The sequence below is a fragment of the Phasianus colchicus genome, chromosome 6 (assembly GCF_987193195.1).
Source record: "Phasianus colchicus chromosome 6, bPhaCol1.hap1.1, whole genome shotgun sequence".
Classification (NCBI taxonomy): domain Eukaryota; kingdom Metazoa; phylum Chordata; class Aves; order Galliformes; family Phasianidae; genus Phasianus; species Phasianus colchicus.
Genome location: NC_143441.1, coordinates 30,267,597 through 30,411,453, shown reverse-complemented (window position 1 = coordinate 30,411,453; position 143,857 = coordinate 30,267,597). Strand labels below are relative to the sequence as shown.

The window sequence follows — 143,857 nt, the reverse complement described above, 5'->3', positions numbered from 1 at the left end:
AATCTGTGTAAACGTAACATCCTTAGCTCTAGGGCACCCAACATAAATAATAGGAAAACAGCCAATACAGATCAACCCTGCTGCGAGATGTTCATATCCATGACTTAGAGGTTTAAGCTCTTAACTAAGAGGTTAATTTTATATGGCACCCCTAGCACCTTCTTTTTGTTAATGCTACCTGTACTGTGGGACTGGAGTATGCTTTGCCAGTAAATACAATGCATTATTGTGTGAATTTTCAGAGCATGCAGTATGCCCCTACCTTTTTCAGACAGGAGGAGACAAAAGCAACAGATATCCAAATGCAATGAGAGAGAAATATATGTATTGTGACCCCAGCTAGATAGGGAAAAGTGGATGTTCTGCTGCCAATTATGAACTCCATACCTCATGCTAGAGCTGAAACATTTTACCATTTGTAAAACTACTTGGAGACTGATGGGGAAAAACAGCATACACAGCCTTTTATTATTATCACTGTAGTTATTATTACAATTATTAACTCCAGTAACAAATCAACATTTTGTTCTTTAATCTCACCATACGCAGAAGAATGTGCCCTGTAGATTTATTACCATAGTATTAGAAACAAACTTCTGAATTCACCATGCTTTAAAGACCAGCATCAAAATAGCGGTGTGCAGAATAATGATATCAAATGGCAGCAGGTGTTCTGCTAGGAAGACGCCTGAGAATACATAACCACAATACCTCAGAGTGACTGCGGCTAACAATACACTTATTTACAGCCAATCTGGTTTCCACTCATAAAACATGGAGCTTCTAGTTCATGTAATTAAAGCTAAATCAGATTATGAAGACTGTCAATTTAGAGGAAAAATGTAATCAGTGTCATGCCAGCAGTGACCTGTAGAAATCAATGAGAATTAGAGGTGCTCGTTACCTCTTGCTGCTTAGAGATGACTGCTCCCCAAGTTCTTCTGCAGGAACTCTGGATGTTCAGATGCTCACAAGTCCAATCAGTTTATAGGAAAAGCACTGAGGTCAAAACTCACTGCAAGAATTTTTGTTACTCTGGATGGAGCACAGAACACAAGGAAGACAATATGCTCCTTACAGAGCAAACAACAACAAAAAATGTGCCACATAGGAAAGTAAATAAGTTTCTTTTAAACTCCTTTGTCCTGACATGAAAAAATAATGACACCACAGCCAGAAATCTACCTTTATTTTCTACTTTCCCAGTAAAGTTCAGGTATTGTAGATGCATTAAAAACCCAATTGGAAAACTTAGAAAATTTAAGAGAAATGTTGGTAGATTTCACTTTTGGTACTATCCTTTATAATATTGGGGATGCATAGAAGAAAGAAAGAAAATTAACTTAGTGAAACACTTTAGTATTCAGTGCGTGTTCCTGTCCTGTTACCAAAGAGGACTAACTCCTTTCTGAAGGGAAGCACAGAACCCTCATACCTTACATCAACAAATGCAAGTGTTTTAAAAAACATCATACCCATTTCCATGTGTGTGAATTTTGTATATTCTTCTTTACTGAATGGCCTCTCACTCCTCTGTTGAGCAAGGCAGGAGGTGACCCTTTCCTCTGTTCTCCCCAAGCTGTGGACAGACATGGAGGCATCTGAGCCATTCTGGGGGCAAGGCCACGAAGCAGGGTAGTTTCCCCCCTGTGCTCTAACCCCACTGTAGGTGTCCACAACACTGGAAGATGGGATGTCCATGGTACATAAAGCCCAAGCTGCCTCAAAGCCTTGGCTGCTCATCACTAGGTTAAATCTGCCATCAGCTTTCCTGTTTGATGCTGGCCATGGGTCACATCCGTGGATGTTGTTCTCCTGTGACGCTGAGCATTTACATCTCCCAACTCTGAAGCTGTTTTGTTTCTTTCATCTCTTCCATGAAAATATTATCTTTTCTGCCTATGGGTATCTCACTTCTTACTATCTGCTTAGTGTTCAATGAGGTTATAATCCTAGAAGAGTAAAATCCTCATTAGCTGTAAGGAATTCTTCAAGGAAATCAGCAAAGTGCTCTAGAAAGAAGGCACAAAATAAATGTAAAAGGTGTCACTGTGACAAGCAGTGGCTTTGCTTTTAATAACTATTGATTTATTTTTTGCTTTCTGTAACTGAAGATGACTCACTGCTGTTTCTCGTTTTTAATTAATAGAAGAATATAAAAACATAACATTTATTCTCCCTGTGAGTAGTTCTGATTATAAGCAGCTGCAGAAGACAACAAATCAGACCTGTTCATTCCCATCTGTGAGCCTGAAATGTATATTTATCAGGATGCCTGTGATAAACACAATTTTTCCTCTCATTTATGACTCTAAGTGCTGGTGTTTGGTCAGCTCTCTAGTGCTGGAGAAGATACACAAGGCTATTAGCAATGTTCAGGAAAAAGCTTAAAAAGCTTTGCTGTGAAGACAACTGCACCAGTAAGAGACCCTTTTATAAGCATTAGAGCTCAAGACTACCACTAAAATTTCTCTGTATTGCTTGGTGAACAGCAAGAACCCCCATGCTCAAAAAAAGTGTCCTTGCACTCACATCCACATTTCTCCAGCAATCAGCTCTGTAGTGAAAATGCTGAGTTAGGGCTTGAACCAGTGATTGAGCACCTGGTGGGAAGGCAGGGCCAACCTAGGGCAACTCAGGTGCATGCAATTCTTCTGAGTGACCAGAAGGGATGCAGTCAGGTCTCATGTGATGATTAGTGGGAGACAAGGCTATCTTGCTAGAGATCTTTGTGTGTCTGAAGCCTTCTGAAGGTAAGCAGCTTCCTTCCTTTGTTTCTGTGCCCACAGTTGCTGCATCCGAGCGTATTCTCACTTGCTGCAGCCTAGAACCTTTCTACTCTGCTGCCATTGCTGCATTTTCCTTCAAATTAAAAGCTCTGTAGTCAATTAATATTTTGGAAGGAGAAACTCACAGAAGTCATCATCCCAAGGCCTGAGCTATGTTCAGAGCTGTCTGTTCATGCAGTATCTGCATTATCTTTGAACTCTGTGCCTTTGGCTTTTAGATTCATTTGCAAAACACTAGCACAGAGTAGCTAGCAACACAGACATGGCACAGGTGCAGAGTTAATCACAACAAAGAGTGAAGCCACTCCAGTGGTGAGACACATAATTTCAGCCCCTCACCTACTCATGATAGTGGGGCTTATTTATTTGGATTTCTTATCTACTGATTTTCCTGGCATAGTTAATTGTTTATTAAGTGATAAGAGGATTTTGTAATGTTGTGCACATAAAACAGTATCAGGGCACTGGACTGGTAACTCATGGGTTTTTAATCCTTAATTTTCTTCATTGGCTTTTCATAAATGTGAATGGTTGCTCAGTCTACTGAGAATAGTGTAGAAAAGGAAGGAAACAGAGAAGCAGAACCTTTGTTCTTAAGAGGTTGATGTTGAGGAAAACATCACCAAGCAGAGCATGAGCTAATACCTTCCATTTGCTAAGACCACAATGACTTTGAATTAATTGAAGGAGGAGACCCTGCACTTCTTGGAGAAGCAGCACGTGTTAAGTAGAAATCTCATCTGAAGGCAGATTGTCCTATCTGGGCCGTGCTGCTGAACCTGCTGTCCTTTGTTACCTGTTCTGGGTTATTTTAGCAGGTTGCCCAAGACTTTGGCATTCTGTCTTTTCTCCATTTAGAATTCTTTTTCCTGGTCATTAGGAGCCACAGAGGTCAGTTATAGTACAAGTTGCAGCTGTGCTACTCAGTGTGTTCCAGGTAATTGCTTTTACTCCTTTTTACCCTTGTGCCTTTCCTCTTTCAGTGATTTTGGGATAGAAGGGGTGCTATGACTGATAAATAATGGAGTAATGAGCAGCAAGGGACTCTGCAATCTCTGTAGCCTCAGAGCTGTGAGCTGCTGCAGGAGAGTGGGCTCACCTTGGTGCCTGCGATGCTGAGATCCTCCACAGAGGCACTGAATGTGAAATGAGACTTCACTATGTCCTAGTAAGCAGAAGGCCTTTTTTTATGAGAAGAAGCAAATGTAAAAACATTTGTTATAATCATGTTATTTCATTCTATTGTTTTCCAGGACAAAAGCAGAGTGTGTATTTATAGTCTTGCTCTACCCTTGCTATGTGACATACCTTGTATCACACACAGCCAACTTCTGCTGCTCATGTTTTGGTCCCATTTGGTTATAATGAAATACAGCTGATAGAAGGTAGCAGCAACATTTAAAACCAGGGATATTAAATTTTTATACACCAAAGAAAGCCTTATTCTTGATAATGCATGAAAAAAGAGAAAGAGACTGCAGAGGACTCAAAATTCTTGCCCTATCTCTTCACCTAAAGAAACAGTTGATGCATAGTGTATAAAGGAAAGAGGAGCTGAAAGGTGGAGAGGGTGGATTTCCCCATGTATATGGTATGGAAAATGTTAGTTTAATGTAGCTCCTATAATTTGGACATGGTGTCTTGAAAGGACCACAGTTGGCAGGAAGCTACAATGGTGAACTTGGCTGGAGGACATGCTGTACATCGAGGACTCCATATCTGGGTCTGCACAGGCAAGTTCCAGCACCAGTATTTAATTGGGAAAACTGCAGAGGCTCTCCCCACCTCCAGCCCTACTCCTGCTGCAGGATTTCACATGGGAGGAGATGACCAAGTCCTTGTGGCTTTTCCTGCTGTAGCATGAACATCCTCTAGGAAAGGAAGTGGTTGGCTTGTCTAGACAAAACTGATGGGCACAGCATACATATGGTCTAGGCTTTTAACTCTTTGAGAGCACTGTATCAAGCACCAAATTAGAAGGTTTTATTAGAAAAAAGATTGGAAACCTTTGACTATTTTTTATTCACGTTATTATAATAACATGTCCTCTTTATCATTATTATTACAATGGAAATACAGTGCATTTAACTACTTTCCTGTGCTGTGAGTTTTTCAGCATTGTGTACTTGTGAGGAGATACTTTCTCAGCACTGCACCCTTCATAGAAGTGCTTGGGGCAGCAGTGGAGATGTCTTCCTTTCCATAGTTTTCTGTTAATTATGAACAGTAACAGCACCTGTGGCCATAGATCTCAAAACTTTCTCTGTTTGAAACAGATATAATTTGCATATATTACTATATATGTATGTGTGTGCATACATATGTTCTTCATGAGTATGTGAAAAACAAAATTCAATTTACTTTTTCTGCTGTCATCGTGGGATCTGCAACATCGGTGTCTCAATTAACATCTAATTCTTCATAACAGTTGAGAAAATCTTTTCTAAGAGTTTGGGGATTTTTTTCCTGCCCTTTTTTTAGTTCTAGAAATACTCAGAACACATTAACACAATGTAATGAAGGCTGAAGGAAAAATCCACAAGGTTATTTAAATAAACAGACTTCTAGACATTATTCAGAAAACTGGAAAAGATTCTTTTTTACAATCTTCTCATCTTCTGTACTGTGCTTTAGTGTTACGATTCTTTTTATAACAAAGCCAGGCTAATATCTCAATACTTACAAGTTATTAAAACTGAGAATTGATGTGCTTTGCATTCAGGCATGCTTCCTTTGGCATGAAAAAAATGTTTTTATCAGATCTGTGACTTCAAAGCAGCACTGGTTATTTCTTTTCGTGGGCTTGTAGTTCACACCATTGTATCTGTTTTTCATGAGGTCCTCAGCAGCTACTGCTTTGTCTGAAACAGGCAGCAAAGTGATGAAACCAGTTGAAACTGTACCTGCATCCTAGAGGATAAACCCAGTGTTCCCACAAGCCTGGGAGATCCCATGTGGCAAGAATGTATCTGAAAAGCACCTTTAGTGCTGTGCTCTTCCAGGGCAGAGCTATTAATGGAACATTCCTGTTGAAGTGTTTGCAAGCATCTCTCCTGTGTCTCACCCAGTGTCTCCTGCACAAAGATGCTAGGTCAGGACCTGGAGCAGAGATGAGCTCTGCTCAGCCAGTGAAGCAGTGCCAAAACCAAGCAAGTCACTCACTCATCTGCAAAAGCAAAATGTTCCAGATGTGCACTAGTCACTCTCAGGCAGAATAATATTAGACCACAACCTGTGGCAGCAAATGTGTGACCATGAGGTCTTGGGGCAACAAGGGTGTTTTCTTGTTATTTGAGAGTGACCAAAGGAGGGCTACGAAGATGGTGAAGGGTCTAGAGGGAAGAGTGCATGAGGGAGAGGTGTATAAAAGTGGCTGAGGTCCTTCGATTTGTTCCTCCCAGAGTAGAGGAGCTGAAGGGGGGCCTGATGGTGGCTGCAGCTGCTCACAGGGGGCGGAGGGATAGCACTGAGCTCTGCTCTGTGACAGCGACAGGGCCAGAGGGAACGGTGTGGAGCTGTGTCAGGGGAGGGGCAGCTGGGGGTCAGGGAAAGGGTCTGCACCAGAGGGTGGTGGGCACGACCCCAGGTGCTGGAGTTCAAGGAACATTTGGCTGATGCTCTCAGACACAGAGTTTGCATTTTGTGTGGTGCTGTGTGAGCCAGGATTTGGACTAGATGGTCCTTATAGGTCTCTTCCAACTCAGAATGTTCTATGAATTTATTAATGGTGACAACTGTGCAACTGATGAAGTGGAATAGGAGCACTTTCAGTGGAATGTGGCCTTCAGTCACAGCCCCATCTATCCCTGCATCAGAAAGTCTTTTCTGGCATGAAGGAAGTCATTAGCTTTTGACTCCTGCTCATCAGCAGACTTTCTAACCATTTCCACTTTGCCTTCAACCATTAGTAACTCCTAGAGATTCTTCTTCAATACTGATACATACTGACCGTGCTTTCAAAGAAAACCAATGGATTTTCTATATCTATACAGATAGCATCAGCAGGGGATTGCTTAAGTTTGCTTTTTCCTGCTCAAATCTGTGCTGAGTAGTACTGTTTCTTGGAGAGACAGAAGGGCATCTGAGGAAATAATCCTCTGGATGAAACTTGAATATAATCTATTTTACTTAAAAGGTCCCATAGCAAGTTATTCATTAAAAAAAGTAAAATAAAATCTGAGAGTTAGAGCTAATAGCCTTTCTTCCTTGTAACTCCACTGGCTCCTGCTGTGCACTGATGTATGGGGAAGAGAATGAACACTATTATTCTCTATTTGAATGACGCAGGATATATTGAAAGCACAGAAAAGCCTTGGGAATGTGCTAATCAGTCGTGATAAAACAGTGACTCACATAAAGCTATACTTGGAATATGCCTCCCATCTAATTCATTTTATGTGCTGAGCATTTACTAGAATGCACGAGGTCTAATTTACCTGTATTCCTTTGTAGTGTCTTTCACTGCACTCAGGTGAGTCTGGCTGCTCAGCAAGTGCTTTTTGCTCTGCCTCCTGAATCAAATTAAAGACATCCCCAGCAGATACTGCTGAGCCAACTATGAGTAAAGTCAATTTACATAGCAAAGCTGTTATAAAGCTCTGAAACTTGTTACTCTGCAGTTCATCATCCCTGTACCTGGAGAACGGGAGGAAGAATTTTCCAGCTTACCCAAAATGTGAGTATTGAAAGAAAATGTGAAATCATTTATTGGGAAGATTGTAATGGAAATTCAGCCATGATTTGTAGTCTCTGATATTTAAGTAGTATTCAAGTATCATACTATTATTTTAGCAATGCTGCACTTTGGCACATTCCTGTTTGACAAGTACATTATTTTAAACAGACAGGTGTCAAAAACAGTTCCCATGGTACAATGAAGAGGAAGCACAGCAAGAGATAGTTTTAACACTTGACAAATCTGTTTCCTTGAATATAACTGTGGGCACCTACTTTTTAAACCAAAATCATATCCTGCCTTGGTTTCCTGATGTGTCTTTCCACCCACTGCCAGGGGCGTTCAGCACTCTGGCTTTCAGCCTTGCAGCCACTTTCAAGATTTCTTCTCGCATCAGCCCTTTATTGCTGGGAGTGGTCCTTGTAACTCTGCTTTTCATTGCTGGCCCTGCCAGGAAGCAGATGAGGGGTTGGTATGCGTTAAAATATCCAATGAGCTTTATTTTTTCATAGCTCAACAGCCAGATTAATTGCCCAGCACCCCTCCTTCCAGCAGTGGTAGTAATACAGATGAAGGTACAGGGTGGTGCAACAACAGCAGTGAAATACCCAGGGAAGAAATGGGAGCACCTTGCGCCAAAAACTTCTTAAATCAACTTTGCTTTAGAGTACAAAAATCAAAGAAGAAAATCTGGGTTTTGTGCATAGAATAGCATGAAACAATTAGTTTTTGCTGTCAGGAATACAAGAACCTGGAGCTGCCTGTGTAATGAATAACTTCTAAACTTCAGAGAGGTGTCAGATATTTCTAATGTGGAGGAGAGATGGGGAAAGAAATTTTGCATTAGTTTTAAGCAAGTCCTGTTCAGGATGAGGGACTAATGTGACTTTTTTTTTTTTTTTTTTTCTGGGAAGATTTCCAGAGCTGCTGGTGAGGAATTGTTTCCTTCTGTCCAAGAGAAACAGTGTTCTATATAGATTTTCTTAGAATGACTTTCTTCTAACGGAGATGATGATTGTCTGTGAGGTTGTCCTAGATGCTAATGAAAAGTAGAAACCCTGCAAAATGAACGTATTATGTCATTTGATCTTTCTTGGAAGTCAGGATGAATCATATGTATATATAAGCATACGTATATATATATATATACACACATACTTTATGCTATTTGCATCTTTGTCTGCCCAGGAGTTTCACAGAGCTCCTTTGTTTTCACCCTGAACAATAAACCCAGCTTAGATTATGGCAGTCAGTGCCCAATTTCCTACAAAAATCATGTTGTTTGCACATGCAAAGTGCAGAATTCAAAATGTGGCAGCCCCCCTGCCCCCCACAAAAATTGAGAAGCAATATCTTTCTGCTTTTATTTTTCTAGTCTCTGAAGAGAAAAAGTGCAAAACTATGCTGAAGTCCAGAAAAAATATTTTTAAAAATAAATACATTTCTGAATTTCTGAAATACATTCAACTCTCAAATACTGAATGGATTCTGAACTGAATCAGGAGTATTTTACCCTAAAGATAGAGTATGTTTCTTTTAGCTTTCTTTTCCTAAAATGCTCTATACTACTGCACTGTTTAGAGCAATGTTGCAGGAAAGTGAGAGCTGCCTTTACATAGGAGTGTTAATTTTTTATTGGTATACTCAGTCTGATGGTACAAGGAAATAAGTATCAGCCCACATTTATCACATCTGTTGGTTTCATTCATTAGCTCTGTTTCCTTTACCTTGGGGATCATCTTACTTATAATGAGGCAATTTGTTCATTTTATCAGATGATCATATATATTGATTATATATATATGTGTGTGTTTACTAAAAAATGAGGTTTGTTGATGGAAGATAAAGCAATCACAATGAGTTCAGGAATAAGAACATGAATATATGTGGTCTCTGTAGTGAAGACAAGTTAATACAGCTAGGAAGGAAAATTGAGTTGCATAGAGGGAGACATCTGATGTTTCTGCATTATTTAAAGCAGCTCATAGACCACAGTGCTGCTAACTTCTCAGTGCCTAGAGCAGATATATACGTGCTCTGGCCAACACAAAGTATTTAATGGGACACAAGGTGGCCTTGCAGGTCTGGAGAAAATCTGCAGTTGAGTTGGGTAAAATGCCAGATTTGTTACAAAACTTTACATGAGTAGGGTTTGTAGTTGGGTTTTTTGGGTTTTTTTTTTCCTGATATTTAAAAGATAAGAGTGAACAAAAATAGGTGAAAAAATCACTTCCTTTTTTTTTTTTTTTTTTTTTTTGTACGTGACATTGGGAGATAAAATTGCACTTGTACAGTTCACTCCAAGCAGCTTAGAATGTGAATAACCTCTAGAAAGAATAATGTATTTTAATGCAATATCTTACAAATAAGACTGGAAGAAGTCATTGATCTGGTGAATTATGCAAGTTACTTCAAACATCTTCTATAGGTGAGATAAAATAAAGATCAAAATAAATCCTGAATGTGGAGTCTAGACTCTGCTGCATGTCAAGCAAAAGTGCTTTTTTGACACCAGGTCTTAATTCTGCTCTTTCTCTGGGCTGAAACAGATATACTTCTGAAACCAACTTTCTGCTGTCACGGGTTGTCACATAAATGAATGAAGGACCTGAGCTGAAGGCTTCGTGTCTCATCTCACAGTGTACACTTCAGGCTTTTCATTTTTTGACACGCAGGAATAACAGCTGCCTTTTGGGTTGGCTTTTTATATTTTCCCCACATGACTGAGTCATTCTCCGAGGGCTGGAATCTCAGCCATAACCTGAAGGCGTGAGAGGCATGAGGCACCCTGAGTCAAAGCTTTGGAGCTTGTGTTGCAGAGCTGTGGGGAGGAAGTGGCAGGCAGCATATTAATGGTGCGTAGTTCATTAAATAAAGGAAACAGTATTTTCCCAGATCTCCCATTCTTCAAAAATAGGAATCTTTTTCTTCCTAAACACACATATAAATAACCTCCTTCTCTATGTTTTGCACAAATTCATGTAGAAAGCTAAAGATTACTGATTACTTGCTTATTTTCCTCATTCAGTGTATGTTATATGTTCAGAGGGTAATATGCATTCAGGTGTGAGCTAGTATCAGCACCAGCAATTTATATTTGTAAAGCAGATGACTTATACAGCAAAGGATGTGTGGGGAAAAAAAAAAGTGTATGTGAATGGCACTGCTGAAAGGGAACGCAGGAGACTGCATAAAATGTGACAGGGCCAGTGCAAATACTGATACTGGGAGCGTCAATGCTCTCGTACTGGGAGTGTCACTCTGGAAGGACTTACCAAGCATGGTGTCGCTTGGTGGGAGAATTCAGTGATTTGAGTGGATCTCTACCCATACAGTCCTGAAAATAGCACCACGCAGATGCCCCTTGTGTCGCAGGAGCCTGAAGTGGACACCAGTGACAGCATCCTATGTCTTTTCAGGGTTTATGGAGGTGCAGATGGACACAATTTTAAAATTCACTTTTTTCCTTTTGAAACTTGTGGGAGTTTTGTTACTTGTTTCCATCTGGAAAATATTAAGTTCTATATCTTGTCTTCTGGATGCCAGTTCTTTTCTGTGGCATTCCTGATACTGTTGCAATATCCTGTTGTCTTTGTAACTGTACACTTTCATGCTGTCTTTACTTAGGGGGGAATTTGGGGAACAAAAAGGAACACGCATTTCAAGTTGTGAAGCTATTTTAAACATAAGGATTATAAACAATGCTCAAGACCCAGTTGGGAGCTAGTCACTCAGTGTCAAGATCAATAGCCGAGTGCAGAATCAAGGCAGACATGACATTAGAACCTATTGTCTAAAAGCAATCATGTAAAAAAGAACTAATTCCCTCCTGTTCTCTTTAAATCAGCTCCTCATCTTCCTTTTAAATTTTTTCAACTTTCTCTAAGGTCTATGATGACATTATATTCACAGGCATGCTTTTCTTCTTCTGGATGTCGGGATGTTTATTCTAATAGAGTTGGAGGTGAAGATTGTAATGGGTATAGGATACTTCCTTATGACAAAGTTTTACTAATATTTAGCAGAACAAATACCAGCAGCAACCACTCCAATAAGTGTATTGTGCACATGTATATGTGCATGGTTGCACAAGCTAGTTATTGGACCAAAGAAAAATACCTGAACTGCACTCATGTTGAGAAGCTACGTGTCAGTAGCAGGTTTCACTGGGGCAGAAATAAAAGCTGGGAGATGTGTGGACAACATCCTGTCTTGGTAAGGCGTGGCGTGTATCCAACCTCCATCTCTCTCTTCATAAGTGGCTAAAAAGATTTCTGAATGGCTCTCAGATTTCTAGAGCTGTGTTAAGAATATGAAATTATCTGAGGTTGCTTGCCAGCAAAATAGCAGAGATAAATGCAGGAGTTTCGGGCACTTTGGATCATAGGCAGGTGGGAAGGACGTATCCCAGTTCTGGTCACCATGAACTGACTAGCACTGGAAAGAAACCCAGCTGACGCTTTCAAAGGAGCCCTGGTTTGCTCTCACTGTCCTTTGGGGGTGATCTGAGTGAGGTTTTCATTAAACTCTGATCAGCTGTATCTGACTCTAGTGCCAGGGAACTGACTGCTGACACTTCTGCAAGCAAATGCAGTTCAGTCAGAGACTTAGTGGCTTCTCAAGAGCAGGTGGTGAGGGCCTGCTTGCATGGCCCTGTGTGAGGATGCTGTGAGAACAGAGTTTGTCTGAGACAGCTTTTACAACTGAAAACAGAAAATAACAATTTGTTTAATGTTTACATATTAATCTCCTAAAGCTTTTAGGAAATGCTCTAGATATAACTTACTGGGCTATCAGCACTGTTTTTTCAGTGTTTTGGCTGTACTCTAGAGGCTTACAGGAGACAGTTTCAGTCATACTGTCAGTGGCTGAATTGCTACCTGGGAGCACAAAACACATAATGCCCAGCAGGTAAGATGTGGTTGTGGAAGAGCAGAAAGGAGCAGACATCTGGGGAAGAGGAAAATTGCAAATCATTTGTTACTGTTTATTCCACGTTTATCTTCTGGCTGTTTGCCACACAGACAGCACAACAATGCCTTGGATTGCCTGGGGGATGATCTCTGTCTTGGCACTTTGGGGCTCTGAGAGGGTCTGTGGCTGGTTGGGTTTTCACTTTGACTGATTGGGACTTTGGACAAAATGGACAAAAAGCAATCAGAGGGAAAATGATCTTGTGCTGGTGGAGCTCATGATTCAGACAGATCTGAATGGATGAGCTACCTCTAATAGGCTTCAGCAGGGCAAAAGCAACAGACTCCAGAAGCAGGAGTGGTGCCATGGAGAGGCATCCCAGGGGAAAAAAACAGTTCAGGGGAAATAGCAACGCCTACATGAAGTGGCATCAAAGATACAAAGCCATTCTGCCCTTCTCTGGGACAAAAATAGGACAATGCCTTAGTGGCTCATCAGGCTGTATGAGGAGTGTACCTGGAAAAAAGATAAAAATGAAAACAGAGCAGGTAATTAACAGAAGATACCTACAGTTGATTCCTGCAAGGAGAGAGGGGTAAAATTCTTTTCAAAGAGAAAGAAGAAAAAATTGCAACTGAAAACTATGTTGGCCAGAGGCAGGGGGGGTTGAGCAATAACACATATTTACACCCATACATCTTATGAGGAAAAGAGGCCAAAATAATAGTCAGAAAATTGATGAAGCTTTTTAGAACATCTCTGGTGTAGCTTTTACAAAAATATTAATAGCAATCACTGTTTAAGCAGCTAATGAATATTGAGAAGGCAAATCCACATCAGGAGAGGGAAATAGCAGTTAAAGACTGTCTGGGTCAGTGGGATATACGTGGACCTAAAGCACAAGGTGAACATATCCTCAATTCCTTATGGAAATAGTCAAAATGTATCTGCTTGAATAATTACTATTTTTAACAAAAATTGCAGTTACAAAAAATAATGAATTCATAGAAGATTGGAGGAGAAAAAATATTATAAAAAGAAATATTTTTTTTAAAATGTGGAAGAAATTGTAGTCTAAATAATTGCAGCTCAGGCAGCTTAGTTCCAGTACCCAGAAAGATTATGGAGAAAATTGCATTCAAAAAACAGCAGAAATTATTTGAAGTTTGGAAAATATAAACCTAGAAAAAAAGAAGAAAATTATATTAATTTAGTGTAGAAATGAGACTTCTTTGAGGACATAATTGAACAATATAAAGAGAGTTTGGGGTGGTTTTCTAAGCAACCTGTGGGGGTAGAGCAAGACAAAAAATCAGTCTACAGGGGAGCAGGCAATATTTTAGATATTAGGAGAAACTTGCAAATGATAAATATACCTAAGTACTGTCATTTTCAAAATAGAGTGCAATTGGAAGGTCCCCAAGGAACATGATGAAATTTCCTTAATCTCACCTCCCAGCAACAAACTTCACCATGGGACTGAGTGCCCACGGGGGGTGGACAGAGGTGAGAAGGAACAGTGCTTGTACGTCTTGCATCAGAAGGCTGAGACAGCCTCACACTGCATGGCACTACTAATGCCAGACTTGAGCCTCGGGGAAGTCCCTAGTTTCTGAAGGAGGGAACTGGGGGAACAACGGCCCCCTTTAGTTATGAAGGGGCTGAAGTCCCTCTTAAAACTCATATGGGCATTTTACTTTTTTTTTTTTTTTTTTTTGAGCAGCTATTCCTAAACCTCACTGCTTTTATGGACAGTACTGTTTTTTATGGTCAGCACTGCTTTTGAATCTATGTTCTAAATTGCTGATTTATTCCATTTGTTCTTAGGCCAATGTTGTCTTTACATTTTCATGGCCTGGGAGAAATCACATCCTGTCTCAGGCTTTATTTTGCTTTTAATTGGAGTAAGGCAAGCTTCCGTCATTTTGGAGCCATGCACAGACTCATGATCCCCATCCTAACACTTGAAGCTGTGAAACATGCCAGGAAGGCACTGAGCTGAAGAGCCCTGCTAAAGCATTAGTGCAATGACAGTGCTTACAGGAACTTTCTTTCTTGGAGGACATCGTGAGATAAATCAAGAAAAAAATTTGGGCTGAGGTTATTCTGGGCCTTCCCCAGACCCAGGAAGGGTGGTAGCAGCAGTCCCTGTGCTGCAGCTGAAGACCAGAAGAGGATATGTTTAGCTTAGATTTGATCCAGTGTGCACACTGGGAGCAGTGTGTAATTCTCAACCTGACAAAACGAAATGAGAACAGAGGAAAAAAGCTGTTCTATCCTGTCTCTGAGTCTGCTTCCTAGCATCTCTTGGATAGCTGGCACCCAGAAAAATCAGTGAGGAGGAAGCATGATGTCCTTCTCTGGCCCTTGGCTTTATCCTACGGACAGGACATTCCTGTCACACTGTGTGTATTGCTACAAGATTTAGGCAGAATCAGTCCTTTCCTACACTGTTTTCCATGAAATAATAAAGTCGTTCTGCCAATTACATCTCTCTGATGACTTCAGCAAAACTCGGATTTTCTCCTTGTCTTTATCTCTGGCCAGCAGCATTTTTTACATTTCCAAAATGTTCACACTTGTCTGCTAAAAATGCTTTCTTAAGTCTAGCTATATGCACCCAGGTAGACTTAGGCTCAGTCACAAACCTCTCACTTCTAGGGAAGGAGCTGCACAGTGTAGAAGTGTCTGAAACCCAGAAGTACTTTTAATTAGTGAACTCACACAAAGCCATCTGATTTCACACATCAACCTCTGAAACTGGTATGCTGCAGAAATAAGGCCATTGCAAATGCAGTGAAATTATTTTTCCGAAGACTCGAGATAAATGTTATCAATCCTGGATTTTTAAAGCCTTTCTCTGAATTGAAACTTAACCTTTAATTTAATAATTAAAAAAAAAAAGGATCACGTGTGCTTGGTCTAGAGTGAGTATCTAACAATGTTTTTCTTATAAGTTGCCTAAAAGGAGAGTTTATCTGTGTTTTTGTTCTTTCCTTTAAAGATTGGGGAAAGAACACAACATACATATACGGAGATAAAACAGCAAGCTTTGCAGAGCCATTGCATATTTCCTGTTCTATCACTCAGCTGATTGCTTTTGGTGATGTCTTAATCCAGTGGCAGAAAGCACTGATGACAGCCAGCAAACAGTGCAGAGACTGACAGCTGTCTGCGTGAAACAGTCCAAACTTTGTGCATGCCACTTCAGCTCATTTCTCAAATCATTCTTCAAGAAGTGTCACAAACGTTGCCTGTGACAGGTAGAGTGTGCAGAGACCATTGCCAGAGACCAAAGGCCAGAACTGTGGATCAGCTGGGTTCAGGATAGCAAGACTGGAAACTCAATTTCTGTTTCCTTACTGCTTGTTCTTACCCTTTCTGTGCACTTCCAGTTCCTTGTGAATGAGAGGGGAATGCTTTAATTCTTTAGTAAATCATAGGTTAAACAGAGTTACAATTGCAAAGCCGAATTCTTTCCTGCTGTGAAATATCACAGCTTTTTTTTCTTTATTCCACCACTAGATATAACTTCCAGTGGACGTTAGATGCAATTGGTTTTTCATGTAACCATTTGGAAAGCTGGAAAGACGGAGGAGTTAGGCTGACCTACATAATCATAGCATCTCATCATGCTTCCAAGATAAAATATGGGTAATGCAGCTTCTCTGAAATGCAGCTGGAGAATATGTTCCCACATTTGAGTCCATGATGTTCCAAGAAATCACTCAGAAGTCCAGATAACTACTCAACAAGTCAAAGCAAGAACAGGCATAGGCTGGCCTTGCTTGCATTCAAATACAACCTGAACTGGACTCCTGCCTGCAAGGCTGGATGTTGGCAAAGCACTGAACCTGGATGGAAACATAAATTTAAATCATTCCATCCTTTAAGAAGTAAATATGTTCAGGTGAAAACTCTGCAAGGCAACAGAGCCAAGTTTCCTTGTAGCCCACAGCATCACATCGTGCAAGGAACTGAATGCCCCAAGGCATCGGGCTGCTGCATATTCCTGTGCTCAGAGTGCTGTGGACTTTCTCAGGCTTTCAGAGCACTGTAGGCTGAGCCAAAAGGGCTTGATGCCATGCTCAATATGAATCTCCATATTAAATGTAGAATTATTTCCCAAGTACAGACTGCTTCTACTTCTGAAGATTTTTACAGAGATGCCAGATCTAGCAGTTTGAGTAGCTATATTTTTTTATTATTCTCCTTTAAGCCAGTTGCAGAATGAAACGTGAATGCAGGCTGGGTTGAAGTCTTTCAATCCCCACTGTACAGTGGTAAAGGATTGTGGTCCAAGAACAGAAGCATTCCCAGGCTTTGTCCCAGAGCTGCTTAGTATAATTGAAGAGGTGGTGACACTACAATTCTAATTTCCCACTAGTGTTAGCAGTGAGCAGCAAGACCCCAAAAAATGCATCAGAAAAGCAAACCAGAATGACTTGTTCCTAATAACTGGAACTAGAAGGCAGAGCACGGAAGGAAGATCTTTCCCAGCTGAAGGGCAGATCAGATTCATCATAAATTGCTTCTCAGTGTAAATTGCTTCTTCCTCAGCCACAAGAAGTTCCCAGCACTAGAATTCAACTCAGAATGTCAAGGTTCAGTCTCCAGTAGGGAACACATTAGGTACCGTGGTCTTTATTTGATGTGGTGAGCTAATTTCTTCCTGTGTTTTCGTGCATCTGAGAAAAAAGCAGCACATGCTGAATAGTGAACTCCAGTGAGGGTGGGAACTCTATTCAGTGAACCTCACTGGCACTGAGGCTTTCCTGAAGGATGAAGAAACTGAGGCCATCCTTCACACTGCCCTTGTAGCAGAATAAAAATAAACAAATCAACCGCTTTGGAGGCTTGCAGCATTGCATACAGCATTGGAAACTGAGTCTCTGTGGCTTTATACTATTCCCAGCACTGGCCAGGACATGACTAACACTGGTGGTTTGTGCTACAAGAAAGCTGTAGGCTCTCAAGGAACTTCTCATCTGCTAGGTGTGGGTACACAGCCTCACTGCACTTTGACATGCACCCTCTTTTCTTTCTCCATCCTCAGTTATCAAAAAACTACTGCACAGTGGGAGCTGCAGGGCACTTGGCAGCCTCTGTGCAGGGCAGTTGTTGCTGGACATGAAGCACTACCCCAGCACAGCATAAGTACAGTGCTGCATGAAGACGATCTTTCCCAGAGACTGTGACCCTCTTTTTCAAATAGCACAGTAAAGCCATGGCCCAGTAAAATTACTTTCCTTTGATAGCAGACTCACAATTCATTTATAGATCTTCCTCCTCTTCTGCTGAAATCACTAATATAATAAAAACCTGCTCACATGAACGTTGTGCACACAGTGGAACAGCTCTGAATTTCTCATTTCCTTTCTGCTTCTGCTATAATTAAAATAAAATGTCTGATCTTCTTTTGGATAACATTTGGAGCAGGTTTTCTGCAATGGTTTGATTAGATTCTTGAAAACATTTTATCCTACCATTGTACAGATGAAAAACTATCTGGGACAATCTTTCAAATTAACGGTAGTATAGTGCTCTATGTTTGCAGTGGAAAGTGCCTTTCTTATAGTTGAAACTGCTTGAAAAATATATGCAGAAAATGAAAACCGTGCGCTGTCTATCATCTGCTAAGCAGAGAAAGCCCTGCAAACCCACTAGGCATGGATAATACCGTGCACAGAATGAGAAATCAAGTTTTGAGTGAGAATGAAGAGCACGTTATATTTTATTTATGCGTTCTCAGGCATTGAGTGATAACTACTAAGCTTAAGTTCATACACATCACAGGCACAGGAAATAACATCTAGAACAAACCTATGTGGCTTCTGGCACTCTGTTTCTTCCAAGCCATCGTCTGTGATTGTCCCAGCCACGTGGAGCAAGTTCGTCTTCCAACCCCTCTGGCAGCCACGGCACTGCAGGGGCCGACAGGCCCTGGTGTGCAGGCACACGCTGGCTCTGCTCAGTGCTACTGGTAAATACCAGGCTATGTTATTGGTTTGGTTCAAATATTTTGTTCTTATTGAAATATGTACTGTTTAAAAAAATGCACCTGCGCTGTAATGCACAAGACTTGCATTACATTATTCTGTTCCTCTCTCTATCACCTGGGCTTGTCCTTCGGCAGATCTATGGCAACAGGCTCAGCTGCATCCAGGTAGGGGAACAAATCTTCCCACTCACTCCCTGTGCCCAGCCTTGCTGCAGCTTTTTTGTAACATGACAGAATTTCTCCAGTTTTTCACTGTCTTCAAAAGGTTTTCTTGTTTTCAGTGTGCTTTTTCCAGGGAGTACTCACTCTCCACTTTTGTTCTTCACCTATGAGTGAACTTCAGTGGCCAAAACAAATCCATATGAATTAGCTCATTGGAAGAACCATTCGTAACTGATTAGTGGGGCTGATGACACAATTCATGCTGCTGGTGTAAAATGCTTGTGCAGTCCAGTGCTCTCACTCTTTAGTTAATGGTTAGTGGTTCCTTACAGATTGCAGTTAATGGCAAACACTTGGACTAGGAAAGCTGTGTTGGAATCATCCCTATGAACTTCTGGACATGATATTTCAGAAGGCCCTGTCTAGGGAGGATCAAATGAGGGGGACTGGAAGGTCAGGCAATGATCTCCTCTCACTGGTGACTAATGATAGAACCCAAGGAAGCAGTATGGAGCTGCAACAGAAGAGGTTCAGGATGATAATCCGGAAATGGTTCCTCACCAGTGGGCAGTGGGCATGGCCCTGAGCTGCAGGAGTTCAAGGAGCATTTGGATAGTACTCTCAGGCATAAGGTTTGGATTTTGGGTAGTCCTGCATGGCGCTAGGATTTGGACTTGATCGTTATGGGTCCCTTCCAACACAGGATATCCTATGATTCTATGATTCATAGGAGCAAGGTCACACAAGCCCCACCCTCCCACCCCCTGTGACACCCATACTTCCATGATGAGGAGGCAGCTTAGCCCGGGGTGGCAGTTGTGCTCTGTAGCTGCACCTCCCTCTGTCAGCAGATTATTTGCCCCTAAAAATGATGCCCATCACTGGCTCATAGCTGATTTAAAAGATGAGGATTTTCTGGCTCTGCTCCCTTCTGTGAAAACCTGAAATGTTAAGATGAGAGGAGCAATGATGGCATCGCAACATCTGAGGATCAAAATTAAAGTTAAGGTTATAACCCATGTGCTGGAGTGCAGATCCCAGCTGTTACAGACAGTTCTGTCATACCACTCTCTTTGTGAACTTATTTTTGTTTTCTTTTGAAACTAATACAGCTTCTGGACCTCACGCTGACCTACTGCTTCCCAGGAGGAGGTTGTTAAGAGCAATATTTATGCAATGGAAAGGAATCTTTTATTCTCTGATTTGTCATTTCTAGAACAAATTGAAATTAACACTGAAAAGCCTCATTTTGTCTTGATGAGACATTTATAAAGATGGACAGATAACACATTACCCTATAACTGTGGGGAAAAAATGTGAAGTTGCTTAATAAACTCTGATTGTTCTCAATTCTACTGCAGCACCCAAGCCAACAACCATTTTGTCTGATTGAAAACATTCTGTACAATGAAAAGGCTTGATTTCCAAAAGGGCTGGAATTTAGAATGTTCTAGAAACCAGGTGCTTTTAAAGTGCCCCACATTTTCTTACTCAATAACTTTGTAGTGTGATCCTCCCTAAATCTCCTTTCCACCTGCTGTTAATACATTTGTGGCTTTTCCTGAGGCTCCCTGTAAATCTGTAAAATGTGTTCTGAGATACAGCCCATCTCCTATTAGGAGCTTACCATTGGAAGCTGCACAGCTTGCAGTTCTTGCCCTCTACAGCCTGTTTGTCTGCACCGTCAACACTTGCTCATAGTCCTCTACTTAGAAATACATGGGAACAGCATGGGAATGCAATACCCACATCCCTCTCTCCAAGAGATTCTGGTAAATGCATTCAGGGACAGGACCACGAGGCCTCTTTTCCACAGTCCATGAAAGAGCATCCTCTGCTCCCAAAGGCAGATCTGTTCAGCAGGTTGTTGGTAAGTCATCCAGGAGGGCAACACTGCTTCCTCTGCATGCAGAGACTGGGAACAGAATATGGACTCAGAAGGCGAAGCGCTCCCTGGATGAAACAGCTGCCAAGGCCTTGCTACTGGGCACAGCTGCACTGACCGCTGCCCCTGGAACTCCCAGCTCTCCTTTTCCTCTCACTTATTTTCAGAGCCTGCATGAAGGTTCACTCTTGCCTCGTTCAATCTCATTTAATGCAGAAGGTCATTTATTTAACACCATTCACAGTGTTGATTACCTGTAGTAATAAAGACTGAACTGGCTGATCTTTGTATTAAATTTCCAGCATAGATTTTATGTTACTTTTATTACTTCCAATCTTTTTAAAGTATCAGAAGAGCCACTTTTTTTCCCAGCTTGGAAAAATAAACATCTTTGGACATATCAGAAAACATCCGGATGTTTTCAGGTTGAAATGGAAAAATAAAAACTGTTCTGAGATTTCCTTTGAGCAAATGCCTCAAAATACGGTCATCTTCACTCTTAGCTTTTCCTGGAATAGTGTCAGCACCCTCCGGCTCAGCCTTCAGCAGCTCCCACCACCTCTCCTTCCTTTCCCAGCTGCCTCCCTCCCTTGTGCTGGAGTTTCTCTTATCTCCAGAGCTGCTCCCTTCCTCTGAGCACGTACTTCTCCCTCACAACTCCCCCAGCTGCTGGATCCTGGTGTGCTTGACAGATCATGACTCCTGTTGCCATTAGCAAACTACATTGCTCTTCTGGCTTTTGTGGATGCTGTCCAAGTGATGTGACTGATAAACGTGCTTCTACAAAACTGCTGGGCTCATACAAAAGCACCTCTGTACACTCTTTTCTGTGCTGGGTATTGATGTACTATCCACTTAGTCTGCAAAATGCCATCATTCTCCACTATTTCAACAGTGGCCATGAGTTTTACTCAGTTTTTTACTCAGTAGAAGGAAGCAAATTTGTCGCACCTACCATGATGAGGTTAATGATTTCTTTCTTTTTCTTTTGCAAAGTTATTCCATTTCACCACAGTTTCCCTCTTATTGATTCCTTGCACTGTTAGGACAGCATCAAGCAGCTCACCAAATATCCTTCACGCTTAGCTCAGTTTGCTGGGACTTTTTCAGGAGACCAATCCAAGTAGAAAAATAATCCCAGGTCCATGAAGTGTAAAGAAGAATTGCCTAAGGATGCCCCATGAGAATCAATCCAAGATCCAATATTGCTGTGAACATTTTTGTTTGCCAGGACCCTGCGATGCCTGAGAGTGAAGGGCACTGCTGTGGGAGGCACTGTGCAAGAAACTGGCCAAATACAACAGGCACAAAAAAAAAAAAAAAAGCAAAGCCAAGTCACACAGTAAGCCATTACATATCGGCATAGATATAACTGCTGGGGTAATAACTCTCATTGTTTTGGCTGTCTGTGGAGAGTTCCTGCTTATCACACACTCACAATAAAAGACAAGCCAGTACACAGGTCCGACATGAGGGAACAAAGTCTCTCATGGTTCTAGGTATGAACCTGTTAGACAAAATATCTGGCTCCTCATATTCCAGCCTCAAATCCAAGCATTTCTGTTTGCATTTGTGCAACTGCTATCAAGATGACATTGCAAAAGAAACTTTAAGGACATAAGTGGGATAGAAAGGCAGCACTGCTGTGGAAATTAGCCTTGGAGTGACAATAAGAAATACCTCTCCTTACACGTGGGCATGGCCAGACTCCTTGCAGGACAAATGTGATACCCAGAGTACCCAGAGTACTACCCAGAGTAGTTATGACTGTTGGAAACTGCAGTAGCCTATCTACACAGTGATAATAAAGGGGGAGAAAATAATTCCAATTGTATTTTGCATGCAATATTAGGAGCATCAGGTGAGGTGCAGTGATAAGTATCTGAATAGTTCTGTCAGGTTGGTGTGGAGTGCCACTTACTTATTTGAGCCCCAGAACAAAACAGAGCGACACTGGAGGCCAAGAACATCCCTATACTGTGACTATCAAGATATTATAGAATCATAGAAGGTTTGGGGTTGGAAAGGACCTTAATGATTACCTAGTTGCAACCCCTGCTGCCATGTGCAGAGCTGCCAACAATTAGATCAGGCTGCCCAGGAGTGGCCTCCAAGGATGGGGAATCCACAGCTTCTCTAGGCAGCCTGTGCCAGCATCTCATCATCCTTTGAGTAAAAAATTTCCTTCTCATATTAAATCTAAATCTCCTATTTTTTAGTCTAAATCCATTCCCCTTTGTCCTATCACTATCAAACCATGCAAAAATCAGACCCCCTCCTGCTTGTAATCTCTCTTCAAGTACTGGAAGGCTGTAATGAGGTCTTCCTGGAGCCTTCTCTTCTCCAAGCTAAACAAACCCAAATTCCTAGATCTTTCTTCATAGGAGAGCCTTCTGATCATCTTCATGACCCTCCTCTGGATGCAGTACTCCAGATGGAGCCTTACGAGGGCAAAGTAGATGAGGACAGTCCCCTCCGTCTCCCTGCTGCCACCCATCTTTTGATGCAGCCCAGATTGCTGTTGGCCTTTCAGGCTGCAGGTGCACACTTCTGGCTCATGTCCAGCTTTTCATCTGTCAGGACCCCAAAGTCCTTCTCTGGAGCTGTTCTCTATGAGTTCTTCTTCTCTTCAGTCTGCACTTCTATTTGGGATTGCCATGCACCAGGTGCAACACCTTGCACTTGGCCTTGTTAAACCTCATTGAATTCTTATGTTCCCGCTTTTTGAGTGAGTCCAGGTCCCTCCTGATGACATCCCTTCCTTCTATCATGTCAACTGCATCACTCAACTTGGTGTCCCCAGCAAACTTGCTGAGGGTACACTCAACCCCACTGTCTGTGTCATTGATAAAGATGTTGAAGAGGACTGGTCCCAAGACAGACCTCTGGACACCACTCATGATTGACTTCCACCTGGACGTGGAACCACTGAAAATGACCTTCTGGCTGTGATCATCCAACCAATTCTTTTCCACCAAGTATTCTAGCCTTTGTATTCATACTTCTCTAGAGATAAGGATGTGGTGCAGTACCGTGTCAAAGGCCTTGCACAGTTCCAAGTAGATGACATCAATTGCCCTTCCTTTGTCTATTGATGCCATGGATATTTTAGCTTCTAACCCTCCTCAGATTCTGAGATAAGCACTGAACAAACTACTGTCTGTTGGTCACAGCCACTTTACATGCATTTATGGTAATCTGCTTTCAAAAATTACTGTAGGAATCAATCGGTCTTTTAATTTAGATCAATCGTTCCTATGGATTTAATTCATGCTGTGCTCCTTCAATCATTTTAGTATGAAAATGAATTTAGTCTAGAAGATATTTGGAGATTTCTTAGGCAGATAAGGTGCTCAGCTTTTCTAGAAGTCCAAAGAAATGAGATGAAATACAAGACCCAAGTTTACAAATTCCATCCATCCACTGATTTTCACAAGAGCAAGATTTCAAATATGACTGTAACAATAAATGTATTCATTTCTTTATTAAGCTTTATTTTAAAACTAATCTAAGGACAAACTAACCAGGACATAATCTGTGCTATACTCAGGAATGAACTCATCATGTTGGTATTTTGTTCACCAGAATTTGTTTCTTAAGTATTTTGTAATTTCTCTGTCTAGCTCAAAAATTATTTGTCCAGGGAATACAGCTGGGACTTAAGGATCATCTAGGAAATGACAGAAAAAGCAGTATTTTACATGCACCTCCACAACAACAACAACAACAAACATAAGAACATTTTTTAAAAAGTATTGCATTCTATGTTAAATAAGTATCTCCATACAGGAATCTGCACTGATCCAACCCAGATTACATTGGAGCTGTTACCACTTCTTAAAGCAGGCAGAGGCACAGTTGAAGGTGGGGTTTGGTGTGACAGCCTAGGGCAATTGAAATGGCAGGACACTGTGACACTTCCCATGGGACAGGGAATAGGTCTAGCAAGTGATCTGGGAATATTGCTGTCAAAACAGATCTTTAAAGCAAAATAAGGAGTCCTCAGGTTAGCATAGGTGTTCTTACCACTGGGATCTGTTCGGGAGCTGTACAGCTTCACTGGCTATTTGTCTGTGTTGTGCAATGTTTTCTTACAACAGATAAAACAGCATTGCTTAGCAGCTGCAATTATCTCACCTAACAGATTTATTGCGCTTGAAAACTGCCATCACTCAGATACTCTCTGGAGAGAAGAACATGCAGTTACTTAGAAATACATGTGAAATATTTAGAGTGAAGTAATTCTGGCACAAGGAACATTGCACCTCTATAATGTAGTCCATTCTCTGGAAAACCTCTTTGTTTCACAGGCACTTTTAGGGTTTATTTGACATGATTGCCAGTAACGAATAAAGGCTGAAAATGTAAGAAAGAGTTTGATGCAGAAGGTGCTCACTGAAGAAGTGCATTTGAAACACGCGAGCAGTGTGACAGACACTTCTAGCAGATCATATCAATGTAACAACACTGAATTTGGGAAAGAATCCTGGAAACTGTTATTAAAGCACATATACATGAAACTTGTATTTATCAGTCATTGCTCTCCAGCTGCCTGCATTCAAAATTTAAGTCGTCAGATGTGCAGCTAGCTTTAAAGATTCTAAATTATTATTTTTTTTTCCTCCAGAGACTTAAAGTGAAAAAAGGTCTTTCAGCAGTGGTCAGAATTAAATCAACATCTCACCCACTGCTATCCTAATGAGATTTACCCATTAGTTATTCTTTCATGTCTCATAATCACCTCACCATTGTCATTCCAAGAGCACTAGAACAACAAAAGCCTCATACACGCAGGGACAGTGGTGATGGGAGGTGAACTAGATCTTAGAACTGTAAAGATGTTTTTTTCAGAGTGGTGGAGATTCAGATGGCAGATACTTAACTTTCTAATACAAAATTCTCCTTGAAGCAGGTTTCTGTCATCCAGGTCTTTCTTTTTTTGTGTGTATTCTATTGAAATTTAATTGCATTACTGACATCTTTCACTTTCAATGAATATTGAGTAGTTCCAGAAGTAGAGATTTGGAGGAGCTCAGCTAAAAATATTCTGTATTGTGAAACTGGAATGTTTAAGAAGGATGTGTGGATTTATAATTTCTTAACGGAGGGAGGAACTGATGATGGGTGTTCACATCTTGGTAAGGGCAGTAACCACTGAGCTAATTGATGAAACAGAATGATTAATAATATTTATGATTATTGATGTCCCTCCAAGGAAGGGCTCAGAGTTGGAGTTCAGACTCCAAAATGGAATCATAGAGTCATAGAATGGCTTGGATTGGAAATGACCTCAAAGAAAAGTAGTTCCAACTCCCTGCTGTGGGCAGGATTGCCAATCACTAAATCATGCACCAGATCGGGCTGCCCAGGACCCCATCCAACTTGGCCTTGAATGCCTCCAGGTATGGGGCAACCACAGCTTTTCTGGGCAGCAATGCCAATGCCATACCACCCTCCCAGTGAAAAACTTCCCCAACATCTAATCCAGATCTCCTCACTGATAGGCCAGTATTCTGATGAGAGTTGGCTGAGTCCCACTGGCTCACTGGCACTGAAATATTAGGAAACTTAACAACATCATCTGAGGTTATGACATCCTACATCTGAACTGTGGTTATCCTCAGTGGATCTCAACCTGGATTTATTTGCTATTGTTTAGTAAATCATCTTGTAACTAATAATGAGAGTTCTGAACACAGCTAAAACTTTTCCTGTACACTTTGAAGCTTTCAGTGCCAGCCAGATGAGCATTCACCATGGTATATGCCAACCAGCAGGAGCTTGGGGCATGCCAAGTCTCCAGAGGCACCACTCAGGGGCTCCATTAAACGCTTGGTTAGCGCTGGCTATGCCTGTAGCATCATTTCTATAGAAATTATCTAAATTGTCTTTGAAGTGTTCCCAAATTCTTTGGCAGGGGAACAGATGTCTGAGGATGTCTCAGAAAGGGAAACTTCCACAGGGCCCTTCAGCCAAAAGTATATCTTGCTTGTTTGTCTTAAGGCTTTATGTGAACTTTCTGCAATTTGAAGTGTTTTCTACCATTTCAGGTAGAACATCTTTTTCAGTGTTGATTTATCTGTTCAGTACAACAATGTGATTTGGGGTTAAATGCTACAGACAAGAAGGAGACTGAACTAACTCACAGAAGTGCAGCCAACACCTCTGAGTAAATGCCATGCCCATGTGGCTCTCTCTGGGCAAAATGGCACTGATCTTGAGAGTGTCATTTCTCTTCCCAGTCAGTCATTGCCCTTTCTAACCTAATATTCTCCAATACTCTCCCTTGCTCTTAGTATTCTGCAGGTAGGCACAGGCTTTTCGCTATGCAGGCAGAATTTCTTCAGGTAGGCTATTTACAGGTGGAATTAGATAAAAGAACAATTCTCGCCCATCTTACTGAAGTGCTTCCCTCCCTCTCCTTATAACTCATCTCAAACAAGCGTATGAGAGGCTGAAGTTTAGGGGGAGCAAGGAGAAATCCTGTTACCTGTCTATCCTCATGGTATTTCTCAAGATAGTAGATGCAGTTACTCAGAAAATAGGCAGTTCATGAATCAAAAGCAAATGTTGCTCGCATCTGGGAAAAGGCTCAGACAGGAGCTCAGCTGCCATTCCAAATATTTAAGCCACCCAATTCAGAAGAGATCAAAATGATTTAAAAGGGTTTATTGCCTTATTAAACAGTTCCTTCTGTTACTAAGCCACCAAATCATTCATTTCCTCATCAGCTCCTATATGAAAGATGGCAATGAACTCAGAAAATTTGCTAAATGATGGATCAGTATTACTAATTCACTCAGGGCATTGTACAGGTTTTCAGCTGACTCATCCACCTGGCTGGTCTGTAGCAGGTAAGAGTCTTTTCACAGCAGTAACATTAGCAGGTGTGAAAGGTCACAAATACTTAGCTGTAATTTTTAAGCAAATGAGCTTTGTTGGGTGCATTCATTGCAGTCTAACAGGGGTTTGTCCCAGTAATTGTTAGGTAGGCACAATTAGCCCTCCACTATCTGGCACGAAGGGGGCATAAATATGACTTATGGTAAATTTTAATGAATATGAAATATTCATTTATTCAGAGCTAAATATCCCTCACATGAAAAAAGTTTATTCCATTAGCTGTGTAAAAATAGCCCCAAAGTATCCGGGAGCTCTGAAGATAAGCTCCTTGGTATTTTTAATAAGCAGAAAGGGAAAGAGAAAAAACATTTCTACCTTGGTATAATTTCAGTCTAATGCTTTTGAATCCCCCTATCAATCTGCTCTACCAGAAGGGGCCCACAAGAGGTGATCCTCAGTGGCGTGGCATGCATGCCTTCATGTAGGGAAGCAGGCATACACACACACACAGTCACACTGGAGCACCTCTCCTGTGAAGAAATGCTGAGGGAGTTGGGATTGTTCAGCCTGGAGAAAAGACGTCTCTGGAGAGCCCTTATTACAGCCTTCCAGTACTTGAAGGGAGCTTATAAGCAGGAGTGGGACTGAATTTTTACACAGTAGTTAGTGACAGAACAAGGGGGAATGACTTTAAACTAAAAGAGGGGAAATTTAGATAAGATGTTAGGAAGAAGTTCCTTATTCACAGGCTAGAGGAGCACTGGAACAGCTTGCCTAGAGAAGGTGTGAGAAGAAGAAAGAACTTGTGCTTTGTGGAAATATTTCAATCTCAAAGGACAATCATCTCTGATTGCATTGAGCAATTAGATAAATCTGATCTTCCAATAATTTTTCAGATTGGGTTCAATTTTGTATTTGTAAAGCCTTCTTCATCAAGACTTGAGCATATTGAGCATAATATCCTGTTCTGTTTTCCAGTAATTAGTGAAATTGTATCTCATTTCATGGTGGGATATGTCATCTCCATGTGGCACTGGAACTAGAAAGAAATAATAATAGAAGGGATTATATCAGGAATGGGATGAGGTCTGCTCCAAAGTGGAAATTCAAATTGTGTGGTTGTCCCACAGTGCCATGTGATCTCCTGCCCAAGTGCAGCCTGGCATTATTCAGACCTGATTTCCCATAACACACAAGGTGATCACTTTTTCTGTGCCCTCTTCTGCCAAACCACAGGGGAACAAAAGCCGCAACACAAGAGCTGAGCTTCACTGCATTGTGTCAGCAGGACCTGGGAAATCTGTCCGAAATATCTCAGAAAATGATTTTATTCCCCTTCTGAGCCATAAAAATGGTTTCTCAAAAATTTTAATGAAACAGAACGATTTCACACAAGGAAAAATTATATTTCAAAGACCATTCATTACGTCTTTTTGAGCCATAAAAGATTAAAGGAAAAAAGAAAATGAGTAAACCTCAGAACAGTTCAAAGGACTCTTAAGGCTCAGAAAAAAATCTTGTTGCAATACCAAAGGAGTTATTCTAGCATTTCTTCTGATTGTTACTATGTAAGAACATTTCATGATTTAATTGTATTTCTTAGCTGATTTTCATTTTTTACCAAGAATATGCGGGCAGAGTTGTTAAGTAGCGCCTATCAGTAGTAAAATGCAGTAAAGAAAGGACTGAGTTAAAAGGGGATACAAGGATTTGTAGGGAGCAAATGAATGGAGAGCAAAGCCAGTACGCTTTTCTGAAAGATGTTGTCATCATATTTGGCTGTGGTAGGGCATGCTTGAAATTAAAACTGCTGAAGCAAATGGAAAAGTCAAATTAGTTAAGAAGGTTCTAATGACAAATCCTATGGTATGAAGCTAGTCTGTGCTCAACTGGAATTCCCAAGAATTTCACTAGAAGTATTGCCTGGAAAAAGACTGGAGGGTTAGGCATTTGGATTCGAAGAAAATGGTGGGATGCTTCTGGGTTAGTTTTATGGAACATCATAAAATAGTGGGCTATAAAACCAGAGGTATATAATAAAACCAAACTGCAAAGAAAAACGATCTTTCTACTTTAACTGTGGGGGAAAATGTGACTTAGGAAATGAAGGAACAGTCTACATTTTGTGCAAATCCCTCTAACTGGCCAGTATTTAATGTAGGAAACCGAATGGGAGACAATAGCTTCTTTCACACTTCAGCATATTAATAACCTTTAGTTTGGAAAAATGAATGCTTGCTCCTAAAATGTTGAGTTTACAGGAATAATCTATTACCCACACTTAGCTTTCTGGACTTTTTTTTATGATGTCTGCTCCAAAAGTACTGCATCTTATCTCATCATGTTGGCCCACAACATCAGAAACAGATGATGGTGGTATGATTAAGGTTGAATCTTCCCACCAATATTCTATTGGTGCTGTATTCTGTTGTTGCTGTATGATAGATGGCAGCAGAGGGGCAGTCTGACAGAATGGCATCTGACATGGAAATGCATATGAAGTAAATGTGTGGAATTGTATTCTTCCATGCAGAAAAAAATGGCAGCCACTGACATTGCTGAATGCTTATGGAGCCCAGACAGTGGATGTGGGAACAGTGAGGTAGGGCATTCCAGCAGTGATGATAGCAACATGAAAGATTAGCCATGTTCTGGATGGTTATGCACAGCTGTCACATCATGAAATGAAGTGTCTCAATCACCTCATCTGTGCAAATTGGCTAGTGGTTGCCTATGTTGAAGTGTTTTGTAGCTGAGAATTTGTTTGATGAAACATTGTTATTAAGCTAGTTATTTTTTATTTTTTGAAATATTTATGAGGTATGAGAATGGGTCCAAGATACATGAGGAGACTTCCACCTGTGTCTACCTACGCCAAATATTGCTACAATACTTCCTCTTTCCTTTATGGCAGATACTGAAACTTATGGGTTTAAGGAAAAGAATACGAATACTCAACATAGAACATAAAAAATGTGTGTGAGGACATTGAGTATCAAATAAAACCATATTAACATTGAAGACAGAAATAGAAAACACATGACAAAATAAAGTAAAAGTATATCCATCTTGATTTGTGCAGATCATCTTTGTCTGGCATGTGCTGTGATTTTTTTGGATGTGATTCATCTCACACATGAGCACAACACCACCTAATGCCAAAAAACACAGTGTCTCAAATTAGTTATTGGTTTTAGCACTAATACAGTTATTCCTATGCTGAGCTGCCATTTGTTGAGTTCACTTAGGGCATGGGCAGAGTGTGCCCAAAACAGTAAGCAAGGCAGAGAGCTGTGCCTTGAGGCAGCCAAGACACCAAAGGACTTGTACAGCAGTTATAACTGCTCTAACGACTGCTGTGATTCTTTTTTGTGTTACTTGAGACATTTGCTAGAGGTATTTGTGCTTGACTTCTCAGTGATGCCTGGACAGTGCAGGTTTTGGAGAAAATCCTGTTTCACAGGATTTTCTAGGATTTCAGTCATCCAAAATGAAATTTGCCTGCTATGGCCATATTTTTGTGTTTTAGGCAAATTAGTCAAGTCTTCTAAGATGTGAGTAACTTTTTTTAACTTCATGAGAGCCATGTGTCTAGTTGGCCTGCAGGAAATGACTCCTTTCTGGTCTGCAAAGTGATCATGAAAGAATCTCTCTCATTCATAGAGCATAATAAGATTCAACAACCCTCATTTGGGAGACTGTGCCTTCAGGTTGTTGATAAGATTTCTTACCTCAGGTGCAGTGTCAAGCAAATGCAGCTTTATAGTGGTTTCAAAGTCATTTCAGGCCAGAAGTAGCCTTGGTGCATTTGTGCAGAGCTGTTTGGGCTGGTATTTGGTTATAAGACATTCTTTGTCTCTACTGTTCCGTTATCTACTGAACCTCTGCCTCAAAATGGAAAACTCATTTGAAGATTAAGCATCACAACTACTACACTGAATTTACATCCTGAAAGGACTCCTAGGCTTTGTAGAACTTCAAATGATGTAACATCTGTTTTTGTCTGTATTTTTTCATGGTCTTCTCAGTCAAATACTCATACTGATTTTTCACCCACCAGGATTCCAGTATTTCTCATTGATGTGATAAGTACAGATGAACAAGATATACATGAAGTGTCTGACTAGGCTTGGCCACACAATTACAAAAGGAAAAACCTTTCTGTTGAGGAAATCAGTCTGACTGAGACTGTTTTGTGAGAACATGTTTCTGTCAACAGCATTAGAGGAGAAAAGAGGAAAGCATTTTTCTTACATTCATCATATTTTGTTTTGACTTAACTACTCTTATACTTCTTTTGGTAAAAATGATACATTTGAAATGTAATTAAATCTTACAAAAGTAGTTTTTTATTATAAGAAGTCTGATATTTCTACTTCTTTTTTTTTCCTTTTGCTCCAGACCAACAGTGGAGGAAAATATTTGAAGCTCGAAAGAACTTCAAACTTTACAGAGGACAGAAATTCTGGTTTTGACAGACAGTGCTGCTTATTAGGCCTACGCTTCAAATTTTCTGAGTGCACTGGTTGATTTGAGACTGAATTATTGGAAGTTCTTAAGCATGGCATTTGTAGGGTGGCACTTGTAGGATGAATTCTGCCAGCCTGTGGTTTACTCTTAGGTTGATCACTGACAAATGTCAGTGTACTCATTAACCTTCCTGCTCCTTTATTTGCATGACTGGATCCACATGAACCCAAATCTCTGGCCTTTCCTGCAATCTGCTACAAAGCTACCTCAAAAAGGCCTTCTGATTCAGCTCATACAAAAGGAACTAGTGCAAGAACCATTACACAACATGTAAGGTATATATGTATTTTCCCATGTCAATCTCCACCCATCTAAGCCACTGACCAAGTATTAGGTGTGCCAAAAGACATCTTGTTAGACTCAGGTCAGTGTGGTAGTCATTTGTCTTCCTTGTCTTCATCTTAACGTTTACAACTTCCTCTTTTTCAGCAGTCAATTAATTGAGTTCTCAGAAACTGGCTGGGTTCCCTAGATATTTCCAAGATAAAGATGGTAATGAACAGTATAGCTAGCATTTAATTCTCTTTTGGGTTGAACTTCGAAAGATAATTGAGAAATATTTTCCATTTATATTACAATTTGTCCCCCAAAAAATATTTGTAAAAAATCAGGAAGTCAGTACCAGAAAATAGTCTTCCTTGTTGGATAACATCAAGGATGAATTAGGTGCTGTATCAACTGCACTAGCCGAAAGGACAGAGACCTTGACAGCTACCACATGCTCACAGACGTCTCATTTTATGACATGACAATATAGACATAAGCAGGAAAAAAAAAGAAAAAAAAAGTAAAAAATATATTAAAATGAAAGGCTAAAAGCAGCCTGTTTATTGTGGTTGCATTTCCTGAAATATTTGAAACTAATTGTATCATTAAGAATAGAAGAGCAATATTTTGTCGGGTACTTTTTTCTGGATTGGCTTCTAATTGGATGATAGGTATACATGACTTTCAGCTTCAGTCTGCCGCAAACCACCACCCTTTCTTTATACTTTGTGACCTATTGCCACAGCACAGCGTTTATAACAAAGCTAACAGACCTCTCTTTGTGTTCTTCACTGGTCAGTCTACTTCTTCAGACCTTCTCTTTAGTGTTTAAAGATGTATCTATATGCATGAGCTGTTGAACTTTTCGTTGACTTTTAGTGCTTATGAAAAGGCCAAAAGATAACTCCCAGGTCTTTTAAAATCTTCCTATTTCCTAGACAGCTTAGGATTGCTGGTTAGAAGCACTTGTAATTTCAGTTTTCTTCAAATGATGAGACCTATTCTGTGTGACCTGGCATTGGAGATGAGATGCATTCCGTGTCCTGCATCCAGTAATGTTTGAGAGGAGAATTTTGGCCAGGGTCTTACAGGAACTGGAAGCATCAAGTGAAAGGCTGTGTATCTCAGGAATCTGAGCTATTCAGTATGTCAACACCATTTGAAGAGCCATGTGTACGTCATGTTCTTGTTTGCAAGCTAATTAGATTACTTGTTTTGAAGGATGGATTAATGAATTAATCACAGGGTGCGGTGGATGTTTTTTTCTTAATGTTCTGAAACCAATTTAATATGAGCACTTTTTTTTTTTTTTTCTATGTATGATTCATCTCTGGACTGGGAAACACAGAAAGTGGAAATGTGAAAATGATAACCATGTTAGAAAATTACAATGGTAACCACAGCCATCTTTGGCAGAGCAAATTTTCTTTCATGTTATCTGGAATTGTAGTTAGTACCAGCAACCATGGAGGGAGGGAATGATATGAGAGCTTTTTAGTCAATAAATCAGAGCCAAATGGAATAGGGTGTGGTTTTGATTGCTCAAAATGTCAGACAGGTTTCTGGTTTGCAAAACTGAGACCACAGGTGGTTCGTGTCTTGATATCTTCTCATACTGCAGCATTTAAGGAAATTTAAGGATAATATTTTTGTCTTTATTTATGTCAGTTATGTTTTGGATAAAATTTTAATAGCAGAAAATTCACAAACCTCAGTTCATTCACTCAAAGGCAGAAGAAACCAGCAGGGGGTAGGATCTGGTCCAAGACTCTGCTGGTCACCTAAGCAGCTACACTAAGTCAAGCATTTATATGTCCATGTATATTTTCACCTTTTTCTGGTTTTCATTTTTCTAGTTCCAGCCAGTTGCCCATCAGTGGGTCAAACTGTGCATGTCTTTGGTCCTCTAACCCACTCAACCAAGTGTCGTGGGATCCTGGCAGCTGGCACAAGTAGGAAAGGAGTATGAGTGTTGGGCCACACCAACGTGTGCAGTTCTGAGCAGGACAATTGAATGAGCCACAAACAAACCGGTATTCAGAAAATGAAAGGTGTAGCCAGATTTTTGAAGCTATTTGCTTCAATAAATAGAGATAGAAATATATGTCTGGGGCAGAGATAAGGAGCCCTAGAAGCTTTTTGAAGTGTCTGGGAAATTCCCACTCTATCAATTGGAGTTGGGTAGCTACGTACCAATAACCAAACACTTCTGTAAATGTGGTCTTTGTTTCTCAGTCCTTTCTAGTTCCAATTTTTCCAACTTCAGTGTGGCCAGCACTCTGTGCAGATATAGCGTGTGCAGCTGCTTTCCTTGTGACCTTCATTTGGTTCTCCCTTATCACTAAAACCAAGGAAATGACAGCATTACTGGTGAAGGGGACACTGTAGAGACTAAATATGTTTCATTAAGGTCTCTCTGAGACAAAACAGTTTCCAGAGTTGTTGAGTTGTTGGTTATGAAAATAATCTTTTTTTTTTTTTTTTTTTTCCCTGCAAATTGAATGACTGCTAAATGGAAACTTAATGACCAAAGCAAAGAAAAATTGAGTCCAAACCATCTTTTGGAGCGTGGTCTGAAATGATCCAACGGTCTGAAAGAAAATATGAACAGGGTTTAAAACAGCAAATGAATGCTAGTCACAATGCATCCTTTTCCTGGGTATTACATGTATTTACTTTTGCATTATAACTTCTCTTCACATGTGCTTAGTTCAAATGCCATCTAATAGAGGAAGAGCTGTCACAGTCATTCAGCAGTAGAGAAAGTATGGAAGTTGTGCTTTGCTGTGCTTTATGGGCATTCACTCCAGCACTACTCAGACATTTCATCAGCTAGAAAACAAAATATTCTTTATTTTTAATGATTTTGGATCCAAAAAAAAAGAGAAAAGTTGGACAAAAGTATTACCCTTAGGCTGCTGCTGTTTCCATTTCCTATTTCCTTTTGCTGTCTGTAGATGAGCTGACGCATTATAGTGCTGTAATACTGCTGTGTGGCCAAAAAGGTCATCTTGTAGTGCTGAAGGATGTAAGTCCATCTTGGTCCTCAAGCTCGATCTCTGCCCACAGTCATTTCCCTATCCCTGCTTGGAGCAATTACACCAGCACTGTCCCTGCCCGGCTGTGATTTGCCACCCAGCTGTGCCCAGCACTGGCTCTAGTATCGTCCCCAAATCCAGCAAGGGCTGTGGCTCATGCTGGGAACAGGGATTTCCCCCAGCAGTGGTGATGGGAAGAACCCTGATGCCTAGACTCAGCTTGGTCTCTAGATTCCTGGCTGTGTCCTCAGAGAATTGATTTGCATTTCTGGTACTATGTTACTCTTCACTTAAGATAAATTCAAACTCCACATAGCATCTGCTCCAACCCAGCTAATTCCCACAGAGCAAGATGCCAGGTGCTGCATTCCCTGGCTCTACAGGAGCACTGCAGCAGGAACTGCCATTGTACAGCAGGTGAAGCCCGCTGAGCCACTCCATTCCCTCCCTCCTCCTTCCCAGATGAAGATTTCCCAGCAAAGGCACCAGCATCAGCACACAACACACCTTTAGACATCTCTTGAGCCTGCAAGTGTCATTTTATATTCTACTCATTTACCTTTTACAAGTGCTGGAAACATGCCCTGCCTCTCTTTTGGAGCCCTCTGAACTGCTTTCTGTGGGGTTCTGCAATTTGCCATGGATAAAATCTCAATTTTGAATGCTGTTAGGTGCTCGCTATCACATTTAAAGGCACAATTCTGTCTGCTGGCAATAGGACCGTTAAGTACAGGTGTCTGCTCAAAACTAAGGCAGTAAGAGTTTGACAATGCTCTGCCAGCTCCATTTCAATAGGTTTACGAAGATCTCCTTTGTTGTGTATCTGGAGATGAGAGCAGCTTTCCATCAGCTTAACCACGGAGTGCAGTCTGTAAATTTTTTCCCAGTCTCAGTTTGAAAAAAAAGATTCAAAATTGACAAAAACAAAACAAAACAAAACAAAACAAAAAAACATTTTACTTCACTGCTGCTTTTACATTTTCCAGGTGTTGCAACTTTAAATAGTTCTGTGGAAATTAGAATTTATTCTAATTCACACTGTACAGTTTTCTTTCATCACAGCTTAGACTAGTTAACTATAAAATGACGCAAAAATGCCATGAGAAGATCAGTTAAGGAGCCCAGTTTAATTGCCAGTATGAAAGTGACATGTGGATTAGGCTTACAGTAGCACTTAATACATCAGAAGGAAGAACATCTAAGCTATCCAATATCTGTAAGTCTAAATAAGAAGATTTTAAAATTCCTTCTTCAAGATAAATCAGTCTCACTTTACTTCATTATCACTTTATATTTTGACAGAAGAGGGTCTTGAAAATGATACTAAAGTCCATTTTTTTCAAAGTTGCAAAGAACAACTCCTGATAAAACCTAGTCAAATCAATGCCTTTAATACTAAGACAAATATTTTTCAATGTTTTCCTATAATAGGCTTCAGAGCACTTTTAATGTCTATCCTATGTGGAGACACACTGGAGTAAAGCAGTGAATTAGTGAGTACTTTCCCAGAGGAGAGACACCTATTGCTTCACCAGAACACACAGTCACTGATATTGAGCATCCAACAGTAGTGTGGGCACTGAAATAAAAGTAGGGAACATTTTTGCTGGGATTTTTGCTCATTGACTTGCACCCAGCGATAAGAATTGAAGAAGAACACAGGCAAAGTGCCTCACGCTAGTTCCACACCACGTCCTTATCTCTAAATAGGAGAGATATGGGTGGACTATTAGGTGGGTAAGAAATTGGTTGGATGGCCACAGCCAGAGTGTTATTTCCGACAGATCCATGTCTAGGTGGAGGCTGATGATGTGTGGTGCACCCCAAGGGTCTGTACTGTACTTTTACATCTTTATCAGTGACGTAGGCAATGGGATCGGGTACATTCTCAGCAAGTTTGCAGATGACACCAAGCTGAGTCGTGCAGCTGATAAAACTGCTGATAAATCTGATAAAAAGAAGGAGGGGATGCCATCCACAGGGACCTAGACATACTTGAAAAGTGGGCCTATGTGAATTTCATGAAGTTCAACAAGGCCAAGTGCAAGGGTTTGCACTTGGGTTAAGGCAATCCCAGATATGCATACAAAATGGGAGAAGAACTCAAAGAGAGCAGCCCTGCCAAGGACTTGGGGAAATTTAGGTCGGATAATAGGAAGAAATTCCCAGAGAGTGATGAGGCACCGGCACTGCTGCCCAGAGAGACTGGATTCCCCATCCCTGGCCGTGCTCAAGGACAGGTTGGATGGGGCCATGGGCAGCCTGATTTTGTGAGTGGCAACACTGCCCACAACCCCCAGCAAGGGGTTGGAACTGGATGATCTTTGAGGTCCCTTCAAACCCAAGCCATTCTGTGATTATATGATTTTAAAGCAGGTACACCTGCTGCTGCAGTCAGAGAACACTGCTCAGTGCCAGACCACTGTCCTGAAGCTGAAGGAGGTTGTTGCAATGCTTGGACTCTCTTCAGGTCCTGTTGAAATCATGGGAGTGTCCTTCTGGCTGGCACAGTGGGAGCTATGCAGACTCCCTCTGCTCCAGTATGGCAGCTCATGTCCCTGGGAGAGCAATAAATACTATTTGTCATCACTGTTTTTCTCATCTGACTTCTTCCTCCTTTTAGAGAGAAAAAAATTGAGTAAATGTCTTGGTAGGAAAAAAAAAAAGCAACTCAAAAGCTCTTGCTAGTCTTGCTGCTTTCTTCTGGATGAATTTTTATATAGTACGTTTTTTTAATACTGCTAAAAAAAATCAAGATTTCTGCTTGTTGAAAACTACTACAATGATAGGAAGCTTTATAACGAGGTATATTTTTCACACTTGCTCTCTTGACTATTTAAGTAGCTTTTATTAGTATAATTTATCCTCTTTATCTGGCTTCCCACACTCAGAGAAAAATATCCCGTAGAAAATAGCACTCATAAGCATTTATAAGTTACTGTGAGTTTTAGTACTATGCTTCGTATTAAGCATTAAAAAATCTAACTTGGGCACTGGCCTCATAGAGAAGCTGCTGCACTTCGCTAAGCAAGCAATACCTCACCACTCAGAAAGCTCACCAAGCAAAAAAGTTGTAACTCTGCTGCCAGACCTGTGAGAGAACTTCACCCGTAGCTAATGTAGTAAGGCCTTCATTAAGGATTGAGCATGAGAAAAAATAAGGGTTAATATTGCTGTATACTCACAAGCTTGACGACCACAGCTTATGATCACATCAGTTGCCTAATATCACAAGCAACACACTTTCAGACTTCTTGTTTACTTGGATTTTTTAATATCACTGCTGTTCATTAGGTTTTATATATTATGATTAATACATCTCAGCAATTAAGTAATTTATTAGATGATGTTACTATACAGGACCTCCATAAAAAATGAGGCCTGTTTCAATAGAAGCAAGTATCTCTGAGCTAATTACCAACAGTGATAGTTATGCATAATAATACAAAGCTTTCTAGAAAGATAATGAAGTAGATTTTGCTTTCAGTAACACTAATGTAAATACCCAGTGATTCTGGCACATCTGCATTGTGGTTCTTGCAGTTTTGCAAAACCACAGCTGCAGTACATTTATGTAGTGCAACAGATTTCTGGTCACTGCCTGAATAACAGAGAGCTGCCCTCAGCATATGGCTTACCTTAAGCTTAGGGATCAAATCTGTCACCTGTGATTGAGATGCAAGTTCACAGATTTATTTTTTTTTAATGTGGCCCATTGTGTTTAGTGAACAACTGTTCATTAAAACATTCCACATTTTCCACCTCCTCAGCTGAAAGATCAGTAGAGGAATGGAGACATTTCTGGCAGTAGGAAATCCAATTCCAGCAACGCAATGCCAACTGACTGCTGTTTTGATCTTGATGCATGTAATTGTGGGAAAGTCATTTATTAGGGCTGTCACTGTTAAAATGAGACATACTGAAATTTAGCCTGCCATCATTCAGCCTATCAGTAAAAAAAAATATTTCCACATGGATTTTTTTTCTCTTTTTGACATTTAAAGTTCCACTGACATACAAAGATGAAGACAGTCTCCTCCTCCTGAAATATTTTGCAAAGCCATTCCCTGAGTGTTGTCACAGACTAAGGATAAAGAATCAATGCAAATTTTCCTTTTTATGGAATTTTGATGCACTTCTTCACAAGACACCACTAACAAAAGAACCAGAATTGTGTATTGCAAAGGAAAGTTAAAGATCAGTGATCATATTTGCAATGGCATTTAGTCAAATCAGCTTATTTCAGCAGCTGCTGCTAAGCAGCAGTTATGACTGTTCCATGTAAATCATTAGTCATGAGCTTCCGTGGAAGTCTACCTGCGCAAGACAAGATGAACCCAACTGATTATAATCACTGTTTCCCTCCTCTGCAGCAGAAATTTGCGCTGTGACACACTATGGCAGCTGCTGGACACTGGCTACTATAATAAAAGTTAATTTGCAGGATGGTGTGAGCAGCATTAATTTTCAACGTGGCAAAATGCTAACAGTTGACCCAACCTTGGGCCATTGTTGTTTCATCAGCAAGCTGAAAAAGGAAGTAAATCATGAGTCATATAAAATGCTGTAGATAATAGGGAATTATTTAGGTTAGTCAAAGCCACAGCAGGAGGCTGGAGGGATACCAGAGTAACTTAAGCACATCAAACAAGGCAGCATGTTGGCAACTGAAATTCTTCAAATTCTTTAAAAAAGAAAAAAAAAGAGAGAGAGAGAGTTCAAGGCTGAAAAGAAAGTACAATTTTTATTAGGTAGAATAGCAGAAGAGAGGCTGAAAGAAATTTCCACAGCTGTTATCTAGCTCTATTAGGGAACCCTGCAAGAATAAAAAATGTTTTAGATTAAAATATTTGGTACTAGGTAGGTAGGAGATTCAAACCTAAGCCTCTGATATTTCATAGAGTAGCCTATAAACAGGCCCTTGGACTCTGAATGTTTCCTGCACGGAAAGAGCACAGGGAGATCTATACTGCAGAGGCAGTAAAACTGAATTACAACTTCTGAAATGAGCTTCTCTTTCCAACTCAGTCTGCAAGCCATAACAAATGCAGCTGGGGCCTCCCAAACCATAGTACCAGGCATTTAGAGGGACACTCTGAGCTGTCTATGCCAGAAGCAGCCAAAATTCACAATCTGAGGAAAGGGATGGGGGCAATGTCCATTGGACAGTGTGTTTCATCTCACCCAGGGAGCTGTGATCACTCCCTAGGCCAGAGAAGCCCCAGCTGAAATCCTGGCAGTGCCAGGCCAGCACACCCCAGACTCACCTCAGCTCGGGTTTGAGTCACAGGAGAGGGCTAGGATGAAAGATCCACTGAAATAAGGTGTTTCTTTTGAGACTAATTAGCAGAAATGGTGTGGGAGGAAGACTACAGCAAGCAGTTTACTGCTTCAGTTGCAAGCACAGGGATGAGAGAAAAATCAGAATGAAAAAAATCTTACTAGTTTTCCTGCCACATTCCTTCACTGAAATGGGGATAAAGCAGGCACCTGAAACCTTCTAGCTGGAACAAAAAGGAATTTCACATGTCAGCCCACCATCCTCACAAACGCTAATCGGGCAGCATAGCATCAGACAGGACAGCCAGCAGCAGTCATCTGAGCCAAGCACCCCTTCCACAGCAGCTCCTAATGGAGCCAACTGAGCCATAAAAGCTGCCACGAATGAATGACATCATGATGGCTTTCTTCACATGAAGACTTCAGCATAAGGAAATAATTTAAGAGACAACTAAACTCTACTAGTCATAATTAGTAGATAATATATTCCATAACACATATTGGTGCATGCAAGTCATTCAGGGTAATTAACAGAATCATACGAAAGAAAACAAGCTGTTCTTCAAAAAAAATTTATTAATATTACATATCAGTCCATATTAGAAAACATTGTAGGTGAAATGAATTGAAATTCAGACATGGCTCAAACACAAAATGTGAAAGTGCAATATATTGCCACAGGCATAATCTAACATGAGAAATACAACAGTGCCTCAGATTATGTGAGATTTGCAGAAGCTTCTGGATTTTTTGAGCACATCCCACAAACATCACTATCAAGACTTTCAACAGATATGTTCAGTGTGTTTAATTAAAAAAAAAAAAAGAAAAATACTGATGTATGTCACAAGAGGATCTGGAGCATGACTTTGTCATGATGTTTGAAATTTCAACTAAGTAACATCTACATTTTCCTTTTAATACTCAGGTAGGTTACTCACTGTCTTTGATTGGAGTATTTGGCGAAATATCCCTAATTCCAATTCTCTTTTGTGGGATGAACCATTTATGTTTATATTTCTTGTTACAAAGGCTGAAAGGTTTTGACTATCAATGCAACTGTAAAGGGTAAAGACTGTAAAGACAGTGTCAAAATATGTGAAATGGCAGGGCTACGAACCTCTGAACACACTTCTGAAAGGTTCCCTCTCTTTAGCAAGCAGAAGATATATAAAAAGAAAAAATTCCATTGCAGAGACTTTGCTTTGTATTCTCCTTAGTGTAACTAAGACAACTTTTTTCAAATCTTAACTGATTTTAACAGCTGAAATATTCTCCCAAGGCAGTAGTAACATTCCCCCATAAAAACATGGAAATCTAAATATCTGGCAAAGTATTACTGTGAATACAACAGAGTAGAAGAACCACAATTAGGTTCATTCTGCTTCTATTAAACGCAGTCCTTTATAAAAAGTAAGTTGGAAAACAAGCAGTTCTGAAAGACAGAACTATATGTCAATGTATAAATCTGTGGAAACTATAATACAAAAAAAAAAAAAGAGTCAAAGTGTTTCAAACACACAAAGGCACGTTAGATTTAAGACTTCGGGTTACGTGTCTGAGGCTTTTTGATCAGTTTTCTCAACATTTTTCTGCGGAGTAGATTTCTTGGCTTGTTGATGGTTGGCTTCTGACTCCCTGCTAAGAAAGTAAAGGAAGTAGTCAGCAAAGCAGAACGACAAAGTTATTATTACTCTTCACTGTTTGGACTTCTTTTTATTATTTATTATGCTGTTAAACCAGTTGAACCCAATAACAACAGCCATGTCAGAAACTGTAAAATGAGTTCTGGACACTCTATTCTCACACACAGTAAGGTTTCTAGTGCATCCACTATGGCACTGTTCTCTGTTTTTGCTGTTTGTTCTTTTCCAGAGAAAGAATGCAAGCCTAATCTAGCTGCCCCACAGGAACACCAGAATGGAAGTACACCCTACACTACTTGCAAAAGAAAAAAGAAAACTATTGCTTCATTTCTTTGATCAACAAAAGGGCAAAGTCTAATTATAACCAGTGCCTGTGGGAGATGGAAAAAAGGTAAAATTATCTGAGTTCCTGCACAGAACAGGCTTTCCATACAGATGCTGCAGAATGCTCCAAGGCAGTAGCCAGGGTTATTTCCAGAAGAGCTTACAAAAGCCACACAAAACATGCGAGTATATATTCCTGAAAGCCAGTACTTGACAATGCCGACTGAAAAATCTTTGCCACCGCATTGCCTGTTTATCTGCACAGTGGGCCCTGCATCCAGTTTCCTGTTCATTTGCTTTGACTGCAACTGTTTTCTATTCTAGTCTTTTAAAATGAAATTATTTAGGTACCTTGTCATTTCAAGAGCTACAGATCAAGTTAAACAGAAGTTGCATATATACATATGAGAGGTTAACCGATTACAACTTCAGACTCCAAAAGGTTACAAAAAGATACTAGGCAGGGGAACTTGGGAAGGAGAGAAGAATAGATTAAGTTGCCTTAAAGATTTACTTAATGTTGCTGTACACTCCCAAGCTATAGAAATGTATATGTACATTAATTAACACTAATTATGCCTTAACTATGAGCCTCAGTTGACCACACCTTACTGAATTTTGAAATGCACAAGTTATAACCAATCCTTTGAGTTTTCCTATCTGTTGCACTAATAACAAGACATAACTTTTCTTCATGCCTTTCTTCCCTGTGAAGAGGGAGTAGAGGAGAGCCCTCAGAGTGATTGTGGTTGAGTGTATGCGGGGGCAGAAGACAAGATGCTGAACAGGTGATTTCCTTCCTCTTCTCTTTTTGCATGGTTAGGCTGGAGCCTGTCCCTACCACTTGCAGAGAGTAATAGATGCAAATTAGGTAATCATAGGCATCTCTGATAGGCTTAGCACACCATTAGTATCTCCCTTATAACGCCAGAATGGCAGAGACACAGTCAGAGTGGTATGCCACAGAAATAGTACTGCCATGAGTAACTGGCAGGCAATATTTTTACTTCCAAGGTCAGTACTCACAGCTCTTCAACTACCAGCTTCAACAGCCATGGACTTCAAGCCCAGAACTGGATAATCCTCTACTGACTTAAGCCTTCCACACACCTTAAATACAGCTGTACTTGGGCACTATAAATGTTTCATGTTTAAAACAGAGATGGGCTTTGGTGTTCTGTTGTTTTTTTGTTGTTGTCTTTGTTTTTTTCAAAGGCAAAGTATATGTTAGACAGCCCTAATTTTTCCCCCTTAGCATAAAGTTTTTTTTTTTTTTTTTGAGTTTTGAGTTTTGTACTGTGTCTGCTTCCTGACTGTTCTGGGGATTTACATTAATTATGCTTCTCTCTCTCACAGATTTACATATCAAATCAATCAGAGTATTAGATCTGCAATAGTGGGTATGAACATATGACTGTAGCTAACAGCACAAGTTTTGAATTACAAGCACAAGAAGCTGTTTTGAATAAAATCATTAAGAAAAAAAAAACATCCCAACCCTTCCCCCCATGCCTCAGATTCAACACAAGTGATGAGGCAGAAATCTTTAGCAATGGGAATGGGAAGTGGGAACAGATAGCAGAGAATCAAGAGAAGATTTAGTTGCTAAAAATGCTAAAGAAAAAAGTAAATTGATTTCACAACTTGCTTTAATCCCACTTTAAAGTATCTGAAAGAAAGTAAATTAGTGTTTAGAACTGTTTAAATACTGATTCCTTGTGGGCCCTACTAAATTAAAGTCTTTTCACGTGCCTTTCTCCACATTTCATTTAAAAATTAAAAATCGTATAACCACCACACATTACTCTTTTCTCATATGAACAATTTAGCATTGCATCTCAGTTTTCCCTTTCTTTGAGACTACTGAGTCCAAACCGTAAAAAGCATACATTTATAAAAAAAAATGGTGAGTAAAAGAACACACTGAACACCTAGTACTGGTATATGGATTGGTTTATCTGCTTTTGACTGACAAAATACCAAGGAATCTTACCTTTTCTACAGACGTTGTAGCAATCTACTTCAGTAACAAAGTTGTTGGCATTTCCACCACAGCCAGTGTACTTGAACTCCTTGCACGATTTACTCGTGGCGTCATAGTAATAACGGGGCACAGAAGAGGAGCACAATCCTTCATCTTTTGGGCTATAGCATAACAAGGGGCCAGCTTGAAAAAGAAAAAGGAGATGATTTATATAATCTCTATGCCTAGCATATTAAAACTCTGCAATCAGTTTGGTTGCTAAACACCTATTACTCCCATTGAACTGATATGAGTGCTACCAATGATTTCAGAGTTACTGCATCCTATTCCTATGAGTTATACATTGGAGAAAGCAGCAGGCAGTCCCAGAAAACAAGCTTAGTAGTCCACAAGTGAAATTCATCCACTTTTCCCAAATGCAGTGCTGTATTTGGAAGAACAGAAAGAAATGTTCATGGGAGATAGAGTGCAGTCTGATTCCATGTTTACAGGAACACAATAGCGATTCCAGTGGAATTACCTCTGTAGGTGAGAAAGGTACGATTTACTCTGTCCTTGCTACAGTTTTGCTAGTAAATCCTACTCACTTGTTGCAAGAAATAGAAAACCTCACCATATTTCTTACTAGAATGTTTAACAAAATCTTACTTCTGTTGCTATAGACTTTTTACTAACAGAAATTAAAAATAATTTTCTGTTTGCTTAAGGAAAAGGTGACAATCTCTTATCAACCAAAAATAACTATCTCATCGAGCGCTAATAAAGCACAGGCAGCAACACTATTTTGGTATCTCTCTGCTCTTCAAAGGCACTGTCCTGCAACAGGTATTAACCAGATGGTGTTTATGAAAACATCCATCTACAGTCACGTCCTCATAATTACCCTCTCTCCTCTTAAAAGTTGGTACGGAGAGGCAGGGAAGAGCCATACCAGACGAGGCAAGAAATCTTCCATTGATAGCTGAATTAGGTGGTGTGGAGTTTTCAGCACTCCCAACAGCATCCCTCAGGCTTGAATTCATAAAGGGACCTCTGTATATATCAGGACATCACCTTCCTGACCATGATAGCCACAGCACCTTAGACATGTGCCCCAGCACAGATCTCCCACCTCACTGCCCTTCAGCTTACAGGTGCACAGTTCCCTAGAAGGCAAGAGGCTGGCTGGGTGTAGCTGTGCTCAAATTTGAAGTCACTATATCAGAATAATAGAGTGCTCTTGGTAAAAGGCAGGTGAGAGCAGCCACACACCACAACCTGAAGACAACAATAAGCATCTGTGCTACAGAAGTCTTAAAAAACACCACTGTGCAGGTATCTAGAGCAAAATATCAAATAAAGTATCATCTTCATATCGCTTTCAAACCATCTAGTTTATTAAGGATTTGGAACAACCGTTACTTTTCTCTGGCAGACAGTGATCCACACAGGACTGCAGGTCCTTGAAGTTGTTGCCGTTCCCGTAGCAGCCCCCGTAGACAAACTCCTCACACCTCATTGAACTCAAGTTGAAAGCGTATCTTCTTATGTGTCCTCGGCAGGGCCCTGTGTCAGCCTCCATCCGGCACAGTTTAGGCACCTCTGCAACAAAAACAGTTCCACAGTCAGTAAAACCACCCCTACATGCCCTCCTCCCAACAGCACAGCATTGCATCCTCACTAAAACCAACCCTTCGTGCCCCTGTCCCAGCAGCACGGTGCTGCACACTGAGTGTGGCCGTGCCAGTTGTAGCAAGACCCGGCTTGTCCCAGCATCTGCACTCCACAGTAACATGGGATAAGCTTTACAGGAGGAATCTGACGCATTAATTAGACGCTTGTTATAATACTAAGATTCTAAGGAAGGCGGTACATCCCGTGCACTCCAGTCTGACACAGCTCCCTGCATACAGGCTGGTGCAGCTCCCCAGGCACAACGCCCCCCGCACCCCGGGGGCTCTCGGTGCTCCGGACTCACTCTTGATGGTCCAGCAGCTCTTCTCGCAGTCGTCGTAGCTGAGAAAGTTGTTGGCGTTGCCGTGGCAGCCGCCGTAGCTGAACTCCTGGCAGCTCTGCGTGTACCTGTCGTAGTACCAGCGCGGCACCAGGGCGCGGCACGGCCCGTCGTCGGGGGGCAGCAGGCAGGCGCGCTGCTTCTCTGCGGAGACACAAGGCCGGGGCTGAGGGCACCCTCGCGGCGGCGGCCCCGGCCCCGAGCGCCGCCCGCGCCCCGCTCCTACCTGTGAGACCGCGCGGCGCCAGCGCGGCACAGGCCAGCGGCAGCAGCAGCGCGGGCAGCGGGAGGCGGCGGCCGGCGGCCATGTCGCGGCGGCGGGCGGGAGGGAGGGAGGGACGGCTGGCAGCAAGGTCCCGGGAGCGGTCAGCGCTGCCCGGCCCGACGGCAGCGCTTTATATGCGCCGACACGGCTTCCCCGGGCCGCCTCCCTCCTTGCGCATTTGGTGGGAGGGGAAGGGGTGATTCACGGGGCAGCAGGTCGGCGGCGGGGCGCGCGCCTGCGTGAGCCCCGGGGACGGGGGGGAGCTCTGCCGGGCTGCGGGGGGCTTGGCGGGGCTCCACGGCCGTGTTACGGGACGGCGCCCGAAGAGAATTTCCTGGTAATGACGGATCTGGGATGCGTACGGCGGAGCCCGAGACGGGCGCGGGGCGGCAGCAGCCGGCGGGGCTCCGCCACACCGCCCTACAGCCGGCCGCCTTCAGCTGCCCCGGCACCAGGGAACGAGCCGGCGTCGGGGCCTGGAAGCGCCGATCGCTGAAGGGATGAAACCTCTGGATGGGTCTCAGGAGGCATCACGGCTTGGTTTATCCTGAAGATAACCCCAGCAGGCATCCAGGCCCCGAGGGAAACTGTGTTCCGTGTACCGTGCACGACTGCTGCCTGCTTCTGACAGGATTTTGCTTTCTACAAAGGCAAGAAAGAGGAGCAAATTCAACCCCCCAAAACCTAGATGACTTCTCTTGTTTTTCTTGAAAAATCTCCCAGTTGCTCAAGAATAAGAAGCTGCTTTAGTTAAAACACAGAAACATACAAAAACACACACAAAATTACATCAACAACCGAACAGAATCCTGGTTCAATGTGATGCATCGCCAGGAGACACATCTGCTGTATTTCAGGATCTTATTGCTATGGCCGTTAATAGCATGCCCTCATTTTTGGGTAAACTTATTAAGCACAGTGACTGTCATAAAGCTTCAGTTCCTCCAGTAGGAAAAAAAAAAAAAAATCCACCAGATTTTCTATTTCCAGAAAAAAAAGAACAACAACAACTAAGAAGGCCATCTTTCTCTCAGGTGATTTTTATACAATCAGGCTGATGTCCTTTAGCTTTCATTGGATTTTGTTGGAATTGCACAGGAAGCCATTGAAATGCCACTTCAAACAATAGCAGCAAAATGAGTGCTGTCACGCTAATACCATTTTCCATTTCCTCTGTGCATACACACATACAAAACAAAGTTTGGATTAAACCTGTCTATCCATCAATCCTGCAGCGCGGTGTGGCATTTACTCAGCTGCTCCTCTGCTGTAACAAAGTTCACTTAGATGAGGTAGGTATTTGTAAAAACATACGAACCTGAGGAGCAACTAACAGTGAGCGGTGAGAGCCTTCATTAGCTACAGTCAGCAGAAGTAGTCATATCTGCAGGTGGCTGCTGCAGGTTTTCCATTGCTGGGCTCTGATGCCCTCCTCCCACCGGCAGCCCTCAGCTCTGGCCCCCCTGTGCCCCACAATTCTCTATACCCACTCCATGCTCCCAGCAAGGGCTGTGCTGCCCAGCCAGCAGCTCCTTGGTAGCACTGCTCTGAGTAGCACTGTGGCCAGCAGAGGCGTGGGGATGACAGCATAGGTTGTAGGGATTAGGAACTGCACGTGGATAACAGCCAAAGGGATGGAGGGGAAGAGGAGCTGATTTTAGTGAACTGAAATAAATCTGATGTAAACCCTGTGAACACTTATTGGAGCAGTGGCAGAGGAAGGAGGTGTAAATCATGGCATCCTGCTGTACTGCTTACATCCGGTGGGTGGGAGAGGGGCAGGTAGTGTCCTTGTGACTATAGCAGCCAGAGGTGGAAGGAGGAAGGGGGATGACTGCCTACAGGGGCATTTCAGGTTCTAAAAACCATATGGGTTCACACATGCCCTCTCAAAGGCTGCATCTAGGCCTGCAGCTTTGCTTGGTGTGAAGGGCTGTGGCTGTGCTGATTCCATATCTGCTGGCATCATATGAAAGCAGCTGCCAAGAGCAGAGATGCCAGGGCACAAACAGGGTGAAGGGACACTTGTTGCAGAGAGCGAGTCCTCTGCTCAGGGTCTGGATCTCAGCAGTATATGCAAGCAACGAGAGGCTTTCTTAAGTCCTTTTTGTGCTTTCTGAACCCACCACTCGAGTGTACCCCATCCCCAGCACCCAGCACAGCTGCAGGACCCCGTGTGCTCTGTGCAGTGCTGTGGCATGCAGAGCTCTGTTTTCCACTGACAGCCTGACCTGACAGCTGTTCCTTCTCCTCTCTGCCTTTCAGTCTGATCTGCCTGTAGTTTTAACACAGAACTTTGGGGGAATGAGCCCAAGAAAAACACCTGCTGCGATCAGCTCACCTCTCTCAGCACGCCAGCAGCACACGACCACGGAGCACTGAGGTACAGGAGGAGCAGAGGAGAGGGCTGAGTGCTGGGCAGCCCCGGGCCGCCTCTGCCCCACGGGGCGAGGAGGGGAGCGGGTGCCGGCAACCCGCCGGGTGCGGGGCGCTGACGCCCCGCGGTGCGAACGTCCCGAGCGCGGAGCCGGGCGGGCCATAATCCGATTAGAGGGGATTAGCCCGGAGTTTAAAGGCCGGGCGGCGCGGGGCAGGGTGCCCGGCGCGGTGGGGAGGAAGCGGTCGCCGCGGAGCAGCCCGGCGGCACCGGGTGAGTGAGGCCGGGGGCGGGCCGGGGGCGGCCGCCCCGCCGTCCCACCGTCCCACCGCCCTAGCGGGGGCTCCGGGCCCGACGGCCTCGCTGCCCAGCGGTAACCCTTTGTCCTCCCTCCCTCCTCCCCTCCCTCTCTCCGCGCTCTGGCAGCGCACACCATGCCGGCGATCAACATCGAGGATCTGAGCGAGAAGGACAAACTGAAAATGGAAGTGGAGCAGCTCCGGAAAGAAGTGAAGCTGGAGAGGCAGCCGGTGAGCAAGGGGCCCCCGGGCGGGCCGGGGGCTGGGGCGGGGGCGGGGGGCGGCCGGGCAGCCCCGGCGCGGTGCCGTCGGGCGGCGGCGGGGCCGGGCGGGCAGCCCCGTGCGGAGCCCGGCGGGGTGGAGCGGGAGGGCCCCGTCCCGGCGCGGCGCGGGGGTGCTGCGGGCCCCGCCGCGGGAAGAGGAGCGCTGTGCTCTCCCCGACGGCTCTTGCCCAGATCCCCTCCGAGCGGCCGTGCCGGGAGAGGCAGAATTCCCCTCCTGTGTAAAAGGCACCGAGGCGTGCGGGGTGCCGTGGCCGGCGGGACGCCCCCGGGGAGAAGGGTAGAAGCTGAGGGGCCGGTGCTCCAGAGCTGAGCTCCGTCCTGCTGCGTTCAATGGGAGCACTATGCTTTCTATCACACTGGTAATTTCTTTCCACAGGTGAATAGTTTCCGGTGGATTTTATTGCTGTTGTATTATTGCACATTTTCTGTAAATGGAAGAACACAAATGATCTTGCTCCATGATAAAAGTTTTTTGTTGTTGTTTGTTTGTTTTAATTCTATATGCCAGCAGGAGAAAAAATACGTCTAGACAAACTATTTATTTCAGACTAAAAGTGAGTTTATATTAGGGGATCAGTGGAATTGTTTCTGTGTACTAGGTCTAGGTACATAGCCAACAAAGTAAGAAAGCCACAATTATAACAGACTCACAGAATGAATCACGGAAAGACTTGGCTTGTAAGGGACCTTAAAGTCCACACAGTTCCAACCCCCTGCTGAGGGCTCGTGTCTACCCACTACATCAGGCTGCCCAGCACCCCATCCAGCTCAGCCTTGCATGTCTCCAGCTTCTCTGAGCAGTGCCAGTGCCTCACTGCATTTTAGGTGTCAGTTAAATGTCAGTGGTTGCAGATGTTATGGTCTGTTGATCCAGAAGTATTAAGGGCTGCACATCTGAGTACTAGAGACACCTGGGTCATCCCTCAGAGCATTCCCAAGCTCCTGAAGTACTCTGTAGAATGCATAGATTTTGATTTTCTTAAAAAGAGATTAAAACTCTTTATGTAAATAAATATATATTTAAATATTCTGAATAGTCTAAATATTCTAATACTTAGTCAATATATTCTCATATTCTAATATGCCAAAAGACTTTGGGGAAATGGGTATTTTGAAACCATCTGCAGTAAAGCACAGTCAACATCCTCAATTTCACCTCTGCACTGTACAAAAGCTTCACAGTGAGAATGAAGTCTGTGTTGTAGGCATCACAGCTGTACCACAGCTAGAGGTAGTTAGGCTTTATTCTGCACACCCTGTGGTTGAAGATTAACCCTGAGCTACTTCTGATGGCTCAGAGGCTGTGACACAGCGGGTAAATTCACCATCTCACTTGGCATAACTTTACCTATGGAGTAAGATATAATTATGGAGGAAAGCTATGAGCCTTAAATTAGAAATAATGGCCCCTGTCGGCCTGGCAGCAGCTGGATTCTGTTGCTGACTGCGCTGTTGTGTCTGTGGGTTGGCAGGCACAGAGCAGGGAGCTGTGCTTAGAGGCGTCCCTTATCCAGGCACCTGAGGACAGTGTCTGTTCCACAAGAAGGGAAGTGAGAGGTGTGTGTGGTCAGGGTACAGAGCAGCCCCGGTCCTCCTCCAGGGCAGATTCCTGTGGGGGCGCTCCGTGTGGGGCCATCATGCAAGGAGGACTGTGGGTTGTGCTCCTGCTTCATGCAGTATTTTATTGGCTGTTGTTTGACATAATGCCACGTGCCTGTAAGTAAATGATTTCCTAGGTGACTGTCATTGAAGACACGTGGCTTCTGCTGTAGAACTCGGGATGGGGATTTGTATCATCACTGAAAAACCGTTATGGAGTGTTTTGTTTGGGAAAAACGTGTGAAGTGACAGGTGCATTGTAGACAGATAGCATGTTATGGAGCTGAAATGTTGATCCTGAGGGTGTTGACTGTAAGTCACGTCGGGGAAGATGTGCTTAATACAACTAGACTGATTTAAAAGGTGGAAGTTTAACAGCGTAGCAGCCAGTGGGCTGAGTGCTGGCCTGTGGTACACAACGGGCGGGCAAACAGGGAAAGGTGTGAGCTCAGCACCTCGCTGCTGGGGAGTGCGTGAGCTCTGGCAACATGTGTGTCCTCCCCACAGGTGTCCAAGTGCTCCGAGGAGATCAAGAACTACATTGAGGAGCGCTCGGGAGAGGACCCGCTGGTGAAGGGTGTTCCGGAGGACAAGAACCCCTTCAAGGAGAAGGGCGGCTGTGTCATCGCCTAAGGGAGACTCATCGCCTAAGGGAGACTCCAGCCCGCTGGGCCTGCTCCGGCAGTGCAGAGCGGATTTTGTCCGTTGTTCTTTTTTTTTTTTTTCTTAAATAAATAGATGAATCTGAAAGCAGGGTCTCATCACTTCGCCGCTCTTGCCACCTGTTCTCCGCTCGCTCCGGCCGGTAACCCGAGAGGGCACGGAGGCCCGGGACGGAGGGCGGAGCGGAGCGGCCGACGGCAGCCATGGCGCTGCGGGGCGCTGGGCGCTGGGCGCTGCGGGCCTCGGCACTGCGCGGCGGCGGCAGCGGCGGGCGGTGGGACGGAGGGCGCGTAGCCGACACGCCGCAGCACGGCGCATTGCGGGCGGCTCTCAGGAAGGTACCGCGGGGACGGCCCGGCAGCCTGCGCGGCCTGCCCGCTGCGCCGCTCCGGCTGCTGCGTGCGGCGTGTTGGCGCTGCGTGGCTCCCCGTTTCGCTTTGAAAGTCGGGGGGTGGGACTGCGGGGACTTCTGCGAGTGGAGCCGGGCTGCTGTGCTGCCTGTGCGTGGAGAGAGTGCAAGCGGGGAGTTGGTGGAACTTGGGCTGCCCCAGTGGGACGTGAAGGACCGGGACGCAGAGCGGGAGAGCGCTCAGTTCCCTCCCGGCTCCTGCAGCGCGCAGGGTAAGGGTCGGCTGTGGACACCGGGCGTAAGGGCAGGCGGAACAGAGTCCGTCTGTCACGGTGGTGTTTCTAGAAGAGCCGTAACAGGAGGTTCCTTTGAAACAGAATGGTAAACGAAGAGAAAGAGACACTTTGGGTAACGTTAAACAAAAGTTGAATGCCATTCTGAATAATGATGGCAGGGGGGAATTCTCTGTGTTCCCAGCAGTGAGACCAGTGTCACCTGCAGAAAGCTGTGATATAATTAAGCAACACCTGTCAAAGTTGGAGAATTAGGTTTTTTTAAAGTTAGAAAACTCTGGTTGGAACCCACTGGCAGGGATGGTCTGGGGGCAGTGAGTGGAACAGGAAGGGGTGGGGGGGAGTGGATGGGATGGGATGAGATGGGATGGGATGAAATGAAACAGAACAGAACCAGGCAAGATGGGATAGGATAAGGCAAGATGAAACAAGCTGCATGTGTGAGAAGTCTGTCTCTAAACTGTGATGTGCTCAAGTTCATCTGCAAGCAGGGTGTCATCTGAAATGGGCATGATGGAGTGTGAGGTGCTGCCCCTGATTTGCCTGTGAGTGAATGCCCAGCTCCTGGCTGGTACTGCACTGTAGTTTTTTAAAAGCAGTGCACGCTGGGTGTCCTAATGTTAGATCATTTATGTGACTTCGGAGCTGTACTGTCAAGAATTTGATAGAAGCTTTTAAAAATGACTTGAAGAATCTTACACTTTTATGGATAATTACCCTTTTTCCAAATTTCTCCTCTTTCCATGTTAAATGTGGAGAAAGGATATTGGGACTACTTCTGATTCAGACAGTTCTTCAGGTTTTTGTTTGTTTGTTTGTTTTTGGAATTAGCTTTCATACTTCCAGGGTTAAAACAGGATGTTGCAAAGGCCATTTAATTCATCAAGTTCTTTATGGCTAAAGTTAGGCCTCTTACCCCTAAACTTTTGCAGTAGTGTGTTCATTTTCTTTGTTATACAAAGAAACCTGGTGCTTGACCAACTTCCTTATAAGTTAGTTTCATTCATTTAAATTCCTGGGCATTCTTCAAAGCAGGAATGAGCTGGCAGGGAAAGGATCAGTAAAAGAGTTGAAGATGAATGCTCTTCTGTCACTTGGGCGAATAATACAGGATTGTTTTGCTTGTATTGCGGTTACAGGCCTGCATGTCTGCAGTCACCTGCCTTGCTCTGTCCTCTAGACCTGCACTGTCCATTACTCCTAGAATTTACAAAATGCTTATGTCACTCTTATTTCAGTTTCTGTGTGATCATATAGAAAAAATAATCTTCACCAGTTTACATCAGATCCAGTCTAACGCTGTTTACTCCAAAGCTTCCATCAGTCAGTGTTTATTTTGGCCTAAGTTAAAACTGACCCCAGTGAATTCAAGGCAAATTGAAAAGTAAACATTATGGCAGAGAATGACCACTGAATATCTGAAATGCATTTTAAATGTAACGATTATTTAATTTGGGGCACTTTTTTCACTAGGCTAATCCAGATGCAGCTGCCAGTGAAGTCAGAGAAGCAAACGGTGTAATTCCATTATTGAGAATTGTTATATTTTTGTCTCCATTCCTTTTATTTTTTGATCTGTTAAATTAATATATTTTAAATGATCTGTACTTCTCCAATTGTTCTGAGCAGGATGAGGAAGAGACTCCTGTAATTCCAGGAGCTGTTTTTAGCAAGGGCATTGAAATAACCTTGTGAGTGGTTTCCTTTACTACTTCATAGGTTACCACCCTTCCTCTTGGAAATCGAAAAACATAACTTTTCTTTACCTTGTTAACAATACTTACAGTGCACTAGTATCCTACAGTTTGATGCAGTAATTAAATTATAGTATAGGCTTGAAAGAAAAGAGGGTTTAAGCTACTTTGTGTGCGTGTGTAACTATGCATATACATATGATATGTACTTTAGCATGTCCCTATTGGTATATCTCAGGCAGCAGTTGTAAGAAGCTTTGGGAAATACATTTGAGAAGGATTGGCATATATTTTGATGGAGTTGCATCTAATATAGAAAAGATTTCATTTTACACACGGTGATGGCTTGGACTGATGACACAGTGTTACATCTCTGTAGAATAGGGGGGATTCCTGTAAAAATGGACTCCACAAAAGAACACCACTGTTTGTTTGCCACTCCTGGCTTGTATGTCTGGCTCCAGTTATTAACAGAGTCACAAATTTCTGTTCATTAATATATATGTATTCATGGAAGAATTAGAGCCTCTTTGTATTAGAGCATAAAAGAGCTGGATTAAATACTACTTTTCACTATAAATATCCATTAAAATTGTTGTAAGCTCTCTGTCAAAATAATACAGCTATTTTGGATAGTCTGCAGATTATTACTGAAATGTGACTTCTGTTACTGCTGGAGCACTGTAGTTGGAGTTGTTTTGTCCATCTTTTATAGCAAATCACAAAAAACAGTATTAAAACAGCAAAGTCATTGGCTGTTGGTGCTACAGATAAATAACTTAAAATGCTTTCTTACTAAATTGAAAGAGAAAATGAAAAAGGAAAGACACAGCAGAAGTTGCAAAAGACGTGACTTGGATCTCTAAAACAGTATTTGTCATGCATTTGAGATAGAAGTTTGAGAAGGGAGACAGTTAAAAAACATGACATTAGTAAACCTCACAGTTTTTGTACAGATCTATATAAGGCACACAAAATTCCCAGATTCTGGGATGTTTGCAGTAGCCTTTGTCATCTTGTGTCTAACAGAAACATTTGATAACATTTTGAGGCCAGATCCCTTTCTGGTGTAGACAAACACAGAAATATCCTTTCCTACTGCATAGAATTTTGGACAATAATTTAATAGAGGGAAAGTGTTCACAGTTGATTTTTGTTATCAGGGCAGCTGGGATATACTACTGTAATAAGAAATACCACCTAAGACATTCAGTAGTACTTTATCATTGTCACACCTGATTGGAGTAGGCAGTGCAGCTGCTTACTGTTCATTAACTTCTGACAATTTAAATCATATCTTAATAAGCAGTTTGTGACTGAGCAAACACCTGTGATTTACATAGGTTGTGCCACGACCGTTCAGGAAGTGTAGCTATCTTTAAATCATTTTAGGTCCTGTTAGTGTAAAAATGTGTGAGTAAATCTTTACTTCTGCCCTGCGAGCACACTGATGAACATGGCAGCTCCCAGCTAGGTGTCATTGTACTCTGAAAGCTGTTCTGTCAACTTGCCTTGTTCTGGACGTTTTTTTTTCTTTTTCTTTTTTCTTTTTTTTTTCTTTTTTCTTTTTTTTTCTTATTAAGCCTCAAAGGGAGCAAGAAAGCCTATGTCAGGTTTGATAGATGAGCGCTGATGGATTGCTGCAAGGAGACTTCTGAGATTCTTGGTGTACTACTTAAGATTAGTTTCTGTCCTACAGCCAGGCTTGTGTGCCTAGTCAACAACTGTTGTATTATCAACATGGTTTAGGAACAGAAGGTCCCAGGTCACTAGCCCTGTTAGCACCACCAGAGGTGTGTCTTTCCTCAGGTGGGCTTATAGCTTGTCATAAAGAATTAGAGCCTCGGTTTGTCTGTAGCAGTAAGGAAGGCCAAGCTTATCTGCAGTCTGCTATTTTATGTGCTTTAGCCTTCAAAATATGCCGTGTTAACTTGAGACAGGGAAAACTAGTATGGGTGTCATGCTACACTGTTTGAGAATGAAGCTGCTCCTCAGGCAGACTTGGGAGGGTCACAAGTATTGCAGTTAGAAATTTGCAGTGGGATAAGCAGAAGAATGTGCGTCATAATTGCATTTTCAAAGACAGAAGTGGAGACTAGGAACATCTCCTTTACTCTGGAGAAGAAACCAGCCCTTTCCCAGGGGAAGCTGATAAAATTCTGTTGATCACCTCATCCAAAGAGAAATGTGGAACATTTTATTTCAGCTTAACTTTATCCCAGCCACAAGGAAAACGAAAAAATGGAAAATAGATGGAACAAGAGCATGCTGAATAAAAATGTTTCCCTTGATGCTGAAGCAATGTGGTAAGTAGATTCTGTGTAAGCTTCTTGTGGTTGAGATGACAGTCCAAATCTTTAGTTGCTGATTCAGCGTTCAGGAGTAGCAGTCCTTCAGTGAGGTCAGCTATTTGGATCTGTGAGGATACCCCAGGCTTACTAGGCACTCAGCTGATATGGAGATGAGCATAGTTTAACTGCCAGGACATACATAAAATGGCATAAGTTGTGAGTCTCTGGTGGATTTCCATCATTTGCCTTTACTGTTTGGCATGTACATTCTTTCAGTAGCTCCAGAGAATTATTTATCCTCTTTCAGTGTCACAAGATGAAGAAAAGGTGAAGGCACCAGTGAGGTTAAAGCCAGTTCCTAGGACTGAGTATTTTCCATTTCATCTGAACGATTCAGTCACAATGTGGGCCACAATGTCTGAACATGGCCCTCTGGTGCTCTGGGAAGTCCTAGAGTACTACAGGAGATGCTTGTTGCCTCTTGTTGACTGTTACAAAAGCACCATGTATGTCTGGAAGGTCTGCTAATTGAAATCTCTTGAAGAAGGATGTCTGACAGCCTGGACAAAGCAGCCCAGGCTTCATATCACATTGCTCAAAACAGTCAGTATCTCCAACAGTACCCAGATTTCAGGCTGCTCTTCAACCTAGTAACAGCATGAAATGCTGAGCCCTGTCATGGGTAAGAGTGTGTGGGTGGCAAAGATGGGTAAAATCCAGGGACATTTGCCTTTCATGTTGGATCCCATCATATTATTTCATGACGTCCTAATGACTTGCAGTGGAAAGGTGGCCTGGAATGGCCACAGTGAGATAAATTGCTTTGTTCACGCAGGGATATAATCCAGAACCAAATATGAATAATCACAGTTCCTAAGAATGTAATTTGTGGTCACTGTGGCCAAGTCTGAATTTAGTAAAGTTGTTGGGAGGTGGAAAAGGGAGTTTTTTTTAATCTAGTTTTTTGCCATAATGATATCATGTGTGCACAAAATGTCCTACTGACTAACAGAGGGAAAGAAAACAAGTTTTGTGCATTAGCAGCTTTGTAAGTCACAGGAATGGCACATTTTTTGAACGAATAGCTAGATAGATCAAAGTTCTGATATTTTAAGTATTATTCCCAAATCTTTTTGTGTTTCCTGACCCATTCTGTTTCTACTAAATGCTGTTTTGTTTCCTAAAGTTAAGAGATTCAGGGGAGCCTGATGTGTGCAGAGGCATTGGGGGAATACTGTCAGTAATGAGGAAAAAGCTTTATTTTCTGCCCCAGTATAAATTGTATTTTTAATATATCTCTCCTTGGATAGTATCCATTGGTTATATTTTTGTGTTTGGGGTATATATATCCATGAATACCGTGGAACCATAAGTATAAATGTATTTTCTATATCCCCGAGAGAATAGTTCACAGTTTTTGCAAAAATATCTTGGTAAAAGGAACAGAATTTCTTGTCCAAGGATGTGGAGCCCAACATTGCTTAAACCGTGTTGTGTTGAATATCAAGGGTGAGAAGTGCTCGTTTGATAGCATATTGCGTTGCCCATTGTGGTGTGGTTGAATGGAGGATGCAGCAGATGCCATCAGTGAGACAGAGGAATAAATAAATACAGTTTGTGGTCAAAGGAAAGAAATTGAGAAATTCCCTGGAACCAAACATAAACACTTAAATGATTGCCTGATCCTGGGGGGCTTTGCAAACATATTCCTTTCCTGCTTTTGCTGGAGAAATGGTTTTGGCATGGTATTTGCAATTCGTGGAGTCCAGAGTGAGAAGTAATTTTGGGACCCTCCCATTTTCAGCCATGTTCTTACATAGCGCTGTTGAAGGAGTGGCTGGGAGTAAGCAGGGACTACAAAAGCTCCCAAGTGTGCAAGGGGTTTGTCTGTGTGTGTGTCCTTTGGGCAGGGAGGAGAATGCCAGGAAGGAGGAGGGTCAGCTGGGATCACGTGCCTCCCCAGTCAGAGCTGGTATTTCAGCATCTTGTTCCTCAGGAAAGGTTTAACTGGGCTCAGCTCCCACATCCTGGTCTGGACCTTTTGTTTTCTTCATAGGATGATGATATGATACATGCCGGAGTGACAAAAGCCACCTTCTGCTCCATACAGGCAGAGGGACAGCACATGCTTCTGCCCAGCCCTGCACTCCCTATAGGACTTGTAGGTTTTTAAGTTTTAGGCAAGCAGTGACAAAAGCTCTGTGGTTGATTCAGATATATATTTTTTTCCTCCAAAGTAAAAATTGTAGCCAGATGTATGGGACTAAAGGATTTGTAGTATTTAAATTTCTGAAGCATAATCAGCTCTGCTTTATGTATTATGTATATGGCAGAGAGCTGTGTCTCTGACAGGAAAGAAACACAATGATTTAAACAGAAGCATGTCCAATTGTGGCCAAATGTATAAAGCAGAAGAAATGGCATTATACTTATAATATGCATGCTTTTTGACTGGAAAGAAAATAGGTGAAAACAGGTATCTTTTGTTATATTTTGAGATGCTGCCAAACCCCATTGGTTTTGTGTTTTTTTTTTCCCCCTTTAGGAAAGGGAAAATTTAATTTAGTAATGATTTGTTCTTGTGTTTGCTGATCTCGCAATCTTTGATACTCAGTGCTGTAGCACACTGCATGAGTCCTTTATTGCCTGTGGCACAGCATAATTGAAGGTACAAAAAGGAATTGTGGCATTATAATTAATCAATTTTAAACACATCTTCCCATTTTGGACATTTATTTTTGAGCACTCAGGGAATTTTCCTATTTTCACCTTCTATAAACCTAATGAGTATTGGTTTTAAATCCACTGTCAGCTTCTCTGGAAGCTCAGCTCTGGTCACAGCTATGTCTAAAGGCAGTGAAGAAAGGCGGACATGAGCCGGGTCTGTTCACTCTCACTGTGCAGTAATGGACAAAAAAGTAGAAGTAGTATCCTAACATCTTGAGGTGCTAGCAATGATGTGTTAGCTGCCTCCTTTCAACCACCTTCACAGCACTAAACTGCATTGGCTTTTTCTCCCAAAATTTTAACATACTGCCTATTGGGAGAGGGAAAAGGGGAAAGCTGAATGACCTCAAATCTTCATGTTTTGTGTCTAGGTTTGCCCACACGCACAGGAGGGGATATATATAGCATACCTGACAAACATGGTTGATGTGCCACTATTTATTCTGTCAAGCATTTGCTGCATTTACAAGCAAAATAAATGATAATCAGTGCAGGCCACAGACAGTACAGTGAGCTGAAGTGTGAACCCTAGAGCCTTTCCTCAGCAAGGGGCTTAAGTGTGGGCCTAACTTTATCTCTGTGTCATTTTATCCAGCTTTTTTTTTCTCTTTTTGCTCACTTGGCTGGGCTGCATCAAAAGAAGGGCGGTCAGTAGGTCGAGGGAAGTGCTCCTGCCCTCCTGCTCTGCTCTGTGAGGGCTCACCTGGAGTACTGCATCCAGATGTGGAGTCCTCAGTACAGGACAGATGTGGACCTGTTGGAATGCATCCAGAGAAGGGCCACAAAAAGGATCCAAGGAGTGGAATACCTTAAGTGTCCCTTCCAACTCTGATTCTCTGATCGCGTTCTTCAGATGTTGTGCAGAGTGGTTGGTTCTGTGCATGAAGCGTGTGGAGAGCTGGAGAGACCAAAATGGACCAAAGGGCCAGGATAGCACATAGTGCATATCCTGCATAGTGGTCCTTTAGACATTCCCAGGTCTGGACGTTTTCAAGGGCGAAGCTGTGGAGAAATCCTGCTTGGTACACAAACGTTTTAAAGTTCCTAAATGAAGTACAAAGTTTGTGAACCTTTATGTGAATGTTTAAACCACACCCTCTAGATGCATTACTAGTAGTTGTAAAGTTTAAAGTTAAATGGATACTTAATTACTGTGGGTTTTTTTCCTGCAGTTTCCCCCATACTCTGTGCTATGCTTATATCACTATTTAGTATCTTGATGACATAAAAGTATTGAGATTTTAAAAGGAACTGCTTTCTAAATTATAATTATAAAACTTGTTGGTTTGGGGCTTTTAAAACGAATCACACTGCTTTAAAAAACTGATGTCGGAATTACTTAATTTTTGTTCTGTATTTTTATTATTGAGATACTCTGATTTTAGGACTTTTTTTGCCTGCTGTTTTTTCACAGGGTCATGAAACAGATATCTATGCATAGATTGAACTTCTTCAGATCAAATTTGTATTGTTTTGGAAAATATTCTCTCTGTTCCCAGCAGTCTGATGGCTGCTCAGAGCGAAGTTTCCAAACTGTGTATTCAAGTAGGACAAACTCTTCTGCAGGTTCACATGTTACAATGTGCATTTTACTGCCAAAAGTGAATACAGAGTAAATTCTGTAGATTGAATTTGAATGCCAAGTCTTCTACACTATGAACAGGAGAGAATCTTACCTTCCTCATGCAAGGAGAGGGAAGCAACCTCTAGGATATGTCCCATGTCGATAGGACCCTTGTGTAGTGGTGAGTTGTTTTTACATAGGTTTCCTAGGCGAGTCCTGAGATATGCCAATAAAAACATCTATGTTTTAAAAGATAGTGAGAGAAGGAACCAATAGCTTTGGTTTGCTAGCACCTTTACCACAATTAGTATTAAAAGAAACAATACTCAGATAAAGGGCATGTGAAACTGCTTGAAAATCTTTGATGAATCACTCTGTACTGCTTGTGTATCCTGACAGAGGAAGCAGAGGGTTGCTGCCTTGCTGTCAAGATCACTTCAGAATGCTAGATTTTGTTTGCCGGAAGAAAGCTCGCTAGGTAATTGGTGGCATAAGCAGACAAGGTTTACACTCAGGGAATCATTTCTGTGGCTGTGCAGTTAACTCATCTTTGTGTGATGGGATTATTTGTAATTCTTGTGGTCTGTGATGTCCTACACTACCTCTGCTTCTGCTGGTGATCTCATCAGACCCAAGCCATGGCCTCTTTCTTCTAGGTGCCAACCACTGCCGGCCTGGGCTCATCACTGCTGTGCCCTTCAGGGCCAGGCTGAGTTGGGTGATGTAGCCCCCAACAGCTCGTGGCTCCTGCTGCATTCATGAAGAAGGCTAACAGGATATTCAGATGGAAAGCATGTTCTGGTGCTGCTGGTGCATCCCATGGTGATTTCTATGGGCTTGTTTTGGTAGCACGTATGGGTAGGGCAATGAATTTGGCCACCTTGACTCTTTCAGTTCTTAGCCTTGGGAAAGGCTGTCCTCAGCACCAGTGCCTGCACTGTGCAATGCTGTGTGCACTCACTGCTGCCAGAGGTTATGAATTCAATTACAAGGAAAGATGCTGTACTATGAGCTGTTCATTATTCTCTTTAATTATGGCTGGTGTCAAAGGCAAAGGGCTCTATAGTCTGTTACCTCCTTTCTTTCAAGTCAGCGTTTTGCTAATTGTCATTATATAATCAAGGAAGAAATGTTGTTAGTGGTTTGTTGCTTATTTACTCGTTCTTTATATTACTTTAAAGATTTAAAGATTTAATCATTATCTCAGCTCAATTTAGAAGCAAAAATACTCCTCTTACCCTGGTATGATATGGCACCTCTAAATCACAGAATTGCAGGTGTTGGAAGGGACCTCTGGAGAACATCTAGTCCTGCCCTCTGCTAAAAAAAATTCATGATAGTAGTTGCACAGGAAAGTGTCCACGTGGGTCTGGAATATCTCCAGAAAAGAAGACTCCACAACCTTTCTGAGCAGCCTGTTCCAATGCTCTGTCACCCTCAAAGTAAATAAGTTTTTCCTCATGTTTGTGTGGAATTTTCTATGTTTCAGTTTGTGCCCATTGTCCCTTGTTCTGTGGCTGGGCACTGCTGAAAAGACCATTGTCATTTTGGACCCTGCTCCCAACTCCTTCAATTTAAAGCTCACCTCAGTAGATTGACTGGCCTGCTGCCAAAGATTGCCCTGTCTCTTCTAGACAGGTGAATCTCATCCCTCCCTAATGTTATAATCTTCATAGAAAGTCCCACTGTCATAAAAACCAAACTCAAAATCCATGTAATTTTCTAAATACAAAGGTATGTTTTTTGTCAGACATTTTCTCTTGCTTTTGTAGTAAGTCAGTCTAATCTCAACTTAGGTGTAACTCACAGGACACTTTAGTAAAAGTTTCTGTCTTTTTGTAGGAATGCATATTAATGTATTTTTCTTTTTTGTTGTTGTTTTTTTTGTAAGACTCAAGGTCATACGTTATCCTACTTATTGTGTGCTGAAATACTGTACTACCACTGTACAGTATTGTAGGAGACAGATATGAAATATTGTGTGTTGAAGTGTTATTTTTAATTTTTGATTTGAATAGCTTGCTAAAAGGTAAATTTGATGGTGAATAATGGAAGGAAATCTTTAGTGGTTGTAAAGAATATCTGTAGACACTCTCAGTACCCAAAATGATTTAATTACAGTTACCACTAGGAATAGGATATTTGTTTTAGATTACAGTAAGAATTAAATGACAATCTCTAATGCTTCTGCTGGTACAATGTCAGCAGAAAATACTGAGCACCATGCAAAGGAAAATCTCCATGTGTGTGGTTTTGTTTCTTACTCATTAATAGTATAATAACTTCCAGGGGAAAGTAAGAAGAACGTGCAACTATCTGGCAACATTCTGGGGAGATATTTCTCATTCTCTCTTCTAGATGGAGATTAAAATAATCCATAACAAAAAAAAAAAAAAAAAAAAAATCTGTATTTTAGTCTTTCTCCTCCCCTTACTCCCCCACTCCATTTCCTCTTTCCTGAGCAGAAAGTTACAGGTTCTGTTTTCACAACACTTTGTAGAGACTACTTGAAATATAAAACGCTTTTATTTTTCTTACTACCATTCAACATGAAATAAGTTTGTTGTCTTGATCAGTTTCTGACTGGACATGCGCACACAATGTTTTTAAAAATAATTCATGGCTGATACCAACCATGACAGTCTGTATCACTGGGATGTAGACTGAGCCAAGTCTGTCTCCAGAGCTGAGTCCTTTAGTTTTATGTCTTTATGGGCTGTTGATGCAGCCTGAAAAACCTCTGTTCCTGTACGCAAGACTTAACCATGTCCTCACTGTCAGGACAAGAGCAGAATTCTGCTGTGTCTTACTCTATCAGTAGGCAGAAAAGATACAAGGCTCCCGAATAGGCATTAAATCCCAAATACCTGCTGAGAGGTGTTTTAGTTCTTACTGTAGTCACTATCCTAGTGATGTATGTCTGAATGTTACCAGCCACAGTTTCCACATTTTTTTCATGATAAAGCCTATAAAAATAAACAGAACTGCTTCTTGGCTTCCGCTAAAAGCTTTTTTTCTGTGTAATTACCATATGTAGCAAGTATCCCTTATGATTTAGCTCAAGGTGCCTGCAGCACTTAGTGTTTGCTTCTGAAAGCTGTGTGCACTATGAAAATGTAAGTTAATTCAAATTTAATTACTTACCATATAAATTGATTGAAGCTTGATGTAAATCTCTGGGAGCACACATTACACTGGCAAAAGCCAAAGGAAGGGGCAAATGAAACATACAGCATACTTGATCTGCTTCCAGATACATCTGTCTTTAGCACTGTTTAAAGCACAAGTTCTGTACGTATGCAAATTCCTTTGGTAATTGATGATTTGGTCTTTTGAAAATGTCTCTTTCTGTCAGCTTTTGCATGAAAGGGTGATAATATCCAACTATCAGTATTAAAGCATCAGCTGGTTGACCAACACCACAGTTCTCTAGCATGTTTGTATGTGGTAGCAAAAGGAGAGGGGTTCCTCCAGGTGATCTCTCCCATTGATGCTGACTGTTGTCTGATTACCCCATAACTTCTTCCTCCCCTTTGATTCTGTGCAAATTATCTAAAGCCTTATTTTCATTAATAATACTTCTGAAGGAATTACTTTTCCTGTCTGAAAGTAGGTTAATTTGTTTATACAGTCTTATTTATGATTGCGAATGGTAAGCACAATTTAAAGTGGACGGTCCAGGACTAAGAAATAACTGGCTATTGATATCTGGACTGTGATGTTAATTTTCTCTTGAATGTGGAAACACAAACTCTAGTGCATTTGTGCAGCAAGGCTGTCCCCGTTTTTTTGTTGTGTCATGCCAGGTAGATCTTGCTTTACGTGACAAACTTCACCTGCTAATATTTAAACTTTGGCTCTGTCAAGCAGCTTGAGCTCTGCTCAAAGGCGCAGAAGGGAGCAGGTTATAATATGCAGGAATTATGTAAAGAACTTCTTGAATGCCTTTGTCATTCTTCTGACTTTGTTGAACTTCAAAGTTAGTTTCTTGTGTGAAACACTTGGCTCGGTACCAGCCATAACAAATACAGAATTGTGTTAGTATGTTCACATCAAACTTTTGCCAAGATCTGTCAAAACACTGGGTTAGCCTTCCGTATAGGCTTCATAATTGCTTTCAGGCACTTCCATGGGTGTTTTCAGATCAGCATTACCACATGTTACAAAAGTACAATCCCGAAGGTGCTTCACATCCTGTTACTCAGCATGAAGAGTCCACATGCTGCTGTCTGAGCATCATGGATATGGCAATACGGATAGTTAAATGTAGGCTGTCCTAGTGTTCTAGTGAGTATTTTGTTAGTGTTGGTCACAAGGCCACTGTCAGGTAGTATAAGAGAAGGAGAGGGAGATGGTAATTACTGAGTGATTTGAACATTGAGCTTATATATTTCTCAGAATTTAGTAGGAGAATAGGAAAATTAATTTTGTGTACCCAACAGTGAAGTATCTGTATTTCTGGGCCAACGGAGAAGCAGAAAGCAGCCGTATATGGTCCAAAATTCTCTGAAGAATGTGCAATAAATAGACAGCTGAGAAGAACACTCTACAGGGTCTCATGAGCACGGCACTTCAAGAGGAAGAGATCTATTTCCAGCTTAAGGAACAGTTAGCACTACAGGACTTGTTTACTTAGCATGGAGAAAAGACTAAGAGAAGTTCTTAAAATAATGAATTCTCTCTTTGAAGAACAGTGTAACAATAAAATTGTGGTCATGAACTAGGGACATTTGATTGAGAAATGGTACTTGTTTTGGTGTGGTTTGCTGGCTTTTTTGCTTTACTATTGAATGCTCTTGTGTGTGCTAACCCAGTTGCACGAGGCACTTGGAGGCCCAGCAGAAGCATGTGCCAGCCCCCAGCTTGGCTTGTGGAGATAGAAAGGGGTGGACACCATTTCATAGACACCTTTTGAAAGTTATTTGAAACCATCTGCCTCATGAAACGTCAGTGGGCATAGGGAGCAACACCACAGTGCGGGGGACTGAGGCATGGTGCCGGCTCTGTTGAGCTGTTCCTCAGAACTCAGCTGCAGAACTGCAGATTGCCCATCTGCCCCCTTTTTATGGCCGTGAGAATCTGAGGCTTTGTAGGATGAGCATTTCAGAGAAAGAGAAGGGAAACTGAAGCCCCTTGTACTTGCTTGTCTTGTGTGCTGTATGTGGTCATTATGAACAGGCCACCAGCCATCCTTGGCTGTGTCCCTCTTAGGACAATCCAGATTTCTCTTCCTGTTGCTTTCTAGAAATAGTACTCAAAGAGATAATAAATGATGATGGGGAATTGGCATTCTCCTGGGCTTAAAGCAGTCCTAATGAATCGCTGTTGCATTAGTTGCAATTGCTAAAAGAATTATTTATATTTATCCCATTGCAGCTATTGTAGTAGTTGTGAGTGGGTGCTTTCAAAATTTTCCCTGTGTTTTTCTTTTCCTTTTTTAATTATTTAGACAAAAATAGTCAATATTGTATCAGTAAGAATGTCTCTGTTAATAACTTTAAATTTATTTTTCAAATCTAGATCATCGACAAGGAGATTAATCCCTTTGTGGACAAATGGGAAGAAGAAGGACAGTTCCCAGCACATAAAGTGTTTAAAACCCTGGGCCAAGCTGGATTCCTTGGTGTGGATAAGCCAACAGGTAGGAGAGTGTGCAGCTCCTGATTATTGATGCGGACAGTGAACCATACAATTTCAGATAGCTTTTGCCGCAGATCAAAACCTGGATCTGAATTTAGTGTGAAGATAACTTTTATTCACGAGTCATAGGCATGCTGCCTATCAACGGTGCAGATACTGAAGATGATGGTGTTTCAATTGGTGTTGTCAGTGATCAAGCTGATATTCTCCTAAATATAAATGTTAAAAAAATTAGTGATTGTCATTTTAAAGCCAGTGAAATAAATGTCACTTCAATTCTCAATGTACAGGCCATCTAGTGACTTTTCTTTCTTCTGGATCTGGGCACCATTAAGGAAATCACAGTTTAAATGCATTGAAAGCACTGTATGATTTGGCCTATTATATGTATTTAACCTGTAACCTCTGCAGCACTGTAATGCATTGTGTCTCATCATTTGGAGAGGATGCCTGTGTGGGCTTTGGGCCACTGTATTCTAGACTGTCCTTGAAATGCACTATTCCAGCCAGAAGCATGTGCAGAACAAATCAAGGTTCATGTTTGTTTTCTTGTATTTGTGAGAAAACATCTAGAAGCCCAGAGGTGTAGGAGGTATTTCAACTCTTCAGCTAAAATGCATGTTCCAAGTTTTTTTCATTTACATTCAATGTAATAGATACTTCTTTTTAAGTACTGCTGTTACGTATTCCATTTTTTTTCTCCTATTTTCTTATTTGTGGTTTAAAAGTGTAAGAGAAAAGCAAGTTTGCATAGGCAAACATTGAGCAATCTTATCAAATTCAAAGCAACCTGAAGTGACAATGTTTGAACAGTTAACTGTAAATAATAATCTATATAGAGCAGCTCACACAACCTGAGCTATGCCACACCACATCATTATGTTGCTAAGGGACAGGGTTTGAACTATATCTTTTTACCAGTTATTTTCAGAGGAAAATTTTCTTCTTGAAATGAACTTTCGTATTTTTCTACATTCCAACTTGGAAGATTTTCCTCTAGCTGTTCAGCTGCTAGGGCTTGCAGAACTGGTTAGCTGTCATTTTCTGACAAATCCAATTAGGTCTGAGCTGGTATTTCTTTACAGAACTGCTGACGGATTGAGATTACACTTAAGATTTGCTTAAAGGACAAAAAGGATTATTGGAGGAAGGAGAAAAAAAACACCTCCACCTTCTGCCATAACTGTTTGATAGGCAGATCTGAAGTATGCCACGGCGGGGCCTACTTCAGACTGCTGATGTTCATGTTGACTGTAGTAATGGTGTCTTTCACTGCTTCCATATTATAGCTCTGACTTTGTTGTATACATTTTGGGATGTGCAGAGGCCTCCACTGGGGTAAGGAACCTCAGTGCCAAGCATGCCGTGCATGAATATTGTGGAGGTGGGATCTTTGTATAATATTCACAAAGTAGTTAGAAAAAGAGATGAATGAAATCTAGTGAAGAATGGGCTTGCAGAGGCAAAGATGGGTACAGAAGGCTGCACACACTGACTGCACTTGTTATACTTGTAGTTAAGAGTATTTTATCCTTGGCTTTGACACTTGTATCTATCTAGCTGTTAGTCTAATTTGTTGAAGCTCTGCAGTTGCATTTTACAAAAGCTTTAAAAAACTGGAAAAATTCCTCAGCACTACTTTGTCGCTCTCATCTGATCTTCTAGAGCAAGATGTTGTTAGCTACAGAAAAAGAAACAGCTCCTGCAAGATTCAGCTGAGCAATAGGAGTCCAGACCCAGCTTTTCTTTACCATTGTAATGATACAATAACATCAGGCACATTCTGAAAGTATTGAATGGGATGATCAGTGAAACAGTCAGATGGGTAACATCACCCTCTCAACGAACTTACTTTGGCAAAGCATGAAATTCTTCATCCTTTTTTTTCAGAGTGCTTATGCTTGCTGTGTAACCAGTGTGTACTGGTACCAGTAATTAAAAAAAAAAAAAAAAAAAAAAAAAAGGAAAAAAAAGTGAAGAAAAAGTTAAGAGCTATACCTTTTATACTCTGCTCAGCCACTTCTATTATTTAATTGCTGTGTACCGAGGAAGAGGTACTTGAAGATCTGAAGAAAAATGAGGAAGCCAAGAGCAGCCAGAAATCTAGGGGATGTTGGAAGAGGTCTGGAGAGGAGAGGTTAATTGGTTTGAGGAGACGTGGAGCCATGTGAGTAGCAATCTGCCCTACTTTCCAGCACAGACGAAAATTACAATTTTCCTTTTATTCCTCCAAACCTGGATCATAAAGCATTTGTAAAGAAGACCAATTTTTTTTTTTCAAGAGAATTCATTCTAGCTGCTGCAGTTTTGAAATAAGTTTTCTGTGAAAACTGTGAAAAGTTTTTCTGATTTTATTTTCCAAGGTCATTCTGTTGAGTATTTTTTTTTCCCCTCAGTAGAATTAATTTTGAAGCTTTCTAATTGGACAAAAGCAATTTGCAAACTTGTTTTAAACTTGTTTTGCTTTGATAGAAGGAAACATCTGCTGGACTTCCCGTTTGCTGAAACTGGACTTCTTCCTGTGTAAACACTGTTCCATTTGTGAACAATGAGCTGCTAGATGGGAGACAGGCCTTTAAGGGAACATGCCCTAAATACGTCCCTTATCACTGGAAACTTTCTCTGTGTGATGAACTGATTTGGGGCGCTGTTTGCATTGCAAAGGTTCCACCAATTCCCACCATCTGCAGTTGTGGGCTACAAACTTGTCAATATTTTTCCTGGATGCTTTTTTGCAGTTGTTTATGTTTGTAGTGATATTTGCTGCAGTACAATAGTTCAAGATGTTAGTTGCAGGGGTTATGTAAACACTGGGCAAGGCCAAGCCATACACATGTATAATTGGAGAATGCTGAGGATGATCAGTGCATTTAACCTACTCCGGTCAGTCCTCTGCCAGAGAATGATGTTTTTCTTTAAATCATTTTTCTGCTCTGCTATTCCTTGGGGGGGGGAGAGGGGAGAAGAGTGTGTGTTATTCTCTTTTATTAGGAAATTCTTTCTACTGGTAAAATAAATGGTGAAGAAGTAAATGTTAATTGTGAATAAAAAGTATCATTTTGCTATGTGCAATATGTGTTTTACAGAATCACTCCATTCAGCCTGAAGTATTTAGTTTGAGGGGAAAAAAGATAGCATCTCCAAATACTTATTACACTTCATTTATGTTTACTGTGTGTTTCTCCTCAAATTATAAAGTTTCTGGGCTTTTGAGGTATTGACAGTTCCAAAACTAAAGACATAAAATATTAGGGTAGGCAGCAAAAATATTTTAAACAGCCTTGATAATTGGCCATTGGAGATTCCATAAGGGAAGTGGGCAAGACATATTTTTTTGGAGCATTTTATGTGCAGATTAGATGAGATATTGGAGTAAAAGCTGAAAACATCCATGTGGTCCTTTGTAATCTTATGGTTTGTGAATCAAAGCCTTGGCTGTTAGTAAATTTTAGGATGTGTTGCCAAAGACGCAGGCCCCAAATGTGCTGTTAGATGCCTGCAAAGTTCTGCATGCTGATGCAGATGACTGAAGATTGTTTTTATCATATGATGAAGTACAGGAATCCTACTGTAAAGGCTCTGGTAAAGCACAGGGCAGGGAAAGAGGCTTGCAGGAGGGCAGTGTCTTCTGTTGTGTGTGTGCATACAGCAGTGCTGTGAGACATGAGCAATAACATTGCCTGTGCTGGTTATTTCTCTAGCAGTTCTCTAGCAGTTTCACTGGCAGTCCTCTAGGAATTTTGAACAGAATACTTTACATGGACAAATGATTATAATGATATGTCCAAACAGTAGCTTTAATTTAATCCTGTCAAACAATTTGCAGTGCTCTTGCAGAGATACATTCCTAAACATATGAGGAGAATCAAGAGAATGTGTTGTAAGGCTTCCCATACATGGCAAAAGCTAGATTTACATTATCTCCTTCCCATAGCTCTGGGATGTATGCCAGATTTCGGACTGGATAAAGTAATAAGCAGTGTGTTCTTGTCACCTGAGACAGATGAGCATCTGATGCAACAAAACAAGCTTCAAATGATGGATTGCAGTGCAGTTGGAAAAGCCTGCTTTTTGTATGTGCCTCTGTATTGAATGTGAGAATACAAACCTGCACCATCCTTTGAAGTTAATTCTGTTGTTTTCTTCACAGGTTATGTTTCTCTTGTAAGAGGAAACCTTGTGAGGGTTTGGTACTGGGAAGTCACTTTTAAAATGTGCGTGGGGGGCTGTCTCTTTCTTTCCTTTCTGTAATACTAAGCTTTATTGTTTGGGATTAACAAAAGGACCTCGGAGAAGCAGTGAATTCTGTCACTACAGAGGGATTTGTTCCATAGTATGGATGAAGTGGAATTGTATGGTTTTACAGTGACTAACTAACAGACTTCTTAAGGTGTGTCTATGGATTGAAACGAAGAGGGGTATAGTTGCCAATAGAGAATTTGTTTGCCTCCCAACATTTTGTGTGTCAGGAGTGGACATACAGCATTAAGCATAGCCAGCCGTGCTTGGCTGGGAGGAGGGCATTGTGCTGTGTATTAAGGGTACCAGTGAACCAATAAATCAGCAGTTAGGAGGTGCAGTTTTTTTACAATCAAGAGATAGCCTTGAAATAGCCTTTGAAGAACAATAAGCCCCAACTAGTCATTGCTTTATTTGAATTGAATTGCTGACAAAATTAGTGATGGATGGCAGTGGTGTGGACATCTCAGTCAAATAAGTTAAGAAATTTTAGGTGATTGTCTGACCTTAATGTCAAGGAAAACATGATTATGTGTATACTTAGAAGTTCTATGTGGGTGATTCTTCTCTCTCTTGTGAAATGGGAAAGTGCAGGATGAAATTTCTGTTCCTGGTCAGACAGGGAAATGGATGCTTGAGTTTTGGGTTTTTTTTGTTTTTTTTTTTGATGCTCCACATGATTGGCAAGCATGGGTGCTTCATTCTTTGTGTCTGGTTAGGAACTGCTGTGGAACCTCTAGGAATAGCTTGTTTTGCTATCGAGCAGCAGAGAACAGACTTACTGAAGGACAACGAGTCTTTGTGGAAGAGATAATCTTCCTTTAAACTTGTTGTTGATAGAAGGATCAGATTAGTTCCTGGGATTCCGCTTTTGTATTTGAGATGAAGCAAATCCTCACACCTGGGGCTTGTAATGGAGGACCAGACAGTAATTTGTCCATTTCAGGTATGCATAGTCTGGGGCAGGCTAGGAATTTATGAAAGCTGATACCTGTAGCCTCATACCAGAGGGTACTGGGGAGAAAAATAAAAAAAAACCAACAACCACCTAATTCCTGAAAGAAGTTAGAGGTGTCTACAGTTAAGTATGTGAGCTCTTGGTGCTCCATGGCATACCTGCTGTGCCAAATTCTTTTCTGCATCTCTCAAGCAAGACACCCATGTGGTGTCTGGAATCCAGCTCACAGCACCTTGCCTCGCCTGTATCTGAGGGACAGCTGGCAGCAACTGTGCCCATGGTATGGTCCCCTCCAGTCAGGTGTCTGTAGGCAGTTGTTGAAGGTCTGTGACACTGTTTGAAGGCCACACTGAGATGGAGCACCAGGGTGACATAATTGATTTCCAGAAGCAGAGCTGTGGTCTTATCTACTGCCTAACGGGTTCTGCCTTTTTTTCTGTGCTGATGCTTCAAGCTTCTGAAGAGAGGAATCACAGAATCACAGAATGGCCAGGGTTGGAAGGGACCTCAGGATCATGAATCTCCAACCCCCCAGCCACATGCAGGGCCACCAACCTCCTCATTTAATGCTAGACCAGGCTGCTCATCTGGCCTTGAACACCTCCAGGGACGGGGCATCCACAACTCTCTGGGCAGCCTGTTCCAGCACCTCACCACTCTCTCTGTAAAGAATTTCCCCCTGAAGTCCAACCTAAATCTCCCCCTCTCTTAACTTAAAACCATTTCCCCTTGTTCTGCAACCGTTTCCCCTTGTCCTGCAGGGGATCCTGAATCCTCTCTAGCTAGAGTTTTGTCTGTTCCCTGAAGCTAAAATTGCAGCAACAGTGTTTTTTGTATTTCAGTGAAGAGGGCCTGCATGCTGCTCTGAGGTCTAGATACTGAGTCATTAGCCCAACAGAACCTGTGGGACAGAACCAATTGGACTAATTGGCACTGAACTGAATCAAAAACTGGGTGGTATTTCTCACTGTAACATCATGAAAAAAAAAACAGTGGAATCAGGATTCCTGGTGTATCTTGTGACCATTTATTTGGAGATGTACCTGTTTCAAAAGCTGTGGTTGAACAATTCTATTAAATTTTGTAGCTTTTAATATTTTATCGGTATGTGAGGTGCTCATTTTTTCATTTTCATCCTGTTCCCTTACTTTTAAAGATCTATCTATATAACTATGGTTAGAATTTCTTTTAGTTTCATAGAGAAATGCTGAGTTTGAGCGTTTTTGAAGAGGTATATCTGCTAAAATCTCATGTTCTTAATTTTGTGATTATGAATAGAAAAAGAATGTGCATCAGAGAGAGGAGCTGAATAAATTAAAGAAATAAGAAATATTACAACACCTTCAGTATAGGGATCAAGACAATATCAACTAAGATATTCTTTTTGGGAGATTCAGTTAAAATAATTGAATTTATCTGTGTGCTTCTCTGGATCAAATAGCAAGACTGTCACTTGACAAAGCTTGGGCCAACGAATGTTTTGTATTAAAAAACCCTTGGTATTAAAAGTCTCTTTAGCTTACAGTTAACTGTTAACTGAAACTGTCACAGTTTCAGAAATGTGACTCTAGATTCTTGACACCTGTCATATACCTAGATGGCATAATGAGAATGCTTTCTGAAAAGTATAAATATGCACTTAATGCATTTAGATGTGTCAGTACACTGAGTGTGGGAAAATAATCTTTGTGAAGTATAGCTTTCATTTGCTTCTATCTACTTGCATTTGCGTTATGCTGGGACTGAAGGTTGATTCCATTCCTGGGACTGGAACAGAGAAAAATATTGTGAAACAGGCATTCTGAGGTTGACACAGAAATTGTTGAGGGGCTATTAAATTGTCAACACTTGCAGATCCTATAGGTCAATAATGAGATCACACACATTGAATGATAGGTAGCCTGCGGAGAGTGTGTTGTTCCTAGGTTAGTGCTTCTATGCCCAGTACTTGAGCAACACAAGAAACTGGTGTCCTGCATAAACGAGAACACATGTAGCTGTATAAGAGGAAATGAGAGAGGGGAAAAAAAAAAAAAAGAAGAAAAAAAATATTAGTTTATGTTCTCCTATGATGATCTATTTTTTCTAATTGCTACTGACCCAATTAAATGCAAAATCATTATTATGTCATTATTAGGTATCATTAATAATCTAATACATGGTAATATTGCATAAGCCCTTAGTCATCCCAGTGCTGATAAGGGAGATCAGAGTTCCCCATACAAGTGAAGTGTCTTTTCATAGAAGTGAAAAATAGATCTTGGCAGTATCTTTCTCCTCTGCTGACAGGTAGCTAACATTGCAGCCACCTTTGTGAATTTTGTCCTTATCTTTGCCAGACAATGCTAGCACTTCCCCTGCTCTAAACTGGACTTGTGGAGAAAGTGGTAGTCTGTTCTGGAATTATCCCAGAGAGGACAGTCTGAGGCACCGGCCCAGTCCTTGTGAATTTATGTGTGTCTGACAACCTGAGTACAGGAGAAGTATGCACGCAACACTTCATAACATTTGCTACATGGTAAAAAAAAAAAAAAAAAAAAAAAAAAAATAATAATAATAATAATGTTGATACGAAGAGTGAAGTTCCTTTGTGCTTAATATGTAGATTTATACACTTGCAGCTTTCTAATTTGATGGAATGCAACAAGTGAATTTTGAAGTAATGATGCAGAGAACTGAGATTGCAGTATTTTTAATCATGCTGTGTTGTGAGACATAGATATCACCATTTCACAATAAACCTGGAAGCTAACACATCTTCTGTGATGGTACGTGACGTAGGTCTTACGCTTGTTCTGCTTTTAGGTTACTGTGATTTCATTGCTTACCCTCATGTAATACTGATAGGCACACCAGAGACTTTGTGATACCCTCTAGCAAATGAAGTAGGAAAAAAAAAAAAAAAAGTTTTCTTCTTCTGAAATGTTTTTAAAATCTATTAAAAGGCACGAGACATATTGTAACATGCGCTCTGATGTAGTGGTGCAACCACATTGAAAATCTTTTACAGGTTTAGACTAAATACTGTACTGATTTTTAGATGTGTGGTCTGTCCAAAGAATCGATCCATTCTCCTTCAGTTTCTCTGTTAATTAATCAAATTTTAAAATCGTATGATTTTTATTTTTTTTTTTTAAAGCCAGGATACACTGGAGATAGTAATGAGTGATTCTTTAAAACTTCACAAGTAGCTCTTTTGAGCAGTCTGACCGCTGCAAGACAATGGTTCAGTTCATTTCTGGGGAGGCAAGCAGGGATTTTGTGCCATCATAACTTGTGTAGCATTATCAGCTGTGTGCCTTGCAGTTCTGCGAATTCCTGATTGGGGTGGGTAAGCAACAAGAGTCTCAGGCATGTGCAAATGCTCTGTCCAGCTGTAATACGTACCCAATATGGAAAAGTAATATTCTGTACTCAATAGTACTTTGTAGTGATAAGCCTGACTGTATGTATCTATGTTATAAATTTATATGACATACTGCAGTAAAGTTATATTTCATTTTATACATGGATTTTTATAGATAGAGAAGGATTTTTTAATTATTTTTGTTGTTTTAAACTCTCTGTAAAACTTTAGAGAAGGAAATATCCATTTAGTCAGCTTGGCCATCTTCTATTCTCTCCAGAGGAATTGTGCCATGTTATGCCTCTACTGAATGAAGAGTGAGCTATGTTTAGAAGCATGCCTATGTGATTGCTGTCCATACTGCCTGCCTATAGCATGTGAGAGCAGTGCATATGCACAGCAGAGGAGCACTGTTTCCTCTTCTCCTGTGCTGCCCTTACAAGAAACGACATCCCATCGCCCAGCACCGTGCTGAAATTTGTTATGAGCACCAGAACTCAGCTCAGTAACATTTCCCATGGACTGAGGGGCTGGCCTTTCCCCAGGCTGGCTGTGTCCCAGGCTGAGCTGTGACCTGCTGTATTCCACATGAGACAGAAGTCATATGTCTGGCTGACCTGCTTTTTCTCCCAGCCCGTGGTCAGGGATCTTGCCTGACATAAGTTTATTTAATCTGGCATCTTCTGTTCACTGCTAAATGAGAAATTATTATTCTAGTTTATTTCCACATGAAAGAAAGGATTATTCATGTTTCAGAGTAATTAACAATTAGGTTTGTCATCCATTTCCTAGAAACTTAAAATGGTCTGCCAGATAGATGGCTTGAACTGAATAAACACTTAAACGTTATACTTTAAGGAGACATGATTTGAGCATGCTTTACTAAAACAATTAAATGTAGAATGCACATGTATACAGTCTTTTTGAGAAATTATAAGAGAAATGTGTGGATTCTCACATAGGCAACACTGTCTGGGCAGATTACAGGGTTGACTAGAAAACCTGGGGCTCCTCGGCCTGCTAGGTACCCCTCAAACTTTTGATCATGCAACACGAGATAACCTTTAGCTCTTCTAAGTGTGTGCATTGTTCACTCTTATTGCTTTGGTTCCAAAGGTCTTGGCTGCAAACTACTTGATGTGAGGAGCTCACACTTTAGCTGTTTTTTTTTTTCATAATATAATCTATAACCTCCAAGGAAAACAAAAACAAATGTTTCCTGCAAGCTGCAAACCCATATAAAGAGGACAGTGATAAGATATGAGGGACTGATAGCTATTCTTCTCTGAATTTTGCATAATAGCAAGAGGAAATGATTTAATTTGTTGTTGATTTTTTCTTTTTTGATGCGCATGACATAAAAAAATGAATATAAGGAAACATGCCATTTTAAACTTTTGTGTTGTTGTTTTAAGTCCTACTTAGATAAGATGTTTACGTTAAAGCAGAAGCTTAATGATAGGTGATGTTTATCTGGTCTCATGCTTGCTTTAAAAGAACAACCTAAAAGGAAAGTGCACACAGTTAACTTTCAGGGCAAAATGGATCAAGTGCAACTTGCACAGGGGGCTGGTGTACAATGTAATATGAAAACCAAAGGTGGGAAAATAACATAACCTCAAGGCTGTGCTAAACAATGTAAATCTTTAGGGGTGAAAGGAGCATAGAGCAGGACTTCTGGGTTAGGTGTGCCGGGCAGGATGGTTTATTGCAGTCTTGCTCCTGCCTTGTGGTTCAGTTATTTTGCAGCTGACTTTGTTGGTAGAGACTTTGGGAGGATACACATCCGAAATTCATTGGGGCAGAAGTTGGGAGTAAGCGTGGGATAATGGGTGTTAGAAGGAAACAAAAGGAAGGCGCCACAAGAGTGTGTGAAGATTTAACACTTTTTTTTTTTTTTCCAGAGGCATTTGGTTTTGTGTTGCCATTACAAAACCGCAGTCATCTGAAGGCCATACAACTTCATCCTGTTTGTAGAGCAGAAAACAACAGTAACAAGTGTTTATTGGTTTAAAAAAACAGAAAAGGAAAGCTGAATTAAAACCTCTAAAAAAAAAAATCATAGTCCATCTATTCACTCAAGAACCCCTTTAGGTGCCTTAATCTTCTATTTTTTTGTGGTGTTTTTTATTTTGTTTGTTTTTTTGTTTGTTTGTTTTTTGTTTTTTTCCAACAATGTAAAGAATGCTTTTAGAATGCTTAATTCTCATTCTCCCTTTATTATTATTCACTAATGGGGTCTCCTGGTGGAGTGGAAGTTCAGTGAGTAACAGCGCAACAAAAAAAATTATTTTTTCTTTCTATGTTATGCATAACCCATGAAAGTCATGCCAAAAAATCCTAGGAAGCAAAGGAAGCAAAATAGGAATCCAGAAGCTGTCGCATACATTTATAGATGGCGGGACCATCCAGGTCAACTTTAGGGTGAGCAATTGTATTTCAAATCACCCAAGGTCTCTACCAACAAAATCAGCTGCAAAATACCTGAAACATCACAAGGCAGGAGCAAGACTGTAATAAACTGCCCTGCCCTGCACACATAACCCAGAAATCCTGCTCTGTGCTCCCCAATACAAGAGATGAAACACATTATTTTTGCACTTTTCTCCTCCTTCGCATATTGGAATTACTGTGATTATAATTTTACAGATCATTGCTACCCATATTTGTTTTTTAAATCCTAACAGTTGTTTTCAGCCACCTCTGTTTGTGATTTTCCACTGAGCCTCTTCTCTCTTTTTTGCTGTTTTTCTCTCTTAAGGGAACTCAGTTTGGTTCATGTGTGACCTCTCCAACAACTGCAGTTTGCCACTTTTGACTTCCTTTGGGAGGAGTGAGTGTAATGTATGTATATATTTATGTATGATGAAAAACTGACGAAGTTCTGGGTTCTTTTAATATCAGGGACTCTTAGTATTACTGAAAATCTTAAGGTCCTGAAAGCTGAGGAAATTGAAGTTTGTTTTTTGTCATTTACTTGTTATGAATTTACTCTGCAAAGCTCAGTGCCATTTCAGAAAAGTTCAGACAGGTGGACTTCGCTTCATTGGGAAAGCTTATTAAGAATTAAATTGCATATTTTTTTCCTCAAGCTAGTAACTCACTGTGCTTTTTTTACTTTTTTTCTTTTTTTCTTTTGTTTGTTCTTGCTCTGTAACCTTTTCAGGAGTTTTACTCTGGAAGATAAATACAATATCTCACTCCTTCAGCATTCTAATAGGGATTTGCTTTCCCTAGTCTCTTGTAGCTGAGCAGTTCAGGCTAAGCCCAGCTACCATGGAAGCCCATGTTTACAACAGATTTTTGGGGTTGTTTTGCTTGTTTGTTTGTTTTAGGTAGAATGCTGAACTTCTCTGCCCCTTTTCTTTTAAAGGAATGCAGCTGAACAAGCAGTTCAGTTTGCTCTTCTGTGGCAAACAGAAAAAAGCCATTAACTCGCGGCAAATCGGGACATTCTTTCCAATATGTCCAGATGCTTCCTGACACCGCGCTGGTGTCATACTTGGCGCATGATTAAAAACAAATAAAGTCACCCTCTGGCTGCTTTTTATTTTGTGTTTAGCCCAGTTCTCTGGCACCATGGAGGGGGACAGCCTAACTGCCTGGCCAGTGCTGCTGTGCTTGGGATTGTTTTGAAGAACAAAAAGGAACTGAAGAAAATGCAATCATTTCTAGCAGCTGAAAGCTTTCTTTGGCTTTTCTTCTCCATGCCATCTGTATGCTGACCTCCTTGAAACAACACTCCTGTATTCTGCACGTGCCAAGCTCTGTTACTGAAAAGCTGAGTAAAGCTGCTGAGGTTGGCAGCGGTGCTGTGTTTGGAGGGGGCAGTAGGTGTTGGCATCTTTCCGTGTTCTGTGCTGGGTTTAAGTTGAACCCTATACATCCTCTGAGCACTGAAGACTGCATTGTGTGGTTGTGTAAACTGTACGTCTTGGTTTGTGCTTGTAAAACTTGTGGGCTCGTGGACCTGTAAAATAAACCAGGATGCATGTATTGCATTTGGGCAGGTTTCTTCTGGCCTCCCCAGTCATCGCACTGAGGAGATATCAGGATAAGCCTGATAACACTCCAAAGCAAAAGTGGTTATCTGCGCTCCCTTCTTATCTTCCAAACACGATTTTGTGAATCCTGTCCTCTGTCTCTGCCCAAGTTGTGGTTGGATTATCATCAAGTCCCATAGTTCCATGGCAGGATGTGGAGCCAGAAGAATGCAGGATGAAACAAATACCAGGAGGAAAGTGCTTAAAGGAAAAGTCATTTCAAAAGGAAATGTTCTGTTCCATCCAGCAAACTTACTTTGAAACTATACTCCAAATACTCCTTGCATTTTTTCTCTGATTTATTCTTTACTGCTGAGGATCCAGTTTCTTCTTTCCTAGAATATTGTCTGAGACATGTATGTACTGGTCTTTGAAAACTTTGCAATTGCAAAATGTTTGAAAGGTGTTTTGATTTCTTCTGGGGGCTTCTTGTGAAACTGAAGAAACACTCCATTTTTGGAGGTGCCCACTGGACATGCCCATGCACACTCATGTGCAGAGCTGCCCCAACCCATGGGGTCACTGTTCTGTGTAACCCCTGTGCGATACTGGGGATTTCAGGGTTGTGTCTGTCTGTGATAAATGATAATTTGGGCCCTTGTATGGTTTGTATGGTGCTGCCCTCTGAATTAGGGAAAGGAGCAAGAAATCTTCCCATTTTCTGTTTTGGGAGGGGATGGGATAGAGTGGAATGGCTTGCACTAGACTTTCTCCAAGTTTCAAGCAGGTGTCTTTTATGTAATATATGTAAATGTACAGAATTCCAGAATCTTCTGGCTCTGGTCTTGCTAAAGCTTTAACAGGTTTTAATTGGTAAAGCAAGCAACTTGAAAACAGTCTAAGATTCCAAACTCAAATGAGGTGATTATTAAACTTGGAAATTTTTACCACTGCAGTGAACATCACCTAGATCTATTCCATGCACTACTTGTGTGTTGACATGGCTGATAGTTCTGCACTGACCACTGCCCCTTGCCTGCTACACTATGAGCATCTACAAAGTGAGATGGAGAAAACCAGAGGTGGAAACTTGCAGTGTCCTGTTCTGTAGGTGAAGCAGTACATGTGGAAGATGGTGGTCTATATACGGTCATTGCATCTGCTGTCTTTTGAGTGAAAATGCTAATAGTGTTGAAAGGGGACAACGAGCTTGTATATAAAATAATTTTCCTCTCCTTTCAGTATTTTATGGATTCAGTGGATCGTAGTGAGCTGTGCTCTGTAAATGTCTCCACATACTGAATGATCTCATTTTCCACGTGGGAGTACAGAATAAACTTCAGAACACAAAAGATTACATGAAAAACTGGCATTAATTATACAAAATTACCGTCAGAAGGCAGATTCTTATATAGAACATTCTTTTTGACATTGTGAAGCAGCTTTTAATTTAATAATAAGTTTAATCTGCCAGCTCTCAAAATTAACCACAAATCTTTGCTGTTCAATTTCTGACAAGGAAATATCCTTAAAGTTAGTTATTGAAGCCCACTAATGTTTTTTGAGGGAAAGAAATCAAAATCTGAGTTTTGGTGAATAATTATAAAGAAGTGCTTAATAGAAATCAGTTTAGAGCATCTTGGGACAGCAGTGGCAAACATAAGATGCCACAGAAAATGGGTGTGGAGAAGAGCTCACATCCAGCATCTGCCCACACCCTGCCCAGCTTTCTCTCTCCCTCCCTGCCTTTGTCTGTGGTGTTTTTCAGTCAAGTTTTTTTTGTTGGGAGAGTGGTTAATTTTGGAGAGAGGGGGCATGCTTTCAAAACACATTACAGATGTTCTTACTGCTCAGGCATCAGGCTGTGAAATCACTTGGCAGCGCCGTCCTTATTTCATCTGGCCCTGGGGAATCTGAAGGATGCCACAAATGCATCTTTAATGATCGGATGCAATTGCACTCATAAGTAACGAATCGCAACCAATCAGATCATTTAGGGCAAAAAACAGCTCAATGATATGAAGTCACTCTGCAGTGCAGGACTTGATGAAAACATCCGTGTTCGACATGGGTTGTAAAAGCCAAATGAAAGTGCTGGGTTGGGCTGGGTGAGACGTGTCACAGCTTGCTCCTCAGGGGACGCAGCCTCCAGTGGTTATTGTTAATCTTGTTTTGAAGAAGATGTGTCAGCATTGTAGCTTGTACTTGCGGCAGTGCTTTAAACCCTCAGACTGCAGGCTGAGTCTCTCAGATAACAGCAGAGGGCTTCCCAGCTGCTCACCTGAGCCTTCCTATCTGCTTATGGGCAAATATCACCTTTATGTAAGTAACCTCGGGCAAGATAAACTTGCAGAGGCCTAGGTGCTGGCTATTGTGCTTTTCCTGTTGAACGTTCTATGTAATACATATACTTACATATTTTAATATTTTTTGAGAGAGGTTAGGCACGTGTATTTGCAGTTTCATTTTTTTTGAAAATTGCCCTTGTAGTTCCATAAAGGAAGCGCTGTGATAAACATTGTGCTTCATCTCTGGTGTCTTCCTTAGCACATCTTTGCTTGCAGGTTCCTACCAAGCCTTTACCTACTCCATGCTGCCTTAAGCCAGGCAGTAAGATAAGTTGGACCCCATGTGTTTAGATGCTGGAGGTCTGCCCTGTCTCCCAAGACAATAATGCTGGTGCTGAGCAGAGCAGGAAAGGACAGGATAGGGTGAATCCTGCTCCCAGGGATTTAATGGCAGCATCCTTGTTGACTTTAACGAGCTCTGGACTGACAGGCAGGAAACATGTCTCATATAGCTGCCTTTTGGACAGGATTTCCCTTGGTATGATGGCAAGAGATACCACAGTCTAATTCTTTTAGATTTGGAATGCAGAATTCAACAATGATTGCTCATCATTGATGCCATAAATATTTACAGAAAAGATTTTCACCCCCTTTTCCGATTTCAGTGGCAGTTTTATCCTGTTTCAGTGATCAGTGTCAAGTTACCCATCTGATTCATTTTTCATGAAACATACTTCTCACTTTACATTTGTGGACTACTGTAATACTGCATATATTGGTTATTGGGTGAAGAATAATTGTGGTATTTTTGAGGAGTGCTTTTTTTCTATATATTGCTCACATTGTTCACACAGTGTTTCAATATTGCTTTCAGATCGTATGCTATTATTGCTGAATCTTCTGTATTAGTTACACAGCAGTGAAGCTTTTCCGACATTTTAGAAAGGGTTTAGCTTTAGAAAAGATTTAGGAAATCTTTATGAAGATATTTTCAGTAGCAGTGCCTTATACATTATTCATATATTTATACATATTTTACACAGCCCAGACATGTTAAAGAAAAGTTAAGGGTAAAGGAGGAGCCCACAGAACCAATTAATGCGTTCCAGTAAATGCCATTAAATCTTTTGAGCAATGGGAGCGGGGCACAGAGAACCCTCCCCTGATACTTATTTCCACTTGTTGCTTCAGTATTTAATTAGCATGGCTTCGTTGCTGTAATTCTCTGTGAGTTTTTAAAAGACTTAATTTGAAACTAATTGGACTAATGCACAGCCTGCTAATTACCCAGCACTGCAGATGGCTGATGGTGGGAAGCCGCTCTTTGTAGAGACGCAGGATGTGGTGCAGGTTGGGGCTGGAGCTGAGGTGTGGGGGTGAGGTCAGGCACAGCTCCCACTTTCTTTGGATCCCCTCGTTGTCATCTGCAGAGCAGGGAAAGATGAGTGGCAGAGCAGTGTCCTGCCAGAAGCATCAAGGGAGTCTTCAGTGCTGCTGTTCTGTGACAGTGTTTGTAACATGAGCGAGAGAGGCATAGAGGTGGGTAATATGAATAACATGTTTGGGTGGTTCTGTGTGGAGCCAGGAGTTGGAATCAGAGACCTTGTGGGTCTCTTCCAGGTCGGGATATTCTATGATAAAAATATTGTCTTAAGACCCACGTACATATATTGTCCAGGCTTTAACTAAGTACTATTGGACATTTTTGTTTATTTTAATGTGAATTTTAAATAGGAAGGCAATTGCATTGCCTGTTGAGCATCAAATCTTTTTCCTGAGGCTCTTTCCCAGTCAGGTTTGCAGGTGTGAGTGGCCAGTGGGGAAGGCCTATTTGTGACAAGGTTGGGGTGCCTTTTCCTTGGCTGTGAAGGTACTGCTGGTTGGATAAGTGTCTGCAAGAAGTTTATCAGCTTGTGAAACTTCAGTGAAGAGTTACACACTCCTAAAGTCTGCATTTTCACTGCTGGGCAGCTGGAAATTACTGTACATTTGCAATAAGTGTGTCATAGTGAAATTTGGGAACTTGCCGGATTGGTTACAGTGAGGAAACTTACTCATGCTCTGTAGTTATTGCAGTTCTGTGCAAACGTTTTCTAAGTAATGTCAGCATTAATTAAGAACATACTCCGGAGACTCTTGGTGTGCTCAGGAGATGATGAGAAGGGGGGGCTAAAGATCTCTCACTTTCAGAAGGAAAAGCAAAATTGTGGTTTTTTTTTCCAAAATAATGCTGTGGGGTTTGTTTGTTCATTTGTTTCCTGTGGGTTGCCTGGTTCCTGCCTGTGGTGTTAGTCTGAAGCCTTCTTTATTGATCAGAGGTCATTTGTTGGTGTAGAGACTGCAGGCACAGGAGATGTTGCTGCAGCATGCTCTAAGGGTTTGTTAGTCCTCCTAACCTCAGACCTGGAGCTGTTCCACATTTGTCTCTCAACATCAAACTGTAATGCTTTCCCCATGAAGGAAGCAAAACTGTCCCCTGAAACACGTGGGAGACCGAGGGTGGCTGTTGGCATCTTTCTTGCAGGAGCTCTTCCTGGCACATGCTGTGCCTAGTGGCAATAAAAGGAACTTAGGTCTGGTTTCTTTCATTTAGCTCAGTCAGCTTTATTTCTTATGTTGCTTTCATTTTGCACAAACAAAAAAATACAAAAAAATACTGACTTTTTATTACACTTTGCTAGAGTTAATTTTTTTTTAAATAGTGAGCTTGATTTCAGATTTTTTAATAAACCATCTTTTGATCTGCAAAAGTTATATTTTTGAATGCTGCTTTTGTTTGGCTGTTGGAAAGCTTCGCTGCGGTGCAGGAGTGCCTCTGCCATTAGAAGACTTCTGAGCTCAGTAACCAGCACCGATCTGCTCTCTGCTGCCAGAAGTCTATCACTGTCCTTTTATGCAAGCGAGAGCAGAATTTCATTCCCTCTTTATTTTCATTTTTCTCTTTGCTACAAGGCTGCTGCCTGCAGCTCTGTGCCACACATATTGCGAGAGCCATCACCATGATTGCTAGTGAAAGCTTAAAAAAGAGGAAGTCCATTTTTCCCGTGCTTAAGGGAATTTGCATCTACAAAAGAACTCAAGTCCAAAATTAACAGTTTATTTTACTGACACTGAATGAAATTGGGATAGCACCTCTTGTTTGGGCATGTCTTGGTGTGAAAGTTTCTGGCAAACTGTAATGAGTTTAGGGAAGAAATGCAGAAAGATCAAAGAGCTGATTTGTAGGAGCAATTAGAGAGCCTCATAGCTGAGGTAGGGAGTGATTAAAGGCGTGGGTGATTCCTGTGCATGTCAGGCATAGATGAGAGAAGGAGGAACTGCTTATGACAGGGGAAGAAAAACTGCCAGCAGATCATTTATGCCCCCTCCCTGGAGACATTCGGGGCCAGGCTGGATGGGGCTTTGAGCAACCTGGTCTAGAGGGAGGTGTCCCTGCCTATAGCAAGGGAGTTGGAACTAGATGGTCTTAAAGGTCCCTTCCAACTCAAACCATTCTCTGATTCTATGATTCAGTGATTCTAGGCAAAACTGTGAGATTTTCACATATTCGTTAAAAGCTGGAAAACTTACTGCTAGAGACACGCCACCTGTATTAAATGCCAGGAGAATATAAGCTGTTCTAGAGCTTATGGGATTCTTTAATTTCTTTAATTCTTTAATTCAAATTTAATGGCAAGCAGGGAGCGGCTTGAGTATGTCATCCAACTTCAGGTTGAATGTAGATAATAAAGTTCCATGCAGAAATCAAATAATCAAATCTGGTACTTGTGGATAAATGAGAGAGGCAGATTTTGTCCTTTGTCCTCTGGATCTCTATGGGTCATATCCAAGATGCGTGCAAAAAGTTGGTGAAGAATAACAAACTTCTTGGCTATACACTTGGATAATTACTGTGAAAAAAAAAAAATCAATGTGTCAGGGGGTAAAAAAACAATGGAAGGCAGTTGAAATGTTGTATATGTCTGTATGTGCTTTAAAAGGTACCACACTGGAAGTTATGTAGGGGAATGGCTGGCATGCTGAAGCACACTATGCAGCAAGATTATTGTAGTGGTTACCTATTGCTTAGCCTCCCTATTGAAAATTTGTGTCTTATGTCAAGACTTAGTTTTTCTATTTTCATCTTCTGGCTGCTGGATTATGTATTTTCTACCTTCTTCTGAATCATGACTTCAGTCATGGAGTGAAGGTAATAGGAGGAATGACCAAAAGCCACTATACTAATAACAAAAAATACCATACCAATACATATATGTTGACAAGTGTTTGAAGGAGTGCCATCATCAGCAGGCTTCATGCAGCACCATTCATTTTTGGAGCTGGTGCAGAGTGGTAACTTTACACTGTGTGGTTTTTCCAAGGTGAAAGAAATGCGTTCAGAATCAGCTGCATTTGTGACTTATTGTCCTTAGGGGTACAACTGTCTGTGGTGCTTTTTATGTTGTGAAACTATCTAATTTGTTATGATTGTTTTCCTATTTTTTTTTTTGTTCTGATTTTTAAATTAATACTTTTTTTCCATGAAACTCAGAAATTACTGTAAAGGTTCTGCCTTTAAAATAACAATGAAATAGCAATGCAATGAGTCATTTCAAATCAAGTTTTCATAACTTAGTTTAGGAAAGGCAGTAAGGATAAAAACGGTTATATGGTCAACATTACTACTTAAGAACTAGATAGCTACAAATTCAAGAAATTAATATTCTTTAATCTACATGCACTAATTTTGCATTTAGCATATAGAGTTTCTTGGCTTTATTTCTCTTGTTCTCTAGTCTGTCTTCCTGTTCTGTAATCAACAGCAAAAACATTTTCCTTTGTAGGTGGATACAGACACAAATTAAAATTTCCTCTCAGTGGACAGTGTCACTTTTCACAGTGGATAATGAAAAGTGAATGTCAGGTTGTTACTGACAACAGACAATTTGTCTTCATTATCGCTGCACATTTGTTTAGAGAAAGTGTTTATTAAACACTTTCACATATATATTTAGAAACTTGTTCTCAATTAGTAGGCAGATAGAAAGACAGTCAATTTATGGCTGAATTATTTCCTGTAATTCCTTTATAAATTGAATTATTTGCAATATATTTTAAATAATTTTAAAGTTCAGGAATAAATATTCAGTGAATTCTTTTGTGAATTTCTTTAAAACATTGTGGTTGGGTTTTTTGACTTTCTTTTTTAATATTATTTTAAAAGAAAACTGTCTTGAGGTGTTATTGAAAGTAGTAGAAGATGTGAAGGCATTTATGTCAAGAATAATGAGAAGTAATCTCAAGTGTAAACAGAAAAAAAGATAAGAGATCAGCCTTATGGTCATTCTCTGTGACAGCTCGTTCAGCCACAATTAAGTTAGACTGTCTACGGGATCAGAAGACTTAAAGTACACTTTATGGAACATCCACCAACACCCCTAAAAGTGGCTTTTCTCTCATCTAGAAGGCTCAGGTAGCAGTCTAGAAGATTTCTTATTAGCAGATATTTCCTAGTTCTTGCAGGCACACTGCAGAGATTGTGATTCTGTGCTGTTGGAAGGGGAAGTAACAGGAGGCCAACCCATCCCCACCATGCTCACTGACCGTGTCTCTCAGTGCCACATATACATGGTTATTGAACACCTCAGGGATGGTGACTCCACCACGTCCCTGTGCAGTCCATTCCGGTGCCTCGCTGCTCTTTCTGAGAAGTTTTTCCTAATATCCAACCTAAATGATATTTGCACAGGAACAGTGACAGTGCTGCTGAGAGCAGGATGGAGTGACCGTCACCTCTGTGCCACCAGTAAGAAATTCTTTTCCTGATGACTTCTGCTTTCAGAAGGACAATAGTTCACCTATGCTAAAGGTTTCCTTTACCAAGAGGAATCTCCAGTTGCAGCACATACCATATTGCCCAGGAGGATTCGTATTTCCTTCCATTCCTTGATTCTCCTAATTAAAGTTAAAAATAAAATACAACAGCCAGGACGCTTCCTTCCCTGTACTTCTCTGTGATGGAGAGCATCACTCCACCCATCTGTCTGCCTTCCTTCCCCGTGTACTTCTCTGAAATTATTCCTCCATTGTTTGCCTTAAATAATTACCTTCTTCCCAAATTCAGGTTCGTTGTTTTTTTTTTTATCTTGTATCTTTTCCAAGTTTGCAGCAAAACCTTGTAATTCCTCTATCAAGAGACTTACTTATCACACCTCTGTAAGTCTTGCAGCATCTACCATTCTGTAGAGACCTAAACTACACAGTAATTTAAATGACAGAAGTAATTTTTCTGAATTACTTTTTCCTTCCATGCCTTCCACTTTTATGCCTTTTTATCGGCTTTAAGGATCAGGACGTCATCACTAAAGGCTGTTTTCTGAGTAGTAAGACATTCTAAAAGAAAGTTGATGGTATGTTAGCTTCCACAGAATTGCCTCACTGGCCATTTCTTGAAAAGAGGTGCAAAAGGCCGCTCTGTTTATGCAAGGAGATGAAAAATGAAGGTGGATGATCATGTAAACGAGGGTGAGAGGTAGGGGTGTTTGCTCCCTTTTGTTTAAACACAATTTTGTTATCAGAAGCCACCCTGCATTTGCAAGGTGAGGGCTCCATGCTCAGCATTACCGAGTGCTGGGCTCTCCCTCCCTCCCTCCCTCCTTCCCTCCCTCCCTCCCTCCCTTCCTTCCTTCCTTCCTTCCTTCCTTCCTTCCTTCCTTCCTTCCTGCCTCCCTGCCTCCCTTCCCTCCCTGCCTCCTTCCCTCCCTCTTTTTGTTCTTTCGTTTTTACTTTCATTTTCTTTCTTTTACTTTCTCTTTCATTCTTTCTTTTTTTTTTTTCTCTCTTTTTGCCTCTTTCTTTTCTTGTTTTTTTGGTGTTTTTCTCTCTTTATGACAATATTCCTAACACATAAGAAGAAACGTCACAATGAGAAAATGGATCTGATTCTTTTGTGTAAACCTTAAAATGCTGAAAATAATGCCTCAGTTTGTTTGAAAGTGTAACTGATAAGGTCGGTGTTTTAGCCTACTCTTTAGGTAAGCTTGTATTTGGTGCATTTTTCATGTCATGCCTTGATTAATTCATTCTCAATTTAGTTTATTCTTTGTCAGTACTACTCTAAAATTCAGAAATAAGGATTAGCTACAGACAGAACATGAGAAGGTTTTCAAACAAGAAATAGAAGACTCTTCACCAGTATGCAGTGTAGTAATAAAAACACAGAAAGTCTATAGTTTCGTTATTACAATTGGCATTACCATGTTGGCATACTTTAAGCAAAAAATAAATACTTAAAAAGAGCCAGTATTTTATTTTGTTTCTTAATTTTCTGAAATAAGAAAATGTGCTTTAGTTCCTGTTTGATTTGTTTTATGTCCCCTGACCCAAAGTGATCAGGCTGTAGCCTAGGAGGTACTGTGATCCCACTTTAATTTAAATATAATTTAATTTTCTAATATTCTATTTTTTATAATGGAAAGAGAATTTCAGCTTCACATTAGAGAAATAGTTCTTATAACTTTCCTGCTGTTTCAGTGAAGTATAGCATGATCTCAAACCTTACTGCTAATTTTGAAGCCTTTCAGCCTTCAAAGAATAGTGGTTTTGTTCTTTCCTCAACTACTTGAAATGTATAGGGAGAGCTGAGTGTAAATTAATGGTTTGTGGAATTTCTCATTCTTTATGATTCAGGATAATTACGTAGCTGAGAGAAAGGAGGCACAACCAAAGCTTCTCTGCTCACTGTTAGTTTTGATTAAAACCAAGGTCATGGAAAATAATTGCTTTTTAAACTGAAATAGTGTCTAGAAGACCACGGGGATGGAGAAATAAAGGCTGCACAGCAGCCTTAGTGGAGGAGCAGCAGGGTGAGCTGTGCAACCACACCGAACTGTACCTGTGTGATGCGGTCCTGCGCTGCTCCCATTGCTGCTGCCCTGCTGTGCTTAGTGAGGGCCTGGGCTGCAGCAGCCGGTGGTGTCACAGCTGGCTGGAGGCAGCTGGGAGAGCAGAGAAACTGTCCTGTGGCTGTTGGATGTCTTTCCAAAATAACGCCTCTGAAAATGTTGGCGTGGTGAGCTTGTGAGATGGAAAGAGATGTAACTCTCAAACACCTGCCAAAAAGCCTTCATATGCTAATTTTATAATTGTGCGTTCTGTTTCTGGAGATTCCTACACCTACATACCCACAAGTTGACACTGTCTTTGTGGTTTCAAATGTTTCATGTACTCAGTTACAGACAGCACACATGGCTGTGCCATAAAACCTTGCTGCCTGCTGGATGGCTGCCAAGCCTGTCGTGTCTTTCAAGTTGTTCTGCAATGAGCTAGATCTAGTGAAAAGTGCATGGTACAACACAAAAGCCAGTAGTTTTAGTATGTAGTTTTGACAAGAGCGTTTTCCATCATGAACAAGCCCTCCCCCATCATCCCCAGTTTCCATCTACCCATCTACCAGTAGATGTGTGAGAGCGATGTGGGAAGGCTGGTGATGGCTCCAGCCCCACTGGTAGTTCTCCTGTGATGTGAAAGGAAGGTGTGTTACTGATGAGATCATGGAGCCATGAAGGTAACTGCTCAGGTATTTGACAGCACTTCTAAGACATGTTTTCCAACACCTCCTCCAACAATTTCCTAATTTGGGGGAATTTCTTCAATAGCTACAAGCTCTTTTTCTTGCTTTTATTTTGGAATATGAATGCTTTAAAGCTTGGATTCAGAGTCATCCTATAAGTATAGATATATGTAGTGCAACGTGTGTTTTGATTTGATATGCTTCACTAGAATTATTCAGCATATGCAATAAAATTTAATTTCTTTGCAAATGTACCACGTGACTACATAGTCAAGGCATTGTTTTCCTGAAGAATACATTTATTGCTGTTACTCCAGTGTGATATTTTAACAATGTGAATTTAAGATAAGATTTATTGTGTAACTTCTTTAAAAAAAATAAGAAAGATTGAAATTAATAGACAGCCTCTGACATTCTTGGAGCTCCTCAGTGGCAGCTGCATGCGGAACATCCCTGCTCAAGTTCCTGAAGGCTGTGTAAGTTTCACAGAGAGTATTCACAATTAGGACAGGTTTGACTTTAGCTGCAAGCATTTAAACGTTCAGAACTGCAGATGCAATTTCCTACAGAGTTAAATTTCCTACAGGCTAAATCAATGTTCTTTTTCCACTGTAAAAAATTACACTTAAACTATGTACTAAAAATGTACTTATACAAGATAGGCTTTTCTCTGGACATGGCTTTTTTAAAAACTCATTCCATTTTTCTGCATAAAAGAACAGAGAAGTTCCTTCTGTCACAGAGTATTCAGTATATATGTTACATACCTCATTATGTCAGTTGGAAAATTATCTCTTAGGTATGTAATAGCTTGACATGTTTTTTTATTAGTGAACCGTGCTACAGCTTTATCTGCTCTGCAGCTGGGTGCTGTCATTCCCACTTGGAATGCCTTGCTTTTCCTGGCTGTAACTGCTTTCAATGTTGATTGTCACTGATTTAAGAACCAATTCAAAAAGAATAGACAGATAATCTGAATAATTTTTTTATTTTGTAGTATAGCACCAAAGATGATGGACTGTTTGTAGAAATTACTTAATATTTTGAATAGAAAGTTCTTTTGAAGAAAACAGTGTTGGATGGTGGATTTGATTTCTGGCATGCTTTGAGCTGTACTGGAAATCCTTTCACCTGTGGTCAGTGTCTCCTATAAGACATGCCCTCCAATTTCAAGGTAAAGAAAAGAAAATAGTAAGATAATATATTTCCCATTGGAGATTGCAGTTCAGATTAGAATTCTGTTGTGTTAGCTTTTTTACAAATGGAGAAGGATGATCTATTTTACTATATAACATGGGTAGCATTGTAAGGGAAAGGATGTACACAATATCGGAGGTAGAAATGAGAACTAAAACAGGTATTTTTAGTTCTAGATTAGTGCTTGTCCACACTCCTTGAGACAAAGTTTTCAATTTTTTTTTTTCCATTAAAATTACTGAGCATAGATCAAGTAGGGAAATGTCACTTATCAAAATGTTGATTTTGTTGGAGAAAAGGAGGAAATACACTGTTGACATTGCAAAATCTTCCACTTTCATCCCAGTTTTTTTTTTTTTTAATTATGAAATTTCTTTTATATTTTGCTTGAGAAAAACAAGCAAACAAATGAACTGAAATGGGAATAGAACTTCATGTCATAAAGAATTCGTTCATTTTTCTTGTTTTTTTCTTTACAGTCTGATTTCATACTCATGATGTTTCCTGAAAAACTGCTCAGAAATAGGGATGCTCTTGTGTTGTTTTGCTTTACCTAATGACAGAGGGACATCCGTTCATAGTTGTTTGTGACTATGGCAAGAGTATGTTGATCTACAGTGTGACAGGTGTTCTGGGAAGGGTTCAGTATCTGGGCCCAGCTCCTCATGGACTTTGGGAATCAGCCACTGGAATACCACTTGGTCCTGCACACCCGCACTAATCGAAGTCCTGTGGAAGCCTCCTGTGGTGGGTTTTTGTTTTGAATCCTGTCCTGCTGAACTAAACCTCATTTGCTGGCTTTGCTGGCTCCTAACTTCATTGTTTTATTCACTACACACATTCCTAAAGCCTTTTTCTGCTGGAGTTTTTTCAAAACCAGCATTTCTCAAATTTCTCTACACACCCTTTCAGTTTATAATGCCTTGTGGAAATTGAAAGTTTTGGAACATGTGATCTAGTAAAAATTTATGTCTTCGGATGTGACCTTGCGAGCTGACTGGCAAACATTTTCTTTGTCAGACAAATATGAGTTCCCAAAAAGCTACTTATCAGCTTGAATTCGAATAAAAGCTTTTGTAGGAAAGAGCATTACATGCAATTTTCAGCTGGTAAATAGTCAGCCTTCATGTTAAGTCTTGGCATAGAAATGTTAATAAGTAGTAAATTTAATAAATGTTTAATCCCTGGCTCACATAATATTACTTCTCAGTTCAATTATTTATGTAGAACACAGAGCCTGGAATGAGCTCTGGATGCTTTGAATACTGGCCGTGTGTCCCGCAGCCTTGCAGAAATGGAAATAATTAGTCTGCTTTTTGGTCAGAGGGTTTGCAGCAAAACTGAGTGTGGTTTCTTCTGCTTTCAGACCTTGACACCATTTCAGAAAGCACCCTCACAGTCGTATGTACTTGTAACTGGAGTTCTTTGGGTTCTGTCTGCTATCTGCTGTTTAATTGATTCCTGTTTGCTTTGACCTGTTCACTTATAACATATTGTGTGTCTGTACTTCACTGTACTTTACTGCAGGTTCCTTAAAATATCTATTTATGTTTTCACACTTCTTCAGATCCCCTTGTAGGAAGATGTGCTGCAATGCACAGTAATGTGATAGTGTTATACTTCTTTTTGTGAGAGGAAGAGTCCTGTGTAGCATACCAATAGTGTGTAAAGATGCTGTACATGCATTACTCTTGTTGAGTGAGATTATCTGTAATGTTAATATTAATCAGTTAATGTTCAGTTCAGAATGAATGTAGATGTTTGAAAGAAGGTGGCTGAGACCCGTGCAGTCTCTTGGAAGGACATGCACATTGTATGTGGGGTAGCAGATTACCTGAAGACAGGCCTTAGGACCTGGGAGAATTCGTGGTGGTGTGAGGAAGACTGGGTCGGCACGTGCCCTGCTTGACAGAAGGGAGGCAACCTTGAAGCTGGAGAGGAGCAAAGGGAATTAAACTCAAATCCATAAATTTATAGATCTATAAATTTAACCTGATGTTTGGTCTGATTTTTGGATGGTCCTGCATGGAGCCAAGAGTTGGAGTGGATGATCCTTTTGGGTCCCTTCCAACTTGGGATATTCTGTGATTCTGTGAACTTAAGCTGGGTGCAGATGCAGCAGATTGGAGCAACGTGTGTGCTGTGTGTGGAAGGGCCCTGGCAGCTCACGCTGGTGGACTGGCTGCAAGCAGCAGGGAGGCTGCAGAGTTGATATTCTTGAAACCTAGGCTATGCCTTGTTTATGAGCTCGCCCAAATAGAAACCACATGAGAAGTCGCATGACTTTGCCATCAAAGCTCAGGAGGTGTGATATTCAGCCAATACACCTCCTGATTTCATTTTTCCATGTGATTGTTTCCTATTTTCTTCATGCTGTGGTATTCAGTTGGACTGACATATTTAAACATATAATAACTGGGATCTGTGCTTTTTAACCTCAAAGAAAAAAAAAAAGAAACTGCAGGACAGTTTAAGTAGATGTTTGTGAAATTGATGTTAGGTTGGTTCTGAAGGGGAAAAATAGTCTTAAAAGTAGGCAAAAAAGACTGAGGGGTCTTTGAGCAATGATTGCATCAAGTTACTCTTAGTTGGAGCTGATGCATCAGTTGGTGCTTAGGGCAGCATGCAGTCTTGGATTTTCGTTTTTCTTTTGTGTCTGCTGCATCTTTCCACACAGTTACTGTTCCCTGGGCTTCTTTCTTTTATGCTGTCGGTATTCTGTAGCTTAGCCTTCCCTTCCCTGTAATGATGTTTATATACAGTTTAGGTTTTCTTTGTGATTTCTGGAGAGCTCTGCTATCTTGAGTTTGAAGATACATGCAGATGGTACACTGCTAGTGGTTAGGGCAGTTAGCTGTGTTACATGACCATGACCATTTAGAAAATAAGGCTGGCTTATAGGTTTGTGAGGGAGTCTTTGGTCCTCAGAGGGTAACTGGTGCAGCTGCTGTGAGCCACTGGCTTAAAATACGTTGCTCTGGCATTCTAAAGCAGTGTCATAGACCCTCTTTAAACATGTCCATGCTCTAGCTAGGCCCAGACCCATGTGGTGCATTTCCCTGCTGTTCTACTTGTTTTTGTACAGTGTTTCCTGTTTTTACATGATGAAAAAAATGTCTACTGTATTTACCAGTGTAGCACACTGTTGACATAAAGACAGAGAGATTGCTTACCAGTTACCATCATTGTTGAGGCAGATTTGGATTAGGAAAAATAAACTGAATTAATTGCCAATTAAAATAGATTTGTATAGTGAGGGAAAAAAAAAAAAAAAAGACAAAACAGACAAAATATCACATTCTTTTTCAAAGCTCAGCTTCACTCCTTTGCCTGCTCCTCCATCTCCTCCCCCAGCCCCAAATAGCACAGGGGGAGTGGATGTGGGGGCTGCAGTCAGTCCATAGCAACCCGTCTCTCCCACTCCTTCCCTCCTACATTTCTCCTCTGTTCCAGCGCAGGTCCCTCCCATGGGCTGCAGTGTAGAACTTCTGTTTATGTGCATGTTCATGTGTGCTTAGTTTGAGTTTTATAATTCAATTTCCTTGTGCAAGTACCCAATGTCGAACAGTGGGCAAGATAGCATATGAATCTGTCTAACAGCTGGAAGTTGTGCTATAGTCAGCAAAATAGCAACAATTTGAATATAGCAGCATTGCCCTTTTCTACCTGTTTTGAATTATAAATATGTTGGTGCATTAGACTTTCTGCCTGGTTTTGCTTCACTTTGGTATTTCAATATTTCTTGCAAATTAAGAATGGAAATATAGCCAGCGGTTCTCTCAACATCACTCAGCTCAATTTAAATTAAATATTTACCCTAGAAATGTTTTACATGTGAATATTTACATATAGTAAAACCAATCAAATCTGGAATTGGTTTGATTGCCTTAATCGTGGATTTTTCACCAAAAATGATACTGGGCACAATATTTGCTTTTCTGAATGAAAATTATATCAACCTAGTAGCATTGCAGCACTGAATAGATAACTGTAGAAAGTATCATTTTGTATACGGAACTGATAAATATAACCCTCCTGCCCACCAATAGTAAAAATTCTGTTTTCAGAATTAAGCATATTTTGTACAACGTTCACTATTACCTCTTCAGGAGGTGGAAATGAGAAGATCTAGCTGTTCTGTTTGGTGCGAGCTGACTGCTTGCTCTGAAGGAAGCTGTGGGCTGCCATGGGCCACCTCAGCGATGCTGAGTGTGGTGTGGATGTGTGGTGGTGCACCTTGGGTGGTGAGGATGATGTCTGCCTTCCTCTCAAGACACCTCCAAAAGAAGTGCTCTCTGTAATCAAGCATGTACATTTCTCCATGAGTTGCTTTTGTCCTTGCCTTCTGAAACAGAATAGATACATTTAGGTGTTGCCTCTTGAGTACCCTTCTTGCAGCTTGCTTCAACCTTTCTGCCTGCCTTCTCTGGTTGTCTCCTATGTTATCCATCCCAACAATAAACGTCTTTGGAGCGTCATCATCTAGTGGGTGGCAGCCCTGCCCATGGTTTGTGATTTGGAACTAGATGATCATTTTGGTCCCTTCCAACCCAAGCCATTCTGTGATTCTTTGTTAGGGCTTCCCCCTCAGCTTCTCAGCTTCTGAGTCTTTGTACTGTTTCTTCTGTCAAGAAGGAAATTCATCGAATATCACCACTTTGAGAGCTGTTCTTTTGCAGCACTTTGTTTTTGAAATGTGCTATTTAATACCTACTCTTAAATGAGGACATTGTAAGTCTGCTATGTGATAATATATTATGAGTTAATGTACAAAGAAGGAATGTGTGTAAGGTGCACATCTGCATAAAACAGTTCTTTTTGGGGTTTGCTGTGTGTGTAACATCCGTTTAGAGAACTTGTAAATCATGGAACAAAGGGTTTGATTTCTGAAAGCATGTTGCAGAAAGGAATGTAAATGCTTTGTAGGTGAAACAAAAGACAAAATCAGTAACAACTGCGGTTTGGCAATAAAGTGATGAACTATTTTAGAAAATTAAAAACTAAACAAAATCAAGTGGAAAGTGTTTGTGTAGTGCCAAAACTGAGGCTATTACAACTCTGGTGCTTTTCCTGTTTGCTGAATGTTTCCTTATCAAGAAAGTACTTCTATAACAATAAGTATAACAATAAGTTTTCCAGCCGGCCCCTCACTTCCCCATGCTGAGTACTAAATAGTTAAAAGTTCTCCTGTAGGTATAAGAAGGAATTGTATTGGATTATCTACCATGCTGAAGGTGTTCCCATGTTACTATCTTCTCACTGTACTGCAGAAGTAGAATTTAAATTTTGTCTATGTTTTTAAGAAACTTGCTTTATTTTCAGATAAAAATTTTGAAAGGTAACTACTGTGTAATGCTGATAATCCAGACTATTCAGACTGAAAATTAAACTTTTCCATTTATCATTTTCCTTCTCTCTGTAGAAACGGATGCACAGAGGCACTCTCTGTGAGTTTAGGAAATAGATGTTAGCATACAGAGTACTGTGTTTATGTGCACTGTGATGTTTTTAATTTTAATTAATGATGTTTTTTGAAAATGTCTAAGATCAGAAGAGAAGTAAGTTCAAATAGTACTTGACATCAGCAAGTGATAACGGAAGGTGGTCCTTTTCCCTATATTGGGGAGGGAAATCGTATATCTGTTTATTTGACATTTTCTTATCTGGCCTTCAAATGAGTAAGAAAGATTAAAAAGGAGGAAGACTTTATGCAACCAGAACTACTCAGTCAACTAATGACGTCCAACAGTCAGCTCTTTCACTCAGTATTTCCTCTGGAATAAAAGCTATTTAGTACGGATTGAAATTACCTCATCCATCATAGAAGCATAGAACTGTTCTGTTACTCTATGTGGGGGTTTATCAGTGCTGGGCCGGGGAAGGAGATGAAGAATAATATCCTCTTTAATTGAATTTGCAGAATGGAATGTGGCTCCCCCTGGGCCCTGGGCCATCAACCTTGTATTAATGAAAAATGCTTTAATGACAGCAATGACCAGGTGCCAGGATATGAAGTATGCCTGTTTGGTGTTGTGCTTCTGTTTAACATTGAATTTTGAGCTACAGAGGCAACTTCACATGTGGACACCATGTGCACGTGGTCTTGCTTTGTGCTAACTTGGTTGCTCAGTGGGAGAAAGATGGTTCCACTGGAGTGCAATGGGGGATGAGAGCAAATATAATATAAGCATGTCTTTGTGGCAATTTCTTCATTAGAAAAAAATAGTTTTTCCCATTGATGTCATTTTCAGCAGCAATTACTGTTTTCTGCCCTTTCCAGTAAAAGTAATGATGATGTGTAACATATCCAGAGGTGACCTGATACAGAATTTTAAGTTCAGAGTTTATAAAGAAAACTGTGACATCACTTTTCTGAAATGAAATCTGATAAAATCAAATACCTACAAGTTAGCAGTAAATTGCAGTTGGCAAGTTTTTGCAGTAGCAGTATTTTTTTTCTTGTCATTTATTCCAATTTGGAACATCACTGTGCCAGATGGGTTTTTTCCATGGAATATATAACATCAGTGTGATAGATTTTATTTTTCTTTTCCCACAGAATATGGTGGAATGGGCTTGGACTTCTCCTATAGCATTGCAGTGGCAGAGGAGCTGGGAAGTATCCGGTGTGGAGGTATCCCTATGGCTATTGGAGTGCAAGCTGGTATGGCCACTCCTGCGCTAACAAGGTAATTTTCAAAATGTTTAGTTTAGCCTAAAGCCCAAGCTGTTGTGTGTTTAAGCTTAAAGAACATCTGGCCACATGTTTTAGAGTAGGAGGAAACGTTACTGCCCAGATTATGTTGTAGTTGCTCATTAGTAAAGCTTGAGAAATGGACATGCTTTCTACCTGTCTCTCACACAGGTTAATTTAGGGGAGAGAATGCACATTTTAATATTAGAGTATTATATAATAAAGGTAGGCTTTGTTTAATAGTAAGTTATCTGTTTCCAAACACAGAACCTTGGTGCTAGAATCAATTAAACAGTCATGATTCCAGAATCCATGTTAATGCATTCTTTTCTTATCTAGATATCCCAGTGCAGTCATACTAAGGTCACATTTAGTAGTAATTATTAGAATGAGTCTAATTGTGTTTTAACATTTACTTGCTTTTTTCCAGTATTTCAAGGTGTTCCTTGCCAGCTCTGACTGTTCAGAAATAATGATCAGAATTGGTGTAAATCCTGCTAAAATTCTAGCACGCATTGTGCTGCCTGAACACTCCCATTCAAGTCAATTACTCATCATACTTTTTCTCATGTGCTCATGTTGGTTTTCATCTTTTATCATTTTATATCACTCAAGCTCCTACACTCTTTTTTTCCTTCCCTCAGTAAGCAGCAGTTGCCTACTTCTCCATCTTGACCTTCACAGACATTCTTGACCTTCACAGCCCCAAAACAACAGTCTGCAAAACTAGAGGGAGGTGACACACTGCTCCAGCAGTTTGCCCTTGGGATAGGAGTTCATCTAAAAGCTCTGGAAAGTGGTGGTGGAGATTAACTTCAAATAATGATTGTGAAGCCAAATTTTTTTCAGTACTAAATAGATATACAAGAGAGTACTTGCACAGAAAAGCTTTTCAGGATTGGTTGGTTTTGTTTGTCTGTTCATTCTATTAGAGAAAATATTTCTAAATCTAACTGGAATTTGGACTCTCTTCCCAGTCCGTCCGTCCATCCATCCATCCATCCATCCATCCATCCTACTAGCTATGTGTGACTTTGGAGATCTTAACCATAGAATATCTTTCTAAAAATTTTGTTCTCCTTTGTGTAATGCACCAAAATCTTCCTGAAAGTGTGGAGGTCATTATGTCTGTTGCAACAGACTTATTTATAGTCCAGTGGAGGAAAAAAAATACAACACTAAGCCACTGATATTTTAAAAGACCTTGCCTCCTTGATAGCCTTTTATTCCTGAAGTTTTAGGAAAATCTCTTGGTAAAAGAAGATAGAAATTTCTTCCACTGCAGATTTTTTGGCTTTATGTTGCTCTGTTCTGGTGCAGCAATGAATCTAGATACATATGTGTTAGTGAAATCCTAAAGAGGATGTTCGCAGAAAGTGAATTTGAAATTTTTGAATTTGAATTTTTTAGCTAAGTATTGCTATAGATGATGCATCGATGATGCACAAAGTAAACTAATACAGAAATCAAACATCATACCCTGAAAAATAATTTAAAAGAAGACTGAAAGCCATTTGTTGACTTTCCTAAATTTGGGTTTCATTAAGCAGGTTTTGGAAAAGTTACTCATATCTGTTTGCCTGTTCATGTTCTTTCCACCTTTCACTTGTTTGTTTTTTTTTTCTGACAACCTTCAGAAGACTATATGCATGATCATAATTGGAAGCAACCCTGCAGATTTTGAATTATGTGTACTCTTATTGTGCAGACAATTACAGGAGAAAATAGTTGTGCTTTACTGAAAGAAGCCTAGACTGACTGCTCTGTTATTTTCAGATTCCTCTAAGTGAAGCAGTAGTACTTCAAAATTTGAGAACAAAATACATAATGTTCTGTCAACAGTGACCCGGCCTGTGATGTGTCTGGTTCTGAACATAACTCTCTGTCAGATCTTTCAAATGCATTCTGGATAAAATGCCTCTTTTGCTTTCATGCTTACAAGCAGAGCGGAGGAAGCAGCTCTCAGCTGAGGCAGTGAATGAGATGCTGTTTCCCGGGTTTGTAAAAAAACCTATAGTATAACACATCAATAACCATATCAGCATAAAGCTCTTTTATCTCATCAACAGACACTAACCTTTATTGGAAGACAGTAAGGATAGTGAGGACTTTTCTGTGGGAAGAGTGCTTCTCTATTTCATTGACTTACGCATTGCAGATTCTCTCTCCGTGCTGAACAGTGGCTGAGAATTAGTGTCAAAAACACGAAGATGTTACTGTCTCTGTTCCTGTTTGCTGTAAGGGAAATAAGTTACAGCTGACAGTAAGAATAGTGGTACTGAAATGCTGTACTATCCACGTAATCAGCTGGGGAAGTGGTGAAAATGTGAAGAGGTGATCTGACAGCTGGGTGGCTTGCCCACAGGCTCAGCATAGGAGAAACTCAGTTTTGTGCTCCTTCAGCAATCCTGTGTAGTCCACGTCATTTGGTACTAAATTTGTTAGCATGCTTGGCTTGTCCTGAGCCATCACAAAAACTGCTGCAGATTAAGTGAGGAGAAACAGAGAAGTTAGCTGAGAAGCCCAGTTTCTGAGGAAATCTAAAATATTTCTACCACCAGCGTTCATTGTCACATTTTTCCAGGTCTCCTTTGTGCCCTTCTGGGTGCAGGAGCTGTAAGCCAATTCCTCCCAAGCCTGGAGCTGGCACAGGCCAGAAGCAGTGTGCCCACACTGGGTGCAGCGGCCTGTGCTGCTAAGTCCTGTGGAAAGTTAGAGGTTGTCCACATCAGGATGCAGACGTGGTGGAAGAACTTCCACGACCAGAGTGATATAGGTACTCTGGGGCAGTGTAAAGCCAAGCAGCTGCTTCCTAACTATCTTCTCTGAAAGCAGTCACACTGCTGTCCCTCTCTCTGAGAGTGCTGTAGGTGACAGCTGGCCATTCTGCAGCCTGTCTGGAAGCAGCAGGACACCAGCGATGCTAAAAACTGCCTTCTCTGAAGAAGATAATCTTTAATTTGACTCCTCTTTCACAATGCCCACACTTCAGTGCAAAACTAAATAAATAGTTCAGTGCATTCCTAAATAAATAGAAGATTGATGTAATCATTCTTTATCAGAACCTGTGGAGTAGTTAGAAGGGGCTCCTGGGTTTCCCATCTGTTTTCTTTTCAGAATGTCTCTGCAGCTTGAGCTGAGCAATTTATTTCGTATAGTCTTCAAATAACTCAAGCTGAAAGGCTTGATAAAAACTGGGAGCCAGAGTATTTTTCTTTTTTTTTTTTTTTCCTTATGCTGTTTTTTATGATAAGTAAATAAGTTTTCTAAATGTGGGTGTTTTTAAACTTGCATGTCTTTTTATCTCAACTGAATTAGGGACTGACAGAGAGAAAGCTGATTGCAGTATGGATTCTTTTAAAGGCTTTGAAAGCCAAATTGCTGATCCTAAGGAGGCTTTCCCACTGCCCGAGGGAGCTTGATGCTGTTCCCCATGCATTTCTTTCCCTGCCTCTAAGGAGAATTTATTGCCTTTCACGTACATTGAGGACCCAAGGAGTACTGCTGAGCTGGGACTAGACTTTGATGGTAGGATGTCTGTGCAGGATACACAGAAATCATGCAGAAGCATGGCATGTGGCAAATGTATTATTAGTAGTTCAGGTATGGGAACAGAACAGAGAGGGAACTGGAAGAAATTCACCTGTTGCTATTAAGTGATCATAGGTCAGAGTGACCTTATTTGGGTGAAGGAAATCCTCTTTCTATTCCTGGAAAATCCATGAGTGAATTCCTGTGTCATCTTTGACATAATATGGAATAATGCACAGATCACCTGAAAGCTTTTTTTGCTTTATTTTGCTTTGATGTTGAATAATTCTTTTGAAGTTGCTGCACCATTAATGTCTACCTTCAGCCCTGCTGAATATGTGAATGTGCATCAGGATCAATATTGTCTCTCACAACTGTTCTTGAAATGACTGTTTAGGAAACCTCTTATCTTTAGGGGTAGTATTATATTCCCTTTTGAGAGGTCCAGAGGCCCATGTGAGAATTTGGAGTAGGCTATATCTCTCGAATGTTTAAGCTCCAGTGCAAGAAAGCTTCAGTTGATCATATGCTGAGACCTGTGCTAGAGCTGCCTGCAGTTGTTCATATTCAAAATTTCAGTTTGCACTTAATCATGAATCAAACAATGTCAGTTCTACTCAGAACCTCCTATGCTAATTTAATTAATTCACTTCAGCTTAACATTTTTCTCTCAGAAGCATAAGAAACAAAAGTGAATGAGATTTGCAGCTCTAACAAGGTGATTATCAGCCCAATTAAGTCAGAATAGTGATGTGCAGTAGACATATTTTCATTCAATATAGCAATCAAACCTGTCAGAAACAGTATTTTTTTATATATTTGAGATTAACATAACTGGCTGCCATTTTCTAATTTGCAGAGCACATAAACAAAACTGGGTGGATCAAGAATAAATTCTAACATCTGTATTTCATCATAATTCTTTCACCTTTTACCCACAATTTATGAGGTTATTTATCACTGTCATTTTTGTGTCTATATTCATGACATTCAACTAATGTTACTTACAAAGTGTGAACTATTTTCATGTACTTCTTAATGTGTTAGAATTTCACATGTGGAACTTCTGGATTACCCAACGTCAGCAAGGAGCTCTAGTTTATTGCCCATAGACTCTGTGTGTGCATCTGTAGGTACGCATCTGCATGAAAATGACTTTGAGATGGATGTTAATGCCTCATAGTTAATGATGTGGGACCCTATGCTTCAGGGTATGATCTTAGCCCAGAAAGCAGACGTAATCTGGTCTATCTTGAGTCAGAGCAAGTCTCGCTGCAGTTTTCTCATGCTGGAACTGTTAAAGTGGAAAGAATTGAACACTGCATTTGTGCAAACCTGATACCTTTCCAGGACGTATTTAAGGTGGGTAGAATTTAACAAAAGCAGTATACTTCTAACACAATAGCTGGCCATTTGCTGGGCTGCACGTCCTTCCTGCAGAGCATGATCTGAAGGTAGCATTAGCAGACTACTTTTTTAATTACAAACTAACTTCTTCTCCAGCCTCATTTTTGGGAAGAGCTGAACTGTTTTCTGGAACTTAAAACAAGCAAACAAAGCTGTCAAATCCAAAACATTTTCTTTCTGAGGAAAGTTCTGGCAATGGAAATTCTCTGTTCAAATAGCTAAATGTTGGCAAAGTTTTAAGCATCGGTAAGTGTTGCCGGAACTCCCTAATAGGCAGTGCTGCCAGCTTGTCTCATAATCTAAATTTTTATGTTGTTTTTGGTTTGGTTTGGTTTTTGTTTTGTTTAAAGAGTGCTCTCAGCTGGCCACACACAATCATGTTCTAAGGAAAAAACAACTACGCTCCATAACAGACCAGGGAATTGAACATTGCAAGCTTACTTCTTGTATTTATTTGGGACTGCAGCTGTGATTGTTATGGGCCAGGACAGCACTAGGAGCTGAGCTCCTTGCCTGCACAAAGGGAGAGTGTCTGCCAGCTCCCACTCTGGTCTCTGGCTTCTTGTGGCCTCTGACTGCTTTGTGGCAGACTGAAAGCAGAGGGAAATGGTCAGCCTTGGAAGTATGGTGCCAGTATTGTAGAAAAGCCCAGCTAGCTGTAGCCTGCTTAGGCAGCTGGCGAGCCAAAGATCAGTTAAAAGACTGACCTGAGAAGCCTCTTAGCTAGGAGAGCACATTATCACTAATTGTAAATCTATTTCCTGCTGTTAGGGATTTCTGCTCACAGAGGAGTGGTCTCACAACCCAAGGACTTTTGTTTTTGGGACAGGAGAGGTTTAAGAACAAGAGTGTGAGCTAACCATTCAGGCTCCAAAGCCAAACTTGAAAGTTGGTTAAGAAAAAAATCAACCATGAAACCACATTTTGAATGGGTAAAAGCAGCTAAATTTAGGAAAAAAAAAAATCTCTTTCCGGGACAGAGTTGCTGTTTCTTGGAGCCTTAATAAAAAAGGCACAACTGTTGCACAAGAGCTCTCAAGCTCCTTTGCTGACATCCCACAGGGGAGAAGGGACATCTCTGGGGAGAGCTGGCTGACCCTCAGCAGCCTTTCAGCTTTTTGGAGGGGAAAGGACAAAGGAGAGACAGGCATTGCTTCACTACTGGATGCAACACAACTGTCTTTCTCAGGCTGTTCATCCTTGTTCTTCCTCCCTGTCCAAGAGTGCTTCTTCATTTCTCCCAGGGACTGGGACTCGGCAGCTCCCTTCTGTCCCCGGGTGTGCCTTTGGTTCTTCTACCATCTTGTTGTAGAAGTAGCAGCCCTGCTCTACTAAGGCTTGTGGCATCACAAAAAAGGTTTGGTCCTCCTCGTGTGGATGTACAGAGCAGGCAGCTGGTAGCCCAGAGCACTGAGTTTAGGTGTTTTAGAAAGGGTGTTCATTAGTGAGATTAGATTCCCAGGAAGCTAAGATTAGGTTCCTGAGGGGAAAGGTTGTATCACATGCACCTATTGTTTCTTTTTTATCAGCTGGCAGATTTGGCTGCTATTTTGGTCACTGTTTTGACAAGAAGCATAACTTTTTAGTCACTACTAAAGCCTAGCAAAGAGCTGGTACAGAAGTCAGAAGGTATGCAAAGAGAGTGTCCTCTGTCCTGCTTCCAGCTCAGGAGCCAAAATTTCTTTATGTTTGATAGCTCTCAAAGCAGCAATCATAAAGATAAAATTTTGAGCATTAGAACCACACACTTCCTTAGAAGTAAGATGTTTGTATAAGCCTTGTTTAAAATGGTTGTGGCTGCACTTCCAATGAAGATTGATTCATAGCTTTGCACAAAGTCCCTTCCCTCTTTGGCTTCAGGATAGATTTTACCTAGTCACAGACAAATTGGTCACTGAGTAAAACAAAATGAGTGAGTAGCCTGTAAATAAAGTTTTCCTCCAAAAGCTTTTAATACCCTATCTTTCTATTATATTGTTGCAGATTTGGTTCTGATGAGTTGAAAAAACAGTTCCTCACACCAACTATATCTGGAGATCTTGTGGCATGTTTGGGAATCAGCGAAGCTGGAGCTGGATCAGATGTTGCAAGTAAGTTAACCTAACAAACTGCCAATTTCAGACAGCTTGATATTTTAGTGGAAGGAATCTGGCTTCACTGCCCCTACTGTCAGCATTTATAAGAAATACAAAAGAAAGTATGGAATGGTGAAAAAAGTAAAAAGTAATATTCTAGGAGCAGTAATACATAGTATCATAGAACTGTAAAATGGTTTGGGTTGGAAGGGACGTTTAAGATCTAGTTTCAACATCCCTGCGATAGGCAGGGACACCTCCCTCTAGACCAGGTTGCTCAAAGCCCCATCCAGCCTGGCCTTGAATGCTTCTAGGGAGGGGGCATCCTCAACCTCACTGGCAACCTGTTCCAGTGTCTCAGCACCCTCACAGTAAAGACTTTCTTCCTAATATCTAGTCTAAATCTACCTTTTTCCAGTTTAAAGCCATTTCCCATTGTTCTGTTGCTACATGCCTTATAAAAAGTCCCTCCTCAGCTTTCCTATGGTCCCCTTCAGGTACTGGGAGGCTGTTACAAGGTTCCCCTGGAGCCTTCTCTTCTCTAGGCTGATGAGCCCCAGCTCTCAGTTTGTCCTCGTAGGAGGGGTGCTCCAGCCCTCTGATCATCTTTGTGGCCCTCCTCTGGACCCTCTCCAACAGCTCTATGTCCTTGTGTTGTGCACCCCTACAAATATCTGATTCATCCAAAAGCAAATACATTGAATGTGTTTATCAGTGAATAAATAGATGTAGGCTGAGCAGAACAGGTTAATAATATACAGCTGTCAGGCTGACCCCGGATTTCTCTAGTGTTTTTGTCCCTCTGCTGTCTGGCCTGTTGTGTCCAAGCTCCAGATTGGTGTACTCCAGTTGCACTGTCACCATTAGTTGTGCAAACCTACAGGAGTACGTGATACAGTGTGCCCTGTTCAAATGGACAAGGCTTGCATTTCCTTAATACAGACCTCCCCACTGAATGTGGACAGATTGCAGAGCTAGTCCTTCTGAAACTGATGGCATCACACTTTTGCAATAAGTTCCTCTACCTCATTCTTATCTCACCCCCTCCAGTCATTTCTGTCTCTGGAGGAGTAATTATTTTATTTAGGGATAATGAAAAATTTGCCATATCAAATGTATGAGCTTTGTGATTTAGTTACTTTGCATGAAACTGTTTTTCTTGTTTCAGTACAAGAATATGTTTAAAAACATCAACAAGTCAACCTACCATTCTGAAGTGCCTGAGACAGTAGATAATTAAATTACAGCAGATTTTATAGTAGGAGATGTCTCACCTGATTGTGGAATGTGCGCTTCTAGGAAAAGAGAATGACAAGAAACCACTCTATACATCTTGCTATTTTGAATGGCTAGGCTGAATATACTGTGCTCTTACAAATTATGAAAATTACTACTTCTACAAAAATCAACAAATTTAACAGAAGCTTTTGGTCAGCAAAACCAATACCTATGTCCATCTCCTCATTCCAAATCATGTTGTTTTCTCAAGAAAAACAGATAATTAATTATTAAGTATTAGAGCAAAGAGGTGCAGCAAGCACCTTTCCAAAGGGAGTTAAAGGGGTGTAGCAGAAATGCTAAGTCAGGGCTTGAAACAGTGATTGAACACCTGATGGGAAGGCAAAGCCAGGGGAGCTCAGGTGCATGCAGTGCTTCTGAGTGACCAGAAGAGGTGCAACCAGGATCCTCCCCTTCCCAGACCTCATTTAAGAGTTGGCAGTGGAGGCAAGGGTTGGAGATCCCTGTGTTTCTGAGGCCTTCTGAAGGTAAATAAATTCCTTCCTTTGTTTCTCTGTCCACGACTGTCGTATTTGAGCATATTCTTACTTGCTGCAACCTAGGACTTTGCTACTATGCTGTCATTACTGCACTTTCTATCGCGTTACAGCATTACGTGGGGGAAATTAAATGAAGGGGCTATGAATCTCCTTGCATGATCTAGAGCCATTTTCCTTTCTAGCTAATTAATATTGTTCATATGAAAAATAGGCTTGTTTTTCATAAAATTATCTGAAATGTATATTTCTCTCCTGTAGGAAACACATCACTTATTTTAGTTAATGCTTCTGTAGTTAAACTACCTGATTATCAAGACTTTCTAAATATGGTTGTAGTTTCTGGGTGTAGTCTTCCAGACAACAAATGGAAACAGGAGTTTCCATTTGCTATTCATTAGTCATGAGTAGCACTCATTTTTGGGCTCGTGACTTGTGTTAACTGTGCTGATCATCATCTTCACTAGTTTTCCACTGAAATATTGGAAGATAACAGCAGTAACTATTATTTGCACCTATTTGCTATGTTGACTTTGAAAATTCAGAATCATCTTTTTTTTTTTTTCTGGGTAACACCTGAGTTATCTGTTAGTGATGTCTCCCAGGTTTGTCTCACCAGCACATTCCACAGTATTCCTGCTCTTTTAAAGGTCATCACTGGAAACATGCAATCAGTTTCAATCAAAGACTGATGTCCAAAGAGAAGCTCCATTGTACCCTCCCTGCATGTCAGCACTTTATTAATGCAACCAATTTCACATTGTCAAGTTCCTTACCCTCATTTCCACTTTTGTCCTGATTTTTGACTTAAAAAAAAAAAATAAATAAATTTAACTGATGGTTGCCTAAGAACATATTTTGGTTTGCTTGGGCAGAGCAGCATCTGTTTCCATTTCTGATTTTTTTTTTTTTTTTTTCCTCTAGAAAACCCGTTTTCATAATAGTTGTGTCAGGTGGGCTTTAAATAAGGTATCACTGGTAAACTGAGTTTTCTTTCCAAATGTATTCTAAGTCTCTGCAGCTTTTTGAGACTAATAACCTTTTTGTTATCACTTATTTTCACTTTGTACAGTCCTACCTGTTGATGCCTTCCTTTGTCAGCTATGTTACAACTCTATTTTAATCTCATGTAAAATATTTTAGTTTTCAGGTATCTTCTGCATATTTTGTTATTTCTCATTCTCTTCTTATTTCTGTTGCTGAAACATTTTTGTTTGCTGCCTTAATGTTGTTTGGTTCTGTAATCTTTCATCTGTGAGATTTAAATCACTTTAACCTATGGCAATTCTTACCTTTTTACCTACAAACTGTAGCTTACTTTGACAATTAATCTCTTTATTTTCCTGCATGCTACCTCCTGTTTTTTGGTTTTGGTTTTTGGTTTCTTTTTTTTTTTTTTTTTTGAAGCAATTGTTTATTTGGTTAAACTTGAAGTTATTTCATAGGTGTAGTTGTTTCTTTTTCCTGTACTGATGACAAAAATTCCACACATGTGCTTTTAATTTATTACATAAATGATTATCTGTTATCATAAGATTAACCTTCAGAGTTGAAGACAACCTCGCCTTTTGTCAATTCTACTTAGATGCATGACTTGAGTCAAGAGCACACTGGAAAAGAAAACTTAAGTCTCTTGCTGTGATTTGAACAGTGAAATAAATTGCCCTGGTTATTTATTTGGCACAAGCTGCTTTGCATGTTTAAATGTACTGAGGCACATGGTTTAGTGGGAGCTATTGGTGGTAGGTGGACGATTGGATTGGATGATCTGGTAGGTCTTTCCCAACCTTGATGATTCTATGATTCTGCAGGCTGTTGAAATATCTACACCACAGGGTCATGTGGATGTGCCAAAAATTAGTGACTGAAGTAGCCTCTTCCCATACCCATGCTTTATTGGGGAAAATAATTATAGTGAAAAATGCCAAAGGATCTTACAGCCATATCTCTCAGATCCTCTTGACTCTAGTAAATTATTAAGCAGGTTTTCAAATTCTGCTGTAGTTTAAGTGTAAAATCTACTTATTGGCTTGATAATCTTTTAATGAAAATGCTGCATTCTTCATAATTGATTTCTAAACAGTCACTTTTCAAGTACTTGAAACAAACTGTTAGCAGTTACACTTGAGACTACTTGTATGTTCCTATTAGTCAGGCATTTCTTCTTTAATCTGTATTCGGAAAGTTAGTCTCTTGTGATGCCATGCTTGCTAATACTGTTTATATTTGTGATAGCATTATAGTGCTCAGTGTTCCCTCACAGACCTTCCAGGCGACTTCAATCTAATCTTCTTAGTAGTTGTTCCGCAACAAAGGGTTGTGTGATGTAAATCATTGTGTATTTTTCCCATCCTTTTTACGCTACTTGTACCATGTCTTATCACAGCTCTTTTGCATCCTTCACATGTTGTTCAGTCGCCTTGTATGATTGTCAAATGTCTGTTCACATACTACTGTGATCAGCATTCTAGATTTCTTCACTTTGTTGGCCTTCATTATTATTTAGATTCTACAATATGTCCTTTGGACAGATTTGGCAGAGATTGCTGCTGTTTTTATGCACAGTAGTACTATCTCTTGCTGTTCAATGTTACGCTTCTGTAAGTTTATTTATCCACAGCTATATACACAAGTTCCTTATCTTGCATCATTACACAATTTTCAGCTGCTTTTTTTTTTTCCTATTTTTACATTAACAAATCTCTTCAGACGTGCAGACCATAGCTCCAGGTAGTCATCAGTTTAATCCTGTAAATGAAGATTAGGTTTCTGTTATCAGTTTTGAGTTTAGGACATTTGGGAAGAAGGTTTGTGTGCAGATTAGGGTGGGTGTGCATTGAAGTCACCAACTGACTTAAATGTGACTGCTCACTACACTTCTTGCCTGACTCTTACACTCCACACTTACTGCCTACCTCACTATATAGCCTCTTATGCACCTTATAGTCTCGTAATACAAGTGTTATTAAGAATGTGCTTGAGTTCTTTTTTTAACCATCAGCAACTTGCAGCTGGATATCCATTGCAGAGCCTCCTTTGGTTGAGGTTTCAGTGGAAGAAATTCAAGTTCAGGAAAGATGGCTCTTTGGAGCTTAACCAGTAACTAATGATTCACTCCTGCTGTTGCATTTAGGGCTGCTTGCAGTGATTTGAATGCTCATAAATGAAAACTATGTTTTTTCTATATCACGGGGTAGCAGGTGTTTAGAGCTCCTTGTTGTACAGACAATCTTAACATTTAAACTTCACCTTTTAAAGACTTACTGATTTTGAATTTATTACGCCATTCTGACTTAGAACGCACAGGAAGTGCGTGTGTGTATATATATCCTTAGGCATACACAGATACTGGAGCTTATGTTTGTTTAAGTTGGGACTCTGAAATTAATGGCCTTCTCAGTGACTAATGTACACAGTGACAGAAGTGTAATAGATCATCCTAGCCTAAAATATTTCTGGCCTGAGTTTTCAGTGACTGAATTTAGTTATGGAGAGAGCTTTCTGCTTTCATCCGCTGGGATGAAGATTCCAACTATCGGAGGGTGAGAGAAATGGTCTGCTTTCCCAGGGACATCTTCAAAGAGACTCATCCAGGTGGGCCTGCCTCTTGCAGCCTAGATGGCAGTGAAGTGAGGAGTGAAAATTGGTTGTCTGCGAGCGAGGGAATCACTTGGCCAGTCACACAGGAACCAGCTTATTCTTCCTTCATGAGAGTAACTCTTCATTTTCTTTGTTTTGAATAGGTATCAAGACAACAGCTGTGAGAAAAGGTGATGAATATGTCGTAAATGGTGGTAAGATGTGGACTACATCTGGGTGCCAAGCAGACTGGATGTGCCTGCTGGCGAATACAAGTGAAGGGCATCCCCATCAAAATAAATCTCTCATATGTCTGCCAATGAATCTACCTGGTAATGACACGCAACTCTTTACCTTCTGAGCTGATTTTATTGGTGCTCTTGTTTGTGCACATTACAAGAAGGAAAGGTGTTTCAGATAAGAGACAACACCCATTAATGCTCTTTTAAATTAAGTGTTTCATTGTCATACAAAGACAATTCTGAAATGCATTTGTACTCATACTTTCACAAAAAGAAAGAGGATGAGCAAATGAAAAGGAAATCAAATATTTTGCAGACTTCAGCTTGGGAGTCCCAAACCAAATTATGTGGAAAATTCTTTTTGACCGAAATAAATTTAGAAAAGCTTTTTAGATGCATTAGCAGGGGAGTATTTCATAACATTTTCTGAGAATGGATAGATTAAGTTACTGCCAAAGATAAAATTAATGCTTTGAAGAAATCATTAAAAATAGAGCCAATCTTTTTTTTTTTTTTTTGAGAATAACAACATCCACAGAACTTTTGTCTTGGTTTTCTGTTCAGAAAAGACATGTAGATGCAAACAGTCCTCAAAGTAACATTCTCAATTTTCTATCCATTGGAATTTAATTTTGAGCAGTTATTACACCTTTTAAAGGTTTTGAATAATTTTTGTTCTTACACAAAACAAAACTTTCATTGAATTAATTAAATTCTCTCTTTTAAAAAGACCTGGTGATTTTTAGGAAGTTCAAATCTTTAAACTGGCATCGCAGGTATGATGATGGTGGCAAGAAAACATTGAAATATATGGCATTTTTGTTCATTCAGTTTGCAGTATTTTATTGTGAAATAAATTGTCATTATCAGCTTTTAATGTGTAGAGAAAGCATAATGGCAGTGAAGCAAATGTCCGTATGTTTATTTCTGGGATCAGACTGAGAATAAAATCCCAGGTCTCCAGTGTGGTGAGAACATCTTAAGATAATTTCTTATAAGTGAATTTGAATACGGAATAAGTGAGAGTAAGCAAATTGCTTTAGGATTGAAGCTAGTGGGTTGTGACTTTCTAAACCACTGTTCGTGCAAAGCTGACTTGGAATGAGAACTATCAGGAGATTGACCTGAGCTGATTCACTTGTTGACTCTGGCCTTATCAATAAGTGATGAATGAATGTGGTAACTCAGAGCTAGGATCACCTTGAATTTCCAGATGACCTTACTTATCAGCCATCTGCATAAAGTCCTCATGATTTTTCATGAAAAAGTCAGAGTGTGTATGTGATACTGCTTCTCTGAATTCCGTACCAACATACTGTTACAGGTGGATCAAATATTCAGAAATTGTCTTGGTTTTCAGGTACTTTCTTTATTCCAGAAAGACACGTGACTCATTGTAGCTTTATGTGGTTGTTTTTAGCCACGCAATCTATACACAGAGTTGCTTTACCTTGGGTAAACAGATTTTTGAGGAGAAAAATTGCATGTCAGCTGAAGGTGATGTTCAGCAATCTTCCTCGAAAGGATTCCTTCAGAAATCTTCCTCGAAATATACATTACGCTTCTCAAAGCTTATATGCTTTCCATCTTGTGTGACAGGGGTATGGACCTCCAGAAAGGTCACTGTACCAAGACTGGTGACCTTTAAAATGAAAAATGGAGACAGTTGATTGTGCTGCTCAGTGGGTGGGCTACATCAGAACTGAAATCTGGGTGGGATACAAAGAGGAAAAGTATGAACAAGGCTGCCAACTGACACAGATGTGAGGAGGAAGCTCCAGCTGCTTTGATACATCCTAAGGATGTGTGTGTGCCAAAGATCATTATCTTTAGAGGGCAGCAGACCAAGACTGTACAGGAAGTGTCTGGATGACATCGGAAAGATGCACTATCATGCATCTGTAGACATATGTATGACAACACTCGAGCGACCACAGTGGAGGACAAGCGTATTTTGTCTGACTAACTGCTGCAGTCACCAGGATGTGTGGCAGGGGAAAGACAGGGTTCAAGGCACAGTGGTAACCTGTTCCGTGCTAGTTGTTGGTAGGAGATAGGAGTCCTGTGCTTTTTATAAAAACATAACTATTTCATACATATTGTGATGTAAGGAAAAAAAAATCCAAAATGAATTATTAGCTTCAACAACTGGTAGTTACTGGAGAAACAAAATGTGATTAACTTTTAGTTGTAGGTTTGTGCAGTTTCTGTTCTGGGTTGCAGAAAATCATAGCCTAAGTTTGACAAACATTGCTGAAAACCTCATAAAGGGAATTTGGGTAACGGATTCACAGTAGATACTTGCATTAGGCAGGTAAATACTCCTCATACTAGCAAGTATGAACTCTTTATCATGTGATGGAAAAAAGCAAAGTATAAATTGTCCATGTTAGATATATAGACAAATGGCTAGCAGCCCTCATCTGGGATGTAGTTCTGCACTGGTTTCTCCTGTGGGTCATCAGATAGCACTTAGTAGATTGCACAGAGGATAATAAAGAAGAGAACATCCAGGAAAGGGGAAAAGAGCATGTTTCTCAAGTTGCAGTTTAAAATGTCTATTTTCATTTGTAACAGCACTAAATGTTGGCAGGAGAGAGTGACTACTTTCTATCAAGATAGACTAAAAGAAATAAAAAAATTGTCAGAAGGCTGGAGAATTGAGAGAAAATGAGAAATCAAAAACACTTGGGAAGAACTGTCCCAGGAAGAGAGAGAGCAATCCATCTCAGTGATACTGGTACAAGAAGCACTAATAGCTTTGTTAGTGATATGTATTTTTTTTTTTTTTTTTTTTTTTGGAAAGGCAACCACTTGGCCTTCCTCAGTTGAGATGTGTGTTTTCAGATAGCCTGTGATTTATTTAATACAGGCATGTTCTGGGGATTATTTGAGCAGATGATTGCTGCTGCAGGTAACTCTTATTATGTAGTACTTTTGAAGAGAATGCAAATAATTAAATAAAGTGAAGGAAGATTTCAGTGTCCACTTCATAGATAGAGAGATGATTATGTGTTGGTGTCTTTGAAGAGAAAATGTAAAGCATATGCTAGCAACAGAGAGGGAACTACATGGGTCTGATGAAGCTTGGCTTCTATCTGAAGGAGATTCATGAAATAATCTAAGAGCAAGTGAAACTGGAAAGGCACAATAAACAAGAAATGCTGCTGGATTCAGGAAAGATGAATGCACAGTCCAATGGGTAAGAAGTATAAGTCGTTAATACATTTAACTCCTCTAACCAAACTGCGTGAGTTTCCTTCAATAACTGTTCCCTTACATGGGCCTTGGGCAGCACAGAGTAGGATAGTTCTAGCAATACAGAGAACTGCCAGCAGTTGCACTTTTTCCAGCAGAGTCCTTAATAAACATCCCAGTAACAAGAGCATTAAGTGCATCTTCATAGGGAAGAGAGCATATGGCTGGAAGTGGACCTAAACATCTGAGACCCTCAAAGAAAGCAAGCAGTAATGTTCCAGAAAGCATTTTGGCCTGTAGGTGGTTTCAGAGTGTGTTTCTGTAGCTCTGATATTAATACAGAAACAAAGCTGCTTTGAAAATAGCTGCTTTTCTGGCATGAGTAGATGCAAATTGCTGGGTAGTTTTCAATGTGAGAGTCAAGGATTTTTATATAGCTGCCCTGATTTTCTTCCTCCATTGAACACCTATCAAAGCAAATATTCCTGACACGTAATCTGTTTTTAGATTGGCAAATGGAGTAGCCTTGGGTGGAAGGCGTGAAGTATACCTGGACCTTCTTCTGAGAGCAGGCTTGGCACTTTGAAATAGTGTCAGTATCTCATCTGTGCTTTGCTGAGAGATTAAACTTCCCGTAATCTTATTCAGTGCTCCTGGAGAGAATGAATTTGAAATAAATGACTGCCAACTTCTTCAGCCTGGAAGACTAAAGGACTCCTGTCAGGAGGAGCTGAGAGATCTGTTCTATTTCAGAAAGAGATGCTCAGTGGAAGTCATAGAATGACTTGAGTTGGAAGGGACTCAAGGATCATCACACTCCAAACCCCCTGTGGCTCCAGAGCTGCCAACCTCCCCATTTAATTCTAGATCAGACTGCCCAGGGCTCCATCCAACTCGTCCTTGAACACTTGAAGAGACGGGGCATCCACAACCTCTCTGGGCAGCCTGTTCCAGCACCTCTCCACTCTCATAGTAAAGACCTTCCCCCTGATATCCAACCTAAATCTTCCCTCCCTCAACTTAAAACCATTTCCCCTTGTCCTGCTGTTATCTGCCTCTTCAAAGAGTTGACTCCCCTTCTATTTATGGGCTCCCTTTAGGTACTGAAATGCTGCAGTGAGGTTGCCCCACAGCCTTCTCTTCCCCAGGCTGAACAAGCCCAGCTCCCTCAGCCTGTCTTTGTAGGGGAGGTGCTCCAGCTCTCTGATCATCTTCGCAACCCTTCTCTGGACCTTCTCCAGCAGCTCCTGTCATTCTTGTACTGGGGGCCCTAGACCTGGGCACAGTGCTCCAGATGGGGCTTATGAGGGCAGAGTAGAGAGGGACAATCACCTCCCTGTCCATGCTGCCCCCCCTCTTCTGATGTAGCCCAGGGTACCATTTGCCTTCCGAGCTGCAAGAACACTCTGAAGTTATGAAAGGTAACAGAATACGAATATGTACAAAAGGAGACCACAGCAATTTGTGTGGTGAATAATTCCTGGTAAGCCGCTTCAGAGAGCAGGAGAGGATTATAAAAAAATAATAATAATAAAAAAAAATACCGCAATTTCACCCCACTACAAAACTGGTTAGAATACCATGTCTATGGATAGTTAAATGTTTGCTTTCTTTGCTTGCAGAAGACACATAAGTTGAAAGGATGTTTTTTTTCTACATATATTGACTTGGCAGATGTAGTTGATGCTCCCTGCAGAAATCCTCGTATCTGATTGTTGGCTTCAGTTTACCATGAGCATTGTTGATCTCCATGCAGAATTTTTGCATGTTAACTCCAGGAACACAAGGAGGTAAAGGTGGGAGATTTCAAGGGCTATAACATAAAAATCAGTGGATGTCTGTCTAACTGTCATGGTACAGTGGTAAGCCATGCTTGCATCTGAGCAAAAGCAAGGAAGAACTTGTAGGAGAAAGAAAAATCTTGATGGGGAAAAAAGACAACTGGGGAGGAGTACTTCTTGGTGGGAGTACATGGGTGAAGTCTTATGTGGCCAAATCTGAAGTAATTTTGAGATCTGAATGGAGATAACAACAAGGTTTTCCTACAGGAGTCACATTCATCTTCTGTACTGCACTGCACATTGGGTCAGAGTCTGTGCTCTACAGGGAGGTCAGTGGGGAAGCAAGCCCTCTTCACAAAGAATGTCTGTGTGGAAACTCAAACAAGTGAATCACGATCTTTGTAAACCTTCTTCGACTATTTAAATGGACTAGGTAGTAATTACAGGCCATCATAAAATATATAGCCTTAACAAAACTTGTAGTTGATACGGAAATGTTGGATGTTAATTGGAGTCTAACCGTTTTATTACCAGGAATAAGTGAGATCATGTGATTATAAACTCTTCTGTAGGTACAAGAGAAGATCAAAATAGGCTTGAAAGTGAAGGATAAATGTGGTGGAAAGAGAAAGAAAAAAGAGAATTTCCATGAGTAGCAATTCTCTAGTAATAGTTCAGCATAATTCTGCTGTAGTTATTAAATATTTTTTTGCTGTTTCACTGTAGTACGGGGAGTCAGAAAATACTACTAAATTGAATTCCAACACTTTATTGCAGTGCACAAAAAATCAAACATAAGCAAATAAATAAAGCACTAAATGATTGTTATTTGGGGATACAATGAAAAGACCCTTAAGGTTGCAATTTCTGATTTTTTAGTCAAATAAAATTGAGAAAACTCTTAGAAATGGGATGTGACCTATTTTATTTTTGCCTCCCAGAATACTATAATGTTTTCCCAGAGGTAGGTTTTGCTATATCCTTGCTGAACTTCACTTTTTAAAAACACTATCCTCGTACATCTGGCTTTATCTTTCTTGTAGCCTTTCTAATGCTCTTTTTTCTTCAGGCATTCACATTACTAAGAAGATAGACAAACTGGGCATGAGGTCATCGGACACAGCTCAGATCTTTTTTGAAGACGTAAGAGTCCCTAGCAAAAACCTAATTGGTGAGGAAGGAATGGGTTTTACGTATCAGATGTTGCAATTCCAAGAAGAGCGGCTGTGGGGAGTAGCCACTGGTAAGTCATCGGTTTTGCTGCAGGGGTCTGGCAGGGACACATGGGTCACCCTTACTGCATGACTAATAGCACTTTCCTTTTCTTGTAATTCATTACCTCTGTTCTTGAAATGTCACAGCGTAGCTACAGACAATCTTCCTTTTCTACAGGAAAACTTGAAACAGAAAGAAAATATTTTGTGAGGCAGAGGCTAGCAGAGGTTTTCTTTCTTTTCTCAGTGCATTCTGCTGATAAGAAAAAACAGCCACATCAATATAAATATAGTACAAAGGCTATCAAAATACCAACATGAAATAAGATTGTGACTTTTCCTGTAGTATGGTAAACTAGGATGTTTACCTTTACCCTAGATAGTAGAAAATGAATGTAGTGCTGTGTAAAGGCAGTATTACAACTTTGTTTATGCATGTTTTACCTCAATATACACTGAATGTAATGGTGTAAAACCAAATGCCTTTCCCCAAAGTTCTGCTATCACAGAATTTCTGTTATTCTAATTATTCTGTTATGCTATTGGCCATACCCAAATCCATATGTTTGAGATTCGGAGATTTTTGGATATTTTAGATAACCAGATCCAAACCTGGACTGTCCTTTTTCAGCCTCCCAGCCTTCCCCCTTGTCCCATAGCATCTGCACATTTAACTTAACATAAATACTGTTTCATTTTAAAAAGATTGAAAATGTAAGAAGGTTGTATAAGTAACCTCTGTACCCCTGTGCATACATGTTAGTGCCTGTGTGTGGCTGAGGAATTGGCAACTGTACAAAATGATATTCTGATTCAGTGACCAAGTTAAAAAAAAAATGACTCCCTGTTGTGGACTGATCCCAGACCAGATATTTTGGAGCTCAGATGCTTAAAACATCTTTGGTTTGGGCAAAACCTCTTAGTTCAGCCTGAGATAAGTAGTAAATATGAGGGTAGTTCTAGCAAAGAGTGGGACGTCAGACCTGGGCGGGATGATGCTGCAGACTCTGGCAAGGAGATATGGTCCTGCACTGGCCCTGCTTTTGCACACTGTTCAGGACATTTACGGGATGGGATGAAGCCGTGTTCAAATCCATGCAAATAGGAACTCTTTATGCGTAATATTAAAAGCATAAGTTGGAGATTGCTGTAACAAGGACTTTGCTATAACTGAGGGCTCCAGGGTGTTTTGAAAGCAGTTAGGCTCTCTTCTACTTGGTTGTAAAAGGTGAATATTCCCTAGAGCCTGTAGTTGGTCTCATCTACAGAGGACCCCAAGCACCGGGCCGTCTGAGTGTATTCAGGCATTCTTTCTCACACACAGCCATTGTTTAAGCATTTCTCAATGTTGTTGTTGTTGCTTTTCCTCCCCGTGTTTAATCTGGGATGATTCCAAATCTTTGGGCATCACCTGCGAACAGCCACTGCAGGCACACAGATCAGCTCTCTGGCACTGCTGCAATGGCCACTGCAGGCCGGGCCATCTCAGGTCTGCACCACTGTGCTGAAGGCCTGGTGCCTGTGCCAAGGCCGCTTGCTCAGAACAGCTGTGGTTCTAGCTTGGATGCTGTATGCCCACGTGTGTGCTCAGATAGTGATCATGGAGATTTACAGGATTCCAGCTCGAAGGGGCTTCTGGAGGTCCCCTCATCTACAGGGCACTTCAAAGCCACATCAGTTTCTTTGGGGCCTTGAAGAGGCAAGTTTTGGTAGTCCCTAGTGAAAGAGTATTCCTGCTGAGGCAGAAATCTGACAGATCTGGTACATAGAGCGGTTTAAATCAGTTTTCTATCCTTGTAAGTAGGTGGTACCACAATAGCCTTGGACTAGAGTTGTGCTTATGCCTCATAGGTGACTATTCTTCATTTCTCACAGCTGCCCTCGAAGTACCTCAATTATCTGACTTCATGTTTCTTTGCTTATCACAGACATATGTTCTACAAAGTTTGGAATCTGAAGGGATCAGAAGGTCAGGCAAAATCAAGCCCTTTGGCAGGAGGCAGTTTTTCTGCGGATATATTTTTCTGTCTCATTTGTCTATAAGCATCATCCTAAAAAGAAATCTTTCACTATTTAATGACAGTGCTATTAAACAGCAGTTACTGCGCCACTTTAGGAGAACTTAGAACAGTTCTGCACCACTGAAATCTTGTCAAGATTTGTTTTGATTTATACAGTTCTGCACCTTGTGCTCTTACCTTTGAGGCTGGTAACTGCATTTCACCACTCCCCATTTGCATGCCTGGCCAGCGTAAGCACTGTCTCACCAAAGGAATAAGAAAGAGTTCTCCTCCAAGCAAAAAGAATATTGCCTGAAACATTGCCTTCTGAAATGTAGCCAAGATATACGTGGACTATATGGTCTTAATTATGCACTTTATGCTCAATTTGGATGCTAAGTTAGAACAATGAAAAGCTGCAGTGATATTCCTCAGGCAGCAGAGCGGCCAGCAGCCTTAGTCATGTTCCAGGCAGAGTGACGAGCAGTGACAGCATCAAAACACAAAGTCCAGCAGGTGAGATCATTCATGTCTGAAACCACCGGCAGCTTGGTACTGTCCAGCTTTGCACAACAGCCTGGAAGCCAGCACAGTCTTTCAGGAAGTGGGACGCCAGGTCTCAATTCTCCTTTTTTCCAGAATAATGATGAACAATCTGGGAAGGGAATCTTTGGTCCCTGCTGCGACCAAGAGAGATGGAGCTCCATTCCACAGTGTCTTTGCTAGGAGGGAACCAGGAATTACTGTGCCCTGGGTTGATTTTGCATTTATCCACTGACAATCTGATGTAAAATGGGTGAAGAGCTCTGGGAGTGAGGACAAAGCCCATCTCTTGTGTCATATTGCAAATTTCAGAGATAATCAGGTGTGATAGATGAGAGAAAAAGTGTTCATCAGAGCTGGTTGCCTGATGAATGTGGTTTGTTACACCACAACTTTACAGGCATTGCAAGCTTCCAGTCCTGCAAATAGTTTTACAACCACAAGCATTTTGCTGAAGGCTCCGATATTTCAGACTATGTGCATGCCTTCAGTAATTTTGTAATTAGGTCGGCACGTGTTCATTCTACCCCTCATTTCTGGCCCTCAGACGTTTCTTCTCATTCTCTATTCATGGCTATTCATATGACAACAAAAAGCATTGGTTGCTTTTAAGCACTTGAGGGACTGATCCTAGCATGCTTGCTTTGACTGCTCCCTAAAATTTGGCAGAGGCAGTTTGCTGAAATTCTTTTTGTTCTTTCTTTGTTGTTGTCACTTGGAGAGTTTTTCTTTTTATAAAATATTTTAGTATAAAATATAGCATGAAATATAATGTGCTTCAGTCGTCCATTTGCTTATTAGTTATCTTCCTCATGGCCAAATATTAGAATGTGTGTGGGGTGTTTCCTTCCTTCTCTTTTTTTTTTTAACCTTTTAAAATAAATTTTCAGGGAAACAAATTTAAAACATAAGTGGAAAATGAATTACCTTAAAGCGTTCTATTTTTATCAAGTTTTTCAAAAATGTTACTTTGCAAAACTGGGTCACAAGTGCGATCTTTTCTTCCAAGTGGCACATTGTCAGAGGTGTTGGTAAAAGTCACTGTGTTTCCTGCTTCATTGAGGAGGACAAGCTGCCACGTATCTCCCCCATGTTGTGACACTCAGCAAACACCGTAACTTTGAGGACCTGTCACACCGACCACAGGAAGAGAATGTCACTATGGTGAAAAAGCAAACAGTTTTCTTGTGAATTGCTTAACTTGGAGGCAAAGAGGGAGTTCAGTGAGTGTATGAGAGAGCAGAATGGCACTTCTCTAATGAATTCTCTATGCTCCTGTAGCCTCAGTTTTATGAGTATCATTGAGTCACGGCCAGTAAGCAGCATGACAGATCCTTTTGCATGGGCAACCAGCATCTGTAAGAGACAGATGTTGGGCTTGGAGCTTGCTCTACATCTCACCAGAGAGGGATCAGCAGCTGCCTGAGAAAAATGTATTCATTTTGTTCTGCATTGGATGGAGACGTAACAAATCAAAGTGTTTCTAACGACCAAAACTTTCAAGTAGGGTAACAGAAGTTGGATGGAAGTAGGAGGAAAAGATTGGCAGCTGCAGAACAAATGTGAGTGCTTTCACAGTGCTCTACTGCCTGCTAGACCACACAGTCCCTGTGCTGGCCCAGGGTGACGTTCCCTGCGTGTGCTGTCAGCCGAAAGCCTTGGGACCAAGTTTGCCTGAGGATGTAAAGAATACTGTATGACAAAAGAGAAAACAAATGCATGCAAACAGATGAAAGTTCAGAGAGAAAACTAGTTCCACTGTTAACAGTGGCATTTCTCTGTACTTACTGGTAAAATATTGTGAGCTGTTACGTTGTACAGAGTTGCTGTCAGTCTGATTATCCATTACACGCTGCATTGCTTTAGTGTTTGCTTCACAGCTGAGCTTTGCCATATACCTGTCCTGAGAAAATCTCCTCTCTTTAATTTGTTTGCAAATGGCAGTTTGGTTTACCTCCCAGCAGCTCAGGCTCAGCTGTATGCTGCCCAGCTTGGGGTAAGGAACAAGAGGTGCTAAGACACTTCTGTGGCGTCTGTGCAGCTGGAGAGCACAGAAGTACAAGCAAAAAAGCTGTTAGTGTCTTACATCCTACAGTATTGTTTTATCATCCTTTAGGAAAACAGGGGTGTTCCTTCCATATAAGAAATATACCTGAAAAGAGCAATTAGTTCCTCCAACAAATGTTAGAGCAGCAGCATAGAATTAGCATAGAAGAAACCAAGATATTTTTAAAAGTATGTTTTGGCAAAATAAGCATTCAGGCTAGTTTTTTTTTAGTAAGGAAGGGAAAATATTAAAGGAATAAGAAAAGCTAATCACCTTATGCAACATGGTGGGGACAGGATGCAAAAAGCAATGCTCTGTGGAGGAGCTGATGAATGATGGCGGTGAGGGGCTGATGGTGGGAGCCCAAGTCTGCATATAAGAACAGTGTAAGGATGTATATGAAAATGTGTGAGAGCAGTATAGGGATGAAATTTTAAATAGAAGTGTTCTTGAAATTCATGCAAAATGGAGTACTGAAGCACATCACGCTCCTGTGAGGAAGTTGCATGTAGAGCCATGGCAGGTGGGGAAAGGGATTTTATATTACTACAAGGCTTGTTAAATTTTGTATTGTATTTTGTATTCAGATTTTTGTGTTTTAAGTTCTAAATGAGGGTGAATGTAGACTGAGTATTTTCAAAAGAGAAAATGCAACGCTTCTTGTAACAATGTATTTGTGAGCTCATTCTACCCTTACCCTCCCTACTGTCGGTCACAATTACATAGGCCCACATTTTCCAAACGAAATTCCCCACAAATTCGGCACCTGTTGTTATCCTAGCTAAGCTGCAAGAGACTGAGCCTATCCCTTCACTGACTGCTGGTTTGCTTTGTAAAATGCCTCTCTTCTCTTTTCTTGTTTACAACAGGGTTGCACTAAGGTAGCTAAAAAAAATTGCAGCAAACTAATTCTCTTACTTCAAAGTAGTGTCTCCCATTTCTGACCTGTCTTCAAGCATTGTCCTCTCTTGATTCTGTTTTCATTAGAAGCACAGTTCAGGATTCACTCAAAGTCGCTATGAAGATTCATACTTTTCCCTTCCATTCTTTGTTGAGATCAGATCACAGAATGCAATCGTATTCTGTTCATGTTCCATGATCTCTGAATATGTTTCTACCTACCCCCTGAAAGCTTTCTTGAATTTCCATTTCTACCATTGCTCAGTGTGCATGCTGCTTGCCTTCAGATTTTCTTTTGGGATTGTATCTGTCCTTCAGGATGCAGGTAGCATGGGAAGCAGAAGTTGCCACAAGGTTGTGATAAGAGCCTCAAATGACTTATGAAGGATAAGGATTATATATGTGTAATTACACACTTTGCTCTCTGAATTTGCTGCACTCTTCACACCTCCTTTCACTCTCCTCTGAGTTTGGGGCTAAGGTGTAACGAGGATAAGGAATCTGTCATCAAGGTACAAAGGAATGCCAGCTTAAAGAATTGAAACTATACCTCAGACTGAGCATGTGGAGTGGTTTACTTTAGAAAAAATAACATCATAACGTTTGTGTTGAAAGAAAACTAATGTCTTTTTCAACAAGAAGAAAATGAAACTGGGTTGCATTAAGGGAATCATGAGCAGCAGGTTGAGGGAAGTGATTCTGCCCTACTACTCTGCTCATGTGAGACCTCCACCTGGAGTACTGCATCCAGTTCTGGGGCTCCCAACACAAGAAGAACATGGAGTTGTTGGAGAGGGTCCAGAGGAGGGCCACAAAGATGATCAGAGGGCTGGAGCACCTCTCCTACGAGGACAAACTGAGAGCTGGGGCTCATCAGCCTAGAGAAGAGAAGGCTCCAGGGGAACCTCATAGCTGCTTTCCAGAACCTGAAGGAGGCCTCCCTTAAGCTGGGGAGGGACTTTTTATAAAGGCATGTAGCAACAGAACAAGGGGAAATGGCTTTAAACTGGAAAAGGGTAGATATTAGGAAGAAAGTCTTTACTGTGAGGGTGTTGAGACACTGGAACAGGTTGCCCAGTTTGAGGGTGAGGATGCCCCCTCCCTGGAAGCGTTTAAGGCCAGGCTGGATGGGGCTTTGAGCAACCTGGTCTAGAGGGAGGTGTCCCTGCCTATAGCAGGGGGTTGGAACTAGATGATCTTAAAGGTCCCTTCCAATCCAAACCATTCTGTGATCTGAAGAAAGCAATGTCTTTTTCTGTGTTTCGATTCTTAAAGTCTTGACACCACTGGAAACGATAATACAAGAAACCATTGACTACACTCGCCAGCGGAAAGTGTTTGGCCAGTCCGTGCTGCAGAACCAGGTTGTACATTTCCGTCTGGCAGAGCTGGCAACTGAAGTGGAGCTGCTTCGCTCGTTGCTGTACCGTACCATTGGTGAGTTCCCATGTCTGCCTCCTCAGATGTGCTTTTTGCAATGCAAAGAACAGTGTCAGGCTGAAGGAATATGGGGAGATGGTTTCCAGACTGTGGTCAGTGACTATGTGTATGTAACTGTTCTTTTTTCCTTTTTAGCTCTCTACGTTGAAGGCAATGATGTGACCAAATTTGCTTCCATGGCTAAGCTAAAGGCAGGTCGCCTGGCCCGTGAAGTCACTGACAGCTGTCTCCAGTTTTGGGGAGGAATGGGATTCACCAGTGAGGTTCTAGTGAGCAGATTTTACAGGTAAGCAAGTGAATGGTGAAACCAGGATGTTTCTTTACTCAAATTTGTCCTCTTAAATATTCTGCTAAAAGATCACTCAATCAAAGGGCCAGCAGCCCCTGCCTTACGTGAATAGCATTGTTCCACATAACAGCATGTCACTGATATTAGGGCTCAGACTGCAATTGTTGACCACGCTGTGCAAGTGCTGATTGTTCTTTTGCCAAATTTTGGCCATATTATAACAATGTGGTTTGAACTACCCACAGGTTAGCTTGAATTCCAGGTAAAGGAAATGAAGTCTGTGTTTTCCCTAGTGAATCTCTGGCCCTGCCAGGGAATTGGACTAGAAGAAAAAGGCAAAGCGTATGAATGAGATTTTTTTTTTTTCTTTTGCTCTTTTCTTGTAATCTTGATTACAGGAAGAGAGCTAAAATAAAATAGCAGTATTTTTCCTAACTGTGAGGGACCACTGAAAATCAGTTTCATTTTTTTCTTCACACCTCCACACCGAATATGTGTTTGAAAGTGGAGTTCAGCATTGGGCTCCTGCAGTAAGCTTCACTGCAGGAAGAGATGCCACTGGCACTGCCTACAGGCCTTTAGTAGTCATTCCTGATAGCAGTCTTCATGTAATTAGTCACATCAGGTACCGTGTGAGACATTTGAGAGCTGTGACTGCTTCCAGCAAGTCATTAGATCATTAAAATAGCCTTTTTGCAAAGGCCCATGCTTGGCCTTTGAAATTTTGCAGTGTATCTACCTCTACAGCAAAATTCCCTCAAAGCAAACTATTTTTCTGGCTGCAGTTAGCAAAATTCTGGCCCCATCCGATATTGTACCAGGGGACCAAGATGGAACTTAATTTTTCTTCCAAAAGTAGATTTCAGTTCAGCCCTTGTAACACAATACCTCATTAATGGTTGACAGAGTAGTTGTTCTGTTGGTAAATGCTGTATTTGTGTAAAGTGAGAAAAGATCACGTTAAATAAACCTGTAAAAAGCTTATTTCTTTATAATAGATTGTTTTTTTAATATATGTGTGTATATATATATATATATTTTTTTTTTGGAGTAATGAGGGCTATTTGAAAGAAGTAGAAGAGCACTTTAAAGAGTAATGTACACTTATCAGTAACTTCATGTTGAGTCTCTTCTGTTGAAACCAGTACAAAAGGGAGAAGAGGCTTACCTTCTGCTGTTTAACTCCTGTCCTTGGTTGAGGAGATAGAGGTGGGAGAGTACTGTACCAGACACCCAAGTCATGCTTTGATGCCTAACACATACAACATAGGTAATAGGGTCTAACAGTGTAGGTAATACAGACACTTTCTCTTCCAGCAAATGGAGCAGCTAAGCTCTCTGTTCTTGAGCATGTCTTTCTGCAGTGACCACCCTGCCATCAATGGCAGAGTAGCAGAACACAGGGTTCCTCAGAAGTAGGAGTTACTCTTTCTGCCTTTAAGAGCATTTTATGAACATGGAATGCCTTTGTGGTAAATCAGAGACTTTTTCAACTCATGGATTCCTGAAAGGTACAGTCTGCTGTATGGTGGTGGTTTCAGCCAGTTGTCAGTAGGAGGTTCGTTCTTATTTACCTTTGTCATCACCTCTTTATTAGTAGCGAATGGTCCTCAGTGAAGCAGATGCTGAAAGCTACTCTGGTAGTCATTTTGAATAAAATGAATACTTGTCTCAAAGCACTTGCTACCAATGTAGTCCTGTATAGACACTAAGTCATGTACATTTGTATGGCTTTGACTTGTCTTTACATTTCCTACTCCAGGCAGGTTTTTCCATGTGAATTCCAGAATGATTTCTAAGCACTTCAGTACAGTCACATTTTCCCTGAGAAGAAATCCAGAGTATTTCCTATTAGTATCAACTGTGTCTGCTGGCTAAAGAAATGTATCTTTCTGCTTCTAAAAAAAAAAACAAAAACCACTTATAAATAAGGCCAAAAGTAACGTGATACTTAAGCCCTAAAATTTTCTGTGAATCAGTAAAATTCCCTCATTGAGTAACCATAAGCACCAGGGAGAAGTAGAGTATTACCTAAATAAACAATTACAGGTTCAAGTTAGAATCCTGTTAATCTATAACAATAAGCAAAGCAGCAACTTTCCTAAAGCCGTTGTGTTTTTTGTACAGCAGTCTGAGTAACCATTCACGTCACTGTGATATTTGTAAAGTAGCACGCAGGGCTTACAATAACTGCACAGCATGACAGCCTGTCATAATGTACAAGGATTTTTGCTGCACAATACTAACTGAAGTTCCAAGGAAATGTTAGTCTCTAACACGTCAGGCTATTAATCCTCAAATAGTGCACAGCATAATGCATGGTTACTGCATTAAGTCTTTGAATTTTGGTCATTGGTGTTACTGGGGAGATACTAAACAGACCCAGCACAGCAGCCTGCCAGAAGGCTTTATTCACAGCTGTCAGTTTTAGTAGTTAATAGTTTGCAGATCAAGTGTCTGTTCTAAAGTATTGTATTCTCTAAAAGGTGTAGCTGAAGGTACCTGTTTAACCACGTAGAAGCCTACACTGGGCTGATTTAATATACTTAAATGTTTCATTTTCAGTTGTAGGGATTCCGAGAAGGAGAATGAGTTGGAAAAAAATGGAACTGAGCCCAAAGACCAAAGAATTTAATAGAAACACATAAATAAGAAAATAAAGAGTGGAGTTTTTAGGCTTCAGCTTACTAGTATGATTCTGGAGAAGAGAGACAGACTGGAGTTGTGTCTGTCTGCTTTTCTCTCTCTGACATCAAATGCCTCAAAGATACCATGACTTAGGAAAAATCAGTTATTGAACAAAGCTCCTGTCTATATGAAAGCCCCAGGCTGAAACAGACCAGAGAGAGGGAAAAATTCAGAAGAAAGTCTGTTGCAATTTTTCAGATTTCACAACTTCTTATTAAAAAAAATTCAGTCAGTGAATATTTCAGTAGTAACTGAATCATAGAATTGATAGAATGATAGAATGACCTGAGTTGAAAGGGACCTTAATGATCATCAAGTTTCCACCCCCCTGCTACGTGCAGGATTGCCAACCACCAGATCAGGCTGCCCAGAGCCACATCCAGCTTGGCCTTGAATGCCTCCAGAGATGGGGCATCCACAACTTCCTTGGGCAACCTGTTCCAGTGCATCAACACCCAGTGTAATTTCAAACACTTCTGTTGAGGTAGGAAGAACTTGTTGACTGGAGCTCTTTAAAAAGTGGGTTTGTTGTTTTGTTTGTTTTCCCCAACCATAATGATTCTGTGATTCTATTATGATTTTAAAGTATTAAACAATGTCTGTAGCAGCTGTCAGTTCTTACAGGTTTTACTCTTGTGGGGGTGTGATGGGGAGAATACTGATTTTTTTCCTTGGTACACTGTGAAAGATTCGAGAAAGCAATACTAAAAATTCTTGATGGATTGTTCAAGTGGAATAGATAAAGCGTATATAGCTGCAGAAGAAAAGATTTCTTTTTCCATCTGCCATCTAGGTGTTGCAAGTCTTATTTGTAATTAAGCATGGCTAAAAAGCTAACTGTAGAGTATCTCTGAATAAGGAATGAATGCATTTCCTTCTAAATTATTTTTATATTTGTATCTTTCCCAAATTAAAAAAACAAACATTTGCAATATGTTAATTAGTTTCATTCATTATTTCATTTTTTTATATTTTTTCATTCTTTACAAAATATGTCTCAACTAGAATGAGCCCAGTTCATTGGTTTATTCTTTAGTCAGTCTGTGTAATTATCACAGTCTGTTTGTGTGAAACGAAACAAAGCCTATCCATGTCTACTGACAAAAAAATCTACTTTGCAGTCAGCTGCTAACTGTTGGGGCAAGAATAACTACTGCTCAGTGATCTGTGAAAACAAATATGTGTTTTCAACTTTTTTCTACACAGCTCTTGTAAGAGTCTGAAGATGGCAGAGATCACACAATATTAAACTTGAGAATACATCTGTAAATTTTGTGGAGAAAAATCTTGCCAGTAGTGCAATTTTAACATAATAATGGTGAGGGGAAACAAAAAGCTGTTAACCCTTTGAATCAAATGCAATTTGTGCTGGCAGGAAGCACCATTAAAATAGCCTTCTTGGAATCACCGATGCTCTGAATCACATAGATCTTAAGGATTTGGCAAGCTGCAGTACCAGTGCTTTCCTAGCAAAGGCAGGGAGCAGCATCCCTGAGTGAATCACTGCTATGAAGTCAGGCTGACAGGGAGACAGAACCTAAGTAACCAAAACCCCTGCTCTCAAGAGCGCTCACTTTTTCATGTCAGAATGGCACTGATAACTCCTACAGCTTCAACTGGAAAAGGGAAAGAAAAAGACTTATTTTCTCAGAGCTTCAAGTTATGTGAAGACATCTGCACTGAAGACCCTGCAGGTTTGTTCAGGAGTTTTGAACAGTAAGAACTTTCTAGATCCTACTGTTATATGGCTTTCAAGAGGAAAATGTAATTCAGAGTGGCCCCCTCAGTGAGCAGAGCCTCTTGGCTGCAGGCAGTAAATGGTGGTAGGATGCACAACTACAACACACTCTACAGTTTTATTGGCTTGGTGCTAGAAATAGATTTTGTGTGCGGTAGTAGTTGCAGCCTTAATGCCTGTGAAGCATGTTACAAGTACAAAAGCTGCACTTGTGCTCGCTGTGAGATCAATTGGTACCTGTCCTTCATTTTCCCAGCCTGAAAAACAGCCCTGGTGTTGAGCACAGCTTGGTTTGTGCAACACCAGCCAAAAATGAAAATTAACTGCACCGAGACTTCACTACTTAGTAACACATTCAGGCTGTAAATTAGAGGGTCCCTCACATTTCTGCAGGAGGTTCTATCTTAGCTAACAATGAAAACAGAAAACTTCATTTGGTGATGTGGAGGGTCCTTTCTGTCCTGTTTGCCTACTACTAGAAAGTATTGGTAATGTGGATTGAGGTTGGTAGGTGGGAAGGGCTCCTCACCCTCCCTCATAAGTTTAAGTCAGCATTGAAGAATTGGTTACTTTTTTCATCCATCAAAAAATGGATTTTTTTTTTCAGGTGTGTGGGATGCCTTGATATAAGAGGAAACTCCTTGTGGGGAGCATTGCAGTTTGGGTTTGTTTGGGTTTTTTTTTGAGTTGAGAGGCAGTGAATGCAATGATTACCTTTTCCCCAGGCAAATTGCTTTGGCCTTCTGATCCTTCCAGTCTCCAAGGAAAACAGCATATCTCAAAATTACACCTCTTGTACCTGTTGAGTGCATTTGGGGCTGGTTCTTTACCGTCCCTGATAAGAGTGATGCCACTGCATATCAGTGCTCATCTCCCCAGAGTTCCAGATAGTTGAGGGGCTGCAGTTCTGCACTGGAGGCAACAGTATGGTAATAGCTGGTGCAAGAAAGCAAGGTGCTGCTGTTCCACAACAGAAGCATTCCAGGAGAAGCCTGCCTAACACCACAGCATTCTAATATTTATATATATATTAAAATATTTATATGCTGTGTTAGTGTATTACTGATATTAACAATCAAACTATTTACTTATAATAGCTTATATGCAAGTTTACTATATAACCTTCCTCAGCATTCTCACCGTGTTCCTGGGAGGATAGTTAGTCTCATGGTTTTGTTTTCTTATATTGAAAGCAAGTCTTATTTTTAGAAGGAGGGTTGGTAGATTAACAGCATTTGAATCCTTTGTCATCATGGTCCTTTTAAACTAGGTAAAATCTTCTGTCCTGTCTCACAGGAGAGAGATCAACATTAGTTGCTTGCCTGCAGTTTCTGGAGGAAATATTCCTCAAAACAGAGACAAAAATATAATCACCAGCAATTCTGAAGGACAGACTGACAGACACACACACACTCATGTGAAATGCTCCTCTTTTTAAAAGGCATTTGTATAATGGCTTTCTAATAATTTGAAATATCTGTCACACAACCCCAAAGCAAGATCTCACAACTGCCTATTTATAACTTCATATAAACAAGCCACAAGTCTGAGATTTCTGCTGCAAATGGAAGATTTTTATCTGCACTAGAGTACTTTTGTGGATTACTTACAACATTGCTGTGAAAATGCTAAGCACTGTCAGAGGCTTTCTGGCTTGAAAAAGCAGCACAAAGAACAAGTAACCTACCGTTGTTCCAATTCCGTTGCCTTCAACAAAACTTGTATGAAGGTGGGAAATTTTTGTGCTACTGAATTAAGTCAAGGCAGTTTAGCAGAACTATTTTTCGTTTGTTTTTTCCTCCTCCCCAAAGAGGAACAGAAACTTGCTCAGAAAATTGCTTGAAGTGCAGTAGTTTGCATTCTAGCTAACCAAGGGAATTGAAGCAATACTGTGAAGGATGATTTAGTAATATAAATGGTGGGTTTTAAATAAGTCCAGTTAGAAAGATCATATCAAAAGTAAATAAGCTTGGAGCAGCTGTTCATTTTTAAATCAGAGACGCTAATGCATATTTAAACTACAGTTGTGCTAGATACCATATAGCCATTAGGGAGACCAGGGTGCTTTTTTTGGTTGAAGAACATACTGTATTAAAAAAAGTACCTTCTCCATACAGTTCTGCAATACCTATGTATTGATTGACTAATACTTCTTTTACCAGAGACAAGCAAAGTTAAATGCTTCAACATGTTTTGCTGTTGCCTCCTAAAATCTTCCTCATCTCCTACAGTTCATAGAATCATAGAATTGCACAGATTGGAAAAGACCTTAAAGATCATCAAGTTGAACCACAACCTAACCATACCACTCAAACTCTAACAGCCCACTGCTAAATCATGTTCCTGAGCACCACATCCAAACTGTTTTTAAACTCATCCAGGCGTGGTAACTCAACCACCTCCCTGAGGAGCCTGTTCCAGTGCTTAACAACCCTTTCTGTGAAGAAGTTTTTCCTGATAATTGTTGAATGATAGTCATCTACAGCTTTGGCAGAGGAGCAGTGGCAACACTGCAGGACCTATCACAGATTGACTCACAAGGAGGAGTCAGTGGATGAGGCATTCTGCAAACAGCTGGCAGAAATTCAGTGCACAGATAACTAGGAAGAACCAGTTGATAATTTTACATGGCAGGCTAGGGATAGGACCATCCTGCAATCTCCACAGAAGCTGCAGGAGCTCTGGCCAGGCTTACATGGGCAGTTGTATACTAGGAGAAATTGTAGCTTACTTCAAGAATAAAATATAGTGGTCTGCCAAGTTTTACTTTGGAAAGAATGTAAGTACTGGTCATGCTAAATTATATCTCCTCACGTTGAACTATCAACACCCTTGTCAACAGAAGGGTATTTATGGTACTGACACACAGTTGTCCGCATCATGCACACACTAATAAACAAGGGATTCAAATGTAACAAAGGCAGCTCCATAATGAATGCATAGAGGAATAAATGAGCACGTGCAATTGTTCTACCAGTACAGTATGCAAATATTTATATCTGCTCTTTGTATTTCTACAGGGATTTGAGACTGCTGTCAATAGGTGGTGGTACAGATGAAACCATGCTTTCTATTATATGCAAATATATGGAAACACTTCCAAGGAAATAACACAGCTGCACTCTTCCTCAGAAACTTAAGAAAGCAAGATCATGGTTATTACTGCATCCTGATGGCAACAGGCAATGTGATCCAAATGTGTAAGAAATAGGAATGGTATTTATAAAATAACAGTAAATTTTGCAGGAAAATACTTGTCAGAGTGTTTTTGACCAATATCATGATGCACGTTCACCAGTATCAAATTAATGTTAATGCCTGCAAGATTTTTTTCCATTTTTAGTGATTTACAGCTTTGAGGGCTCTGGTGATCCATGCTAAAGAAATCTCATCTTCTTCAATCAAGGTACAGCAGTATCTTAGATCATCTATGCAACCAAATAAGAAACGCAACTTTCACATGGGTCCAGGATAATTTCAGTAGTAGAACAATCTAATTTCACTTAACTTTGCTTTCAAGTCACAAATTATTTTTTCCTTATCCACTTGATATTCATGCACCGGAACAGTGGTTTTGTTCTCAGTTCCCAGTGTCATCCATCTCTCTCACTTTTAGCAAGTAAACATCAAAATTAGTACGTTCAGCAAAACCAAGTCAAAAATCACAAGCCCCCCAATCCAGTCACCATTACCTTCTCACTCTTGTGCTGCACGCTGACACAGATGTTTGGTGGTAGGACTGGAGGCAGATTTTTATTTTAGAATACTGCAAACAATAGCTTAATTGTACTTGAAACTTTTGGAGGCCTGAATTTCAGTAGTAAGGTTTCACATTTTATGTGTAATTATGAATGAAAAACATACAAGCGTTTAACATGAAAATTGTAATCAGTTAAATGAGACTGTAAAATGTGCATGTCACGGTCGAGTTGAAGCAGAAGTGTAATAAATATTACACTATTAAAATAAATAAAACTAAATATTTTCAATATTTTGTGATCTGTTCAACAAAGTCTCACTAAACTACAATAAGCATCACTTCTCCATTTGTACTTCTTAAAATCTCATTCTTTACACTTCACTACTTATCAGCCATACCTTCAGAAATATTGGCAACTCTCCTTATAAGGCAGAAGAGACAGCATGTCTTATTGAAAAACAAAAAAGTTTCATTGGAATTCTCCTTGTAACCACATGGATCTTTTAAGGAATGACAAATGGATGCTGTAGCATCCAGAAATTTTGCTATTTGGGAGTTCTAAAGACTTTCAGAGAAATACTCTCGTACCTAACAATTAAATTCCAAAGGAAAACTCTAGAGGCTGCAGTGCACAGTTCTGCCCCATTGCCATTCCCCTTCCTTTCATGAAATATTCTCAAAGCAGGATTTGTGATCAGATTCTAAACTGAAAAGTGCCTTTAACTGGAAGAGATGAGGAAAGTGCCACATCCTGTATTTGCTCCAAAAGTAAAGTAATGTAAAAATACAGAGAATGTCAGTCTTTAAAATGAAAACAAACAAACAAACAAACAAACAAACAAAGGAAGACAAGCTCTTTCTTTTTTTTCCCCTCCTATCCCTTCTCCCTCAATCTCACATATCACTGAAGAAAAGAAAGGAAAGGAGGGAGAGGGATCCTAATCTGTACGATTTAACTTTAATCTGGTCTGACTTTTAAAACAAAGTTCCTCTTGGTTTTACACATGAACTGAAGGACAAGTAAAAGGTTTTTTACCCATATACTCTGGCAAGGGAAAGCACAGCATATTGTTCAGAACAAATATGGGAAATGTCTCAGCTGTGTAACTAGTTGCACCTACCTATTTTCTACTCTGTATTACGTAGATAAATACTACTTCCATTTATTGGTAAGACAGATTGGTTAGTAAAAAAGAAATACATAGAAATTGCTGAGACACCATGTGAGACAAAGATTAAATGTTTTCTAAACGATGACCAAATATAAAGGGAGCATGGATGTCAAGGTTATGTCAATAATTATTACCCTGAATGCTAGGCACCCTTACATTCTCTCAGTTGGGATGGCAAACTACAGCCTATTGACTTTCTCTGAGAATACTGTGTTTGTTTAGCAAGCCTAGCAATTCTCATATAAATATTAACGTCAGGATAATAAATCTTATTTATATGTTCTGTTATTTGCAGACCTTTTACCAGTCCAGAATTAAATGGGCTAGAAACAATTGCATTTCAGTTACTTTTATAAAAGACATTCTACAGAATGTGTGATTTAGATATAATATTTCTGTTATATATGAAAGTGAACATGAAAAAATGTATTATACAGCTCCATGCATCTCAACAGACTCACCATCACACAAGTCTAGTTGTTAAAGTGCAGCACCATTTCAAAAAAACAATGGTATTCTACAGCAGGAAAGTATGCATACGAACAACAGGAATACTCCAGGACATTTTATTTGTTAGCTCATAATTAAACTTATTAATGGCAGTATGCTATACAGTATTTCTAGAAAAAAATATTTTTAAAAATGTAGATAGAATTTCAAGATCTAGAAAACAATATTTTTCTGAATGTTGAACCCAGTGATGTGATACTTTCAACTAGTAGAAACTACTTTGTGAGTTAAAGCTAAGAGTTAGAAGTAAAAACCTTAATATGCTACCACCTCCGACAGGTGCTTCATAATATTTACATATATCAATATAAAATTTAAAATATTCAACCTCATATTCAAACATCATGCAGAACAGATTCAGGGTTCATCAAAGAATAAAACATAAATGAGCTAATGGTACAAGTTCCAGTGATTCCATGGAATCATTAAGTTTTGAATACTTTAAATGTAAAGGAAACATTTACACTGTGTCCAAATTTGTTGAACCAAATGATCAAAGGCATTTGCTTAACAGAACAGACACGCAAGCATCATTTGTCACATTTAAAAGGAAGATCCAGTTTTAAGTAACTTCTCCCCCAAACAAAATGTTTAAGCTACATACTTAAACATGCAGACTCTTAGACCTGTCAATGTAGGCATCACAAAAATCACTTTTGGGGGGCACCATCATTACATTTATTACCCTCAAGCCAACCTTTCAAAAATCTACAGATAAAAACCAATTTCGAAAGACCCAAGTATTGGTCATGCTTCTGAAACCAAGAAGTTCTGAAACCTAGGGAGCTCTAATTTAGAGCACGGCTCAGATCGAAAAGCAAAATGAAAGCGAAGGTCTCGTAATTCTGCAATTATTTCATAACTGAACAACCTTTGGTTTTGGGGGAGTTCTTTGATTCCTCTTGTGGGTATTTTTTTTAACCAGTTCTGTAAACTCTTTTATTCTAAAAAAAGCAACTTAAGAGTGCCAGCAGTTTTCGCGTATTTATAAATAATCCCCCCAAAACAGGGGACAGTGGGAGAAATTTCAATACATCAAGAAAACTGTATATAACACTGCATTAAATACTAATGCAATTTATAATACTTTCATTGTGTTTTATCAACAGAATATGGCAGTTTAAATCAATGTCATCATTAATTAAGACTGATGGTTGAAATCACAGTTTAAACTTAAGACAACATGCATCACCTCAGTTTAATAACCCAGTATGTTACAAAAAAAACAAATAATGCAAAGAGCATCATGTAGCATAATAGTTTTGTCTGGCTCCCTCTGGACAGCCTTCTCAGTCTGCCCATAGTCGCACCTAGAAGTCCAGTTGCAGAGTCAAAATCATTATCCTATGTTTCAATGAAACAAAACAGGAGAGAAAAGAGGGGAAAACAAACAAAAACATTACATATATAGTCAACAGTAAGCTGTCAACATATTTATACAAACATTCAAACTACACAAAAGAATGCTCTACATTACTAATTTCATCATCCTGCCCCATATATAAAGAAACTTAGTGAAAAAGCACTTACCATTTCTGATAACAATTTGTTTTGATTTTTAACTTCTGTTCCAATTTCAATAGAAAGCTATTGAAAAAAAAAAAGAGGTTTAAATATGAGTGATCAGTTATACATAAATTAGAAAAGTTGTTCTAAAATACGTGATATCACTAGTGCTTTCTTGGGTGAAATGTGAAAGAAATATCCGGCATCTTTGAAAAACAGAAACTTAAGTTATAAAAACAAGTGCAGCATTCTGTCAGCAATCCTCAGGGAAGGAAATAAATACTTATTTCAAAAATTAAAGATCCAGTCAAGTCTGAGTAGCAACTACTCATTTCCTTGAACTGTTAGAACTCCTGACTGTGAGGACAAGGACACACCCTTTTGACAGTGACAGGAGCTGATACCTGTAACTTGCAAACACAATGCCTTTTTTAAATCAACTGATACAATCAACACAGTTTTCTTCTGTGAGCTTGTCTATTCCTTCCCTTGTTTGTGTCATGGAGCAGCAACGGCATAGTAGGACAAGAGGCAGCCAGTCAGTCAGTCCAGAGACTGTAGCCAGAGTCATCAATAATTTGGTGATCACCCAGCAAGTTGATCTTGGACTTGTGTCATTGGTATCAAGCAAAAAGTCAACTCTGCAGGTCAGGATCAGGGAGATAAGAAATAAGGAGGATACAGAGATGCAGCAATTGCTGCAATCCATCACTGCAGCAAGACAGGCGCCAGCCAGGAGATGTTCACTTACAGCAGCCACCCTGTGAAGCAAGGACGAGGCCTCCCCAGTCCCAGTGCTTTCCATTAGCCACAACCTCTACATTTTTGTGGCACAACCTCAACCCCGTGACTTCTTACTGCTGCTGCTTTTCACCACTATCTATAAGCAAGTCACAAGTCCACCTACTTTAATTAAATTTAGCTATAATTAAATACTTACTGATTTTATTGCACTGACTTTATTGCGCAGACTTTCTGTTAACCTTTCATTTTCTTCTTCATATACACTGTACCCACTGTTAGTATAGCCATAGTTACCAGTTGGTGCTCCGTCACCTGTAAGCAAAAAAGCCAGTAGTTACAGATAGAAAATATAATTGGAGTAAGCGTTCTTCACTCACAGGAAAACATTCTGCATTTAAAAATGCATTTCCTTAACAGAAATCAGGCAACTGGGAAGAGGTGTTGCGTGCTCCCAAGGCATAGATTCAACCTTTTTCAAGCACTGAAGTAATCTTTCCAATATGCAAATCAAAGTAGGTAAAGATTGATGAATGACGGCAATTTAATGCTATATTTTTCCTGAGAGGGTGCTTTCAGATGGTTTTTATGGAAATCAATCTAAATATTGCATGGAGATGTGAAAGCAGCATTGAGGTTGCTACACAGAGCAGTAAGCCTGATTCAAAATAAGAAACAAAGCAAAAACAAGTAACATTTGGTTACACCTGCCTTTGGAGGAGAGAACATACTCATCCTTACAGGTGTCTCTGCAAACAAGACCTCAGACCAGAGGCCAAGTCTGTAAGCAGAAGAGCACACTGCTCTTCCTGTCAGCATCCTGCACTCTACTCTCCTGCCTTTGCCTTTTTGGTGATGGGCTGCAGGACTGCTTTCCAGAGAACTGATCCTGCAAAGAGAGTAAGCAGAGCAGAAGGGAACTGGAGTTGGTTTCCTCAGTTCCACATACACACTGCCCCCAGCCCCTACCGAGGATCTCCCACTGACAGCAACTGGGCAGCAGCACTGGGGCAGGAGAAAGAAGGCTGAGTACAGCCTAGATAGAAATCAGCCTAAGACCCCAAATGTAAGATCTGAAACCAAAGAAGCGAGTCCAAAACAAGAAAAGCAAACAGAAAAGATCCTAATAGATTCATCCTACTAACAATCCAGTTGTAACACTAATGAGTATTTACATGGCAAGTTGGAATGCCACACTAGTGTCTCAGTGCCACTTCCACACGCTTTACAAAGTGCTGTGTTTGGGTATTTTTGAGGAAAAAGACACAATGACATTCATAGATAAATCTGTATCTCAGTTTTGCTGTGTGCTTTGCATACGTACTTGTAAAAGAACTATAGTGCTACTTCAATAATAGATGTCATTTTATCTCAAGCCATAAAGCCATTGCTAAGTGTACATAATGATAATTTTTCAAGGATTCAAAATTTACTAGTTTGCATTTGTAAAAGGATTTTTAAATTTTATTCTGCAAGTTAAACTAATGACAAATACACACAGTAAGACAGGGTGTAATCTTTTCACCTCATCAGAGGGTTTTTTCTCCTAAATCAAAACTACTGATGCCAATGTTAACTAAAAATTATGCCATTTAATGGAGTCAGGGTTGTTCCTATTGTTTTTCTTTACAAATACATCTAACTACAGTACCTGATACCAAGTAACAAGCAATTTTGAATGCTTGTATGTTAATACTCATAGCAGGAGAGTTGTAACTAAATGGTCTTCAAGGTCCCTCCCAACCCAAGCAATTCTGGGATTCTATGGTTCCAGAGAGGAAATGGGCTCTGTGTAGAGCCTGGCTACTGCTGCTTAAAGGAAGGCCAGAAACTCCTACGTGGCACGTTCACAGGCTATCTTGCAACACCACTAATTGCCAGGACATGCCCATAGACATAACCATAATATCATCTCAGGCTAAAGAGGAGGTACCAGGTAGCAGGAGACAAAAGTAGACATACTGGTGTGCAGTTTGTACTGCCAGCCTATGGAATAAAAAGGTTGAACTAATAGCTGACACATGAAAATAAATCAGATTTCACTGCAGCCGGTAACAGTCCTAAGAGCCATCTAAATCATCTCTTCAACTTTTCAGTAGGTGTTTCAGGAAGTACCTTCTGGATACAGACTGGAAGGAGAGGTCCTTGAGAGCAGCCCTGTGGAGAAGGACCTGGGGGTCTTGGTAGACGAAAAACTTAACATGAGCCAGCAGTGTGCCCTTGCGGCTCGGAAGGCAAATGGGATCCTGGGCTCCATCAAAAGAGGGGTGGCCAGCAGGGACAGGGAGGTGATTGTTCCCCTCTACTCTGCTCTTGTGAGGCCTCATCTGGAATACTGCGTCCAGGTCTGGAGCCCCCAGTACAAGAAAGACAGGGAGCTGTTGGAGAGGGTCCAGAGGAGGGCCACGAAGATGATCAGGGGACTGGAGCACCTCCCCTATGAGGACAGGCTGAAAGAGCTGGGCTTGTTCAGCCTGGAGAAAAGAAGGCTGCGGGGTGACCTCATTGCAGTCTTTCAGTACCTAAAGGGAGCCTACAAACAGGAGGGGAATCAAGTCTTTGAAAGGGTGAGTGACAGCAGGACAAGGGGAAATGGTTTTAAGCTGAGGGAAGGGAGATTTAGGTTGGACGTCAGGGGGAAATTCTTTACGGAGAGAGTGGTGAGGTACTGGAACAGGCTGCCCAGGGAGGTTGTGGATGCCCTTTCCCTGGAGGTGTTCAAGGCCAGATTGGATGGGGCCCTGGGCAGTCTGGTCTAGCATTAGGTGGAATGGTTGGTGGCCCTGCGTGTGGCAGGGGGGTTGGAGATTCATGATCCTTGAGGTCCCTTCCAACCCTGGCAATTCTGTGATTCTGTGATGCTCCTTATTGCACTGATTGTAAGAGCCTTGCCAAGCAAAGGCCAGTTCCAGCTTGTTCCTTCCATAGCCATCCATCCCCTCACTCCTTCAAAAGCATCAAAAGAGGGGTAGCCAGCAGGACAAGGGAGATGATTCCTCTCTGCTTTGCCCTCATAAGGCCTCGTCTGGAGGACTGCATCTGGGCCTGGGGCCCCCACCTCGGAGAAGATGTGGAATGCTTTGAAGAGTCTATAGAAGGGCCACAAAGATTATCAGAAGGCTGGGAGCACCTCTTTTGTGAAGACAGGCTGAGGGAGCTGAGCTTGTTGGGCCTGGAGAAGAGAAGGCTGTGGGGAGACTTGATAGTGACCTTCCAATACTTACAAAGGAGCTTATAAACAGGAGGGATGGCTTTATACAAAAAGAGGGGAGGTTAAGATTATAAGTCAGGAAGAAATTTTTTACTCAGAGACTGATGAGGCACTGGCACTTCTGCCTAGAGAAGCTGTGGGTGCCCCATCCCTTGAGGTGTTGAAAGCCAGGTTGGATGGGGCCCTGGGCAGACTGATCTGGTGGCCGGCAACCCTGCCCATAGCAGGGCATTGGAACTAGATAGGCTTTGAGGTCCCTTCCAACCCAAGCCCCCAGCGATTCACCGGAGATGCCTGCTCCCAGGAAGACGCGTTCAGCCACCCCCTCACCACACCACCTGCGCCGTACGGGGATGTGACAGCACGCTGAGGACCCAGAAAACAACACACGAGGTCAAAGTTTCCTTCCAGTCATCAACATGGCTGCGGGGTGAAGGGCCAGGCCCGGGACTCCGAGCACGCCCAGCAGAGACCCCAGCCTTTCCACCAGACTCTATCAGCGCTAAACCGAAAGTAGATGCGCCTTCTTTTAGGCTCAAACATAGAGGGAGGACAGAGAACGACTGAAATTAAATGAAACACGAATAAAGCCGGCAGGACGCTCTTCCCACCCAAGCCCCGACCCACGGTCGCGTCGTGCCCATAGCATCGCATATCTCACGGCACCGCGCAGTACCACGGCCCGCAGGCCTCTCGGGCTCCCCAAGCAGGACGGCTCTTACCCAGCCCCGCGCGCCGCATGGCTGTGCCCGGAGCTGCCGACGGAGGGCCGGGAGGAGGAGGGTGAGAAGCGGGAAGGCCGCGCCAGAAGAAGCGGGAGCGAAGCTCAGCCCGACCGCCGCTCCGCCGCCCGCCTCGTTCACCGGCAGCGCCACGACAGCGCTGCGCCGCACGGCCCGCTGGGAGCCGCGGTGCGCGGGGGCCGATGGGAAGTGTAGTCTCGAGCCGCGGGAGGCGCCGCGCTGCCGAGGGGCGGGGCAGCCGGTCAGAGGGCGCCGCTGCAGTGCCTCGCTGTGCTGCGTCTGCGTGCCGCTCGTAAACAGCAATTCAGCGCTTCACAGCGAAGCGTGGAAATGATACTGACGCGATTTATGTTTCCAGTACATTTTTATTGCATTGAATTTCTGCTTTTTTTTTTTTTTTTTCTTTTATGCACTGGATGTGCCTCGTAGAGAGGCTGTTGTTGCAGCTCTCCTGATGTCACAACGATGTAATCACGAACCCGTGTCACAGCCGGGTACCCTTAGGATTCACTGCTTGTGTTCTGTTTCCGTTGATTGGTTTTGTTCGTATCGATCATCTCACAGAATATAAAGGAAATGCAGTTTTCATGTTGTCATGAAGCGGTGCAGTCACTGTCCCTGGAGGTGTTCAGAGATCTTATGGATGTGGCATTGAGGGACGTGGTCAGTGGGCATGGTGGGGTTGATTGGGTTTGGTTAGGTGATCTTAGGGGTCTTTTCCAACCTTAATGATTCTATGTTACTTCTGATTGCTTTGGGGCTATGGCTGTTCTCAGCATCCCCAATTCTTTCTCCTGGGAAGGCTCAGCAAGCAGCCACAAGTGGTTTTGAGATGCCTGATCAACATATTTTTTTAATCAAAGGCAACATGTAGGAAGAAAAAGCAAATAAGAAAATTAAGCCTTAAGCAGTCTACAAACAGATCTGTCCTAACTGTTTTCATGAGCAGCCTGCATTGGTGTGTCACAGAATCACAGAATCACCAAGGTTGGAAGAGCTCTCTAAGATCACCCAGTCCAACCATCCACCTATCACCAACATTTCCCACTAAACCACATCCCTCAGTACAACATCTAAACTTTTCTAGAACACCTCCAAGAATGGTGACTCCACCACCTGTGCAGCCCATACCAGCACATTATCACTCTCTTTCCCCCAAAATATTGATCAACAATTTCTCTCTCTCCATTTTTTCTTTATAAAATGGATGTTCTACATATCTTGCCAACAGGAGCCATTTCTTATTGCTCTTATCTGCTGGTTATATTTACTGGCTCCAGTTTGACTAGATGAATAAATTTACATAGCAAACAGTTTATTAATAGATTAGATTACTCCTGGACTCTATTACAAAAACAAGAAGAAGAAGAAGAAAGAAAAGGAAAAAAGAAAAGAAAAAAAAAAAAAAAAAAGGAACAACAACAACAAAAAGAAGCTGTGTGAAGAGATTCCATATAATCAAACTTCCAGTACACAAAGTACAGCAAAGGATCTTATTAACGTGATAATAATAATGGCAGTATTATCATTGAATTATTTAATTACCAACCAGGCTGACACTGTTCTTACATGTTTGATAAACAGGTTTTCATAGTCAGCATGATTAACACTCTACTTTGAGCACTGATAGGCTGTGAAAACAACCTAGCAAGTTACAGTCATTATTTGAGAGCTGAAAAATTATGTTAGTACCAAATACTTCAATCACTGTTTTCTTAAGTAGTAAGCTGCAATTATTTAAAATAATAATAAAAAAGATAGTTCAAATTTGATCCACTGCACAATTAAATAAAAGCTGATGAGACATTTCTGAATAAAATCATCGCACTTACTATGTAGAATCTAGACTAGATCACAAAATAATTAAGATTTGGTGCCTCCAAAAAGGAATGAAGAACATCTTCCAGCATCTTTCATCAGTATCCTTTTTACTTATTATCCTAATTTATTGTAATGCCATTTAGCAATTAAGAGTCCTCAAAATGCCTCTGTTAAAAGAAGTCAGTCCAGCCAGTCAGGTGCCTCCTCCCATAACACTGATGGTGAACTTAGTATATCATCAATGTTATTCTTCCTGGTTGTACTTTCCAAGCACTGCAATCAAGAAGACAAGATGCTGCTATGTAAAACCATCCCTTCTTAAGACGGTACGTGTTTGAGGGAGGCTCATCATAGCTGCTGTTGTTGATATCTAGACTGTCAAGCAAGGAATTAATCATTGAAGCCACAAGCAGAATAGTTTGTACATTCATTATTGATATTCTTTAATTATGAGAACATAAGTAAATCACTGCAAGTACAGACAAACCTCTCAGTTTCACCCATCACAGTGATTCAGCATTTTATTAAATACTGTCAAAAAGAACTGAGGCTGTTTCAGGTTTTAATGTGTTTCCATCAATGACAATTTCTTTCTGGTATAAGCCTCCAGTTTTGTGTGTACTATATACATTCAAAGCTGTAATGCATATCACATTTTTTTCTTGTTCTTGAATTCAGTATTTCCCTTTTTTTTTTTCCAATCCTAGCAGAAGGTTATCCTCAGGGAGTCCTCAAGGAGATGGAAATTTGGACACTTCAGCAGTGACACAGCTGAGGGAAGGAGAAGCAACAGGTTAAGCAGCATCAGCAGAAAGTGGCTGTAATTGAAGAAGATATTTGAAGAAAGAAAATGCAGTCTTTCCACTTTCATGACCCATTTCTTTACTCACAGTGAAGGCTTCTTTCTCCTCATTTTGATATTAGCTATGTTTGGGAAGTATTGAGCTTTATCTTTCCCTATGGATAATAACATTTAAATATGTTTATTATTTACTTAATTGTTTCTGTTAAATACTGTGATTCTTCTTATTCTTTCCTTTCATTACTTTTTGGTAGTATAAACTGCTCCATCTCTTGTTTGATTCTGTGGGGAACCCTCCCACACCTCTGCTGTATTTTTATAGATTTTTTTGTCAGCGCTGTTAAATTGCATCAGAGTAGAGAAGGAAGGCTGTGAGCCCAACTGATAGTCTCCCTCCTAAATTTCATTACAGAGGGTTAGAATCAAAATTTACTGAAGTTGTGGAGAATTTCTGTATTGACTTTGGATTGAGTTATAAATTTTTATTAAAAACAAAAAAAAAAAAAACAAAAAACCAGCTCCACTGATTGTCTATCTCCCAAGCAGTGTGTGCTGTGCAATCTATGAATAATTCCAGTCATGACTTCTTTCTCTCATATTAAGGTACCATTTCTGATGTCAGCATTGACGGGGTAATAATATCAGCTGAATGAGTGATAAGAATTCAGAGTCATTGCAGTAGCCTGAACATTAATAACTGTAATGTCTAAAGAGGAGCGCTAATACATTTAAAATAAGAAGTGGAAGTGGAAGTAATATTTTTCATTTCAGTAAAACAAATGTATGGGATGACTGGAGCACACAGTTCCAATGCTTCATAAGATGCAATTAAGCAATAATTTGATTATTTGAGTTCTGTTTGTTTTGACCTTTCAGACATGTAGGAAAGGTTTTTACCAGTCAAAGCAGAGAATTCATTAAAAGCAGAGACTTTTAGCACAGTGAATTTCAGGGAGGGGAGAGCTGCTTTGCAGACATGTATCTGGGCAGAGTATTTTCCTGCAGCACACTTCTGAAGACAAATGAGTTGGAATCCTAGTTGCTTTGTTGTCCAGAAAAGAAAAAGTGAGAATGCGAATCAAGATTCCTTGATTCTGAGCTAGTTTTGTGCTAGCTTTGAGCTTAGCCACTGCGGAGTTACTTGAAAAATAAAAACATCATGTACTTCCTTAATTCTCATTAGTTTTCTGACAGGTCAACAAATCGTGCACAAAACGATTAGTTTGATGACTAATTAGAGCAACTAATGCCTGAACATAAATCTGCAAAAGCTCTTGCAAGTCCCTTGTTCTCCAGAAAGACCATCTCAATTAAATTATCCATTCAAAGCACCTTTATAAGGTTTGTTTTCTTAGAATGTTGCAAGGAGCACAGCAGCAGAGCTGATTGCCTGTACTGGAGCATGGTGTAAGGGGATGATCAGCCCTCCTGCACTGTGGTGGCTCTTTTGGAGTTTAGCTGTGGATTTCTGCATAGAACTAGTATTGGATAATTTCTACAATTGTATTATTTGACAGATGCAGTGTATCAACTGGAGATTCATGATCCTTGAGATCCTTTCCAAACCTGGCC

The 143,857-nt window shown here is 40.8% G+C and overlaps 4 protein-coding genes across 8 annotated transcripts; 2 read left to right on the top strand and 2 right to left on the bottom strand.

Moving 5' to 3' along the window:
- Positions 1–41,199: 41,199 nt before the first annotated feature.
- On the bottom strand, positions 41,200–46,712 carry TFPI2 (tissue factor pathway inhibitor 2). Of its 2 annotated transcripts, none has more exons than XM_031614374.2 (5): positions 46,558–46,712; positions 46,296–46,475; positions 45,740–45,919; positions 44,348–44,521; positions 41,200–42,025 (listed from the first exon to the last, which is right to left on the bottom strand). In XM_031614374.2, exons 1-5 carry the CDS (start codon positions 46,637–46,639, stop codon positions 41,922–41,924), a joined length of 720 nt encoding a protein of 239 aa, XP_031470234.1. In that variant the 5' UTR covers positions 46,640–46,712; the 3' UTR covers positions 41,200–41,921. The 2 variants fall into 2 exon arrangements, with proteins under 2 accessions (XP_031470234.1, XP_031470235.1); XM_031614375.2 differs by having other exon boundaries at positions 41,200–42,022.
- Positions 46,713–48,781: 2,069 nt separating this feature from the next.
- On the top strand, positions 48,782–51,905 carry LOC116243235 (guanine nucleotide-binding protein G(I)/G(S)/G(O) subunit gamma-11). 2 transcript variants are annotated; one of them, XM_031614377.2, is made up of 3 exons: positions 48,782–48,979; positions 49,400–49,503; positions 51,663–51,905. In XM_031614377.2, exons 2-3 carry the CDS (start codon positions 49,408–49,410, stop codon positions 51,786–51,788), a joined length of 222 nt encoding a protein of 73 aa, XP_031470237.1. In that variant the 5' UTR covers positions 48,782–48,979; positions 49,400–49,407; the 3' UTR covers positions 51,789–51,905. The 2 variants fall into 2 exon arrangements, with proteins under 2 accessions (XP_031470237.1, XP_031470238.1); XM_031614378.2 differs by lacking the exon at positions 48,782–48,979 and adding an exon at positions 49,055–49,246.
- An 82-nt stretch (positions 51,906–51,987) lies between these two features.
- LOC116243232 (putative acyl-CoA dehydrogenase 6) lies at positions 51,988–132,009 on the top strand. 2 transcript variants are annotated; one of them, XM_031614372.2, is made up of 9 exons: positions 51,988–52,156; positions 66,257–66,377; positions 97,498–97,627; positions 104,554–104,660; positions 110,164–110,331; positions 116,290–116,463; positions 123,200–123,361; positions 123,500–123,650; positions 131,100–131,973. In XM_031614372.2, exons 1-9 carry the CDS (start codon positions 52,022–52,024, stop codon positions 131,188–131,190), a joined length of 1,239 nt encoding a protein of 412 aa, XP_031470232.1. In that variant the 5' UTR covers positions 51,988–52,021; the 3' UTR covers positions 131,191–131,973. The 2 variants fall into 2 exon arrangements, with proteins under 2 accessions (XP_031470232.1, XP_089998921.1); XM_090142795.1 differs by lacking the exons at positions 51,988–52,156; positions 66,257–66,377 and adding an exon at positions 91,602–91,685 and having other exon boundaries at positions 131,100–132,009.
- On the bottom strand, positions 111,442–139,835 carry BET1 (Bet1 golgi vesicular membrane trafficking protein). Of its 2 annotated transcripts, none has more exons than XM_090142796.1 (4): positions 139,642–139,835; positions 135,908–136,023; positions 134,992–135,048; positions 111,442–111,883 (listed from the first exon to the last, which is right to left on the bottom strand). In XM_090142796.1, exons 1-4 carry the CDS (start codon positions 139,658–139,660, stop codon positions 111,773–111,775), a joined length of 303 nt encoding a protein of 100 aa, XP_089998922.1. In that variant the 5' UTR covers positions 139,661–139,835; the 3' UTR covers positions 111,442–111,772. The 2 variants fall into 2 exon arrangements, with proteins under 2 accessions (XP_089998922.1, XP_031470236.1); XM_031614376.2 differs by lacking the exon at positions 111,442–111,883 and adding an exon at positions 133,497–134,805 and having other exon boundaries at positions 139,642–139,834.
- Between the last annotated feature and the right edge of the window lie 4,022 nt (positions 139,836–143,857).

Coding starts and splice junctions, on each gene's coding strand:
- LOC116243232 (XM_031614372.2), top strand. CDS start 52,022: ATGGCGCTGCGGGGCGCTGGGCGCTGGGCGCTGCGGGCCTCGGCACTG. Junction 66,378..97,497: donor TGGTGTGGATAAGCCAACAG/GTAGGAGAGTGT, acceptor CTTTTCCCACAG/AATATGGTGGAATGGGCTTG. Junction 123,362..123,499: donor GTTGCTGTACCGTACCATTG/GTGAGTTCCCAT, acceptor TTTCCTTTTTAG/CTCTCTACGTTGAAGGCAAT.
- TFPI2 (XM_031614374.2), bottom strand. CDS start 46,639: ATGGCCGCCGGCCGCCGCCTCCCGCTGCCCGCGCTGCTGCTGCCGCTG. Junction 45,920..46,295: donor GAGCTGCTGGACCATCAAGA/GTGAGTCCGGAG, acceptor TTTTTGTTGCAG/AGGTGCCTAAACTGTGCCGG. Junction 42,026..44,347: donor CTACAACGTCTGTAGAAAAG/GTAAGATTCCTT, acceptor TTACTTTCTTAG/CAGGGAGTCAGAAGCCAACC.
- LOC116243235 (XM_031614377.2), top strand. CDS start 49,408: ATGCCGGCGATCAACATCGAGGATCTGAGCGAGAAGGACAAACTGAAA. Junction 49,504..51,662: donor TGAAGCTGGAGAGGCAGCCG/GTGAGCAAGGGG, acceptor TCCTCCCCACAG/GTGTCCAAGTGCTCCGAGGA.
- BET1 (XM_031614376.2), bottom strand. Junction 135,049..135,907: donor AAGTCAGTGCAATAAAATCA/GTAAGTATTTAA, acceptor TTTTTTCAATAG/CTTTCTATTGAAATTGGAAC. Junction 134,806..134,991: donor ACAAATTGTTATCAGAAATG/GTAAGTGCTTTT, acceptor ATTGAAACATAG/GATAATGATTTTGACTCTGC.